Genomic DNA, 144,179 nt, shown 5'->3' with positions numbered 1-144,179 from the left:
TAAATATGTGGAGTATGACCAGCCAAAGGGGTCTGCATCCTTGAATGCATCTCCCTTCAGAGACTGCAATGCATTCACTGTGCACCAACTCTGGTGCGGGGAGGGCAGCTTTCTCTGTCAGGTAGAGCTTTTGTAACTGGGTCTGAAAAATCACCCATAGGTTTTTAACCAGAAGCCAGACTCCTCAATCAGTAAATCCCATGGTATGGTGCCTAATGCTTTGTTATAAAGTGGGACTCAGTCTGAGTTTTAGTGTGGGATTCCATGTTGGTGGATCAAACTTGGTAAGCCCCTGGACTGCTACTAGATGCCATGTGGGCAGGAAAGGAAAACTCATAACCTGATGTATGCATTGAGTCAACTTAAGGTGAATTGCTCTTCTCTCCAGGGTGGAAAGTTCCAAATGTATTCAACTTACTAAAAGTAAAAGGTTGGTTTCCTCAAGATATGGTGCCGTACTGTGGCTCAGCATTGATTTCTGTGCTGGCCTAAAGGACATTTAACAGTGGGAGTAATTAGCTCAGCCTTGGTGAGTGGAAACTAATGCTGGGCTCAAAGCCTCTCTCTGCCACCTGGTTACTCTTTCACGAGGCTATTGTGCCAGGCTTGCAATGGCTGACAACAGAGGCTGGCTGACATCAACTGGCCAAGACATTCTGTCTACTAGTGCCTCTTGTGTGGTGGATATTCTCTAGTGGGCATTAACATGTGTTACTAAGATCTTTACATTTTTTGCCTATGCCCATAGATCTATCCATATGCTTTTTCTATAAGCCTCCTTATTGTCAAATTTCCAGTCTTTTTCCTGGCCTCTGACTAATCAGCCTAGCCATTCACTGATGCCCGCAAAGGTTGTGTATGGTCTTACATTGGACCATTTCTCTTTCCATACAAAACAGACAGCCAGAGGCACTGTACTGGGCAGGTTTCAAGCCTTTCAAGGCCACCCTTGAGTGGTAGTAGTGCAGCAGCAGCAGCTACTTGCCGAGTCAGCCCAGCCATGAGCCAAACATGGCCCCTTTCCTCCTCTGCCAGCTGGTCTTAAGGAAGTCTCCTTGTCCCCCATGCACGGCCATAAGTTTCAGCAAGGAGAAGCACTGAAGCAACAGTGGTGATGACAAGGGACTCTGGGAGTCCTGCCTATCTGGCTTACTTGGGCCCTTTTCTATTCATGCCCAGTCTCAGACATACCAACCACTATCTTATGATGGATTGCCTTGACCCTTATAATTTGGTGGATCTGATAGAACACATAATGGGAAGGTCCGGCTGCATGATCACTTGATGTCCTATAGTCACATGCTCTATCTCCACCAGGGCCCTGTAGCAAGCCAGGGGCTGTTTACTGAATGGTGTATAGTTCTCTGCTGAAGACGACATAGCCTTGCTTCAAAAGCTAACGGGTCTATGTTGTGATTCTCCTATTCAGGCCTCCTATAAACTCCACATGGTACCTTTTCTCACCACTGATACTATTACAACTGCAGGTTCTACTACTTGAACCACAGCCTGGACCTGCTTAAGAGCCCTCTCCTGTTCTAGGCACCACTCAAACCTGATAGCATTCCATATAGATGGGTCAGAGCGAAGTGTGAAGTATTCTGTTCAACAGTTATTAGTTCCATGTATACTAGACTTAGAAAGTAAAAATAAATTAGGATATTATTGTTATTATTACACTTTTTGAATGTCTTATAAAAAATGGGGCAAACATAAAAATGTTATGGAGGAAATATCTCTTTAATCCACAATCATAAAACCAGCACGGTGCATTCTGCAAGTACTTCTGTGTAAACTGTCAGGGCAAAGGGAAGGAATTCCAGGGAACAGATCTTCTTTTAGGATGCTCTTCTATGATAGGTTTCTTTCTTTCTCTTTTTTTTTTTTTGCTGCACTGGGTCTTTGTTGCTGCGCGTGGACTTTCTCTAGTTGTGGTGAGCAGGGGCTACTCTCTGTTGCAGTGCAGGGGCTTCTCATTGTGGTGGCTTCTCTTGTTGCGTGAGCGCGGGCTCTAGGCGTGTGGGCTTCAGTAGTTGTGGCACGTGGGCTCAGTAGTTGTGGCTCACAGGCTTAGTTGCTCCATGGCATGTGGGATCTTCCTGGATCAGGGATCGAACCTGTGTCCCTTGCACTGGCAGGCAGATTCTTAACCGCTGGACCACCAGGGAAGTCCCTATGATAGGTTTCTTTAAAAACATTCAAGAAATGTTTTACTTTCTCATCGCCTAAAATAAAAATTAAAAAAAGACCCAAACACACAGAACCTTCAGTATTTCGAATGATAAAGTCACAAAGGCATTTTCAAAATCCATTTTGTGTATATGTTTAGCCCCAGCATGTCTGCTTTGCCTTTTTAAATATTCGAGTGAGTAATAAGAAAACAAAAGAACTTTGGAATTAGCATTTTAATGCTTCTCACAGGTGGAAAATACAATTACGTCTGGTTCTGAAGGAAATATTAAGTTGGATATATGGAGGCTGTGGCTAATAACCAGTCAGAGCAGCAATAAATCTATGTGTGCATGTCTACGGTTTTCCTGCAAATTGGAACATGTTAGCTATCCCAAATTAGATCCAGTCACAGCCCAGGTGCAGGAGTCTGTAAGGGCATAAAGCATGTTCTGAGTTACCCTATTTAAGAAAACCGACAACTAATCTCATTTAATTCCTAAAACTTGTCTCTGTTCAGCAATTTCTTAATATGAATTGCTGCATGATCAGCTCTTCTTTGTTAGAACAGCTTTAAAGAACACTCATACAAAGATATGTCTGGCTGAGTATGTTAGAAAAGTAGAGTGGTTAATTTGGAAACTTGTATAAAGATTTGACTAAATTAGAGAAATGAATAACTGTTTTGAAGCTCAAATAATCCATTAATACATGTAATCCACTTATTTTTAAAAGCAGACAGGAAAAAGGCAAAGGGCTAAAAACAATGTTATGTTTATATCCTTTCAGACCTCTCTTGGAGTGCATATACATATTTGGATATGTACATATAGTTTTCCATAAACAGTGTGACGTGGTATCTAGGCTAGGGTCCTGGTGGGAAACATGGCACACTCAGGAGGAGTATGCTTGAAGAGCGTTTTGTGAAGAGGCCATAAACAAAGGTTTGGGAAGCTTTAAAGGAAACCAGGAAGGGATAGTGAAGCATCCAAGAGCCAGCAACCATAGGAAGCTATTACCCACTTTAGGCCTGAAGGGGCAAAGAGAGGGAGCAGCAATGGGACCTGAGAAGAAGCTGTGGTTGTAGGGAGGAAGCTGTGACCTTCTGCTCCATGGAAGCTGTAGCCTTCAGGAGAGGAGAACAGCCAAGGCCAAAATGTAGCCCAGCAGAGAAGAAAAATAAATATCCTGATCTTTCTCTTCTCCCTCCACCTGATCTCCTGTTGGTGGCTTCCAATGACCAAACCCAATTAGAAGACATTGGGAAGGTTACCTGGTTGATGTAGTCCATAGAAGTTGGCTTCCCTGGGCACACAGCAGAGAGGAGAAGGGGCAAATAATGTCCAGCTCACAAGAAGAGTTTTCAATGACAATGAATACACATATATGTAGTCCTAGTTTTGCATGTTTCTGATAAGTACGATTTTCAGTTTCAACCGTCTTGTTAAATCACACCAGTCCCCTAACAACATGGTTCAAATTTCAGTTACCTTAAAATACAAACATGATTACTAGCTCTTTAGTCCACATATCACTCCGTAAATAACAGATGTTTGTCATGATCTGTGACCAATCATGTCACTTCTTTCAAAGCTTGTCAGTGACTGATCACTGCACGTTATTCAGTTCATACAGAGAGCAAAGCATGGTAGTTATGTTGTCTCCTACTGATGAACCCATGTGATATTTTGCAAAAATAGATAATTGAAAGTGGGAATTGTCTAACAAAAATAAAAGTGTAGCAAAGAAACAGAGTAAAATTTGAATCAAACATAAATGGCTTTATAGAGGAAATGAGAACATGGGAGTGTTGACACTGCCACCATTTGAGAAACTCCAGATATGAAGCTAGATGAACTTCTTGACATAAACAAAGAAAGTGGCTGTGTTGGAGAGGATGAAGATATTTCACATGAAGTGATAGCAGCAAAAAACTTCACAGTAAAACAACTCTTGGAGATATTTCATGACATTGAAAGTACAAAGGGCAAAGTGTCAGAAGCTTATCTGAATTTAAGAAGTAGTATGAAAATTCACCAAAACATAGGAGAGGTGGCCACTCCATACTAAACAAGAAGATGGGAAACACTGTCCAAATTACTCTTAATAGATTTTTTTACAAAGGACTAAAATTATAATTCTTAATGTTTCTAATATTTTAAATTATAATGTACAATTAAGTAAATATTAATTTTACTATTTTTAAATTTCCCTATACACTTGTAACTAACACTAAGAGAATTTTTAATACTTGACAGATTTTTAAGGTCACAGAACAATCATATTTTCCCCCTTTGATTTTTGACATTGCTTTGCACAGTTTGGGTTTGTATGTTCATTTTTAGGGTCCTGCACAACTATGCAAAGCAAGGACTGCCTGTATTGTGCTTTTCAATGACTGATTAACATTCTATAATATGAATAAAACATTATTTAATGACCTATTAATGGAAATTTAGGTTGATAACAATTTTTTTCCCACTGGTATAAACAATGCTGCAGTAAGTATTCTTATAACATCTTTTTTGAGTACCTGTACTCTTAGGATAAATTCTAAGAGTGAATGTTTACAGGGTCAAAGGCAGTGCACATTCACATTTTGATACATACGGCTGAACTGCCTTCCGGAAAGGCAGGCTGAGGGCCAGTTTACACTCCACCAACAATGCCTCTAAGTTCCCAATTCTCCATCCTGTTGCAAACAATAAGCATGTCTTATCATCACTGCCAGTTTGATATCTCACTGGTGTTTCAATTTGATTGCCAGGGAAGTTGAACATCTTTAAGAGATAAGGTTTTAAAAAGTTATCTGGAAAAAGAGTTCCCTAAAGACTACATTGAAAATAGAGCATTTACTTCCTCTAGGGACATAATGACATCTTTTTTTAAAAAAAATTTATTTATTTTTTAACATCTTTATTGGCTTATAATTGCTTTACAGTGGTGTGTTAGTTTCTGTTTTATAACAAAGTGAATCAGTTATACATATACATATGTTCCCATATCTCTTCCTTCCATAATGACATCTTAATCTATGAAAAACAGCGGCAGCCACTAGTCCAACTTTCTGGGCAGCAGTTAAGAGTCTGGCTCATTTTAATTAAGCAAGGTACAAACAAACAATGATTTGAAGAGAGAGTATATTAAAAAAATGGCAAGACTTCACAAACTGGTGGCTACCACTCTTACCTAGATGGCTTGTTTTAATTTTTTTTAATTTATTTTTTATTAAAATTTTTTTTTCTTAGAAAAGGTTTCCTTTTATTTGCTTAAGGAATACTACCCATTCCAGTTCTTATGAACGCTGGCCTGAACCTCAGATGCGTTTTGAAATTCAGTAGTCTTTAGGCAACAGAAATTTTTTAAATTAAGCCATTACAAACTGGAAGAAAATAAAGGCAATTTAACTGGTCTCTAGGTGGAAAAATGCATTCTAGCTATAAAGTAATAGGAGATTGTATAATATATGTGTACATATGTATACCTATTCCTTACACACATATATATATAAGAAAATATATATCTATATATTAGACTACCTAAAAATTTAAAACTCATGTCAAAATATAAACAAAATTAAATAAATACATTTGTGATATTAACTCTTCGGTGTTTTTGTTGCAATATGATAGACAACAAATATGACAAAACGCTATTCTTATCGTATAACAAACCCATAAAAATCATGAAGAAAAATACTAAAATTTGAATTTAAAATATGCAAAAGACACACAAAGAAACATCAAGAAGGAACTATAAATGTCTGTGGTGTATTTTCCAAGAAATCTTTCCCAATATGATGTGGCGTCTAGTTTGTAAGGATCCACGTGAGGACTCTCTCCCAGGTCTCTGCTTTTTCTGAGCAAATTTCTCTGTGAATTGTACACTGTCCTTGTGTCCTTGCTTTCAGTGATTACTGGGAAGGTCAAAAACCATCCTTAGCATGGGTAAAAGATCTTAATACCACACAGTTTGTATATCCCTGGTTTTCCTTTCTTTTCTTTTCACCAATTTTCTTAATTATTATTATTTTGATATATGGCTTTATTTTGTAAACTACCTCAAATACATTTGGAATGACATAGGTTTTAAGTAAATCATTACATTTTATAACTTCTGCACATATTGCATAGCATCTCTCTGCAGTTTACCTTTGTAATTCTCTTGATTCTGTACACCTGAGTTGTAAACAGTCATAAGTATAAAGAGCCAGCCTCACTCCCATTGTCCCACTGCTTCCCTTTCCTAGTCCAGCTTGGCGTTCAGAATGAAAACTCAGCTGTTCCTGTTTGGCACCACCTGGTGGCCAGTTTGGGGGACTCTTTCGGCTATTCTGATTCTTCCTCACAAGTAGCAGGTGTCAGCTTCTAGGTGCCAGCACGAGTGCAGCTAATCCAGTCCTCCCACCAACTTTTGGGCTGTGCATTATTATCTCCATTTACAGATGGGAAAACAAAGAGATGAAGTAACTTGTCCACCATCACAAATTGAAGAAAGGACAAAGCTAAGATTTGAATCCAAGTCAGCTAGTGTATTAGTTTTCTTCTATTACATAACAAATTATGACAAATTTAGGGACTTAAAACAACATCCACTTGTTAGCTCACCATTCTGTAGATCATAAATCTGGGGGGCTTGGCTGGATGCTCTGCTTAGTGTCTCATAAGGCTGAAATCAAGATACCAACCAAGCTGGCCTCTTCTCTGAAAACCCTTGGAGAGGCATCTACCTTGAAGCTTCCCCAGGTTTTTGGAAGAAATCATTTCCTTGTGGTTATAGGAGTAAGGTCCCCATTTTCTTGCTCCCTGTTATAGATGGCTTATTTTTATTTTTTTTATTTTATTTTATTTTATTTTTTTGCAGTACGCGGGCCCCTCACTGCTGTGGCCTCTCCCGCTGCGGAGCACAGGCTCCGGACGCGCAGGCTCAGCGGCCATGGCTCACGGGCCCAGCCGCTCCGCGGCATGTGGGACCCTCCCAGACCGGGGCACGAACCCGTGTCCCCTGCATCGGCAGGCAGACTCCCAACCACTGCGCCACCAGGGAAGCCCAGATGGCTTATTTTTAAAGAAGGCCTTTGGGTCACACTTTGGTGTTTTAAATAAATATATTATACATTTTCACATTTAAATGAATACAATACACTGTCAGAGGTGAATATAAAAGTAAAATTTCTGTGTAAAACTCCTCTTTATCCTGGGTTAATTATTAACATCTTCTTTCCTGAACTGTCAAAATTAACCAGCCAATTTATAACTAATATCAGGCACATGTCATTTTGGGGGGCAGGGGTAGGGCAAGGAATAGTGACTTTATTTGGAAAGTCTTCTCAGCAGACTGAGAAGATGGTGGACTAGTATCTCAAAGAACCATCTTCCCTGAGTTAGAATTCAGGCTTCTTTTATACTAAAAGGGGAGGTGGTAAAGTCCTGGAGGGGATATGCTAATTTCTTCCTTCCTGCAGCCATTCACAGGCGAGCCTGGTCAAGATGTTTCCTGTGAGCCCAGCTAACGTGACAGATGAGTGCATGGTAAGTAACATTATGTGTCCCTCTTTCAGTCAGCTGAGGTTCAGGCCCTTGTTCTCTCCTGGTTTTAAGGAGGACTTGGTCTCTGGGTTGGAAAGGATGTAAGGCTACTTAAATTGGATATAGGCAGACCATACTGTAATAAGCCTGTTGGTCTATTCCTTGCTCCAGCTACTAAACACTGGGTCTACTGGTGTCACTTTGGGGAATTTTGAAGGAAAGATCCTCAGGACAAGTGGTCCTGGCAGCTGCTAGCACCTTACCCCCAAAGTTCCCCAGCCAGGGCTGGCTGGCAATGAGCAGCCAGCCTCCTGGCTGACCTGGGAGCTGAGTCCAAGCTTGCACTGCTCACTGCATGACAGGCCAATAAATCGAGAGACAAGTTGTTCTAGCAAGAAATAGCAATTTTATTTGGAAAGCCAGCAGACGGAGAAGATGGTGGACTAGTGTCCCAAAGAACCAAGCTCTGAATATGGGGCTACAGAAAGGTTAAGACCAGGTGCCTGCCCTTAGCATTAACAATACCTGTTTAGTGAATACAATTTATATCTTGGACCTGTAAAAGAACTTTTACCTATGTGTCTCATTTAATCCTCACAATTCTGCAAGGTAGGCATTAACTCCACTGTTCAGATGAGGAGATCTGAGACTGAGAATTATTTTCCAGCCATTTTTTGACTCCACATTGCTACACCAAATTGTTTAAAAAATCCAGTTGAAGAAACAGCAGGAATGAAGAGTAACAGGAATTTTGGAGAAAAATTAAGTGCAAATCCATGTGGTCTTGATAGTAAGAAAATATAGTTTTCTTTGGGTTGAATACCCTGCAGTATAGTCAATTGCCTAGATCAATATTTATTTATCTACCTACCTATTTATTTATTTATTGGCCGAAACATCTATCTATCTATTTATTGGCCGAACCACACAGCATGCTGGATCTTAGTTCCCTGACCAGGGATTGAACCTGTGACCCCTGCAGTGGAAGAGTAGAGTCCTAACCACTGGACCACCAGGGAATTCCTGATAGATCAATGTTTATTATTATTATTATTATTTTATTGGGGTATAGTTGCTTTGCCATGTTGTATTAGTTTCTGCTGTACAATGTAGTGAATCAGCTACATGTATACATATATCCCCTCTTTTTTTGGATTTCCTTCCTATTTAGGTCACCACAGAGCATTGAGTAGAGTTCTCTGTGCTATACAGCAGATTCTCATTAGTTATCTATTTTATACACAGTAGTGTATATATGTCAATCCCAATCTCCCAATTCATCCCACCCCCCTTTCCCCCCTTGGTGTCCATATGTTTGTTCTCTATGTCTGTCTCTATTTCTGCTTTGCAAATAGGTTCATCTGTACCATTTTTCTGCATTCCACATATGTGTGTTAATATATATTTGATTTTCTCTTTCTGACTTACTTCACTCTGTATGACAGTCTCTAGGTCCATCCACGTCTCTACAAATGACCCAATTTCGTTCCTTTTTATGGCTGAGTAATATTCCATTGTGTATATGTACCACACCTTCTTTATCCATTCATCTGTTGATGGACATTTAGGTTGTTGCTATTTCCTGGCTATGGCAAATACTGCTGCAATGAAAATTGGAGTACAGGTCTTTTTGAATTATGGTTTTCTCAGGGTATATGCCCAGTAGTGGGATTGCTGGGTCATATGGTAGTTCTATTTTTAGTTTTTTAAGGAACCTCCATACTGTTCTCCATAGTGGCTGTATCAATTTACGTTCCCACCAACAGTGCAAGAGGGTTCCCTTTTCTCCACACCCTCTCCAGCATTTATTGTTTGTAGATTTTTTTGGTGATGGTCACTCTGACCCATGTGAGGTGATACCTCATTGTAGTTTTGATTTACATTTGCTAATAATTAGTGATGTTGAGCATCTTTTCATGTGCCTCTTGGCCATCTGTATGTCTTCTTTGGAAAAATGTCTACTTAGGTCTTCTGCCCATTTTTTGATTGGGTGGTTAGCTTTTTGATATTGAGCTACATGAGATATTTGTATATTTTGGAGATTAATCCTTTGTCAGTTGCTTCATTTGCAAATATTTTCTCCCATTCTGAGGGTTGTCTTTTCCTGTTGTTTATGGTTTCCTTTGCTGTGCAGAAGCTTTTAAGTTTCATTAGGTCCCATTTGTTTATTTTTGTTTTTATTTTCATTACTCTAGGAGGTGGATCAAAAAAGAACTTGCTGTGATTTATGTCAAAGAGTGTTCTGCCTATGTTTTCCTCTAAGAGTTTTATAGTGTCTGGTCTTACATTTAGGTCTTTCATCCATTTTGAGTTTATTTCTGTGTATGAGGTTAGGGAGTGTTCTAATTTCATTCTTTTACATGTTGCTGTCCAGTTTTTCCAGTACCATTTATCGAAGAGGCTGTCTTTTCTCCATTGTATATTCTTGCCTCCTTTGTCATAGATTAGGTGACCATAGGTGCGTAGGTTTATCTCTGGGCTTTCTGTCCTGTACCATTGATCTATATTTCTGTCTTTGTGCCAGTACCATACTGTCTTGATTACTGTAGCTTTGTAGTATAATCTGAAGTCAGGGAGCCTGATTCCTCCAGCTCCATTTTTCTTTCTCAAGTTTGCTTTGGCTATTCGGAGTCTTTTGTGTTTCCATACAAATTGTGAAACTTTTTGTTCTAATTCTGTGAAAAATGCCATTGGTAATTTGACAGGGATTGCATTGAATCTGTAGATTGCTTTGGGTAGTATAGTCATTTTCACAATATTCTTCCAATCCAAAAACATGGTATATCTCTCCATCTGTTTGTGTCATCTTTGATTTCTTTCATCAGTATCTTATAGTTTTCTGAGTACAGGTCTTTTGCCTCCTTAGGTAGGTTTATTCCTAGGTATTTTATTCATTTTGTTGGAATGGTAATTGGGATTGTTTCCTTAATTTCTCTTTCTGATATTTTGTTATTAGTATATAGAAATGCAAGAGATTTCTGTGCATTAATTTTGTATCCTGCCACTTTACCAAATTCATTGATTAGCTCCAGTAATTTTCTGGTGGCATCTTTAGGATTTTCTATGTATAGTATCATGTCATCTGCAAACAGTGACAGTTTTACTTCTTCTTTTCCAATTTGTATTCCTTTTATTTCTCTTTCTTCTCTGATTGCCATGGCTAGGACTTCTAAAACTATGTTGAATAAGAGTGGCGAAAGTGGACATCCTTGTCTTATTCCTGATCTTAGAGGAAATGCTTTCAGTTTTTCACTACTGAGAATGATGTTAGCTGTGGGTCTGTTGTATATGGCCTTTATTATGTTGAGGTAGTTTCCCTCTATGCCCACTTTCTGGAGTTTTTTAATCATAAATGGGTGTTGAATTTTTTCAAAAGCTTTTTCTGCCTCTATTGAGGTGACCATGTGGCTTATTCTTCATCTTGTTAATCTGGTGTATCACATTGATTGATTTGCATATATTGAAGAATCCTTGCATCCCTGGGGTAAATCCCACTTGATCATGGTGTGTGATCCTTTTAATGTGCTGTTGGGTACTGTTTGCTAGTATTTTATTGAGGATTTTTGCATCTATGTTCATCAGTGATATTGGGCTGTAATTTTCTTTTTTGTGTGATATCTTTGCCAGGTTTTGGTATCAGGGTGATGGTGGTCTTGTAGAGCGAGTTTGGGAGAGTTCCTCCATCTGCAATTTTTTGGAAGAGTTTGAGAAAGATAGGTGTTAGCTCTTCTCTAAATGTTTGATAGAATTCACCTGTGAAGCCATCTGGTCCTGGACATTTGTTGGAAGGTTTTTAATTACAGTTTCAATTTCATTACTTGTGATCGATTTGTTTACATTTTCTATTTCCTTCCTGGTTCAGTCTTGGAAGTTTGTAGCTTTCCAAGAATTTGTTCTTCCAGGTTGTCCATTTTATTGGCATATAGTTGCTTGTAGTAGTCTCTTATCATCCTCTGTAATTCTGTGGTGTCAGTTGTAATTTCTCCTTTTTCATTTCTAATTGTATTGATTTGAGTTCTTTCCCTTTTTTTCTTGATGAGTCTGGCTAATGGTTTATCAATTTTGTCTATGTTCTCAAAGAACCAACTTTTAGTTTTATTGATCTTTGCTATTGTTTCTTTCATTTCTTTTTCATTTATTTCTGCTCTGATATTTATGATTTCTTTCCTTCTACTAAATTTGGGTTTTCTTTGTTCTTCTTTATCTAGTTGCTTTAGGTGTAAGGTTAGATTGTTTATTTGAGATTTTTCTTTTTTCTTGAGGTGAGACTGAATTGCTATAAACTTCCCTCTTAGAACTGCTTTTGCTGTGTCCCATAGGTTTTGGGTTGTCATGATTTCATTGTCACTTGTTTCTATGTATTTTTAAATTTCCTCTTTGATTTCTTCAGTGCTCTCTTGGTTATTTAGCAGTGCACTGTTTACCCTCCATGTATTTGTGTTTTTTACAGTTTTTTTCCTGTGACTGATTTCTAATCTCATAGCATTGTGGTCAGAAAAGATGCTTGATGAGATTTCAATTTTCTTAAATTTACTGTGGCTTGATTTGTGACACAAGATGTGATCTATCTTGGAGAAAGTTCCGTGTGCACTTGAGAAGAAAGTGTATTCTTCTGCTTTTGGATGGAATGTCCTGTAAGTATCAATTAAGTCTATCTGGTCTATTGTGTCATTTAAAGCTTGTGTTTCCTTATTAATTTTCTGTCTGGATGATCTGTCCTTTGGTGTAAGTGGGGTGTTAAAAGTCCCCTACTATTAGTGTGTTACTGTTGGTTTCCCCTTTTATGGCTGTTAGCATTTGCCTTATATATTGAAGTGTTCCTATGTTGGGTGCATAAATATTTATAATTGTTATATCTTCTTGGATTGATCCCTTGATCATTATGTAGTGTCCTTCCTTGTCTATTATAACAGTCTTTATTTTAAAGTCTATTTCATTTGATAATGAGTATTGCTACTCAAGCTTTCTTTTGATTTCCATTTGCATGGAATATCTTTTTCCATCCCCTCACTTTCAGTCTGTATGTGTCCCTAGGTCTGAAGTGGGTCTCTTATAGACAGCATATATATCGGTCTTGTTTTTGTATCCATTCAGCCAGTCTGTGTCTTTTTGGTTGGAGCATTTAATCCATTCACACTTAAGGTAATTATTGATATGCATGTTCCTATTACCATTTTCTTAATTGTTTTAGGTTTGTTTTTGTAGGTCTGAAGTTGGTCTCTTATAGACAGCATATATACGGGTCTTGTTTTTGTATCCATTCAGCCAGTCTGTGTATTTTTGGTTGGTGTTTTTTTGGTTGGAGCATTTAATCCATTCACATTTAAGGTAATTATTGATATGCATGTTCCTATTACCATTTTCTTAATTGTTTTGGGCTTCTTGTTGTAGGTCTTTTTCTTCTCTGGCGTTTCCCGCCTAGAGAAGTTCCTTAGCATTTATTGTAAAGCTGGTTTGGTGGTGCTGAATTCTCTTAACTTTTGCTTGTCAGTAAAGCTTTTGATTTCTCCGTCGAATGTGAATGAGATCCTTGCTGGGTAGATTAATCTTGGTATAGTTTTTCCCTTTCAACACTTTAAATATATCCTTCCACTCCCTTCTGGCCTGCAGAGTTTCTGCTGAAAAATCAGCTGATAATCTCATGTGGATTCCCTTGTATGTTGTTTTTTTGCTTTTCCCTTGCTGCTTTTAATATTTTTTCTTTGAATTTAATTTTTGTTACTTTGATTAATATGTCTTGGCGTGTTCCTTCTTGGGTTTATCCTGTATGGGACTCTGTGCTTCCTGGACTTGGGTGGCTATTTCCTTTCCCATGTCAGGGAAGTTTTGACTATAATCTCTTCAAATATTTTCTCAGACCCTTTCTCTTTCTCTTTTTCTTCTGGGATCCTATCATTCGAGTGTTGGTGTGTTTAATGTTGTCCCAGAAGTCTCTGAGACTGTTTCTTTCTTTTTTTCTTTATTCTGCTTCTTGGCAGTTATTTCTACCATTCTATCTTCCAGCTCACTTATTCTTTCTTCTCTCAGTTATTCTGCTATTGATTCCTTCTAGTGTATTTTTCATTTCAGATATTGTGTTGGTCATCACTATTTGTTTGTTCTTTAGTTCTTCTAGGTCCTTGTTAAACATTTCTTGTAATTTCTTGATCCATGCCTCCATTCTATTTCTGAGATGTTGGATCATCTTTACTCTCATTACTCTGAATTCTTTTTCAGGTAGGTTGCCTATTTCCTCTTCATTTATTTGGTCTTGTAGGTTTTTACCTTGCTCTGTCATCTGTAACATATTTTTTTGTTGTCTCATTTTTTTTTGATGGGTGGGGCTGGGCTCCTGTCTTGCTGGTTGTTTGGCCCGAGATGTCCAGCACTGGAATTAGCAGGCAGTTGGGTGGAGCCAGGTCTTGGTGCTGAGAAGAGGACCTCTGGGAGAACTCACTCCTATTAATATTCCCTGGGGCCTGAAGTTCTCTGAGTCCAGTGGCTTGGACTTGGCGCTCCCACCATAGGAGCCCAGGCCCGACTCCTGGCCTGGGAGTGAATATCCTGCAAGCCATGTGGTGTGGAAAGAAAAGGGTGTGTGTGTGTGCAGAACAATAACTAAGAATAAAAAATAAAATAAAATTAGAGAAATTTTAAAGATTTAGTAGAAAAAATAAAAAATATGAATGAAACAACAACATGGTAAAACAGGACTACAACAGCAAAAAAAAAAAAAAAAAGCTTTTGACAAAATCCAACATCCATTTATGATAAAAACACTTAATGAAGTGGGTAGAGGGAATATACCTCAACATAATGCTATATATGACAAACTTACAGCCAACATTATATTCAATGGTGAAAAAAGCATTTCCTCTAAGATCAGGAACAAGCCAAGGTTGCCCACTTTCACCAATTTTATTCAACATAGTACTGGAAGCCCTAGCCATAGCAATCAGATAAGAAAAAGAAATAAAAGGAATTCAAATTAGAAGGACAGAAGTAAAACTGTCACTGTGTGCAGATGACACGATATTATATACAGAAAATCCTAAAGACACCACCAAAAAAACTATTAGAATTGAATTCAGTAAAGTTGCGGAATACAAAATTAATATACCGATATCTGTTGTATTTTTACACGCTAACAATTAACTATCAGAAAGAGAAATTAAGAAAACAATTCTCCCTATAATTGCATAAAAAAAGAATAGAATACCCAGGAATAAATCTAACCAAGGAGGTAAAAGACCTGTACTCAGAACACTATAAGAAACTGATGACAGAAACTGAAGATTACACAAACGGAAAAATATACTGTGCTCATGGATTGGAAGAATTAATATTGTTAAAATGACCATACTTCTCAAGGAAATGCACAGAACCAATGCAATCCCTAGCAAAAGACCAATGGCATTTTTCACAGAACTAGAACAAATAATTCTAAAAATGTGTATGGAAACACAAAAGACCTGAATAGCCAAAAGAATCTTAAGAGGTGGAGTTATCATGCATCCTGATTTCAAACTATACTACAATGCTACATCATCAAAACAGTATGGCACTGGCACGAAAACAGATACGTAGATCAATGGAATGAACAGAGAATTCAGAAATAAATCCACACTTACATGGTCAATTAATTTATAACAAAGGTGGCCAGAACATACAATGGGGAAAAGACAGCCTCTTCAATAAATGGTGGTCGGAAAACTAGACAGCTACATCCAGAAGAATCAAACTGGACTACTTTCTCACACCATATGCAAAAATAAACTCAAAATGGATTAAAGACTTAAATGCAAGACCTGAATCCATAACTCCTAGAAGAAAACATAGGCAGTCTGCTCTTTTACATTGACCTTAGCAATATTTTTTTGATATGTTTCCTCAGGCAAGGGAAAGAAAAATAAACAGATGGGACTACATCAAACTAAAAAGTGTTGCACAGAATAGGAAACTATTAACAAAATGGAAATGCCATCTACTGAATGGGAGAAGATATTTGCAAACAATTTATCTGATAAGGGGTTAATATCTAAAATATACCAAGAACTCATACAACTCAATATCAAAAAAAGAAACCCAATTAAAAAATGGGCAGAGGATCTGAATAGACATTTTTCTAAGAAAGATATACAGATGGCCAACAGACACATGGAAAGATGCTCAACATCGCTAATCATCAGGGAAATACAAATCAAAACCACAATGAGATATCACCTCATACCTGTCAGATGACTACTATTAAAAAGACAACAAATAACAAGTGTTGGTGAGGATGTGGAGGAAAGGGAACCCTTGTGTACTGTTGGTAGGAATGTAAACTAATATAGCCACTATGGAAAGTATGGAGATTCCTCAAAAAATTAAAAATAGAACTACCACATGATCCAACAATTTTGCTCCTGAGTATTTTTCCAAAGAAAATAAAAACACCAACTTGAAGAGATATATGCACCTCTTTGTTCACTGCAGCATTATTTATAATAAGATATGGAAGCAACCTGCATCCATCAATAGATGAATTGATAAAGAGGATATATATATATCCTCTTTATCCATTATATATATATATTATAACCTCTTTATCGTCCAGTATATATATTTGGTATATATACAAAATGGAATACTACTCAGCCAGAAAAAGGAATAAAATCTTGCCCTTCGTGATGAGTACCTAGAAGATATTATGCTAAGTGAAATAAGTGAAAGAGAGAAAGACAAATACTATATGATTTCACTTATATGTGGAATCTAAAAAGCAAAACAAGTGAACAAACAAAACAGAAACAGACTCATAGATAGAACAAACTGGTGGTTGCCAGAGGGAAGAGGGTGGGGAGATGAGTGAAACAGGTGAGGGAGATTAAGAGGTACAAACTTCCAGTTGTAAAGTAAGTCATGGGGATGAAATGTACAGCATCGGGATATAGTCAATAATATTATAATAACTTTTTATGGTGACAGACGGTAACTAGACTTATCTTGGTGATCATTTTGTAATGTATAAAATATAAAGTCAGTACATTGTACACCTGAATCTAGTATTATAAGTCAATTATTAATTTAAAAGTTTAAAATTTTAATTAAAAAATAAGGCTGACCCATGGGCAAGACAACTGTAATGGTCTAAATACTTCCAGATATGTCAATTATATCTCAATAAAGCTGGTAAAAAATGAAAACAAACAAAAAAACCCAAACCTTCTAGAGCTTACAGGAGCTTCTGTGCTGAAAAATATATTCCTATCTGATCCATCTATACAGTAATGTACTGTATATAACAGTCACTTAAAGGAAAAATATTTTTTAAAAGTCTTAAACATGTTTCAGCTTGAGTTAACAAAGTTTGACTTCAGAAAGTACTGTTACTATAAGTTAAAAAGAAATCTGAAATGCAGGAAGTCATGCAATACAAGAGATGGGTCTATGACAAAAGCCTCATTACAAATTTGACTCTACTCTAGCAGAATGCTTTGTGCTCCATGCAACAGCTAGACAGAACTTCCTGTGGAGCCTGCTACACTCAGCCACTGCAAATGTCAACTGGTAACAACTTAGTACAAAAACTACTGTACTAGGAGATAGCATCTATTCATTGTTTAAGCATTATTTTCTTCTTTCATATTATAGTCACCTTCCTCAAGATGGTCCAATGAGTTTACATGTGATAACCCCTTCTATGTAAACACGTGTCAAGAAGAGACAAAAACAAAATTAGACACAGGCAAAAATATTTTGTAGTACAATGTAATAAAAAACTGAAAGACACAAATGATGGCATAATTGTCACCAAAGAATGTATGAACAAAAATAGACATAAATGAGATAAAAACTAATTAGAAGCTTTAGACGTGAAAAATATAGTCATTGAAATAAAAAAATACAACAAATGAGGTTAATTTTAGACAAGGCATATTTGAAGAATAATTAAATACATCAGAAGACAGGACCAAGGAATTCATCCATACACAGAATAGAGACAAAGATGAAAAATATGAGACAATAGAATTGTTAGAGGCCCAAATTTAGCTGTTTAGAGTTTCAAAAAAAAAAAAAAATGGAGAAAGTGGTGAAGAAGCAGTATTTGAAGAGAGACTTGCTGAGAATTTTCCGTAATTGAAAACAGATATGGGTCCTAGACAAAAGGCACACTGAATACTGAACAAGATGAATAACTGTCAAACAGATCATAAGGAATTAGTAGAATATCAAAGATAAAGAGGCAAGTTAGATGCTACCAAGGAAAGAGGCCAGATTATCTACAAAGGAAAAACAACTATACGGTACTGACAGCAAACTGTTTGTAGGCAACAAGAGGATTTAATGGTGTAAAAAAAAAAATAAAGAAAGAAGCAGAAAGAAGAAAAATGATACAAGAGCAGAAATTAATGAACTAAAATACAAAAAATAGGATTAATAGAATCAAAAGTTAAAAATGTCAGCTGAAGAGATTTTAACAATAGATAAATGTCTAATAAGACAATAATTTTAAAAAGTTAGAGAGAAAAGGCACAAAATGATAAGATTAATTTTTTTTAAAACCATGAGAATACTATGATTATTCCATTAAATATAAAACTCTCTCTTGGGAATTCCCTGGCGGTCAAGTGGTTAGGGCTCTGTGCTTCCACTGCAGGGGGCCTGGGTTCGATTCCTGGTTGGGAGAACTAAGATCCTGCAAGCCGTGTGGCCTGGCCAAAAATCAAAACAAAACAAAAACAACTCTCTCTTAAACTATTTCAAAAATCAGAGACTGATATGCCATAGATATCCAAATTGAAAGAGAACAACATGAAAAAGAACACAGATATAAACATAGATATAAAATCTTTAAATATAAAATTAGCAACTATTAAGTGGACTGTAAATGTTAAGAATGTATATTATAATTATTAGAGCAGTCACTAAAAAAAAAATAGAAATAAGTTTACTTAAAATGCCAACAGGAAAACTAAAGTGAAATTCTAAAAACTATTGAAATAGTCATTTAAAAAAAGACAGGAAAGGAAAAATAGATAAAAAACAAACAAGAGGGAAGGAGGAAACAAAAAATGGTAGATACAAATCTAACCATATAAATAACTACATTAAACCTTTTGGGATAAACTCTCCAATTAAAATGTAGATTGTTAGAATGGATAAACAAGATCCAACTATATGCTGTCTATAAGAAACTCATTAAATATAAAGACAGAGGTGGGCTGAAGGTAAATTATGGAAAAAGATGTACCATGTAAACAATAACCACAGGAAGATGGGAATGGCTATATTACTATCAGATAACACAGATTTCACGAGAGAGCATTACTGGAGTTATAAAGTGGCATTTCATTAGATAAAACGGCCAATTAATCAGGAAGACATAACAATCATATAAGTGTATATTCCTAATAACAAAGCTTCAAAATACATGAATCAAACATTTACAGAGTTACAGGGAGAAATAAGACAATTCCAAAATCATGTTTGATTTCAGCAATTGAAAGAACTAGACAAAAAACCCAGTAATACTTTTTATAAACACTCTACAGTCAACAAGGACAGAATACACATTCTTTCCAAAAGCACATGGTTAGATTTACAAAGAGGTATGATGAACTAGTACACAGAACTAGTACACTGAAAACTAAAAAAAAATATTACAAAAGGAAATTAAAGAAGACCTAAAAAAAATGGAATGTTTTATATTCATGGATTGGAAGACTCAATACTGTTAAGATGGCAATTTTCCCCAAACTGATCTATACAGTCAGTGCCATCCAAATCAAAACCTCAGCAGGCTTCTCTGAAGAAACTGATGATATAAAAATATAAAAGGAAAGGCACAGGACTCAGAAGAGTTAAAATAATCCTGAAAAAGAAACAAGGCTGGTGGACTTAAACTCTCTGATTTCAAGATTTATTTAAAACTGCAAAAATCAAGACACTGTGGTTTTGGTGCAAGCACAGACACACAGATCAATGGAATAGAACAGAGTTTAGAAATAGACCCATATTTATATAGTTAACGCTTTTCCACAAAGGTGCCAAGTTAATTCAACAGGGAAAGGATAGTCTTTTCAACAGATGGTCTGGATCAACTAAATATGTACATGAAGGGGTGGGGGGTAAGAACCTTAACCCTTACAAATACTGTAGACAAAAATTAACTCGAAATGGAAAACAGATGTAAACGTTAGAGCTCAAATTACTAAAATTATAGAAGAAAACATAACAAAAAATACACGTGACATTGGGTTAGTTAGAGATTTCTTAAATAGACCACAGGAGCACAACTATAAAATCAAAAACTTCTGCTCTTTGAAAGGAAACTAAGGAAAAAAAGAAAAGGCAAGCTTCAGACTGGGAGAAGCTAGTTGCCAAACATATTTGACAAAGCACTTATATTTAGAATATATAAAGAGCCCTTATCAAGTAGAAGACAATCAACCCAATAAAAGAAACGAGCAAAAAATATGAAGACAGTTCACCAAAGAAGATATACAAATGGCCAATAAGGACATGAAAAGATGCTCAACATCATTAATCACAAGGGAAATGAAAATTAAAGCCACAATGAGATACTACTATACAACCACTAAAATAGCTTAAGTTAAAAAGACTGACATTTCTGGGACTTCCCTCATGGCGCAGTGGTTAAGAATCCACCTGCCAATGCAGGGACATGGGTTTGATCCCTGGTCCAGGAAGATCCCACATGCCACGGAGCAACTAAGCCCGTGTGCCACAACTACTGAGCCTGGGAGCCACAACTACTGAGCCTGCATGGCGCTACTGAAGCTTGTGCGATCTAGCGCCCGCGTGCTGCAACTACTGAAGCCTGCGTGCCTACAGCCTGTGCTGCACAACAAGAAAACCCACCACAATGAGAAGCCTGTACACCACAACAAAGAGTAGCCCCTGCTCGCCACAACTAGAGAGAGCCTGCTCACAGCAGTGAAGACCCAATGCAGCCAAAAAAAAAAAAAAGACTGACATTTCTAAGTGTTGGTGATGATGTGGAGCAGCTTAAACTCTCATTCACTACTGGCAGAAATGTAAGATGCTACAGCTACTTTGGAAAATGTATGGCAGTATCTTATAAAGCTAAATATACCTTCTTATAGTTCGCAGAAATTTCACTCCTAGGTATCTACTTAATAGAAATGAAAACAGGCCTGCACAGACTTGCAAGCAAATGTTCATACCACCATTATTCACTACAGATTAAAAACTGGATGCTACTTATATGTATATCAACTGGTAAACAGATAAGCAAATTATGGCATATCCATCCTATGGAATACTACTGATCAATAAAAAGAAGTACACTATTAATATATGCAACAACATGGATGAATCTCAAAAACATCATGCTTAAAGAAAGAAGTCAAACACAAAAGACTATATATTGTTCCATTTATATGAAACTCTAGAAAAGATCTTTGTTGCCAGAGGTGGCAACTATAAAGATGCACTGTGGAGCTTTCTAGGGCAATGGAAATGTTCTGTAGTTTGATTAAGGTGGAGGTTACCTGACTATATAAAATTACCAAAATACATCAAACTACACACTTAAGATGAATGAATTTTGTTGTATATACTAGCAAGTCTAATTCAGTAGTACAGACACAAAATAAGACATCATAATCAAGTAGTATTTATTCCAGAAAAATATCAGGAATTTGTATTACTATCATCTGTCATATTCAAAACTAAAGGAAAAAAATTGCAGCAAATACAGAAAAAGTATTTGACAAACTCAAGACTCATTTTTTTTTTTTTTTTTTTTTGCTGTACGCAGGCCTCTCACTGCTGTGGCCTCTCCTGTTGTGGAGCACAGGCCCCAGACGCGCAGGCCCAGCGGCCACGGCTCACAGGCCCAGCCACTCCACGGCATGTGGGATCCTCCTGGACTGGGGCACGAACCCGCATCCCCTGCATCGGCAGGCGGACTCTCAACCACTGTGCCACCAGGGAAGCCCTCAGGACTCATTCTTAACAGAAACTCTTTAACCTGATAAAGGGCACCATACACTGCAATGAAGAGTAGCCCCCGCTCGCTGCAACTAGAGAAAGCCCATGTGCAGCAACAAGACCCAACACAGCCAAAGAAAAAAAATAAATTAATAAAAGAACATGGATCCCAGCTTCAACTTAAAAAAAAAAAAATTCAGAAACAAGAAAAGCACACCCACATCACTGCTTTTATTCAACATTCTACTGAAGGGCTTAACTAATACAATAAGTAAATATGACACAAGAATTAGAAAGGAAGAGCTAAAGCTGTCTTTATTAGCCAGACACTATTCTATGCGCCAGGTGTTGTTCTAAGAGTTTCATGCTTTTTAATTCCCACAGTAGTCCCATGAGATAGGATTATGAAAATAAGGAAAGTTGAGGATAAGCAAGTTACCCAAGGTTACATAGCTAGTAAACAGCAAAATCAGGATCTTAACCCTAACCCTAATCCAAGTAGTATAGCCACAGAATCCATACTTTTTACTACTATGCTATCCTTCCTCGCATCTGGTTGTCTACTTTGAAAATACAAGACACTCAATAGAAACTATAGAACTAATAAGAGTTCAGGAATGTTGCTGCATAAAAAAGTAAATAAAAACTGATAACCGATAGTGTTCTTATGCCTAACAATTTAAAAAAGAGAAAAACAAGGTCCCATTTCCAATAGAAAAAAAATGGTAAGGTTTTCTAGCATAAACGAAAAATTAAAAAGTAATTTATTTAATTTAATTAAGTAATTTATTTTTGGCTGTGCAGCGCAGCTTGTGGGATTTTACTTCCCTGACCAGGGATCGAATCTGGGCCCTGGGCAGTGAGAGCATGGAGTCCTAACCACTGGACTGCCAGGGAATTTCCAATTAAAAAGTAATTTTGAAAGATATTAAAGAACATCACAATTAAAGAAAAAATAACAAAAAAGGAAGGAATATACCATGTTCACTCATTAGTAGACTGAATAGATGAAAATTCCAAGTCTTTTCAAATTATTTATAAATTCAAGGTAGCTCCATCAAAATCCCAGAATACACATATCAAATAAATCTGCAAAATACTAGACAATGTTTATAGAAACAAATATTTAGTTAAAATATAAAAACATGGAAAAGAGTTTTAAAAAACCCACTGAATTGATATAGTAGTTACACTAGGTAGGAAGGAATAGGATCAGGGTGGGTAAATGGGAAACCTTAACTGTATCCACTACTTTTTCTCTAAAAAAGAAAATAAAATATCTGAAGCAAATATGACAATGTTAACATTTGATAAAGCCTGGTGGTAAGTATAGGGGTGTCCTTTTTATCACGCTCTAATCTGGTTGACATGTTTGAAATGCTTTATAAAAAAAAATTACATACAAAGATTACATCATTCTAAGATGTTATAAACCATTTATTTTGAAAGAAGCTATAATTCTATGAACTTGAGAAGAATAGCTCTAGGGCTGTTATTATTATACTATTTTGGGGCTTGGGGATTATGCAATACAGAAAAAAATAGGTATAGTTCATTTTATTCTTGGTGTAGCTTAAATGTATTTAACACTTCTGGGGTGCCTACCAAACTCAAGATACTTTGGTAGGTTATGAAAGAAAGATATAAAAATTGAGTCTCTACTCTCAAAGAGCTCATAATCTAGATGGTGAAATAAATTAACTTTAAAAAATAATGGGCAGGGCTGCCCTGGTGGCACAGTGGTTGACAGTCTGCCTGCCAATGCAGGGGACATGGGTTCGAGCCCTGGTCTGGGAAGATCCCACATGCCGCAGAGCAACTAGGCCCATGAGCCACAATTACTGAGCCTGCACGTCTGGAGCCTGTGCTCTGCAACAAGAAAGGCCGCGATAGTGAGAGGCCCGCGCACTGCGATGAAGAGTGGCCCCCGTTTGCCGCAACTAGAGAAAGCCCTCGCACAGAAACGAAGACCCAACACAGCCATAAATAAATAAATAAATAAATAAATAAATAAATAAATTTAAAAAATAAAAAAAATAATGGGCAGATATTTATGATCCAAGGATAATGTTCTACCTTTCTGAACCTCTTACTTTTTTCTGTATTATTTTTCCTTTTCCTGTAGGAAATATCTGCATTACATTATTTTGTTCCTCACCATTATGTGTGGTTCACCATAAAATTAACATCAGCATCAACATATTTAAAACTCTAGAGGAAAAGTGTTTCTAACTGTAATTCTTAAACAGAAATTTCATTTTGGGAGGGAAGTGGGAGTGCATTTCAGTGACATTCACGAAATGCCAGTACCAGTTAAAAACAAAAACAGAAAATTCTCCAATATTTTAAAAAAAAAATTTTTTTTTTGCGGTATGCGGGCCTCTCACTGTTGTGGCCTCTCCCGTTGCGGAGCACAGGCTCCGGACGCGCAGGCTCAGCGGCCATGGCTCACGGGCCTAGCCGCTCCGCAGCATGTGGGATCTTCCCGGACCGGGGCACGAACCCGTGTCCCCTGCATTGGCAGGCGGACTATCAACCACTGTGCCACCAGGGAAGCCCCTCTGCAGTATTTTTTAATCTATGTGAAATAAACTATTAAAGCAACCCAAGCTTTCAGCTTTAAGAACTGTATCCTTACACCCATCTGAATTTACCTCTTGATTAATACATGTTATGCATATATCAGTTTTCATTTGCTTTTAATCATTTACATAAACGGGATGTCTATTTTTTTTCTTCTCCCAAATTATAAATGCCAAGAACCAGTTATAAAATCACATTGCCATGAAGTTACACAGAAACAACTATAATTAGCTTTAAAATTTTATTGAAATTCAGGTTTAGATTATTTAACAATGTATTATATTGTATATTTTCTAACCAGTATTCTCACCTGCTTTACATTTCTGAGCACAATTTTTAAGAATTGATATTTTCTGCCTAATTTTCCATGATATGCCAATTATACATTCATTAAAATCTCAGATACTCCCCTAAAATTCTTACCTCAACGTCAGAATTTAAAAAAATAAGACCAAATATTGAAAATGTAAGACATTAATATTGTAGCCACTGCAATATAGAAAAGAAAATTTACACAATGTTAACTGTTTAAAATTGCTGTTAACATTTATTGTAGTAATGCAATATATGAACGTTTAACATAACAATATGAATTTTTCATTAAAATGTTCAACCATTTCCTACTGAAGCATGTCCAAAGTTATAAAAATCTTCTCTTTTAAAGTAACCTATACTGAATTAGTCCAAAAGTAATTGTGGCACTTTGGATAAGACATTTATTTTATTGCATATTTTAAGTACCTAAGGTACAGCCTGATTAATAGCAGGTACTGGAAAGAATAAAAAGCAACAGTTTCCTTAAGGAGTAAGTCGTTTGGGGTCACGTGGAAACATTGAGGTCTGACGAACATTGTGCAAGCCCAAAAACAGCATAGTCACTCGTTCCAACCCTGGAGAAAACAAAATAATCATTAATTCATTTTCTGAAAATCTCCCAGGGTCTTTACCTATTGAAAACTACCAAAATAATATCACTGATCAACAAAATGCTTTTCCTTGTTAGGAAGAAAAATGACTTCTATTATTTTGAGTTTAAAATGGAATATTTTGGGTCTGATTCAGAAACAGATGATGCTGTATGTGGGAAGGACTAAATGAGATATTCTTAAGTTGTATGGATTCTGTGAAATGTGAACTACAAAAATCTATGTAAATATCCAAAATTTATGATCTAAACAAACAAAAAATATTTTATAAGCCTATTATTATGTTTTCAAATGAGACCAGATTTTAATTATGTAGTCCAGGCCATCAGTGTAAGACGAAAGTCATAAACTTGTTCACGGAAATTTGATTTAACAGAAGTTACCAGAAATTTATTATAATTCAATACACATGAAACATGATGGTTCCTAGCATAAAAGACTCTATAATACATTATTGTACTAAATGTTTCGAATGTAGAAGAGGCTGATTTTGACATGTGACTTAAATACTATATTACTGACAAGAATTAAGAACAAGTATCACCTGGGAAACACAGCAAAACTAGCAAATGAAACTTTTTGTGTGCAATATGATATATCTAGTTCACTGAATTGTAGCAGGCTAATACATCCCACAAAGAAGGCAAGGTCAAAGAATACTTTTATATATCAACAACTTTTAAGTTTAATACATTTGACATCTAAAAGTAATATAAATAAAAGAATTAATACTTATATTTCTATTCCTTACTCAAAAACATCTGCAGACGTAAATTTGAACCTTGTACTATAGTAACCTAACACTAATCAAAAAAAAAAAGAAATCACCATATCCCATCTTCCACTCAAATATTAATTAACAAAAATAGGTAGTATTTTGATAACCATTCAAGTGTCTTTCTTCACAAGCACGATGAAAATTTACATAGTCAGTTACAAAAGTCTGTAAAATATCATGCAAAATGTGCATCATTCAATATTCTAAGAGAAAATAGCCATAAATTTCCCATTGAAATTTAAACTATGTATATATTCAATGTAGCATTGTTTGTAATAACAAAAGGCTGGTAATACCCTACATTTCTATCAATAGGAAGCTGGTTAACAAGATTACCATGCACCCTTTCAATGGATTCTATGTAGTGATTAAAAATGAATGAAAAAGCTCAAGTATTGATAAGGAACAACTTACAAAATATAGTAAGTGAAAAATGCAAGGTATTGAACGGTTTATATAATATACTATAATTTGTATAAAAAATGTATTTTAAAAAGTACATGTAGCTTTGCATATTAAAGATTATCTTTGCAAAGGCAAAGAGGAAACTAGAAACAATAGTTTTCTGTAGGGAGGTGAATGTACACTCTTCTATATGCTTTGAATTTGAAATTTTTGTAAGTATATTACCTGTTTACCAAAACCCCCAAAACAAACAATAGAAAACTTAAGAGTTTTTGATACGGACATCCAAAAGTTAAGTTAAATATTTACTCATTTTCAATCACAGAGCAGCATCTTACATATACTCTAGAAGTGGTTCTAAAAGCCAATGAAATGTTACATTTCAACAAAAACATTTAGCAGCAATCTGAACTAACCTGAGGGAGAGCTTTAATCTGGGCTAACCTGAATGAACTCATGGGTACAGAAAGAAAAGAGGATACTCAAAATCAAATTTCCATTTAGTCGTAACTCACTTAAAAAATTCTTATAATTCAAATTTGTATTACACTTAGCACTTGTGAACTTATTTGTAAGCAATAACAATATACAGAATTTACTTTTTGGAGTCTAATGCTGAAGAAATTTCGTTAGAACTGAATGAACACTTTGACAAATGAAATCTGGGTTGGAAATATTGTCATAATACAAAGAAATATTACCAATGCCTCCACCAGCATGAGGAGGGGCTCCAAAGCGGAAGGAATCAATGTATGCCTTAATTTTCTCCAAATCTACAAAACAAACATAAAAAAAACCCCACATAATTTATCATCTTATTTAGCTTAAAAAAATTGCAAAAGCAATTACTGTACAATGAAGATTAAAACAAATGACTGTTTCTGAAAATTCTTTAAAGGGTTTTAAAATTTATTATTTTCAGAATATACATGGCCTTCCTCAGTATATTTAAGTTGTTTACCAATTCCATGATGTAAGGCTCTCTCTGTTAGCAGCTGAGGATCATGTATTCTTTGAGCTCCTGACAGTATTTCTTCTCCTCTCATGAACATATCATAAGAGTTGGACAGTTTCTGCAGGAAAAACAAATAAAAAAATACCACTCAAGTGGCTATCACCCTATCACACATATGTGGAAAAACACCCTTTGTTGCATGAAGAGCAAGTCCATTTTTTCCTACAATTAATGATGGAACCTGCTCCAATAAACATGATTTGTTTCTCTAAAACAGGATTAAACTAGTGAGGGTTGAATAATAAGTTCTTCCTTGCCTCTATCAGATTTTATGTTCCCCTTCTCCCATACCTTCCAACAACAAATCAGAACATTATATCTTCTTTCAAGAAGTAGTGCTGATTCTTGTTTCACTTTATCATCTGAAATTTTTTAAGTGTGATATGATTTTGAGATCACTTTTGGAACTTCAAATTATCAACAGGTGTTAGTCTTTTTAACTTTTAAAACGCCCTTATTTTAAGGAAAGTAAATTGAACATCAATTTACCATAGCTCAAACTATTCCTTATCAGGTTTTAACTTCTTTCCCCGTCTTTCAATAAACCAATGGTTCTCAAAGTGTGATTCCTGGACTGGTAGCTTCAGTATTACCTTATCAGAAATACCAATTATCAAGCCCCACCCCAGACCAACTAATCAGAAAGTCTGGTGATGGGGTCCATCAATCTGTGGTTTAAAAGCCCTCCAAGTGGTTCTGATGCCCACTAAAGTTGGGGAACCAGTGCAGAGGAAAAACAATGAAAAGCCACAAGACATTATTTAGATTAACTACCAGGATAGAATGTGAATTCTTAGTTCAAGGTCAATGATAAAATGATTTGGTAAAGTCTTCAAATCTATTAATAGTATTTGTTGTTTATATAGTGTTACTTCCTCATATATCTTTAAAAATGACATGAGGAACTTCCCTGGTGGCGCAGTGGTTAAGAATCCGCCTGTCAATGCAGGGGACACAGGTTCGAGCCCTGGTCCGGGAATATCCCACATGCCGCAGAGCAACTAAGCCTGTGTGCCACAACTACTGAGCACCTGCACCACAACTACTGAAGCCCACACGCCTAGAGCCTGTGTTCCGCAACAAGAGAAGCCACCACAATGAGAAGCCCACGCAGTGCCACAAAGAGTAACCCCTGCTCGCTGCAACTAGAGAAAAGCCTGCACACAGCAAAGAAGACCCAACACAGCCCCCCACAAAAATAATAATAATAAATTAAAAAAAGAAACACATGAAAATTATTTTTAATACAGGTTCTGTGGACTAATTTTCTAGAATATTCAAATTTCACAGTATCATTTTGATCTGACTGACAGAAACTAGTAGCAATACATATAAAAACGTGTCCATCAAAACTGCAAGTTACTAATGAAAACCATTATTCCCATTGTACAACTTGACACAGTGACAATAAAGTTTTCCCTCTTCCCCCAAACAGGTTATTTAAAATCAAATTACTTACAGGATTTCTTGGGTCAGGCATGGTATAGAAAGGTCTTACAGCCAATGGATATTTATCAAGAATATAAAAATCTGTATCATACTATAAAAAGAATAAATATGATTAAAACAGATTTTTAAGAAGTTTAATTAAAGTAAAAAGGCAACCATTTCAATTAACTGTCTTTTTTATACATGTTTTGTTCTTCAAAATTACTGTAATTACACTCTATATACAGTAACTATTCTGCTTCTTTCAAGTAACACCTGTATCCTACAGTATTTTGCCATGTTATAAATTCTTCCAATATACTTAATTTTTAGGAGTTGTTGACTATTCGATCATAGTTCAAATATGCATTTTTCGTTTTCTTTTTTTGGACTTGTAATATCTTTACAATTTCTCCTCCATTGAAAATTATGCTGTGATAAACTTCTTTGATTTTCATTTTTTTGCATTGCAATTCTAGCTCATTTAGTTTTTCAGATGCATTTTATAACTATTTTTGTTAAATTATCCCAAATCTCATTGGGTTTTACAAAAACTACATTAAATCTATAAATTATTTTGGGAAAAACTGACGTCTTTTACTATATTCATCTTAAAAAAACCTTGATTATTCCCCCCAGTAATTTAAATTTTCACTTAGATATTTAATATTTTAGATACTAATTTGGTAGTTTTCTTAGATGAAAACTACAATTGAAATAAATAACATTAACATGAAATTATGATACTTTTGTTAGAAAGAATATGTGACCTACATTTAGTTAAAAAGAAACCAGTCACGTTTCAACTGTTTTGATGTTAAACATTTTTCCTAAAACTGGAGCATAGAGAGAATGTCAACAGAGCTGACAAATTAGAAATGCCCCTACTGAAACATCATTTTAAAGGTATAAACTCAGTACTATGCAGTTTCACAAACAGGCTAGTTCCCCAGTCAGTTGAACAGTTTTGAGTGCAACCAGCAGGAGGAGCTCAAGGACTGTTTTTATTCAATTACACAATTTTCTTAATTTCTTTAAAGATCACACTAAGTTTAGTTTTTCTCTTCTTTGGAATTTTAGAAAATGAGATAGGAAAGTAGCTTTCATGTAAGAGGCATAAAGGAAATTCATTCACCCTCTACTCCCATGAATTAGCAAGGGTAGTGAGGGAAGACCATTTCTAAATAATTTAAAATCATCTTGAGGTCCTCTCTAACTAATCTGACAATCAGACCTAGACATCACTTTAGAGGTACCTCAGTACAACTTATACAAAAATCAAATACTGACCTAATCATACCATTTGGGCAAAGCCTGTCTGAGTACTTTTTATTTTCCTAAGAATTAAAAAAAATATATTATCCCCCTTGGTTTTTATTTATTCTGGAATATTACCATTCTAGGAAGATTAGCCCCCCTTACAACTGTTCTCTAGTTCCAGGGTATGTTTCAAATTTATAAAAAGAAATCCAGCATGTACAAGAGTCCTTACCTTTTCCTTTACCAAACGACCCAACAGTTTTTCATTTGGTGTACTGAAAAAGAAACAGGAAATCAGATGTTTGAAGATCAAACAGCAACTTAAAAGAGTTTTAAGTTAATAAGGAACCTCTTCTATTTGAAGTTCTCAAAGGATAAAAAATTTAGCCAAAATACATAGTTGTCTATTCTGCTCCTTTTTAAAAAGGCAACTACTACTGGAAACCAGTTATGAGTGCACCTGGTACAGTTAGTAGGTGCTGCTCAATAATATTTAAATAAATAGAATTTAGCAATTCACTGATTCACAAATAGCATGGATGAAGTAGTTTCCTACAATTACAGATAATGAAAGTTTACCATACCAACATAGGCTTCTCTTGCCATTAAATGGTTCTACTCCAAAATGGTCTCTCCTTTTTTACTCTTTATCAAAGATTTACAAAACAAAAATCAGTATTTCCAAGTAAAATGTTAACAGTGTATATATATAAACCAATTACATTTCTATAGCCAGGACTTTGCTACTTTAAGTTCTATCCTATTTAAGAAAAATTTCCAAAATACTTACAAAAATATTATCCAACTTAAAGTAATTATAGGATTTATGGTTTTCCTTAAAATGTCATCTAGCAATGTACAGGATGATTAAAACAATATATATACATATGTGTACACACAAACACATATATATTTGTTAAACAAATAAAGGTAAATGAAGGGTTTTGGGTGAAATATGTTTTTAAAAAAACCCTAAAAAAAAAACCTTCCCTTCCTATATTGATATGAATTATTGTGTTGGCTTAAATATTTTAACTTAAGAACCCTTGAATAAAACATAAGTAGACAGAAATCTCTAATCTTTATTAAACTATATAATTAATTTCAAAATTATAAATTGTTTGATCTGAATTTAGATAATATAATACAGTTATATCAAAGATCAGTGACTTGTATAACTTTTAGAGATCTTTAAAAGTTTCATACCCTAATCCTGTATGGGGACAGATTTAGGCTGTTGTCTATACCCTCTAACACCACTGATTTAAAAAGAGAGTTCACATATTAGATGATAAAATCACAGGCAAAGGGCCCTATATTTTCTTTAAAGCATTACAAATATGAAGCAGGGGGAAAAATGCACAAAAATGGTGTTTATAAACAAAAATACTGAAGCTTAGGCAAACCACATTAAACATAACATTTTTTTTTTTGGCTGTACGCGGGCCTCTCACTGTTGTGGCCTCTCCCATTGCGGAGCACAGGCTGCGGACGCGCAGGCTCAGTGGCCATGGCTCACGGGCCCAGCTGCTCCGCGGCATGTGGGATCTTCCCGGACCGGGGCATGAACCCGTGTCCCCTGTATCGGCAGGTGGACTCTCAACCACTGCGCCACCAGGGAAGCCCTAAACATAACATTTTATTTCAGATCACACATTGAACAAAACAAGCATGATACTATATACCAAAATTAATAAAACTGAAGTTTATCAACTGGGTGAAAAAACCATCATTCATCAATATATTTATTCTTTTGTATCTTAAATCTAATTACTAAAGTTTTAAAAATCACAAAGACAAACAAACCTTAGATCATCTTCATCTCCCATTTCAATTCCAGCTTCCCTAAGCATAGCTAATGCTTCACAATACTCCAGTCTTAAAGTTGGCTCCAAAAATTTGAATGGCTCACATGGGAACTGTTTATTCACCGTCTGAATTTCAGTTTGAAACCTATTTGTACAATGATTAAGAGTTAATAAAAATGTGTGAAATAAATGTTTTCCCCACATGAGGTCACTGTGGCAATACATAAATGTAAAAAAATTTTTTAACCAATACTGGTGAAATAAGGAACATACAGCTTTTTTTCTTCCACACACTCAATACACATTTTTTTCTTAAACAAAGAAGCAACATTTTTAACATTTCATTGGAGTTATTATATGTGCAGTGATAAGGAAAGGACAACTTGAACAGGTTCTGGGGTAGAAACATGCCCTTTCCAGCTGAACCTGCTCATTGCCACAGATCTCCTAGCTGTCCCGGGAGCCTGTAGTCAAGCGGGCAGGTGACATGGACCCAAGAGCCTATATACTATTAGTTCCACGGTTCCACTGATAACAATTTTGAATTCAGAGACAACTCAAAAGGAAATGCTTTTAGAGCAAAGCTCTTTCATGTAAAATCAGCCTCAGTATAGAAATTGCCTCAGGGACTTTTAGGCTCTTCAGTAGTAGAAACAGCAGCTAAGAAAAAATATCTGATAGATATTGAATATCTGTTCATGTCACATAAAATCATGCTTTGAAACAGTGTATGTACCAGAAAAAAACTGTTATCAAGAAATTAAGTTAAATAAGGAAATTTAAATACTTAAAAAATATTTAGCACCAATTCTCAATCTCATTTGTCATCACAGTGGCATTAAAGGATAAAAAACTTTTATAATTCATATCAGCTCACATTGTTAGAAACAAAAAATACCCATTTTATGAGGCATTAAAAAATCTGACTTTTTAATACTTTAATAACACTTGTTATCATCAAGGAAGACCAAATTAATGAACACTTATCTTCCCCCATTCCCACTATACCATAAGTTTGTTTAGGAGAGTGCCTATTTCCTTCTCATTTTAATAATCACTATAGTATGTTTATTGTCTACCTTCTAAACAAGAGGCACAAGACAAATGTTCACTGCACTAAACTGCTGCTGTGGAAGATGCTAAGATTGAAAAGGTATATTTTTACTAAAGTATTTATGGATGAAATGATAGCTGAGGTTTGCTTCAAAATAAGAGGGCAGGGGGGAAATGGGTAAAACAAAATTGGCCATGGACTGACAATGGTTGAATTGGGTGATGAGTATATGGGGTTTCATTAGGCTAGTCTATCTACTTTTGTAAGAGATCTAGAATTTTCCATGATTAACAGAATTGAAAAAAGTATGTTTACATTCTATGAAAACAGTAGAAATAAAAACACTACTACTTCCTGATTAGTCTTAAAGTTTTAATGGAAGTAATAAACTTTAGCCATTGATTTATTCAAATCTTGATATAAGTAGGGTTAAGATGACCCCAATAATTAATTTTTAAATTGCTTTGTTTTGGATATTAACCCCTATTCATGTTAATCAATGGTAATACAAAAATATGAATATCAATATTTTAACACATTATTGACTGGAGATGTATTAATACGTCTTTTGTTACCCATATGTCATTGACCAGAGACGTATCAATATGTTTTTAGAGAGTGATACAATTAACATCACTGTGCGAAGTTGTTAGAGCTTAAAGTTGATCAAGGACAGCTTATGATTGTCATTATCATTCACATTTTGCTCCATTAGGTTTTTGTTCCAACCTTGTGTATGTTATAAATGCAAGTTTATTACCATAAAATTTTCAAAAATGATATATCACAAAATTTTGAGTGAAGAAGAATTTTTCAGTGAATTTTATGCAGATACTTTTTCTGACTATCGGAGCGACATATATACTAGTGTCTCAGAAGACAACAGTTCTTCAGAATGTAGTTCTGATTTAGATGATGTGAACATCAGACCAACAAAAAGACAAAAAAACTTAGTGATTGATCCTAATAAGGAAAGTGAAAATGAAACTCAAGGTGCTAGAGAATGCTCCTTTGCTTCTACAGAAGAGTGGATTGAAGACAACATTTCACAAAAATTATAACATTTTACAGATGTGTTAGATGTAACTATTAATGTAACAACACACAAAGTGTTAGTGAAATAACAGAATTAATTTTTGGTAACAACTTTTTCAAGCTGGTTGCTTCTCAAACAAACTTGTATCGTACACAGAATGAAAAATCATATAAAAAGTATGATAAGGCTTTAAAATGGACAGATGTAACCAATAGTGACATGATGAAGTTTCTTGGATTAATAATTTTGATGGGACAAATAAGAAAGTCACACTGGAAAGAATATTGGTTGACTGATCCCTTACTTGAAACACCTATCTTTCCAAAGATTATGACAAGAAGAAGGTTCGAACAAATAATGACATTTCTTCACTTTAACAATAACTCAGAAACTCTACTTCCTGCAGACAGAATTTCAAAAGTTAAAACTTTTTTGGATTATTTTCTACCAAAATTTCAATTGATCTATATACCCAAACAAGAGCTATCACTTGAGGAGGCAATGATAAAGTGGATAGGACGACTCAGATTCAAAACCTATAATCACGGAAAACTTACAAAATATGGAACTTTGGTCAGGATGGTTAGCAAAAGTGAAACTGGATATATATGCAACCTTGGATTTACATGGGTGAAGGAAAGAAACTGCAAGAAACTATTATTGGTCCTACAATCACCTTGGTTCATGGCACCATGTTTACCAAGACAAGTATTAAAACAGTGTGTCCACATCTGAAATATTGTTGAAAAATAAAACCAGAGTTTGTGGGATTATAAGAGAGAATCGTGGTCTACCACACCAATTAAAGGAGAAATCTAAAAATCTACAGGGGGAGAAATGACATTCTTACGGACGGGAGAAGTGATTCTTCTTACGGAAAGACAAGAGGCTAGTCTACACAGTGACAACTATTCATGATGCCTACACAGCATCTACAGGAAAGGAAGACAGGAGGACTGGCCATTAGATAACTAAGCCCACCTGAATATTAGAGTATAATAAATATATTAAAGGAGTTGATCAATCTGGTCAGTATCTGGCAAACTTCAATATCCTCTGGAAAACTCAAAAATGGTATAAGAAAGTGGGTTTCTATTTGAGTAATTGTGGTTTATTCAATGCATTTAAAATTAACTGTAGCATTAATGCACAGAATAAAATGACTTACAAGCAATTTTTGTTAGCAGTAGCTAGAGAATGGGTAAGTGACCATTCTGGTGAATATAGTGGTAGTCCTGTACCTGGTCTTTCTGTGGCATTTCTAAAAGAGCCCCCCACAAAGATCCACCTTGTTGACTATCAGGTAAAAGCACATATTCTAAAGGAAATAATACGCACAGGACTAAAAATAAAAATGCCGCCAGAAAGTGTAGAGACTGCTCTTCCAGGGGAAAGTGCAGTGAAACACAGTATATTTGTAATACATGTTCTGTTCCCCTGCACAGAGTTGACTGCTATACTGCCTATCACACTCTAATGAAATATTAGAATGCTTTAGTAAGACATGTACAAAGTTTCAAATAAATACATTAAGTGCAGGGCTTCCCTGGTGGTAGAGTGGTTAAGAATGTGCCTGCCAATGCAGGGGACACGGGTTTGAACCCTGGTCCGGGAAGATCCCACACGCTGTGGAGCAACTAAGCCCGTGTGCCACAACTACTGAGCCTGCAAGCCACAGCTACTGAAGCCCGCACGCCTAGAGCCTATGTTCCGCAACAAGAGAAGCCACTGCAGTGAGAAGCCTGTGCACCACAACGAGGAGTAGCCCCCACTTGCTGCAACTAGAGGAAGCCCGCGTGCAGCAACAAAGACCCAACTCAGCCAAAAATAAACAAATAAATAAATAAATTTATTAAAAAAAATACATTAAGTGCAAAAAAAGTTGATATTTACTCAAACATGGGTGTTTCAATATTCACTTACATAACAAATCGCTGGCCACAGGCGTTCGTTTCTGCAAAAATCCCCGAGTCAATGATGTGTTAAAATACATTTGTGTATTCTTCTGTGAGAGATAAGTACTAATGATAAACAGGAGAGGGATAGGACAAAAGCCAGATAACCCAGTTTACAACTGACATAGAAACTTAAAATTCCTAAATGCTATATAGAAGACAGAAAGAAGACTTTTATTTCCAAGTTGCCATGTTAAGTCTACTGAGAAAGCCCAGTGATAATGGTGTCTGAATCTCTAATTTGTAAGTAGAGAGTTGATTTTAATCCCAAGGGCCCAATTCATGCTTGGTCTGTTGTTACAAAAACCAAAGTGGAAATTTCATATTCCAATATTAAGTAGCAAAGATGTCAATACCTAAATTAATGTTTCACAAACCTCCTTGAATTATAAATGTAAAAAGAAAATGAGAAAAGCTCTATTCCTTCATTATAGTTTCGAAAGATATTTTGTTTTATAGGGAAACATCTGTCGTTCTGTTGACTATCTGAATGAAAAGTTGCTTAAAATAAACTCTATTGAAATGTTTCAGAGAACAAAGGTTAAAAGAAAAGGCTGGGAGGACTGGCCAAGATCGTAGAGTAGGAAGACCTTGAATTCACCTCCTCCCATGGGCACACCAAAATAACTATTTACAGAGCGACTATTGATGAGAACAACCAGAAGACTAGCAGAAGAGATCTTCTACAACCAAAGATATAAAGAAGGAACCACAAAGAGACGGGTAGGAAGGGCAGAGATGTGGCATAGTCCACAACCATACCCCCAACGTAGGCAACCAACAAATAGGAGGATAATCACAACTGCAGAAATTCCCCCCAAGGAGTGAGAGGTCTGAGTCCTATATCGGGTTCCCCAGGCTGCGGATCCTGCACCAGGAAGACAAGCCCGCTAGAATGTCTGGCTTTGAAGGCCAGTGGGGCTTGCATTTGGGAGAACTGAAGCCCCCACGGGAAACAGAAAATCCACTTAAAGGGTGCATGTAAAATCTCACATGCTCTGAGACCTGGGGCAGAAGTGGTAATCTGAAAGGAGACAGGGTCCGACCCACTTGCTGATCTTGGAGAGCCTCCTAAACAAGCAGAAGGCAACTGGGACTCACCCTGGGGACACAGATGTTAGCAGCAGCCTTTTTTGGGAGCTCATTCTATCGTGAGGACACTGGTGCTGGCAAGCGCCATTTTGGAATCCTCCGTCTAGCCTGTTAGCACATGGGCCAGGCCCGGCCACCAGCCAGTCAGCACTAGTCCTGGGAAGCCCCAGGCCAAGCAGCCAACCACACAAGGATAAAGCCTCATCTACCAGCAGGCCAGTAGTAGCTGTAGACCCCTTTCCTCCCAAGCCCCCAGCCACCCTAGGATCTGGCCCTGCCCACAAGAGGGCCCAGGGTTGGGCCCTGCCAAATAGTGGGCCAGCACCAGTCCTGGGACCTGTGCTGCCCACCAGTAACCAGCAGGCTCTGCACTAGGTAGCGCTTGGCAACCAACTGGGCTGGGGGCCAGCCAAGCCTACCAGCATGCCCACAGAAGTCATCCCTGCCATAACAGAAGGGCCTACACAGCTCATACCGCAGGCACCCCCTAGAGCGTATCGCTCTGGTGAACAGAGGTGAGTGTGTTGCTGGGCCCTATACGATGTCTCCTACATAGGGCCACTTCTCCAAGATCAGGAAACATAATCGACCTACCTAATACATAGAAATAAAAACAGAGAATCAGGCAAAATAAGGTGACACTGGAATATTTTCAAAACAAAGGAACAAGATAAAACCCCAGAAGAAGAGCTAAGTGAAGTGGAGATAAGCAATTTACCCAATAAAGAGTTCAAGGTAGGGAATTCCCTGGTGGTGGTCCAATGGTTAGGACTTGGTGCTTTGACTGCGGGGGCCTGGGTTCAATCCCTGGTTGGGGAGCTAAGATCTCATAAGCCATGCAGCGTGACAAAAAAAAAAAAAAAATCAAGGTAATGGTCATAAAGATGCTCAATTCACTTGAGAGAAGAATGGATAAACACAATGAGAAGTTTAACAGAGTTATTAAATATAAAGAAGAACCAAACAGAGATGAAGAATATAGTAACAAATAAATACACTAGAAGGAACCAACAGTAGATTAGTTGATACAGAGCAACAATTCAGTGAACTGGAAGACAAAGTAGTCTAAACCACTCAAGTTGAACAGAAAAAAAGAAAGAATTTAAAAAAATGAGGACAGTTTAAGTGACCTCTGGGACAACATCAAGCAGACTAACATTCACATTATAGGGGTCCCAGAAGGAGAAAAAAGTGGCAGAGAATGCATTTGAAGACACAATAGCAGAAAACTTCCGTAACCTTGGAAAGGAAACAGATATCCAGGTCCACGAAGTACAGAGAGTCCCAAATAAGATCAACCCAAAGAGGTCCACACCAAGTCACAGTGTAATTAGGCAAAAATTAAAGATAGAGAATATTAAAAGCATCAAGGGAAAAGTAACTAGATACATACAAAGGAACTCCTATAAAACTGTCAGCTGACTTTTCAGCAGAAACCTTGTAGGCCAGAAGGGAATGGAACCATATATTTAAAGTAACTGAAGTTAATAAACCTACAATCAAGAATACTGTATCTGGCAAGGGAGGCTATCATTCAAATTTAAAGGAAAGATAAAATGTTTTACAGACAAGCAAAAGCTAAGAGTTCAGCACCACGAAACTGGCTTTGTAAGAAATGTTAAAGGGACTTCTCAAATGGGGAAAGAAAGGCCACAACTAGGGAATTCTCTGGCGGTCCAGTGGTTAAGACTCCACACTTCCACTGTGGGGGCCCGGGTTCAATCCCTGGTCAGGGAAGTAAGGTACTGCAAGCTGCGCAGAGCAGCCAAAAACAAACAATCAAAAGGCCACAACTAGAAATAGGAAAATTACAAAGAAAAATTCTCATTGGTAAAGGCAAATGTATGGTAGAGGTAGTAGATCAACCACATATAAGGCTAGCAGGAAGGTTAAAAGACAAAAGTAGTAAAATCATCTATATCCACAATAAGTAGTTAAGAAATACACAAAATAAAAAGACATAAAATATGTCAAAAACATTAAATGTGGGTGAGGAGAGTAAAAACACAGGGTTGTTGAAATGCATTTGAACTTGAGAGATCATCAACTTAAAATAATAATGTATGTACATAGGTTGCTATATATAAATCTGATGGTAACCATAAGCCAAAAATCTATAACAGATACACACACACAAAAGAGAAAGGAATTCATATTAACACTAAAGATAGTCATCAAATCACAGGGAAGAAGAAAGCAAAAAGAAGAAAGAACAAAATAGAAATACAAAAACAACCCGAAAGCAAGTCACAAAAAGGCAGTAAGAACATACCTATCAATAATTACTTTGAATGTAAATGGACTAATGCTCCAATCAAAAGACACAGAGTGGCTGAATGGATAAAAAAACAAGACCCACAAATATGCTGCTTCCAAGACTCACTTCACATCTAAAGATACACTCAGACTGAAAGTGAGGGGATGGAAAAAAGTATTCCATGCAAATGGAAATGAGAAGGACATTACATAATGATAAAGGGATCAATCCAACAAGAAGATCTAACAATTATAAATATATATGCATCCAACATAGGAGCACCTAAATACATAAAGCAAGTATTAACAAACATAAGGGAGAAATTGACAATAATACAAAACAGTAGGGGACTTTAACACCCCACTTACATCACTACACAGATCACCCAGACAGAAAATCAGTAAGGAAACACTGGCTTTAAAATGACACATTAGACCAAATGGACTTGATAACAGATGTATATATATATAGAACATTCCATCCAAAAGTAGCAGAATGCACATTATTTTCAAGTACACATGGAACATTCTCCAGGATAGATCACATGGTAGGCCACAAAACAAGTCTCAGAAAATTTAAGATTAAATTCCTATCAAGCATTTTTTCCGACCACATGCAATGAGACTAGAAATCAACTACAAGAAAAAAACCTGCAAAACCCACTAATACATAGAGGCTAAACAATATGGTTCTCAACAACCAATGGGTTACAGAAGATATGAAAGAGGAAATAAAAAAATACCTGGAGACAAATGAAAATGAAAACACATCAATCCAAAATCTACAGAATGCAGCCAAAGTAGTTCTAAGAGGGAAGTTTATAGCGATACAAGCCTACCTCAGGAAATAAGAAAAATCTCAAACAAGCTAAACTTACACATGAAGAAATTAGAAACAAGCAAAACCCAAGGTTACTATATGGAAAAAAGTAATAATGATCAGGGTGAAAAATAAATGAATTAGAGACTTAAAAAAAAAAGGAAAGATCAATGAAATTAAGAGACGGTTCTTTGAAAAGATAAAATTGATAAAACTTTAGCCAGACTCATCAAGAAAAAAAAAGAACCCAAATCAATATCATCAGAAATGAAAAAGAAGTTACAATCGACACCACAGAAATACAAAGGATCGTAAGAGATTACTACGAATAGCTATATGCCAATAAAATGAACAACCTAGAAGAAATGGACAAACTCCTAGAGATCCTATAAAATCTCCTATAAAATCTCCCAAGACTGAATCAGGAAGAAACAGAAAACATGAATGGACCAACTGACTATGATGATATTGAATCAGTAATAAAAAAAACTCCCAACAAACAAAAGTCCAAAACCAGATGGCTTCACAGGTGAAGTCTATCAAACATTTAAAGAAGAATTAACACATATATTTCTCAACCTATTCAAAAAAAATTCCAGAGGAAGAAACACTTCCGAACTCATTATATAAGACAAGCATCACACTGACACCAAAACCAGACAAAAAAAGAAAATCATACGCCCATATCCCTGATAAACATAGATGCAAAAATCCTTAAAAACTAGCAAACTGAAGCCAACAATACATGGAAAGGATCATACATCACGATCAAGTGGGATTTATCCCAGGAATGCAAAGATGGTTCAACATCCACAAATCAATCAATGTGATACACCACACCAACAAATTGAGGAATAAAAATCATATTATCATCTCAACAGACACAGAAAACCTTCTGACAAAATTCAATATCCATTTATGATAAAAACTCTCAACAAAGTGTGTACAGAGGGAACATACCTCAACATAAGGCCATAATGACAAGCCCAAAGCTAATATCATATTCAATGGTGAAAAGCTAAAAGTATTTTCTCCAAGATCAGGAACAAGATAAAGGTGCCCACTCTCGCCACTTTAATTCAACACAGAATTGGAAGTCCTAGCCACAGCAATCAGACAAGAAAAAGGTATAAAAGGAATCCAAATTGGAAAGACAGAAGTAAAACTGTCACCGGTTCAGATGACGTGATACTATACATAGAAAATCCTAAAGATGCCTCCAGAAAACTATTAGAACTCACCAATGAATTCAGTAAAGTTGCAGGGTACAAAATTAATATACAGAAATCTGTTGTGTTTCTATACAATAATATTTAACTATCAGAAAGAGGAATTAAGAAAACAATCCCATTTACAATTGCATTACAAAGATTAAAATATCTAGGAATAAATCTAACCAAGGAGGTAAAAGACCTGTACTCAGAACACTATAAGACGCTGATGAGAGAAAGTGAAGATGATACAAACAAACGGAAATATATAGCATGTTCATGGATTGGAGGAATTAATATTGTTAAAATGACCATACTACTCTAGGCAATCTACAGATTCAATGCAATCCCTAGCAAAATAAAAGTGGCATTTTTTCCACAGAACTAGAACAAATAACTCTAAAAGTTGCATGGAAACAGAAAAGACCTGAACAGCCAAAACAACCTTGAATGAAGAACAAAGCTGGAGGTATCATGCTTCCTGACTCAAACTATACTACAAAGCTACCATCATCAAAACAGTATGGTACTGGTACAAAAACAGACACACAGACCAATGGAAGACAACAGAGAGCTCAGAAATTAACCCACACTTATATGGTCAATTAATCTACAACAAAGGAGGCAAGCATATACAATGGGGAAAAGACAGCCTCTTCAATAAATTGTGGTGGGAAAACTGGATACCTACTTGTCAAAGAATTAAACTGGACTTTCTCACACCATATACAAAAATAAACTCAAAATGCATTGAAGACCTAAATGTAAGACCTGAAGCCATAAAAGTCCTAGAAGAAAACATAGGCAGTACGTTCAATGACATTGGCCTTAGCAATATTTTTTTGGATCTGTCTCCTCAGGCAAGGGAAACAAAAGCAAAAATAAACAAATGGGACTACATTAAACTAAAAAGCTTTTGCACAGTGAAGGAAACTATTAACAAAATGGAAATGCTGCCCACTGAATGGGAGAAGATATTTGCAAATGATATATCTGATAAGGGGTTGATATCCAAAATATACAAATTACTCATACAACTCAACATCAAAAAACCAAAAAACCCAATTTAAACATGGGCAGAGTATCTGCCCATGGGAGCAGATATTTGCAAATGATATATCTGATAAGGGGTTGATATCCAAAATATACAAATTACTCATACAACTCAACATCAAAAAACCAAAAAACCCAATTTAAACATGGGCAGAGTATCTGAGTAGACATTTTTCCAAAGAAGACACACAGATGGGCAACAGACACATGGAAAGATGCTCAATGTTGCTAATCATCAGGGAAATACAAATCGAAACCGCAACGAGATATCACCTCACACCTGTCAGAATGACTATTATCAAAAAGACAACAAATAATAAGTTTTGGTGAGAATGTCGAGGAAAGGGAACCCTTGTGTACTGTTGGTAGGAATGTAAATTGATACAGCCATTATAGAGAACAGTATAGAGGTCACTCAAAAAATCAGAAATAGGTACGATCCAGCATTTCCAATTCTGGATATTTTTCTGAAGAAATAAAAACACCAATTCAAAAATATATATACACCCCTATGTTTACTCCAGCACTATGATTACAATAGCCAAGATATGGAAGCAACCTAAGTGTCCACTGACAGATGAATAAAGAAGATGTAGTGTATATATACACAGTGGGATATTACTTAGCCATAAAAGGAATGAAATCTTGTCATCTGTGACAACATGGATGAATCTAGAGGGTATTATGCTAAACGAAGTAAGTCAGACAAAGACAAATACCATATGATTTCATTTATAAGGGGAATCTAAAAAACAAAAGAAATTAAGAAACATAACAAAACAGAAACAGACACCACAGAGAACTAGCAGACCACAGTGGAAGAAGGGGGTTTGGGGGATGACTGGAATAGGTAAGAGGGATTAAGAAGAATAAATTTCCAGTTCCAAAAAAAAAGTCATGGGGATAAAATCTACAGCATGAGGAATATAGTCAATTATATTGTAAAAGCTTTGTATGGTGACAGATAGTAACTAGACATATCATGGTGATCATTTTGTAATGTACAGAAATACGGAATCACTGTGTTGTGCACTGGAACTAACACAGTGATGTAGGTCAATTACACCTCAATTTTTAAAAATGCATCAAAATGTTAATGATGGTTATCTCTGGGGGGTGGGATTATGGGTGACTGTTAATCTTTATGCCTTTATTTCTAGCTGTCTGCAATAAATATGTATTGCTTGTATTAATAAAATCAGGAAGAAAACAATAAATGTCATTAGGGAAAAAAAAAGGCTGTCTACAATTAACTATTCATCAAAGGTACAACGCAATGAATAGAATGCCTGGAAAATACTGGTGCTATGCTACAGTATTTTTATAAGATCAATGATTAATTTCTATGTTCTTGAAATTACTCATTAGACTTGCAATGGCATAAAAAAGTTTCAAAATATTTTTGAACTCTTTAAGTATTAATGAAGCATATCCAAATACATCAACTAATAGTTAAATCAATGGTCTTCAAATAGAAATTTCAAATACAGTCCTTTGTCAGCTATCAAAGTGCTAGATAAATCTGTTATATCCAACTTAATACTGGCAGTACTGTCACAAGTATGGCAAAAAGAAAAAAAAAAAAGAAAAGACTCTCTTGATCCCAGTTAACTTGCTTTCCATCTTCTTTTCTTATTTTCTCTATTGTAAACATTATCACAAGTGAACAACTTTCAATGTCCTTTTGAGCGAGAAACTATTCTGCCAGTTTAGAGGGTGTACCTGAAGTGAACATTTTACACAATTCAATTTTCTGAACACCCAGAACATGCCTAATAATTTTCTATAAATGTGTCAATTCACCAGGCCCAAATAAGCTGAAAGTCCCTTCAGTATACTAGTTTCTAATCTCTACTGAGCACTCATTGTAAATATTAATTGATCTAAGAATTAACATTCCTGACACAGGCTTAATTTACACAGATTCAGTAAAGATCAGAAACTGAAAGACTAAAGGGACTCTTGACCTCTGAGTTAAGTAGTAATATTATCGTCATTTAAAACAGCAGAGGAAACTGAGGCACAGAGTTAACTTGCACAATGCCCACAAAGATAATAGCAGAGTTGGGATTTGATCCCACAACCTGGATCTAGCTGAATCCAAGCTCTGAACCCCACACTACCTCCCAAATAATAAACTGCTATAAAAGTAACATATGCTCTATTTCTGAGAAATTCAGGATGTCAATATAGAGGAAAAAACAAATATAGTTAGGCAATTCACGATCTGGTAAACTTCTCCACGAAGATTAGGTTAACTAGCTGTAGTCCCAATTGGCTAGGATTCAGAAGTTACTATTTCGAGTGTGGATTTTTCCACTAATTAACTGATCAACCAACTGGCAAGTCTTTTTTTTCCTGTTCCCAATAAAAACTTAGTTTACATATTTCAGAATTGCTTTATTTTGAAGAACTTAAAGCTAATTTCTTCAAAATTTGAAGAAAATTTTGAAATTTATACCCATCTAAGGTTATAAAATATATATTTTTTACCTTTCTTGAAGTCCTTTGAATATTTGTACTAAAGTGTCAGCAATTTCTTCCACAACTTCATGGTAATGGTAATTAAAAGCCATTTCAATATCCAAGCCAACAAATTCAGTTAGATGTCTGTGGGTATTAGAGTCTTCAGCTCTGAATACTGTAACATTAATAAAAGAAATGCATAGTACATGTTGTTTAAAATTTTGGAGAAATTGGGATTCAAATATCAAATCCTATTTACTAGTACTCCAATGGCACTATTTTCATTATCATTATAGGGTTGGAAAAATCTTTGATAAGACATCTGTTTCAGTATTCTCATGGACGGCAAGATCATTACAAATTCCTACAGTCACGTAAAAGCTGTAACAAATGTAAATTAATAAATGAGGCTAGTGAAAATCCCAAGGGAATGCAAGGTCCTGAAGTGCCTTCTCAATAATTAAAATAGATTCAATATAGTGAGTTCTCAATTTTATTAAAACTGGACTCAAGCTAAATGAAATCTGTGCAAATGAAGTAACATTATACACACTCTAGCCATTACCTCAGTCCAGTTCTTATTATCCTCACTGCACTTTCCTCCTTTCCAGTCTTCCTGACTCTAGCTCTGCTCCATTTTTCATACCACTGCAAGACTGATATTCCTATAACACATCCTTCCTCAGTAACTTAACAAATGGTTCCCAAATGACTACTGTAATAAGACATAAAATGACAAAATGTCTAAAACCTTTATGCTTTCATAATTTAGTCCTACCCTGTATTTCCCATTTCTTAATATTAACTAGTCTTATTTTTATTTTCTCCCATGCACTTTACTTATCCTGCTTCCTCTGACTAGAATGTCATCTCCATTGTCTATATCTCCCACTCAGTCCTTAGAACCTACTTCAGTATGAATTCTCTTTTATGGTGACTCTAGCAAATTCCATCTTCTCCCTTTTTTTACACTATCTACACTATATAATTAACGCCAATCTGCTGATTGTACAGCACAATCTGATTTTTTGCTGTGAAAATCACTTGATTACTCCCTGTGAGTGCTCTATGTATGCATGTCTCATTCTGTCTTGGAAGCAGGGACAATGTTTATTCCCTTGTCACTCAAAGCATGGTCTGTCTGCAAATCAGCAGCATCAGCAGTACCTGGAAGCTTGTGAGAAATGCAGAATCTCAAGCCTCACCACAGACCTACTGGTCAGAATCTGCATTTTAACAAGATCCCCAGGTGATTCATGTGCACATTAACATTTGAGAAGTGCTGGTTGATTCTTCTCTTATGTACATGGAACCTAGAGCAAGGCTGTATATGCAGCAGGTGTTCAACATATAATTGTTTAATGAATTCAGAAAATTAAGAAACTTAATGATCTCAGTTTCTCTATTAGCAGGTATTTAATTTTTATTAAGCTATCAAAAAACTTACATATATAAAGTAATTTGGTAAGTTTTAAAGAATGAGGTAAAGCTAGTTTTTGCTTATAATTAGCTTCATAAAAGAGTTTGCCGGACTTCCCTGGTGGCACAGTGGTTAAGAATCTGCCTGCCAATACAGGGGACACGAGTTCAAGCCCTAGTCTGGGAAAGTCCCACATGCCGCGGAGCAACTAAGCCCATGTGCCACAACTACTGAGCCTGCGTTCTAGAGCCCGCGAGCCACAACTACTGAAGCCCACACACCTACAGCCTGTGCTCTACAACAAAAGAAGCCACCGCAATGAGAAGCCCACGCACTTCAATGAAGAGTAGCCCCCCTTTGCCGCAACTAGAGAAAGCCCTCACGTAGCAACAAAGACCCAATGCAGCCAATAAATAAATTAATTAATTAAAAAAAAGAATCTGCCACATGATTATGTGTCCATGTTTGACTTGTAACAACTATATCTTAAAAAACATGTTAATATAATCTATTAAATATCAGACATTTGTAGTAATTTCTAATGGACTTTAGCATATTATCTATACTAAGAACAGTATAAACAGTAATAGTAAAACAGAACAGCTTTGCAATAAAATTGGTAGTGAAATAAACAGTGGCACATTTGTAAACTTACAACAGTAGTAAAGGAGCTATCAAGGACAACAAAATATATTATTTAGAATGTCTACCTAAGTACCTTGTCATTTTTACCTCAAAGTCTAGTGTTTATGTAGTCAGCATATAAAAGGATTTAAGCTTTCAAAATGTTTTTATGTAAAATGTGTTTCTAAAACCATTACTATGGTACAATTAATGAATTTTGAGAAAACCGTAACTGCCAAAAACCTTACCTGGTCCAATACAGAAAACCTTCTCAAAATCAGCACAAATACACATTTGCTTGTACAGCTGTGGAGACTGAGCCAGGTATGCATTATTTTTAAAATATGACACAGTAAATACATTGGCTCCTCCTTCACTGGCAGCTGAAATGCAAACACGTTATAATTAACCGTAAGCTTATCAACGCAAACTTCCAGTAAAAAGTTTATACTTCTGATTCAAGTACTTCACTAAAACAAAACAAAACAAAAAAACTGGAAAATCAAGAATTGCAGAGAAACCATAATCTATATATGTCTTATACCTGATTCTAAACAGTTTATATTTAGGCTATATCTCCATTTTACTTCTTTGGATATATATGCTCTCTTTCTGCATCAATTTCAAATCTATTAAAGCTAATCTGGAGTTGTAAAAAAATTTTTTTAAACAAAAAAAGATATGATATTCTTAATAATTTTCTAATTATCAATAATGCAATGTTCAATTTTTAATTTATAATTAAATTATAACATACTTTTTCTTGTTATTTAAGTAACTCTGAAAAGGTTAAATGATTAAGAATGATTAATATAAGTTTCTCATGTAAGAATGAGAATTAATGAGATTTTCCCATCTGTAGTATTTAGTAATTTTACAATGTAGTTTATACAAAAAACAACTGCAATACCAATTAGAAACCTACATAAGGGAAGTAGTTTCTGGTGTACCTTACATTAATAAAAATACTGCTTCATGTGTTATTGCCTCATTTTATAATCATTATCACATAATGACTCCTGAAATAAGGGGATTTAGTATTACTGGTGTTAGTGATGTGTGATTGCTGCTATATAGCATAGTCTTCAAAATAGTCTCATGGCGATAAACCTCAAGGGACACTTGGGAGTCTCAAATTAAAAAACCACATCCAAAACCTAATATGAATCAACTTGGGGGAAAGCAATTTATTTTAAAAAACTAAGAGAAATATCTTAAAGCATACCTGAGATGATTTTAGGAGTTTGGATCTCCACAAAACCCTTGTTAATTAAAGTTTCTCGGAAAAGATGGCAGATGCCAGACTGGAAACGGAAGACTGCCTGACTAGTTGATGTCTATAAGACAATAAAAAAACCTAATTAAATCAATTTGACACATTAACTGAGATGGAGCATTTTCTAATCAGGTCACCTGCCTGGAAAGTTCAGAGAGAAAACAATTCACTATATGAGAGAAAAGTTAGGTTACATGACAATCAATATAAGGATATATCTTGGAATTTTTCATATTATAGAAGGAGAATGCAAATTTTGCCCTTTATTTCCAACCTCTCCAACTCTTGACTTTGCTAAACTGAGAGTCTATTAAAAAAACTGGTTTGGAGTTAAATTAGATAGTAGTTTAGACATAATCTAAGGTGTGTAAAAGATTTCAAGCTACTTATGTATAGAAGGCTTCGCAAAATGTAAAGTCAAAGTAGGGGTTAAAAAGGTGAATGCTTACAAGGGCCAGACAAATAAATGGAATGAATGAATGGTACTTCCTGGGTGGTGCAGGGCACGGTAGAGAACAGAATGCTCAATATAGAGTACTAACTAATTTTGCTACATGGGTCCAGTATTGATGGGTTCACCTCCAACTTTTTGAGAAAAGCCATCTAGATTTAATGCGAAAACCCTCCGTTTTTCAATGATGGCAATGAATTTAAATTAAAAAAAAAATGTGGGTCAAAGAAAAATACTCTTCAGGCCAAATTCTAGAGGCACAACCAATAACTTGTGTGAGCAAATAGCAAATACAGTAGGATGTCTAAGTACTGTGGCCAAAATTATGAAAAACCTGAGGTTTCTAGGCAGTACCAAAAGGACTTGATTATTGCTAGCCTTTTCTATATACTATAAATTAAAATGGAAAAGGTAAAAGCAGACAAAAAGCAAATAATCAGGTGAAACATTGAGCGTACAATAAGGGCAGAAAGGTTGGAAAGAACTCAATGTGACAAAGCATTTAGGTTTTAGGTAGATTATTTAAGTAAAGGAGATGATATGGTCAAACATTAAGAAAGAGAGATGATATTGGTTTTACTACAATGATGAAACCACTGAACTCTTTCACTTGTTACCAAACCAGAAAGGGAAACAGAAGACCTATGAGATTACTATATAAACCACCAGGGCCAACTACTTCTTTGTTATTATTATTAACTCTGTGCTCAGATCAAATTCAAAGAGTTGAGGCATTAACTACTAATCTCCACCTGGTCGTTCTAAAATGTACACATAACTTCTTTCACAATTTTGTAGTGATATTAATGGTTATGTTTTCACTTGCTGACTCCCTTGTTTGAAACAGGTACTACCTGGAAGCAAGACCATTATTAGCTTCATGTTCCTTTGTCATTTTAACATGAAGCAAGTCAGTATCTTGTGAACTATTACTCAACTCTCCTTGTTGCCTACAATTCTTTTTAGGGGAAGGGTCAGTCAGAAAGGTAAATTACTTCTTGTATTATCATATTACATACAGGCAAATGCCGATTTTTTCTATAAACCTGAGTCAGGTATGGTATCCTTGCCCACCTTGATGTCAGCACAATCATGTCACTAAATAAACAAATGAGGCATACCCTAAGATCAATGACTCTGTTGTCTAATCTTGTATCTTGGTTAACAGTAGCTCTTCCTTCCTAAAAAAAGATGAAAAAACAGATTTTACTAATTTTTTTAAGGACACAAACAACACTTGCAGAAGCCACGTTAATTTTTAAGTAAGAATAGGTGTGTTCACGTGTGTTCATGTTATACCCCCAAATCAAAGATCCAAGATACAAGAAGTGGAGCCAGAGAGAAGTTATTGTTAAAAGGAAGAGCTGGAAAGAAGAGAAATGAGAATGAATTGAGGTTAATGCTTTTTTTTCCACCTCCTGCCCCCAAACCCCTTGACTCATTATTGGGATATCAGAATAATTAACCACCGGCACCTTCATTGATCCCTGGATTTTGCCTGCTAGTTGAAGAGTGAAGGAACAGATAAAAGCTGACATAGTATGTTCAGGGCACCAGTGAAGGTACCCCATACACTTTCAGGGAGTCTGTTAAGTCACACTTATTTTTCATAATAATACCTTTTCACTCTCATTTTTTCCTGACTATACGGAGAAATTTTCCAAAGGCTTCATGATGTGTGCTATCACAACAGAATGAATGTAGAGGCAGATATGAAAATCTAATTGTTGTGTATTGAGCCAGATATTACCAACAATGTAGACATGTGACACAATGTCACTCTTGACACTAAATTATTTTTTGTTTTTGAAAATACTTTTCATAAAATGTTACTGCTGTTTTTATTATTTATATAGGAATACACAGACACATAATCTAATTATATTATTTTTAATAATGTCATAAATATTAAAAATTTTGTTTTAACTTCTAATACTGTAAATATTGATAGGTATACCTATAAAAACAAAAGCTTGTGGGGTCAATTATTTTTAAGAATGTAAAGGAATCCTGAGACCAAAAAGTTTGAGAATTGTTAATGTAAGAGTACATTTAAATAAAAATGAAGCTCAAATCAATTCATAGGTACCCTTCCTACAAAAGTAGCACATCAAGTTTTCAATGTTTTGCAAACTAAACATACAGAGGAAACACATTATTTCAAAAGTGTAATTTTCACCTCTTCTCCTTCCACCTCAGGACGAACGGCATCGTCCAGCTGCAGGGGCAGGCGGGGTTCAGCTGAACTGATCACATAAATCTGAAAGTGAGAGATTACCAAAAATATCAAAAAACACACAAAACCTGTTATCTTGTGTTTAAAAAAAATCTACAGTTGACTTAACATGAGAAACAATGTTTGCATACATCTTTAACTGAAACTACTTGCTAAAATCAAAGATGGTACATGTTTTTTCACCTATAAAATGGGGATAATATTTCTTGTGTACATCCCTGGGTTGCTGGAATAGTCAAATGAGATAACATAGGTACAAATACTTTGTAAACTCTAAGGTGCACACCAATGTCTTAAATAAGTAATAACTGGAGTCGAGGGGTCTGGCTTAAGGCCTCTCTTTGTCACATAAAAGCTGCTGTTAGGCAAATCACTTTACCTAGCGCTTCAACAGTCTTCTGTAAAATAAGGTCTGCGGTAAGAATCAAATGGAATAATGAATAAAAAAACACTTTGCTCGTTTGAAAGAGCCATTAACAAATAAGTTATTATAATTGTTAACAGCATCTGGCCGTTTCTACCACTAGGACCAAAGTCAGCTCAATTCTGCTGTACCTCTCTTTCCTTTACTCATTCGTTTTCTAAATATCCCTCAATGCTTTCTTTCATCAAGTATGTTATAGCTCATTTCCTGCTGCTCTCCTGGTTGGGAGCTGCTGTAGAAAGTGTTCCTTTATGGTGTTAAAATCCCTAACTCACACTAACTGGACATTTTAGTGCTAAAAAGCAGTTGGGGGCTTCCCTGGTGGCGCAGTGGTTGAGAGTCCGCCTGCCGATGCAGGGGACACGGGTTCGTGCCCCGGTTCGGGAGGATCCCACATGCCGCGAAGCGGCTGGGCCCGTGAGCCATGGCCGCTGAGCCTGCGCGTCCGGAGCCTGTGCTCCGCAACGGGAGAGGCCACAAGAGTGAGAGGCCCGCGTACCAAAAAAAAAAAAAAAAAAAAAAAAAAGCAGTTAGGTCATAAAGAATGAGCTTGGGTTTTTTTAGCCACTCTTAAAAAAACATGTTACCCTATTAGTTATTCCCAACTATGCCTGGAAAACCTGCTAAAGCACAAGAGGGAAAGAGACCTTATTTAGTTAATTCCAGAAAGGAAATTATATTCTTCCAGCTGGTAAATCACATTTAGCATTCAGCTCAGACACTTGAAGAAAAGGTGTCAGAAGGATACTCCAGTCCTCTTCATAGCATTAAAATAGAATTATTTGTCACCACCCCCTATACCTAAGTTGTCATGCTTCCCTTTGCTGAGTTAACAGAAACTTGATCTCCAATGCAAAGTTGGAGAACTGGACAGCTACCTCTTTCATTTTTCTAACTACTGGAAATTCATCATCTCCTTCATTAGGTCGTGAGCGCTTTCATCCCCAGAACTTCACATAGTGCTTGGCACAAAGTATACACTCAGTAACTGCTGGCTGAATAAATGATAAAAGAGAGTCACTGCTTATTATAAAATTCTATTTAGTATACAATATTTTATGCTTTGTGAGATACTTTATAATTATTTTTATTCAGGCAAAATTTGTGGGTTAGCTCTTTAGGCTTTATATTTAACATTTATTAAGGTTGAACCAAACACTAGATAATTAGAATATTTTAAAAATACATTTACTTGGGCTTCCCTGGTGGCGCAGTGGTTGAGAATCTGCCTGCTAATGCAGGGGACACGGGTTCGAGCCCTGGTCTGGGAAGACCCCACATGCCGCGGAGCAACTAGGCCCGTGAGCCACAACTACTGAGCCTTTGCGTCTGGAGCCTGTGCTCCACAACAAGAGAGGCCGCGATAGTGAGAGGCCCACGCACCGCGATGAAGAGTGGCCCCCGCTTGCCACAACTAGAGAAAGCCCTTGCACAGAATTGAAGACCCAACACAGCAAAAATAAATAAATTAATTAATAAACTCCTACCCCTAACATCTAAAAAAAAAATACATTTACTTGCTCTACTCACTAAAATCTTATTTATTCAAGTGTTGAAAAACATGTTATTCGAAGATAGGCTTTGTTTTTTTGGTCAGCACACCTTTAGGTCAGTTTGCCTTTATTACGTTGCAGACTTCATGGTGGGGTTAGTTTGAAATAAGACTTACACAAAGAGAACAAAGTAATTTGGCAAGTTAGGTTAGTAAAAAATACAAGATTTTCTAAGTCTTGAAGAGTTCCAAGACAGTCAATTTCAATTAAATACAACCTTACTCCCAAATTACTGTGTATGGATGAATCTGTCTTTCTGCATCTGTCTGTTTGTTCTATCCCATATATGTGCGCTCGCTCATGCGCGTGCCTAAACACACACACACACACACACACACACGGGTAAGGGTGGGAAAGGACTACTCTGTAAGAGAAATTCAATGATGAATACCGTAGATATAAACTAGACCTGGATCTGAGACTGCAGGTTCAAAATTGCAGGATTATTTCAATAGTATTAAATACATGTGAGTTCACTTATAAGATTTTAAAGGTCAATGATGGTGAGCATTTTTAGTTTCTATGTCTAAGAAAATGATGTGGGATAAATCTTGTATGAAAAAGTTATTGCTGGAATGTAAGTCCAATATAGTATTGTCTCTTGACTTCTTTATACTATAAAATATTAGAAATACAATGATTATAAGGAAATATAATGATTAAGAGTTAGTATAACTAATCAACCTTCAAAAGTACATCATTAAAAGAAAGTTCACAGCAAAATAGGTTCATAATAGTGAATAAAGCTTTTTAGATGTGTTTTATACTTTTCTGTATGTGACTATGGTAGATGTACCATGTCAACAAGCCTGGGCAAGCCTGCTGGATGAGGAGAGGCCACGGGGAGATGTCCCAGAAATATCAGTGACCCCAGGCAATGTCATGTGGTGCAGATGAGCCATCCCAGATAGGCTGACCCTCATTCCCAAACTGCACAGAATCATGAGCAAATAAATGTTTTTGTTGTTTTAAGTCGTTAAGTATTGAGGTGGTTTGTTATATAACAAAAGCTAACTGAGTCAGTAATCAATTTATAAATCTCAATATTTTACATCAACTCTAATTATTAAGAACATATAGGGATTTCCCTGGTGGTACAGTGATTAAGAATCCTCCTGCCAATGCAGGGGACACAGGTTCGAGCCCTGATCCCAGAAGATCCCACATGCCACGGAGCAACTAAGCCCGTGTGCCACAACTACTGAGCCTGCGCTCTAGAGCCCGCAAACCACAACTACTGAGCCCACGTGCCACAACTACTGAAGCCTGCACGCCTAGACTAGAGCCCGTGTTCCACAACAAGAGAAGCCCCCACAATGAGAAGCCCGTGTACCACAACGAAGAATAGCCCCTGCTCACCGCAACTAGAGAAAGCCTGCGCACAGCAACAAAGACCCAATGCAGCCAAAAATTAATTTAAAAAAAAGAACATATAGACTTGATGTGACTAGTGATAAGAACTAGTTCATCTATTTCTGTATACAATTTTATATTTTGAAAAAAATTACCTTTTGAACATGTAACTCTACATCTTGCTGCGTACAGCTTCCAATTTTCTGATTCACTTTTCTCACAACACCTTCCACATCTATGATGCTCTCTTTGTTAATGCTGTCGAAAGAAAAAAATGTCCAACTTTAATCATCTCATCAGAGGTGTCAGAATTCATTTGGTGTTGCAACAGTGAAGCTGAATATATTAAACTCTTCTTTAACATAGTAAGCCACTTGAGATAAAGCCAGTCTCTTTAACCTATTTACAATAAGCTACTATGTAGCACACCTTGTGAGATTTCTTGAGGAGATGATTTTCCAGATTCCATAATTTAGTTACCATGTATAAAATACTCTAGACATCAGAGGTAACAGGACCAGCACTGAACTGTGAAAAAGTCTTTCAATTATTTATTTTATTATTTATTTATTTTATTTTAATTTTAATATTTATTTATTTTATTTGGCTGCGCCGGGTCTTAGTTGCAGCACGCAGGACCTTCGTTGCCATGTGTGGGATCTTAGTTGTGGCATGTAGACTCTTAGTTGCGGCATGCATGCGGGATCTAGTTCCCTGACCAGGGAACGAGCCCAGGCCCCCTGCATTGGGAGCTTGGAGTCTTAACTGCTGGACCACCAGGGAAGTCCTCAATTATTTATTAAAGAACATTTCCCTGCCTATAGTTGAAATTTACTAAGATCAGCATTTCCTATAAGGAGAAACACTGGCTTCAGTAAACACAATTACTGGTATGTAATGGAATTAAATAATAGAAGGTCAACTGAAAAGATTTCAAGGTAATAAGAGGACATTAGGGTGCTGCGATTAAATCCTCATTGCCTGTAGTTTCTGAGTACACACTGTCATTGGATTTGTGACAGATAGCCTATTGGATTGTGCAATTCTAGTTAAGAATATCTATATGAAGCTTAATATATACTAAGAATAAAATAAATGCATCTCCTGACCAGTTTAATTCTATAACAAACTTGAATTTTGAACACCAGACACTCAAATTCTGAGATAATTTATTATTTGTGTCATAGTACATTTGTGGAAAAGGATAAGATTTAACTTTCAGATCTTGGAGAGTGATGTCGGTATGATGGCAGCTCAATAGGCCAAAGGCAATTCCCCATGTAAAACTATTAATTAAAACTCGCAGGGGCTTCCCTGGTGGCACAGTGGTTAAGAATCCGCCTGCCAATGCAGGGGACACGGGTTGGAGCCCTGGTCCAGGAAGTCCCACATGCCACAGAGCAACTAAGCCCGTGTGCCACAAATACTGAGCCTGCGTGCCACGACTAATGAAGCTCATGCGCCTAGAGCCTGGGCTCTGCAACAAGAGAAGCCACCGCAATGAGAAGCCCGCACACCACAACGAAGACCCAACGCAGCCATAAATAAACAAATAAATAAATAAATTTACTAAAAAAAAAAACCTCTCAGGTGGTAACTGGAGCTGTAGAAGTGAGTTGAAAAGAGAAGGAAGGAAGAAAAATGCCAAAGTGACAACTGGGAGAGAGTGGACTTCCTGCGGCAGCTGACGTAACAGAAAGGGCAAAAATGGATTAGGAAAATCTGTCCTGGACTCCCTGTTTACCTGCTGTCATAAGGCCCAGTTAACTTTTGTGTTATGGTTTCATGGCTCAAGTCCCTACTTAAAATCCTGCAAGATGGATGACCAGAATCTAAACAAAGCAAAGCAACAACAAGATATAACTTTCCTAAGAAAAAGTCTATTCATTCTGAAAAGGAACTGGGTCCTTAGTAGTTGTGGTGCGATTTGACAAGATTCCAGAAATCTAACAATACTTATTTTACACAGGAGAACACTACAATCCATTTCAACAAACATTTGGGTTGGAAAAGGATCATAATGAAGATAATAGGTGAAAAATGGTGAACTAAGACAAAAATTTTCACTTTGCTACACTGCCTGGAGTTCTATAATGTCTGTTACCAACTACCTTAAAAAAAAAAATCAACAGTACACATACCTCTTGCACGCTCATAAATCTTCTGCACTAAACCTATCACCTAATATCTAGCTAAAAATCTTGTGTACTGAAGAAACTCAAAATTTATTATGGTAAAAGAGGTGGTTGGTGAACTAAAATAAGACTCCTCTGAGACATGAGGGGATCAAGAGGCTTCAGTTTATTGATAAAAGGGCCTTCTAATACTGGGAATCTGGGGTCGCTGAATCTTTCTTCAGTATGACTGCCACCTACCATTGCTTCAGTTTATTGATAAAAGGGCCTTCTAATACTGGGAATCTTTCTTCAGTATGACTGCCACCTACCATTGCTTCATCTGTTTGCGTGGGTAAGCTTAATACCTGAGTATATAATTCAGATCTTGTGAGAATTCTGCTGCTTATCTCACATGTTTCTATGAGGAAGGTTTTCTCTTCCTTACTGATCAGTGTATTGCTTCATGGAGTAATCTGACCTGCCCCTACTAGAGCCCCACCCTGAGACAGTCCAGCTATGTCCCTGACTCACTTGGTTCTCTTATCTCACCCCCTTGGACTCGCTAGTAAGAGGCCTTCCATTATCAGGAAGTTTTCTTCAAGCCAACTTCACGTTAAACACATCTACTCTTAAGGATTGAGCACTAAGCGAGTGTCCTTCCAAAAAGAAGCTGGAATGTGGTCAAATACACTGCCCAAGGCTAGCTAACAGTCCAATCAAAGAAAACAAAATTTTCTTTTCTTCCTCTCTCAAAAGTAACCAGATGACGCCTTTTATCCAGAACCTGAAACTTGAAACTAAGACTACCTTTAGTTCATTAATTCAATATTATATGCTAAAATACTTCATCAGCTAGACTAGAAAACTACCACTAGTTTAAACATTGTTTCCAGTACTAAACAACTGACAAAAGAACTTCTGAAAACCTGACATATTTCTAAGCTAGGGCCAAAGCTAAACTTCTGCTATCACAAATTGCTCTACTGCATAAATCAGAAAGAATGTAGGCTTTAACTAGATATAGAAGATTCCTATAATTAATTTTTTTGCCCTTCCAATCTCAGTATTTTTCCATATTATTTCTAGCAGCTATATACTATTAATAGAATAGCAGACTTAGATCTTGGTAAAATAATTTAGTTCTAATATCTCTATCTCTATATCCTCATCTATATCTATCTATCCCTATTGTTGATGTGAATGAATTCAGAAGAAAAAACATTAAGACAAAATTAAAGAGTCAAATTTATGAAAAAGGGTCAGACTAGAACTTGTTAGTTAAAACTAGTAAAAGATTATGCGGTCTTTATGTGTATACGTGTGTGTATAATTAGACTCAATACAAGAGATATTGGAATACTTGAATAAGCTAACTGCCAATAGAAGGATAAAATTACACGTTGTAGAAAAAGTCTAACATGATTTTAACTGACACTGTGTGTTAAGATGGCTTAATACTATATTGTGTATAGACTACAGCTTGACTGCTGCCATAAAAAGATCCTATTAAAGTCTGTTTTACATTTTGAAACAAATATGTCACTATGTCTTGTTATGTATAACAGGCAACTAAAAGCCTTCGGTTTTTATAGACCATATGGCAGGAAAAAAAAAAAAATCCATGGTAGAAGCTCCTGGGAGCTTCCTGGGAACTACTTTATAGTAGGAGAAATGGATGAAGTAAATTAAACATATCTTTTCAAGAGCTGAGTCAGCTATTTTTATTATTACCAACACCTCCCAAAACACACTGTCACAGCGTTTTTTTATACCTCTTTCATTTTCCAAACACCCTTTTACCCCCTGCATATAAGGAACCACTCTACAAATAAAATTAGTAGAGCCTTGATATTAAAAATGCCTTAATAAGCACAAAAGATTTTATGTCATCTATTAGGAACTGTCAACCGTTCAATTTCATTTGTTTACTTTGAACGTAAACTGCCTTTAGGAAAAAAAATGTAAAAATCACCATTCTTTATATAAAGTATATTATAAAAATATTTTGAGTGGGCTATCAAGTTTGTGGGCTTTTTCAATTTTTAAACAAATGATATAATGTATGAATTACTGAAGCAATTATAAAACACGCAACTTGGGGCTTCCCTGGTGGCGCAGTGGTTGAGAATATGCCTGCCAATGCAGGGGACATGGGTTCGAGCCCTGGTCTGGGAATATCCCACATGCCGCGGAGCAACCAGGCCCGTGAGCCACAACTACTGAGCCTGCGCGTCTGGAGCCTGTGCTCCAGAACAAGAGAGGCCGCGACAGTGAGAGGCCCGCGCATGGCAATGAAGAGTGGCCCCTGCTCGCCGCAACTAGAGAAAGCCCTCGCACAGAAATGAAGACCCAACACAGCCCAAAATAAATAAAATAAATTTTAAAAAAACAACAAAAAACCCCACGCCACTTGGGGAAAAAAACAAACAGTACTCAGTTATCTGAAGGAATAAAATACCATCTTTCCAACATGAGTGCCATACGGTTTACTATTTAGGGCCTCCCTAATAACCACAGGGATACTTCTGTTATCTGTAGTTTTATCAATCTTGATTGTAAGTTTTCATGTCTATATTACATAAGAAGCGACAAACTAAACAAAAGTTTGTTGGAACTATTAGAAGTAGGCACAACTGTTATATTAAGTAACAGCTGACTGCTGAAGAATATATATTAAAAAACAAAGCAAAACAAACAAAAACATGAAAGTGGCAAACAACACATTATAATCTAGCACAGTAACAGACGTTCACAATAGTGGCCTTGTGCCATTAAGAAAAAGGAAGAATGTAAAAAAACAGGCTTCAAAGATTCTGTTAAAGTTGTCAAAATAGCTTCAGTACTTGAAGGAAGTAAGCTTCACAGTCTAAAATAATGCACTACTGCGTACTGCCTTATTCTTTAATGTGGTATATCATCACATACACACTGCAAACCGACAGTGGGTATTATGCATTGTAAAGAGATTTTAAAAAAACAGATACACAAAATTTGACTATGAAACATTAGGGTTGATTTCTTATCAAATACAGCAGAATTTATCCATTTCTTATCAAATACAGCAGAATTTATCCAATACTGGCCTCTTCAAATTGACTACTCAAGGTAAGGACGTAGGGGTTATAAACACATTTCAAAATCAGCACTGCCTAAAACAGTCTTAAAACAACTTATCTGGAATTACTTCTTGGTTTTGTCACACAAATCAGTTTTTTGGGGGCAAATCTCACTTATACCTATTGTTTACTATCCTTCAGAAATGCTGAAGATCATGACAGAACTCTAGATGGGAGAGAAGAAGAGACTTAAAAAAAAAACCCAAAAAACTAAATGAATGGCATTAGAGGTCCAAGGAAGTAACATGTTTCAAAAAGGAGAGAATACTTAAATATATAAACTATAGGGTTAATAGACAGACATTAACCTCATATATACGCTTAATAATGACAGCTATAGATAGTTAATATATCAACTATAGGGTTGAGCAGCTATCTACAAACTTTTTTTTTTTTTTTTTTTTGCGGTATGCGGGGCTCTCACTGTTGTGGCCTCTCCCGTTGCGGAGCACAGGCTCCGGACGCACAGGCTCAGCGGCCATGGCTCACGGGCCCAGCCACTCCGCGGCATGTGGGATCTTCCCGGACCGGGGCACGAACCCATGTCCCCTGCATCGGCAGGCAGACTCTCAACCACTGCGCCACCAGGGAAGCCATACAAACATTTTTGATAATTTGATTTACTTTACCAGTAAAAAAAAAATGGGGAGTATGCACCTCAATATGTATATATTTATTTTAAAATTATATACATGTAAATATTAGCTTTAGGCAAATATAAACTTGGGGAGAGATTCATAATTAGCAATAATGATCCATAATTAGCAATAGCAAATCCATACTTCACACAGTTTTCCTGATAATTTCTATCTAGCTAGGGGAGTACTGAAATCTTGTCAGATCTGATTGGATTATCATTAAAACACCACCACCACCACCACCACTACCACTTCATAATATGGCTGATACAAAGATCCCACTCTGTAAGTGTCAGTGTTAACATTTTCTTGTTGTGCGTATGTTTTAAGTTTTATCTTCATTCTATAGTCTCTTGATAGAAATCCTTTGTCCATTTTCTGAGGGTCAGTCTGTTATTTTAATAAATATAATCCCCCCAAACCAGTTAGCCAGGCACGGTAAACTTCAATTGGCTACAATATGCTGAAAGTGAACAAGAGAGTTGGGGTACCAGTGTTAGCTCCTTTGTGTTACTGGAATCCTGCAGTCTTCCTTCAGAGGCCTCACATGCTATAGGTGACATGTGACCTTCTGAGATGCAATCCAAGTGATAGGCCCAGTGTTTATCTATAAATTAACTATTAGAAAAACTCAAATTTTTGCTTACACTTTTAGATCAAAAAGAAAGGAAGGAAAGGAAAGAAACAAGTTTAATTATTTTCTTTCCTTCAGTGGGTAATCTTGAGCAAATCACACTTTGGAGAACACTGGGATAGGGCATAAGAATCACAATGACTGAGAAAAGGCCGTTGGTGCGGGTAGCTGATTTATAGGTGAAAAGGAATTTAACAGTATGGGACTCTAGTCAAAGTGGTCACCATCTTGCATACAAATGGTGGAGAAACAGATCTGGGAAAGAAGTACTTCATCTATTTTTTTGTCACTGGGTCCCAGTGGGAGGTTCTGACTCTGACAAGTCCTCTTGGAGAACAAAGAATAATCACCCCCAATTCACACTACCCCTCACCAGTGAGGGATGGAAAATGGCAAGGTTTGTTCTTATATTTTTAAGTTATTTTTTAAACAGTGTTTTCTAAACATTATTTCAAAAACTTATTTTTTATTGTAAAAGAATATACTTTTTTATTGTTAACAATTCCAATGTTAAATAACGTGTAAATTTAAAATTTTAAGTTCCCCATCATATACCCAACCCTCTCTTCCTATAATCACTGTTTACCATACTCCTCCACATTTTTTCTCATTTGCAAAAAATATGGAATGCATCATAAATTTTGTGTCATTCTTCTACATTAGTTTTGTTCATGTTCTCCGTATTTAAGGTTGAAGAAGCAGTTTTATTTTTACAGCTCAAACGAAATTGATCTTAATAGATACAAATACCTAAAGTATTATTATTCCCATGTCACTTTGGCAATTTCCTTTTATGTTCCAGTTCCTGTGTGAAGGTAGGTGCTACTAACAATTTATAGTTGAAAAAACTGAGACTCTGAAAGGTCAAGTAATTAGCCCAAGATCACACAGCTAGTAAGATCATGTACTGATTACTGCACTCGACAGTTCTGTTACAGACTCACAAATTAGCACCAAATTTTAAATACTCCAGAATGCAACATCAGCTCACTTTGAAATAATGCATTCTCATTTTTAGAAGCTCATGAGCTGCCAGATTCCTTTATAGCTTATGTGAAAGAAACTGAAAATAACAGGCTCTTCACAAATAGTTTTCAAAATGCCCAAGAATCATACTGCCTTCTCTGGTAACGCTGATATATCTTGATGTTCTGTTGTTGCCAGCCTCAACATATATACATCAGAATCTTTGCATAAAAGAGAATAAAGTTATTACTTAAAGTTATATTTAGCTTAGAAGAATTAATCCCATAAACTAGGAACTTTTGACACCAGATTTTAGACCTACTTTTTTTTTTGCGGTACACGGGCCTCTCACTCTTGTGGCCTCTCCCGTTGCGGAGCACAGGCTCCGGACGCGCAGGCTCAGCGGCCATGGCTCACGGGCCCAGCCGCTCCGCGGCATGTGGGATCTTCCCGGACCGGGGCATGAACCCGTGTCCCCTGCATGAACCCGTGTCCCCTGCATCGGCAGGCGGACTCTCAACCACTGTGCCACCAGAGAAGCCCCCAAGACCTACTTTTAAAGCACATATTTATCAAAGTTTTCAATACAAATGTTGAACTGGACAGGGCCAATATAGTTCTGTTTCTGATCCAATAGATAAGTACCTCATTCCAACAAAGAGGTATAAACTATCTAGGTACAGTTGTTCAAAGAGCTGCAATCCAGAACAATATAATAACCTCGCCTATGTTCACCAACTTATCCACATGATGCTCAAGGGGAACCCAAATGCCCACCACCCTCTGGGCCTCAATTGTGGATGATATATACATATACTTCCATCATAGGACCTGTAACATGCCTCTGCATGCAGTTGTTTATTTTTGTCCTGTCCCCAAATTAAGTTCCTTATGTGATATACAGAGTCACTGAATACCCGAGCCTAGCAGAGTGTCTAGACTGGAGCAGGTGCTAATAAAAGTTTTCTAAATCAATGAACCTTCTTCTGAGTATTATTTTGATATTTACAGTTCTAAAAATTAACGTATAAACTGAAAATTTAACCTACCAAGTAAGTAAAATAGTTATTTTCAGGTGAAAGATCTAGAAAGGAAAGAAAATAAACTTGTATGTAGCTAGGTGACTCATTAGAGAATGAGAAACATACTTGTGACTCACAAGGACCAATAAATAACCTAACCACAATGACTAATATGAAGAAAAAGAAAATAAAATACATACATATACAAATATTACAGCCTGAGTAAGCCTTTTATTCAGAATCCAAACATCGCTATGCTAGGGGTGGGAGATGTTACATAAGCACGAATAGCAAAATTCAGTTTTTAACACCTGCACTTCAAACGAACTGTAGCCTTTTACAACACTTTAATTTTAAACTTAAAAACCTGCGTTTACATTCACTATAGTGAATACAGTTTACATTCACTATAGTCCTTAATAGCAGTCAATACAAAAAGGCCTACAGGGCCACCTTTAAAAAAACTTGTCTTGGGCTTCCCTGGTGGCGCAGTGGTTGAGAGTCCGCCTGCCGAGGCAGGGGACACGGGTTCGTGCCCGGGTCCGGGAAGATCCCACATGCCGTGGAGCGAGTAGGCCCGTGAGCTATGGATGCTGAGCTTGTGCGTCCAGAGCCTGTGCTCCATAATGGGAGAGGCCACAACAGTTAGAGGCCCATGTACTGCAAAAAAAAAAAAACACTTGTCTTTTCAAGGCTCAACCATAACTAACACAAACTACTCTGCTCATTATTTTTAAATGGCACTAAATAAACAATAATTTTAAAAGGAAAAAAGGGATGACTTCTTGCCTCAGCTCAAACACCAGCTACTAAACATTAGAACATTAATGTCAACAAAAGATGGGGATCCACAAACACTGGCCTGGATAGGTATCCCATCTTCCTGCTTCCAGACAAATTTCATTTAAAGACCTCAAACCATTTCAGAGAATACAATTAAGAATCCGTTCTTAAAGATCTCTAGGGAATGAGATGTGCCAACCTTCCCATGTAACTCATTTAGTTGTTTCATTTCTGTATGCATTTAACTGTAAGAAAATTGATCTTTCCAACAAACTGATTAAAATAATGTGTTGAAGAGTCCTGTGGCACTTAAATCCAATTAGTGAGTCAACTTTTCGGATTAGTATTTTGATGAATTGGTTTTTCCTAGGAAAGATAATTTTGGGAAAACTGACCCCATATTAAGCTTTAATGTAGCTCTTAAGGAAAATACTAAAAAGCTAGAAACTGCTAGTGGTACAATCTAGTCAGTAAGGGAAAGATAAACACCTCAGATTTAATATCTAAAGTAAATGCTAAGATAGTTATCTATTTAAGATATTAAAAGTGACCTCATAGTTTGCCTCTTAAATGATTAGGAAACCCCAGCTGGAACTATCTGATTTGATATTTTTAATAGTGGAGTCCTTGCTTTTTTCCACCTGGTATATGGCCAGAGGGAATAGAGTTAAATGTAGGGCCTCGTGGAATTAACATATAAATACCATTATTTCTCCCACTTTTTTGTGTAGGAGTTCACATGTTTTAAATGTCCAGCCTCTTTGGGTTGCCCTTCAAGACGGAAATACCTTGAGAATAAATAAACAGTCCTTAGGCACTCCCCTAGCACTAAAGATAATGACAAGCATTTAACATGAAAAAAGATCTAAGACAGTATGAAAATTAAATGAGGATTAGAAATGGCCTTTTCCTCATGAACGTATTTCTAGCTATGCTGTTTCCTAAACCAAAGATTCTAGCAGAATGGTTAGTTGGCTTACTAACTAAACTGCTAGCCTCCCAAAGTGAATGTGTTACTAAATATTCATTTGAATTATCTCATGTTTCACTGATCCTCAAATTTCTAAAGTAAGCTAAAAACATCTATAAGTAAGAATTTTTGCTTTATTTAATAAGTAATAGAAGCCACTAGCATTTATATGTTGCTGTTCATATGCTGGTTTTTTTTTGTTTTGTTTTTGCTGTACGTGGGCCTCTCACTGTTGTGGCCTCTCCCATTGCGGAGCACAGGCTCCAGACGCGCAGGCTCAGCGGCCATGGCTCACAGGCCCAGCTGCTCCGCGGCATGTGGGATCCTCCCGGACCGGGGCACGAACCCGTGTCCCCTGCAACGGCAGGCGGACTCTCAACCACTGCGCCACCAGGGAAGCCCCCATATGCTGCTTTTAATCATAATAGAAGGCTGATAATGTATTAAGCAATGAAACTCACAGAATTTTCCAAATTTTTATTTTCTTATTATAATTATACTCAGAAACTAAGGGATAAAGAGGAATGAGATCCTGAAGAGTTCAGTGAAACAATGAAAAGAGGTGGCCTATAAACCTCTATTTTCATTACAAAAGTGGAATATATTCTACTGGTCCCAGCTGAGGAATAAAAATCAACTGTTCTGCCACAAATACACAATACACTCTTTAAGCTTGGTGTTAGATTATGGGATCAAGAGTATATGGGGCAGGGAGTTAGTAGGGCATTTGCAGGGCAAAAGAAACAAAGAGACAGAGAACAGTGGATAAGGATGCAGTGAGAGTAGTTGTAGGAATGGAACTGGTGTTGTGTGAGGTCAAAAGGGGACAGACAAAACTAGGAGAAAATGGGGAGGTTGATAAAAAAAATACAAGCCTTGATGAGGTCCAACAGAAGATTAGGAGGCATTAGAGGTAGAAAGGTGGAAATTATGGTTAGAGAGAATGGCTACTGGAGTTTAAAATGAAATTCTAAGGGGCAAAATCCAAGCTGTGGCCACAGGAGTGAGCTGTCAAAGTGAAGCAATGGTGAAGACAGGGGAGGAAAAGTAAGGAATTTTAAGGCCAACTTGTTCCATATAGTCACTTGAGAACATTTAGAATGAGGATGACTCGGAAGAGGAGGAGCAGAATCCTATCAGCCAGAAAAATAAAATGGTTTCAGTAAAACAACCTATTTCAATCTTTGGGCTTTTCATGAACTCAAAAGGTTGGAACTTCTCTCCAATTTACTCAAAATAGTAAGCAAGTTTAGGAGATACTACAGCTGTCTATCCAAATCCCTCTCCCCTTCTTCATTGCTAACAGAACCCCACCCCTGTTCAGTATCCACACTTTCCCTGGCCAAGTGCTCTAAGGGAAGCTGAGCCCATCCAGCTCCAGAGAGTGAATTGTGTTTAGTCCCAGCCCATCCTGGGAATTTACTCCAGATTGATGGTATCTTTTCCACAGAGTTTCTCGAACTAGAAACTCTGAAGTCATTTTCCACCTCTTTCTTTTCCTCACCTCCACACATAAGCAGTCAGCAAACAGATAAGACTCTTATATTTGGACCCACTCACTGCACAAGCATCATTATCTCTTTTAAGAGTATAGTTTTGCTTTAACACTTGTTTTGAAAATGTGAATTAATCCCAACACAATTGATATATTAGGTATCAATCTGAGCATAATGAGAATTTTGTGTTTGCCTATACCAGATTTCACCTGTGAGAAACACTAGGTCAATGCAGACAACTGTACTCAGGTGAACTTAGCCACACAGGAATACATAAAACACACACCCCTCAAACATCTACCTGCGTTACAAGCCACACCCATCCCCATCTGGTGGTCCAACTTTCCTTCCAATTTCAGACAGCCTTCCTTGTAGCACTTGATAATAATTTCCAAGCTGCAACTCTTCTGATACCCACTTCCACTCAGAAACAGTATGTCTTTGTAAAGATAGTGAGAGATTTATTGTATTCATGTATTTCTCCACCATTCAATATGTATAAAACTATTCTATGTTTTTAATAAAATTAGGTTCTTTTTATAAAACTATGTCACTGATGAAGGTTGTTTTTGTTTTTGGCTGCACAGTGTGGCACGTGGGATCTTAGTTCCGCGACCAGGGATCAAACCCATGTCACCTGAATTGGGAGTGCAGAGTCTTAACCACTGGACCGCCAGGTAAGTCCCTGAACTTTTTGACTGTTGTGCTATTTACCTATTTTCTGCACTAACCTTAAGGTTTTTATTTCATACTTTTGCATAGCACAGTATTTTTTTAGGAATGCATTTATTACAATAACAGAACTGACTGAATATTAGCACCACTCTACAAAAAGTTAACCCAAAAGGGCACCCATACCTCAATGTCTAAGATCTCCTCCTTTGCTGACAACAGAGCAATTCTAGCAGACAGAAGTTTAGTTTGTACAAGTGTGTTACAAAGAGCGTGATATGTTAAGGAACAGTATCAGTTATCCATACAGCCAAGCTCTTTCATTTCCTTCCTGAGTCCAGAATCTTGGTAAAGGATAAATTCCTATTTTAAATTCTGAGTGTGGTCTTATTTCCACATCACTTGCATACACCACACAGCTGCTTTGTTGAGTGACTTTGTGTTTTACTTCTCACAGCAAGAGCGATAAGAATATGTATAAGATGCACTGTGTGGCAGTGCTGATGATGATAAGGAAATGGCAACAGATTAAGCAAAAGAAGATGTAAACTTGCCTAGTGAGCTTTAGGTTTCATATTTATAATTATAGCTATCAAATATTTTTATATTAAAATTATTCAAGAAAAATAACTGTCTTTGCAAACATGAAACTCTACTTTCTAACTACCTTCCCCCCACCCCACTGTTTTTATTGCATGCTTTTTAACAATGGGGTGATTCCTTAGGAAGGCAACTACTGCTTTATGCTAGAGGAGACAAGCTCATTAGCATTACTGATGGTTAGAAAAACATTTCATTCCTTCTTTGGAACTGTTTTTAGCATCAATTTATGACAACACAAAAATCTTTTTTTATTACTTTATTATCAGCTATACTTTTTAAAACCAAAATTATTATTTTTCACCAGTTTTCGTTCTCAAAAACTTGGGGACAGTATTTAAAAGTCATTATCACCCTCAGGAAAAAAAGTAGCTATCCACTCCTTGAGGATATATACCAGAATAAACTGCACACTCTAGAAAAGATATTTTTGAGGCAAAAAGCAACAGGGTTTCCCTTTTCCAGTCACCAACGTATTTCAATGACATTAAGGTTGTATTCTAAGTGAGCTACATATAATGTGGAGGGCTTTGAACTAATATCCTTATGTAATCTTAGAGAGGCAGGATGACACAGAAGCATGAGCCTAGAGTCAAAGAGACCTTAGTATTTTAAGTATCAACGTTCTTATCTGTAAAAAATGAATAGACAAGAAAAAAAAAAAAAGACAAAATGGTATCCACACCTCACAGTACTGCTATGAGGACCAAGGGGGAAAATGCAAGTATGGCACTCTGCAGCTCCATACTTAGTATACAGTAATAGTTAGCTATTATTGCTGCTACTGTTACAATCAAATCTGTTATTTCCCCTGTACATGAGATAGGGAAGCTACTGGTGACCACTGCACTGAACCTTTACTGGGGTGCACCCCATAAATATAAAAATTCATGGTAGATACTGGAAAGCTTGGCAAGATAAAGTAAGGGCAATCATCATACTAAATTTTAATTGTAGATTAAGTTTCTTAAATGTTAAAAATAATTATTTCACATGCAATAAAAGTCCAAGTGTAGGTGTGTATGGGGGAGCTTTTTTCCATGGCCTTTCATTTAAAAAATATAAGGTCACTGAAGAGTACCCCATCATAATTTATATAATCTACTCAATATACACAAGATAATGATGGGAGGTTAGCAGCATACGCTTTGTATGAATAGTGTTTTTACCTTTTATTTTACATTGTTTTAGGCACCACAGTTTTAAGCTCCTCAAAGTGCTTTTTTATACTAGATTGTCACAATAAAGGCCTAAAATATGTAAGAAATCCTATTCTATATTGATATATGCTGACTGTTATTATTAATAGTACAGATAAACTTGAGAGTTGGTGAAAGCTAGGTGATGACCAAAATTATAATTTTAGGCAGTCAATAGCTCATATATTTCAAAATGATTTCCATTTGATTCTTATTTACCCCCTTCTCCTCTCCCCCTCAAAAATGAATAATGGTGAAAAAGACATATTCTAAGCTTTTCTTTCTCATATTTACATATTCTAATAGCAACAAAAACTATTAAAATTTAAACACAGAAACTTGAGTATTAAAAGTTTTCAGCAAAACTGGCAACAAATTTATTAGGTTTCTGGTTGTCAGAAATAATCTGTTGAATATTACTGTACTCAATGAGAAATGAGCTCCACAGATCTACATAGCTACCCATATTCAAATTAATAATTTTAAAATCCTGGGCAAGGTATAATAAAAGATTAGTTGAAAAGAGGACAGGCTATAAAGTTGCTACATACTAGTTTTTCAAGTAACGTACCAACATAAAATGCTTTGATGATATAAACTAACAATTCATTGAGGCAAAGAACTCAAAATGCCCAAACATGAGAAACCATATATTTGCCAGTTAAATCAAAACAGCACCCGTAAAACATCAATTGTGTAAATATTTTTTGAAATAATAAACCACCTTTTCACAATAAAAATCTGTATTCCAATTCCGAGACAGGCACAAACTTGGTTTATATGTCAAGTAACTTCTTTCAATTACAGTGAATTAGTGCCACACCTAATCTCAGGCTTTAATATTTCCCAGGCAAGTAGAAATAAAAATGTTCAAAGAAGGGTCTTAGCTGTAAAGAATGAAGAAAGACTAACATACAGTAAACAATTTATGAAGTCATGTGCCTAGTCAGTGAGGAGCTGAGTCTCTGGGCCACTCTTACATTCCATTGCCCATTGGCACGTTGTAGAAGTTAAAGGTTTAAATCATCCTAGTAGTTCTATGATGACTTATTTTGTGAACCCAGTTTTCTTCACCAAAACCCCAAGAATTTTAAGTTCAAAATAAGCTTGGTAAGAATTAAGCACAACTAAATATGGCATAGATCAGTGGCCTCTCTTGGCAATATCAGGGACCCTCAGTAAACACTTAAATTAGTTTTATCATGTTACTTAAATACCTACAAGTGTAAAACTAGTAGAAATAAATGCCTTATGGTTATAGCCCTTAACTTGAAATCAAAGCGAATTTTTACATTTTTTTTTTCCTGGGCCATGCTGCTCACCTTGTGGGATCTTAGTTCCCAGACCAGGGATAGAACCCGGGCTCACGGCAGTAAAAGTGTGGAGTCCTAACCTATGGACAGCCAGGGAACTCTCCTCAAAGCGAATTTTTAAAGAAAATTGAAACAAATATTAAAAACAACAAAATTCAAATCAACAATATTAATTTAAGGTTTGTTAAAACTAAATTGCTGACATTTGGTTTACTATATAAAGCTGTAGCCTCATATCCAGTTCTAGATTTAATTTTCTGTATTTTTATTTTAATACTAGTAATATGAAGAATGCTTGCTCATAATTCCATAAAACATTAACTTTGAAGTTGACTCAGGATAATTTGGCCTCATAATTAACCAAAGTTCTGCAAAGAGCAACCAAGAATGACAATTTAAATAAAATATCAGCTGATAATTTTATAAAACTATCTTATTCCAGTGAAAGTTAATAATGTAGTATTGTTAATTGAAATTTGAATCAAATGGGTATCTAATCTGATAAATACTAGAACTGGAAATAGAAACATTTTTCCTTATATGGAAACTATTGTACTATTAGTTATATGCTGCCCCTATATAGATGAAAATAGGATTCAATAAATGTGCTTGAGCGGCACAGGCTTTTAAAGTTCATAATACTTCTTAACTACCAAGTACCACCTAGTAACCCAACTTGTCAGCATGTCACTATTCAAACTACAGTGAAATCTTCATTTGTACAGAACATGGATATCATCGGCTTCAGTTGGCATGAACACAATTTACACAGCAGTTCTCTGCTGTAAGTTAGCCTATAAAATGATATGGCATAGTATCCTTATGGAACTTTAAGATAATCACCAAAATGTACACTAAAATTTAAAAAAATATAGAAAACTTCCAATCTCCCAAGAACACATTTGTGGACCCCAGAGAAATGAAAAGAGAAACCAATCAGTGAGGATCATGAAGAACATGGGCTTAATAATAAGCTAAGTGACAAAGAATGAGGATTTAATGAGTAAAACTAAAGCCTTTAAAATAAGAAGTAAAATTAGAAAAGAGGTCATTGTAGACATGGAGAGATTGTCCAATCTGAAGCACGTATATTGAGAAATAGTGGGAAATAACAGGGGGAACCAGCAGGTAGAATTAATATTGAACATGGTTGGAAATAGGAAGCCATTAAAGATTTTAGATAAAAATAGCACTTAGAAAGAAACTTCTGGCAAGTATGGACTTTTTTTTTTTTTTTTTGCGGTACGCGGGCCTCTCACTGTTGTGGCCTCTCCCATTGCAGAGCACAGGCTCTGGACGCACAGGCTCAGCGGCCATGGCTCACGGGCCCAGCCGCTCCACGCCATGTGGGATCTTCCCAGACCGGGGTATGAACCCGTGTCCCGAACCTGTGTCCCCTGCATCGGCAGGTGGACTCTCAACCACTGCGCCACCAGGGAAGCCCAAGTATGGACTTTTTAAGAAAAGGATTTTGAAGGATGAAGAAAAAAACCAACACATCTTTTTCCTAAAAGTTCTGCAAGTTCTTTAGAATTTATACTACAATTTCACTTGATTTATTATTATTTATAAATAGAGCAGGTAATTTTCAAAGTAAAATTTTTCTGCTCTTGATTTTCTTCTTTAAAAATTGGTACTTTGAATATAAGATCATACTACTGCCTTTCTAACAGAAAGGACATGTGCTTTAGACTTGTTACCAAGGAAGATCAGGATTTCTGAACTACCTAGAAGTAGAGCAAAATCACATAAAGACAAGCTGACTGACATACCAGGACCAACAAATCATGTTCCTAAGAAAATTATCTTATCAACCAGCCACAAAAATTAAAAACTCATCATTTTTCACCATAGGGAGTCATGAGAATTTTCCTTTTTCACAAGGTAGCAAAAACTATTATACATTTATTGTTAATAACTCAGGACAGATACCTTAACATATGAGTAGTGCCAAAAGTTAAATAATTGTAACTTAAGTTCTACATGTTAAACCTATTGTATAAAATTGGGTCCATTTTGGGGGCTTCCTTGGTGGCGCAGTGGTTCAGAGTCCGCCTGCCGATGCAGGGGACACGGGTTTGTGCCCCGGTCCGGGAGGATCCCACATGCCGCGGAGCAGCTGGGCCCGGGAGCCATGGCCGCTGAGCCTGCGCGTCCGGAGCCTGTGCTCTGCAACGGGAGAGGCCACAACAGTGAGAGGCCCGCGTACCCCCCCCCCCCACCCGCCACACACACACACTGGGTCCATTCGCCTGTATATAACCAGTCAAAGGCTTTATAATATGCAACAGCTCTATTATGAAACCATCTTTTCCCACACATTACTAATTATATAAAGTCCAGTTTTTTAAATGAACTAAAAATAGCTACATTGTTCTTTGCTTTAAAAAAGAAATCAAAGTCACAACTTAATTGTTAAACCTGAATTAAGATTAAAATCAGATCTCAGGAATCCCCTGGCAGTCCAGTGGTTAGGAATTGGCTCTTTCACTGCCGGGGCCTGGGTTCAATCCCTCGTTGGGGAGCTAAGATCCCACACGCCAAGTGACGCAGCCAAAAACAAAACAAAACAAAGAGATTAAAATCAGATCTAGATCTTGATTGAGTTCCATCCACTTCAAGATTATGAAATCCAGGTTAAATTATCTAAATTCTTCCCTTATTCTAAAAAAAAGATCATGCATACACTATCCCTTTTAGATAAAAGCCATTCTTTAACATATATTATAAGGGCATTAGTGAACTAAGTTCTGTGCGCAAGTATCTTTTCCAGCTGGTAAGCTTTGGTTGACATCTGATATGGTCAACTGCTGTCAGTCAAGTCCCAGGAGTTTCTGAGAAGATCCAAAATAAGAAATAACTATTTGTGGACTACTTTAACGTGTCTGCCTCTAGAGATATCAAATGAATTGACTGTTCTCTTGATAGTAGAATGCCTCTTAGTGATTAAGGGTAAATGGGATTTCCAAAAGACTTTCAGACGATAATCCTTTAAGAATGTAATACGGAGGTTATAATGCAGTTGAACAAAAAAATATATTCTATATGAACTATCAGCTTCATATATTAGTTTTCAGAACCAATTTAATATATAAAAGACAGAAGCCATAAAGTTTGTTGACTCGAAGTTGACTTTTCCTCAGTATTTTCCAGTATATTGAATATAATTTAGCATATATGTCTGTGGTTTTCAGGGGCTCTCTGTGTAGACAAAGTTTATTTCTAGGGACCACATTTACTATGTCCCACTTCATAGGATACAGATTGACCTGAAAAGGCTAGGTGACAAATGCACCCCACAAGCATATACCCTTAAGGACTAGGTATTAAAACAGCAAACCTAATCACCAAATGATACAGGTAGAAGAAATGAAAGTGACAGTCTCTGGGCAGCAGGACTGGGAGATAGGGAGAGGTAGGGCTAATGGTACTGAGACCTCTGAGCACATCAGTAAATTGATGTAATTCATGGCACTGGAGTCTTTAAACCAGAGGGCAGGTATTGCTATGATACAATAAAACTAAATTGGATAAATAAATCTGTTAACCAAAACCAGTTGCTAAGCATCCATTATATGTAAACTACTGTGCTGAGGGAGTCAGGGAAGGCCCAACCATAAATTAAGATATTAAATTAGATGAGTTTTTACTCTCCTTCTAGTTCTAAAATTGATAATTCTATCTATATTAACTCATCTTTGAAAGCATATATATATATAAATAACAGAGATAAAAATCAATAGAAAATAGGGAGGGTGGGAGGGAGATGCAAGAGGGAGGAGATACAGGGATATATGTATATGTATAGCTGATTCACTTTGTGATACAGCATGAAACTAACACATCATTGTAAAGCAATTATACTCCAATAAAGATGTTAAAAAAAAATCAATAGAAAAAATGTAACATTTACTCAACTGAATTTCTTTTAAAAAATATTTATGCCTATGAAGTACTCTACTACTTAAAATTTTCCATTTTTCTGAGTCTTCTTTGATCATCATGGAAATAAAATTTCAATTAAATTGAGAAAAACATGCAAATAAAACTAGCCACATCACCAACTCTTATAACTTTAGAGCTCCAGCAGGCACAACCACTACACTATCTCTGTATCCTGCCCCTTGTAAATTGAACAAAACAATAAGCTTCTATAGGAACCCTGAGCCAGACAATAATACTTTTATGGGGGGAAAAAAGCAAACTTTACTTTTTTTTTTTTTTAAACCTTTTTGGTGTCAAAGTTAAAAGCTGTAACATGTTAGTGCATTTGTTTTACTTCTTCAGGATGGAATCATTTGCAAAATCACATTCTTTTATTTTAAACACTTCTATTATTTAGTTAGAAAACTTGTTGCTTAACATGCAAATCTCAAACTAGGGGAGGGAGGGAGGAAATGAAGCTCAACACACACAACAAAATAAAGTTGCTTTGCAGTGTTGACGCTGCCAGGCTTTTTGTAACTCTACTTGAAAGTAAATGTGACTTGTCTGTATAGAGTGCTGCTTCAGCAGTTCCAAATGAATTTCAAGTCTGTGCTCCATATTTTCTCTTTTATAACTTTAATGTATTCAGCAACACTGAACTGACAATTTAAATAACTACATTTTTAAACAAAGGAAGCGTTGATGTTAATGCATGAAAATGGTCCAAAGCCCTGGGAGCCCCGGTTCCCACCACTGTTTATTCTGACAACAGGATATAATTGCTTACTTACTTGGCAGCAAATTTAACCATCTGCTTGCTTGCGTGGTCTCCCACGGCTGCAAGAGCCTGGACATTAAACTGCTGCTGACGTAGGACTAAGAAGCACTGCTTCCCTGAAGAAGACAGAAAGTACATAAGGGTATTAAGGACATGCTACTTCAGGTTTTACAAAGAAGAAAAATGCTTCTCTACTTTATAATTGGGCCCAAATCTACATCCCCAACAGGGACATACACATAGGTATCTGGCTTTGACAGCCAAAATTCCCATACTCAGTTAACAAGCTTTAAAGAAACCCAAGTTTCTCCTACGCTTTTAAAATGCTTGTTATGAGGGTGTAGGCAAAGCACCAATTTCAAAAAATATTATCAACCAAGAAAATTATTTTGTCATTGTAGGGACTTATTAAACAAATTTCAAGTAACTTCAGATCACTTTCAACATTCATTCAATAGCTAGTATACTCTACAGGCAAAGGTACTATGCTAACCATCATAAGAGCCTCAATGATGCAACCATAAAAGTAGTAATAAAGTGCTTAGTCACAAGAACATAAACATTCTACGGGGGTGGTTCATTTTATTTCCTACCAAAGTACATTTCAAAGAGCATTTAGAATAACAGGCTAGCTTATTTCCTGTTCTATTTTTCTCATTTTTCCTTTATCGTCTTCCTAATTCTTCATCCTTTATAATAGTTCCACTTTTTTTTTTTTACTCCAAGTAGGTTTTTTTTTTTTAATTTAAAAAAAATTTTTATGTTTTTGGCTGTGTTGGGTCTTCGTTGCTGCGCAGGGGCTTTCTCTAGTTGCAGCAAGCGGGGACTACTCTTTGTTGCGGTGCGCGGGCTTCTCATTTTAGTGGCTTCTCTTGTTGTGCAGCATGGGCTCTAGGCACGCGGACTTCAGTAGTTGTGGCACACGGGCTCAGTAGTTGTGGCTTGTGGGCTCTAGAGCGCAGGCTCAGTAGTTGTGGCACACAGGCTTAGCTGCTCCGCAGCATGTGGGATCTTCCCAGATCAGGGCTCGAACCCGTGTCCCCTGCACTGGCAGGCGGATTCTTAACCACTGCACCACCAGGGAAGCCCTACTCCAAGTAGTTTACTTTGTCTATAAAAGATCATTCTCTTTATGCCCTATAACTAGTTTAATTTCTACATAATACTGGGCCTCTTGACTCCCCCTCCTTTCATAAGCAACTGTCATTCCTTATTCTTAACCTTTTGAAAAATAATATTCATAACAGATCCAGTCACTCACCATCTTTGTGACAGGTCTTTTCTCCAAAGTATATCCTTTTTAAAAGCCTCTGATCAAGTTTTAGGAAACTACTTCCTCATAAAACACGTTAAATCTTTTCCAGACCACTTTTTTCATCAGATTGTCTTTCAAAACGTCAAAAGGTTTTGTTGTTTAAACTGAGAATTATTTTTACACTGAGAATTAGCTTTGCCTCCCCTGGTCCCACCAAAAAAAAGCAAAAACGTAAGCAAACTTATAGTTAATACTTTCAATATACAGTTTTGAAATGCAAATCTGAGAGCAACTGTGAGGTTAAAAAAAGGTTGCAAACAGAGTGCCAAGACAGACACAATCTATGGACTTCCAAGTCATATATGATTGACATATTTTTACCACTAAATAGATTTTATTTTCCCTTTCCTTTGGAGTATGATCCAGTCGCTAAGTAAAATCTTAAAAAAGAAAGTTACATGAACTGAACAAGTTCAAAGGGATTTTAAGATGCTGAATGGATAGAGAAATCTGCAAATGAATCAAATGACATTATCCCAAGAACTACTGAAACCACAGCCAGATATTAGCCCACTTAGAACAGAATGTTAGCATGAAATGGAAGGTAACGTGCATGATTTAGTAAGTACTTTAGCTGCTCTAATAGTGCAGACAGAGGAAGCACTGACCTGGCTGCACTACAAAGCAATCTTGTGATGAACTCCAGTGCTACACAAAGAACTTGAGAGAGAATGGAGGGCTCTATAGTACTTATAAAGGGTGAGCACAGGAAAATATCTTTAGGTCAGCACTAAGGGGTGACATTTAGTGTAAGGGTTTGGTAAAGAGTAAAATCTTTTTAATCAAAAGACATAGGATCATATCCTATCATTTCCTATGAAGGGGCCTACTGGAAAATATTAAACTAATTATGTCTCAGTTCTTCATCTGCAAAATGGGAGAAAATAACAGTATATTACTCATGGAGTTTTCTTGAGTTTTCATTTATAATCTTGAAGATTATATAAGTAATAAGTTTAGAGTTGTGACAGATACCCAATTAATGTTAACTGTGAATTAATGTTATTAATATTAATCGTTATTACTATTACTAATAGGACCACTGCCACTGCCACCTACTTATCTGAAGACTGATGACCATTTCTGTTTCACAGCTGAATTACTATGTCCAAAAACTATGGTGGGTGCTGGGAACACAAAGTAAATATTTGTGACACTCATGATAGACTATTATGTGAAAATAGTGATAAAGCCATACAAAGAGTACAATCATAACTTTTTATAAGAAAGATATTAAAATTGACTGTGTAAGAAAAAACCATCAAAATGTGAAGTTGATGGTATAGGAAGAAAAACACCAAAATGTGGCTACTAATGGATGGGGAAATCACAGGGAATTATTCTGTTCTTCATATTTTCTGAACATTCTACAATAACCATGTACTACTTTCCAAATCAGAAAAACTATTTTTTAAGAGAACAATACAAAGAGGTAGGTACAAAAGAAACATAAGGGTTGAAGGAAAATCGTGGCCATGTTCCAGATTCAACACAAGCAGTGAGTAGAACCTGGGAAGTTCAAGAGGCTAAACATAGAAGCAAATGCACTCCTAAGACCTGACATGCCTGCTAGGGAAAAGAAATCATGAAATCAATGGTTATGGGTAAAGTAAAGAATGTTCACTGTTCTCTTTTAATGTTTAATGTGTTTATTGTATGTAATTCTAAAAATTAAACCTTATTTTTTAAAAAAGCCAATAGATGGGAGGAAAAGGGTGGAGAGGTGAGACCTCAGCATATTATATTATAAACCTACAGTAAGTAAAAATGTACAGAAACAGCCAGATTAATGCAGCATAAGAAGTGAGAACAGACCCTATTAGAGCAAAGAGATTCTAATTCTAGATGGCATTCAGGAGATAAACTAAAAAACTGAGTAAAAACTGGAACTGAATATCAAACTGTACAATAGAAAAGGGGAGGACTTTCTAAGTAGAGCAAAAAAACCACTCTGGGAAAAATATATATAATTGCTGAATGACACATAACCTATATGAGTTAATATCTTTAATACATAAAGATCTTAAAGATGTATGAGTAAAGAACACTGAGATCCCAATAGATAAATGCGTAATGGACTAGAACAAATACTCTAAAAGAAAAAGAAGAAAACCTAGTAAGTAAACATAAGGAGAAAAATATTACTGGAAACCAAAGTAATGCAAGTTGAAGCAAACAATGATGATGACACATTATACCGCTCATACTAGTAAAGATTTAAAAATATACAATATCATACAATGCTTGGAAGAATTAAGTGAAAACCGTTCCTTCATAACTTGTTGATAACAAGGTAAACTTGTACAATGCTTTCAGAGATCAATTTGGCAGTGGGCATTAAAAATGGGCTTAAAATGTTCTCTGATTCAAGAAATACATTTCTTAGAATATATGTTAAGGAAATTAAGTATGGAAAGTCTTAGTGACAAAGATGTTCATAAAAGAACTATTTAAATAAAAGAACTGAGGTTCTATTATTACTCTCTATTTATGTAGTCTTCAGCACTGCAACAGATGTGAACTCTAGTGCTATGGTCCCAAGTTTTCCGTGTTCAAAGCACTTCTAAATACTAGAACCTTGAGATTTCCCTGGTGGCACAGTGATTAAGAATCCGCCTGCCAATGCAGGGGACATGGGTTCGAGCCCTGGTCCGGGAAAATACCGTGGAGCAACTAAGCCCGTATGCCACAACTACTGAACCTGTGCTCTAGAGCCCGTGCACCTAGAGCCGGTGCTCCGTAACAAGAGAAGCCACCACAGTGAGTAGCCCCCGCTCACCACAACTAGAGAAAGCCTGTGCGCAGCAATGAAGATCCAACGCAGCCAAAAATAAATAAATTTATTAAGAATAAATAAATAAATAAATACTAGAACCTCGATGGTACACTCAGAAAGACTTTTAAAAGACTTAAAAAATTAGTACTGGTTTCCTGGTAAACAGAGCTGTCCACTCAGACTACCTCTTATCAAGTATTTTTGACACCAAGTTCCTGAAAGGTGTTAGTAAACAAAATTGTTCTTTGTCTCTGGTCAGTGATACACTGCAATTCAATGTCTTGCAAGGCATTTTCTTACAGACATTGGTGAGTGATAACAAGGGGCAATGTGTGTGTGTGTGTGTGTGTGTGTGTGTGTGTGTGTGTGAGAGTGAGAGAGAGAGAGAGAGAGAGAGAGAGATCCCTTTTATGTAAATTTAAAAAACAAAGGATATGCTCATATTTGTAAATGCACTTTTTCCTAAAAGAATACACAAGAAACAACAGTGGCTATTTTGGGGGGAAACAGATTGTGATCTGACAGAGGAGCTAGATTTGTGAGACTTCCATTTGTCCTCTTTTTTTTTAAATTGAAGCATAGTTGATTTACAACACTGTATTAATTTCAGGTGTACAGCAAACTGATTCAGTTATATGTATGTATTTTCAGATTATTTTCCATTATAGGTTATATATAAGATATTGACTATTGTTTCCTGTGCTATACAGTAAATTGTTGTTGTTTATTTTATATATAGTAGTGTGTATCTGTTAATCCCATGCTCCTAATTTATCCCTCCTCTCATTTCCCCTTTAGTAACTGTTAAGTTTGTTTTCTATGTCTGTGAGTCTGTTTCTGTTTTGTAAATAAATTCATTTGTATTTTTTTTTAGATTCCACATATAAGTGATATAATATTTGCCTTTCTCTGTCTGACTTCACTTAGTATGATAACCTCTAGGCCCATCCATGTTGCTGCAAATGGCAATACTTTATTCTTTTTTTATGGCTGAGTACTATTTCATTGTGTGTGTGTGTGTGTGTGTGTGTGTATGTATTGATATATATATATGTATTGGCACATCTTCTTTATCCATTCATCTGCTAATGGACACTTACGTTGCTTCCATGTCTTGGCTACTGTAAACAGTACTGCTATGAACATCGGGGTGCATGTATCTTTGCGAATTAGTTTTCATCTTTTCTGGATATATGTCCAGGAGTGGGATTGCTGGATCATAATGTAGCTCTATTTTTCATTTTATATCTTTCTATATATAGGAAGTTAATTTTTACTATAGCCATATATTGTTTTTTATTCTAAGAAGCAATTATGTAATTTCTCAGTTTAGCAAAGAGTTCTCACTGCTTAAGTTAGTAAAGGAACTTTATAAGACATGTTAATCATCTGCTACGTATTATTCATCTTTCTTCATGGAACTCCCCAATCAGGAGAGAGTTTATAGAAAAGAAATGAAACTCAATGTTCAAAACAGCTGAATGAATTCACTGCTTTTAGGTATCTTAAATTTAAATCCTTAGCAGTTAAAAATTTGTGTTGCATTTTGAGTCGTTTTTAAAGAGGCAGTTTATTTCTTAAATTTACGCAAGAGGTCTGTTTTAGAAAAATGTAAAGTTGGAAACCTTCCTTTACAGCACCAGGTGCAATCTTTATTTCTAAGCTGAAGAATAAACATGGTAGGTTGCCAGAACAAAAAAGTTTACTCTCATCTCCATTTTGGTGATGGCTCAGTAAGGAAGTAAGCCTTGGTGGGAGAACTAGTTATCAAAGATGTGAGGCAATCTTATGTTTTCATCTCTTCCTACTGTCTTTTAGCTTGCCAAGCTCCTGAATTTATTATTTAGATAATGTACCTTCACTTCCTAATAACCAAGATTAACATTTTCCTTCATCGCTTATGTTAATCAGTTATGGAATAAACAGCAAAGACCTAAATGTTTTAAAGTAGTTTCCATTTGTTATTTTCCCTGAAATATTCTTGTATGGCTATAAGTTGATGTTCTGACCTTTGGTATTAAAAATCCTATACTATCTGACTACCTAAATAAAGTAGCTATTTTGGAAGTATATGTTAAGTTTTTAGGAAGAATAGTATTGAAATAGAATTATCTTGTGCCAATGACTTCCATGTAGTATGTATAAAATTTGAAAGGAACCGTAGATATTTCAATTACTTTTTCAATATGCTCATAAGCTTTCACAATCGAAAGAAACTAATGTTAAGGTATCATTAAGAGTTAAAAATTTCTCCTTGCTCCTATATAAAACTCTTGATTTTATGGGTGTGAAGCATAAACCTATTGTAAGAAATCTGATTTTTAATCTTTAAAAATGTGTAAAACACTGCCCTTAATTTGAGGAGAAATATACAGATATTTGTTATATAAACAGACTAGGTTTTGTTTTTTTTGCTTAACAGGATTCTAGTTGTCATACTTTTGACACTATGATTTTGACACTTTCATTTCCTTATTCATGGTTTTTTCAGAACTTTGCTTTACTTGAAATTGCCAGCATAGGTTGTCTGTCCAAGTCCAATTTTAATGTGATACTACTTCTGGAGTTAGAACACATGAATGATTCCAAATAAGTCATATTTATTGGTATAATTTTTTCCATGTAAGGAAGAAGGGAGTAGCAGCAATCAGTGTACTGCAAACTCAAAGATTTTATTCATTTTTTCAGATAATCTTCTTTGGCAGAAATAAAAAAAATTGACAATCATTACTGGCAAGAATGTGGAGAAAGTGGTACTGTCACATACTTGTGGGAGTATCATTGAGTATAGCTTTTTTGGAGGGTAATCTGGTATTGGAAAATTTTAATATGCATATGCCCACCCTTCAACCCAGCAATTTCACTTCTAGATATCTATCCTACAGAAACACTGCCTTATGTAGATCTATAACTAATATCATGGAAGTATCTCCAAGAAACACTGTTAATTGAAAATAAAAAAAGTTGCAGAGTAACATGTAAAAATACGGTATCATCTACATAAAATAAGACAAAACACACACAAAACAAAGAACCTTTATGTATTTGTGTGTGTGTGTGTGTGTGTGTGTGCGTGCACATATGTGCATTAAAAAGAAAGATTTTTGGAAAGACAACGAACAAATTATTAAGAATTAATAGAAAAGGCTGGGACAAAGATAGGCAGTAGAGAAGAAAAAGGAATATAATTTCTGTACTCTGAAAAATTCATGTGAAAATACTTTGTATTACTTGGGTAACTTACAACTTAAACACACATACACATACATACAAACTTAAAAACAAAGCAGAATTTTCCAAGTAAAAATTATGAAAACCAGATTAATGCAAAATTCCAAAAAAAACATATTATTGAAACTTAGCTAAAAGAATACTACCCACACCTTTACCAAATTCAGTTTATTCCAAGAATCCAAAAATGGTTCAATGTTAAGAAATCCATTATTGTAAATCACTAGAATTACATACAGTTGATTCTTGCTATTTGTGGTAGTTATGTTTTATAAAGTCACCAGAACAATAAATTAGCAAATATTGAGCCATTGCTCCTAGGGGAAATATAGGGTGAGGTTTCTGTGAATGTCTGGTTATAATATTTTCATCAGTCCATCAATACACAAATTTGTTCTGTATGTATCTCTGTTTAAAGACACCTTATTTAAAATATATATAGTTGATTCATTAACATAGAACTCACAGCCAACAGCACTATAACTCATGCTTGGACAAAACTTAGCTAACAACTAGTATTTTCTCCATAATGCATATTATGAGTCTCTTGCATTTAGGAACACTAGAAAACACTTCAGCACTATGCTTGGGGGCCATTTTAAACAGTCAAATCACCAACAAAAAGCACAAGGCTGTGAAGAACGTGGCATTAAATAGACTGTGAAAAGGACACTTGTTTATGAGAGCTGATACAAGGCAGAGCTTCACTGTTTTTAATCTCAGCTGAAAATGTGTGCACTGGGAGACTCAAATTTCTTACCACTCTGCTCATGCGAATGTCTGGCATGTCTGTGAATGACAGTGAAATCACTGCAAGTACTGATTTTGGGGTTACAAATACATGTTAGCAAGTAGGTGAATTTGCAAATATACAATCCGTGAATAATGAAGATCAACTGTATTTTAAATTTTTTATTATGTGGAAAATTTCAAACAAACACAAAAGCAAAGAGAATCGTATAATGAATCTCTGTATAAATATATTCAGCATGATTTTTTTTTTCCAGCATGATATTTTGAGGGAAATAATTTCTGGAAAAGGTCTGATAAAATTTAATACCTGCTTCTGATAACAGAAAACTTGGACTAGAAGAAAACTTCTTTTGACCTACTTTTTAAACTTTGGCATTGTTTTGTAATGACATTTTATGCAGAACACCTAAAGTCATGAAATAACTCAGCAGGAATTTATATCTCCACTGTTTAAAAAATTCCTCATTGTGAGAATCCCTGCAATACTGGAGAATCCACTGATTATTGCAGAGAAACAAGAAATAAGATAAACATTTGAAAGAAAAGGACAAAATGATCGTTATTTGTAAATGATATCAACACCTACCTACAATCCTCACGTACCTCAACAGTTATCAATTCATGGCCATTCTTGTTTCAGCTTTGCTCCAATCCACTCATTCCTCAACTTCTGCCCCAATCCACTTATCCCTCAATTCCTGTACTATTTTGAAGCAAACCCCTGCAAACCCTCTATTATTTCATCCATACATAATTCAGTAAGGATCCCTAAGAGAGAAGATCTTTTTAAAAATAATGTTACAACAGTACTATTATTTCAACTGAAAAAAAAATTTTTTAACACCAAATATCCAGTCAATGTTCAAATATCCAAGTCTCAGTGTCTTTTTTTTTTACTGTAGATTTAAATTAGGATCCAAATAAGTGATTGGTTGAGAGACATCTTAAATCTGTTTTAATCCATAGGTACCCCCTTCCCTTTCAATTTATTTCTTGAAGAGACCAGGTCGTTTTTGCCTAGTAGTTTACTACTAGACTGTGCTGATTGCACCTCCGTTGTCATTTAACATGTTCCTTTGTCTTGTAAATTGCTGGTTATTGCTAAAGGCTTAATGAGATTCAGGAACAATTCTTTGGGCAAGACTACTTCATTGGGTGGTATTGTGTTCTTTCATAAATAGACATAAAATATTTCTGGTTGTCTCTCTATTATGTCGTTAGCAATCACTGATGATCAATGTCTAGATAATTCACTGGGGGCAAAATGATGATGTTCCAATATTCTTCATTTTATTAGCTGGACACTTCTCTAAAGAGACACTTCCCCGTATCTACCAATTGGTTAGCCAGTGATATACAATTCATACAGAAATGATACTTCCACTTTAGTATTTACCAGATTTGAAAATAATGAGCTTGTTCCATTGATGACCAACTAGGTTTTCTGTTTGTTTGCCTTAGCATTATTATAAACTTAGGGATTTAAACATATCTGATGTGTCTCAACTCACTGCAGTTGTCCTTACTCATATTCAAACTGTTCCATTTTTTGGATGAGTGTGAAGGGAAGTATTTTTGGTTCAGGCTTACATGTAGCGTGCATTCTATCTTTTAATTTGCTAAATAATTATGTTTAGGAAACAAGGTGCCAGTTTGGAGAGCATTCTATCTTTTAATTTGCTAAATAACTATGTTTAGGAAACAAGGTGCCAGTTTGGAGAACAAAGGTTCCTAATCCAATGGGAGAAAGACAAGTAAATGAAGGATTACAGTACAATGTGATTATCTATTGGTCAAATAAATGGCCCAACCTTTCAGGAAGGCAAATCAACTAGCATTCTTCTCAAAGTCCAACAGTATTCATCTATTTGGGGGAGGATACTGGAAGAATAGATAAACTCTTTTTTTTTTTTTTTTTTGCCACGCCATGTGGCTTGTGGGATTTTAGTTCCCTGACCAGGGATTGAACCTGGGCCCTTGGCAGTGAAAGTGCAGAGTCCTGGGACTTCCCCAGTGGTCCAGTGGTTAAGACTCTGTACTCCCAATGCAGAGGGCCCAGGTTCAATCCCTGGTCAGGGAACTAGATCCCACATGCTGCAACTAAAAGATCCCGCACGGCAACAAAGATCCCACGTGCTGCAACTAAGAACTGGCATAGCATGCGTGAAAGAAAGAAAGAAAAGAAAGGAAGGAAGGGAGGGAGGGAGGGAGGGAGGGAGGAAGGAAGGAAGGAAGGGAAGAAGAAGAAAAAGAAAAAAAGAAAAAGAAAGAAGAAAAAGGAAAGTGCAGAGTCCTAACCACTGGACTGCCAGGGAATTCCCGATAAACTCTTAATAGTAGTGATCCTGAGAGAGTAAGATATATATGTATAAAATGTTGGAATTTAAAAAATAATGGGCCTGTATTAATTCTATAATAAATATTTTAAAACACAGAGTAAGAAATGCTGTACCACAGAATGCAGTAAATAGTACAGAAGTAATTAACTCTGCTAGGGAGACAGAAGGTGTCCTAAAAAGCTTCTGAATTCTTTTCATATTCCACCAATTACTATGAGAGTTTGGGCAAGGAGCTTTATCATTCTGAGCCTTAGTCTCCTCATTTATAAAGTGGAATAACAGTGCCTATTCTGCCTACTTCACAAATTTGTGGGGATGATCGAGTGTGAAAAACTGTGTGAAAAGTATAAAGTTATAAACCAATATAAGTGTCACTAATACTTTCAGACAATTTGGAACACTAGGCTAGGACAATTTTCCATAAGGAACTGAGGTTTGTCTAAACTCCCCTAATATTTCTCCTTTGTTGTTAATGCTAAATTCTTAGTACTGTCCAAGAGAACTTTCTACAATGATAAAAATATTTTGTGGGCTTCCCTGGTGGCGCAGTGGTTGAGGGTCCGCCTGCTGATGCAGGGGACATGGGTTCGTGCCCTGGTCCGGGAGGATCCCACATGCTGCGGAGCGGCTGGGCCTGTAAGCCATGGCCGCTGGGCCTGCGCGTCCGGAGCCTCCGCAATGGGAGAGGCCACAGCAGTGAGAGGCCCGCATACTGCCAAAAAAAAAAAAAAAAAAAAAAAAAATGTTGTATTTGTCCTTTCTGTCCAATACAGGAGCCACCAGCACTCAAAATACAGCTGGTGACTGAGATATAGAATTTTAATTTTAATTTAAATAGCTAAATGTAGCCAGTGAGTACTAGACAACCCAGTCTTAGCCTTATCTTTCTCCTAACTCTCTCCCTATCTAAATATTACAAATGTAAGAATATTAACAAATGAAAAACTTCTGAAAAAACACTCTTTACTTCAAAAAATTAAACTTTTGAGAGGTGCTAGAAAAGTACCTTAGAGTCTTAGATTTCATCTGAGTTTTAAGGCTAAATTGTTTTTAAGGATGTCTTATAAGAACCTAAAATTAACTAACCATGGACTAATAGTTTATAGTGATTTAAGAAGGAAAACAGGTGTTTTTGTTTTGTTTTTGAAGATTTACTTTGATCTGTGAGAAATCTGCAAAACAAAAAATTCAATGATTACCAAAAAAGCTGTAATCATTTAATCAATCTTACCTTTAGCTCTGCTTGTATGAACCCTTGCACGCACCCAAACAACTTCATCAGCTTTTTGTACTGTCAAGTCACTAATTCGAACCAAAACTCGATCTGCAGCAAATAAATGAAACAATCTTGTAATTCAGAATTTACAAAGAGATCAAGATCAAAATTATTTTGATTTGATAGCTAGCATAGTACTTGGTATTATCTTAAATGATTCTCAATATCTAGCAACACTTTTTTCTTTTGCTTTTCTTTTTAATTGGTTTATAACATTGGTTTATAACATCACGTAAGTTTCATGTTTATAACATTGTATTTCAACATCTATACACATTACAGCATGCTCACCACCAAAAGTTTACTTTCCATCCATTACAATACAGTTGACCCTGTTACCCATTTCACCCTCCCCCCATGCTCCTTCCCCTCTGGTAACCACTACTCTGCTCTTTATCTATGTGTTTGTTGTTTGGTTTAGTTTGTTCATTTATTTATTTACTTACTTTTACATTCCAAATATGAGTGAAATCATACAGTATTTGTCTTTCTCTGTCTGACTTATTTCACTTAGCATTATACCCTTAAGGTCCATCCATGTTGTTGCGAATAGCAAGATTTCATCTTTTTTTTTATGGCTGAGTAGTACCCATTAAATATATAGACCACATCTTCTATATCTATTAATCTGTTGATAGGCACCTAGGTTGTTTTCATATTTTGGCTATTGTAAATAATGCTGCAGTGAACATAAGGGTGCACATATATTTTCAAATTAGCAAAAGCCTTCTAACTGGCAATCCCCTGACCCCCTAATTCAGTCTACACTGGAGTCAAAGAGATAATTTCAAAATGCAAATCTCCTGAACACTTCAATGACTTATAAAGCCAAATACAGCCTGTGTTGAACTGCCTGTGCCTAAGTGGACATGGTATTTTTGCTTGCCTGCCATAGTATGTAAGTCAGCTAGCCACATGGGGGAATTCTCTGCCAGGCCTGGACAGTCACAGTACCTCGTTCCCCAGGACACACTGACTCATCCAGAGAAGGGCATGTTACTCAAACTGAGCTAATCAAAGTCCTTCTCTGGTACTTAATATACAGATAATGGGAATGAACCTGTCTTCCCTGGGGTCGCTGAGCTGAGATGGTGTAAGCCCAGGGCTGCAGCCACCATCTTTCCTACTACCTGAATTTGCAGGATGAGAGAATGAGGTCAACAGCCTAATGGATGCAAAGCCAAGAAGTAGACAGAAAGCCCCACAGATAATGCTCAAACCTCTAAATCCTATCATGCCTTATGCCATCTCACACTTTGTTTCCTACAGGTATGTGAACCAATAAATTCCCCTTCTGGCTATCGGTGAACCCCAACAATTATGCCCCCCAATGCTAATAACAAAGTACTACATCTATCTAGCATCCCCCAAACAGGAAAACTGTGAAAAACTACGATGTGAAGATAGTGATACAAGGCAATCATGATCCCAAAATGATCCAGAAATTATTCTATTATTGTTCTAAATATGCAATAATTTGAATATTAAAGAAAAAGATATAAGTATTAATTTTAAATATTTTAATAGAAATGATACTACAACATCATGAATGATAAAAGACCACTATTCTCAAGGATTATGGTGCCTAATTGTAACCAAATTTGTCAGTATGACATGTAGTAAATCCTAGTTACTATAATACTAAAAATACCTTTGTGGGGGATATTATAATGAAATCAAATTATAAATATATTTTACCTACTTTGTCTAAATGTATTTATAATTTGTCTCTCGAAGTAAAGATGTAGCTTAGAGAGACCCTGATTTACAGGAGAATACCATAGATTTCATCACCAAAAGCAAAGAGAGTGAATGAGAAATTTTGAAGCATTAGGCATCACAAGAGGATTTCTGCAAAACTCTGTCCATGGACCTTATGAGTTAAGCCAACTTCCATGTCTGCTGTGTAAACTCAGACAAAACCAAGTGTGAAAGAGAAAAGACAGACAAAGCAATTTTAAAAGACAGATCTGAAAATGCCAAGATTGAAAAAGCAAACGACTTACTAGGCAATCAAAACTCAAAACCAAACAAAACAGAAAAACATAAGTCTAAAAGAATAGACTTATAAATAAGTGGCATGATTATGGTAATTTTAATAGTACTTTGGAAAAGAAAGAGTAATGGCCCTTCTTTCATGTGTCATTACAATTAATTAGCATAGGGGTTCTCAATCTTTAACATATCCACACATACCTGAGGCGCATGTCACACTCCCACCAGTATGACTGGCCGAGGCAAAGATCAGTGGCAGTAGGGTTTCAGTTTGAAAAACTACTACCTCCTCCATGGTTAAGTCACTGGTATTAGAATGAAAGAATGTGGAGAAATGGAAGCAGACAGGAAAGAAAACTTTATGTTGAACAATGTATTATGATTTTAACAGAGGTAAAACTAAGCACAGAATTTTACTGTTAGTTAATGTAATCAGATTACGTAGGTAGTTTATCCTCCTTTTGGTGGGGAGAGCTTGTAACTGGAAGACTCTAAGTAGTCTGGATTTGCTAGCTAAATAGGAATAGTAATCATGGCAAAGGGTGACTGGGGCTTATGTAAGAGACAAATTCCAATAAGATTTTTTTGCATTAGAGATCAAGGAAGTCCAGTTCAGGAAGACAGTTAAGCCGAAAAAGAGTCTCATATGACCCCTCCTGCTTGTTCTGGCAGGGGTAGTCCTGTCCTATACTATATTGCTTGTATCCCATTTTATACTCAATTACTTTACTTCACTATCTTTCTCTTTCGAAATGGTTTATTCTTAGCAACCTATTTTGCCCTTTCACTGCACACTTTTCCAACAAAGTTGGGAAGGAAAAGTGGTTTTGTGATCACGCAATAAATTAAATCCAAAAATAACAATTAAATTTGACTTGGGGTATATTATTTTCAAAGCATCAAATTCACAGGCAGGCATCTAAATTAGAAGTACTTAGTGCTTCCAATGGGCCAGAGCTTAAAGGTCTGCAGTTGTACCAAAGTTTGAAAGACATAATTTGGGGTGTCTAACAAAAGAAAAATGATCGTTAAATAGTTGAGTAGGATAACTTTGTTGAAATCGCATATATAAAATAGAAACAAAAGGAAGACAAATGTTTACAAATAGAAAACCTACAGGTCTGAGAGAAACAATTAACAAGTCAATTTCAAAGAAATATAATAAAGTCAAGGAGGAAAGTAAAGGAGGTAGCTTCACAAAGCGTGCAAAAAAGGTTGCATATGATGAAGGCAGCTACTATCTATCTTTTATCTCCTAGGCCAGAGTCAAATCTTTTACATGACTACCTAGGAATACCTTTGTAATATAATTTACCATTTAAAATATACTAAAAATAAATAAATAAAATAAAATATACTGATTTAACATATTTTCTTCCTTATCGAGATTAGGGACCCTAAATTGACAATGTCTGTGCAGGGTTATGGCATATGCTTGGCATTTAAGCTTTTCAGAACTATGCCTTCAGTTATGTCAACCTTACTTAAAACTTCATAAAGAACTTTCCTGGAATTAAAAAGAAAAAAAAATTTTTTTTATCACGTAACTACTAACCTGGTTTTTCTTGTGATTGTATCATTGAAGATACTCCATATCTTTCTTTTGCATAATCCTACAAAAAACATTTTTACATTATGACTTTTTATTTAAACACTAATAGCATAGTAAACACAGAAATACAAATAACAGAAATAGATGAATTCATTTAAACTTTCAGGACCATTTTATCAATTCAGAGTAGTAGTTTTAAAGTGTGGAAATCTGTCATATCATTTACATATGCACTCCACAGACCCAGCTTCTGGTTAATTTGTTTTGGAGATCACCACTCCTGGATCGATATACCATACAAAATAGCACTCTCAAATAAAATTTACACACATGTACAACACATCTTAACTACTTTCTTCAAAAAGGAGATTATAAACTACTTCAAAGCAGAGTTATAAATTTCCTCTGTGAAGGGAGAAGGATGAGGTACCACAGTTTTATTAACTTCCTATTACAGGAAGAGATGTTCAAAGAGAACAAACATTTAGGGGTAGGCTTTCTGAGTACCAGATGTCCAGTTTTTAGAAATCAGAGATGCTGGATATAAGCTAACTACAACTTTCCTTTTGTAAAACATCATCAAAAAAATTCACCAGCTTCCTGTTTCTAAAAACCATCTTCATGATTTCAGGTTTAAGTGGTTCAACACTGACAGTATGACACCAAAATTCTTGTTACAGATTTTAAGTCAGGAACAGGAGAAAGGAGACCTAGAGTCCAGATTGTTATTAACAAACTATACTTATTAAATTGGTAAGTGGCCTTTTATTTTAATCTTACTTTATCTAGAAAATGATCTCTTAAGATCCTTCTAGCTATAAAGTTATATAACTCTGCCACAATGTCTACCTTATACATAGACCTACACTATCTGCAAAGGTGGTTTATATAACTAATCAGATCAAGAATACACAAAAATGGTTTCCTTAAAATTTACAAGGTAACTTAGGATGTGGATGAAACAATTAGTTTCTGTCACTACAGCTATTTGTTGGAATCCTCTCCTTTAGATTTGGAAGATATTAGATTTTGTGTTTATACCAAAACAAACCAGACAACATGTTAAGGTGTTTAATGAAGTTTTTTCATTTTTTTGCGAAATAAAAAAAATACACCTTAAAGACGAAGATAACTCCAGCCCTAACAGAAAGATACAGTCACACAATGTAGCAGGAGGGCAGCATAAATAGGTTACAGCAGGTGAACAGAAAAAAGGGGGTCGCTTATTAGTACTGTTCATATTTCAGCATCCCTTATTCCATCTAATGTTCTTAAAATGGCCTTACGCAGTTTATCACAAATTCATATTTCCTCAAAAGAAAAATAAGGAGCCAGGTAGGGATCCCAATTTCACTAAGAGCACACATAACTTGTAGAATGGTTTCAAACTTTCACTTCCGAAAAGCACTGAAGGACCGCAGGGTATTATGAATTACATAGATGATTTTGGGTCACATCATCTCAAAGACTTCAAACGCATTCTCTGCAAACTTCCCTACCTACCTTACTTGGGTTACTTAGGGGAAGAAAGAAAATAAAAATGACAAGTGTTCTTTAAAGCTGTCACATGGAAAATGGTCATTAAAACATGCTGGCAGATCGTTTTACGAAGTACTGTCATTACTTGAAAAACATTAGCAACACGAGGGCAGAGCAAAAATCGATTACTAGTGGACATTAAAAATTTCCGGGGAAGAGATGGATTACTCGAAGGACGTGCCTAACTCAGGGAGGTTAAATGTCACCCCGCCGCTCCTACTTCCGGGGCAGTTGGTACTTTACGGCGCCCCCCCGCCATCCCCCAGTCCCGGGACACGCTTCCTGCAGGCCAGGTCTCCCAGGGGCCCCAGTGAGAAATGCGATCCGGAGTGGGTCTGGCCACGCTGCTCGGACAAGGGCCCTGGAGGCCCGGTGAGGGCTCTGGGCGCCCGGATCCCAGGCTCGCGGCCTGCACGCAAAGTGCTGACAGGGATCCAGAGGCTAGGGCCCCGCTCACCATACTCCCTCCCTCAGCGCGGTCTGGCCCAGGGGTCTGTCCTCCCAGGCCCAAGGAAGGAGGAAACCCACTTCCGCCGCGTCCATGATCTCCCGCGGCTTCTCCTGACTCTTGCGGCAGGCGCTGGCGCTGGGCATCTGGGCAACTGGACTACGCAGCGAACGCCGCCCTCCCTCGCAGGCTTCCGTAGAGCAGGCCAAAGGGGATTCTCCCTCCCGCAGAGTCAGAACCCTCCCTGCCCTCCCGTTTCGGCACACGCACTCGGAATCCTTGTGGAGGGTCGGCTCCGGAAAGATCGCGAGAACCGCAGTTCTCTCGAGATCCCGGAGTGCTGTAAAGCGGACGGCTGCGCGCCGACGTCTCTCTTCTTTCCCCGCCCCTACGGGTGTTTGCCTGGAGTTAAGAGGGAATCCCCGGGAATTATAGTCTCGCGGGATTGACTCTGAGGCAACGGGTCCCACGGTACCAGGAGGCGCGCCCTTGTAAGCCTTCACTTTTCAGCCCTGTCATACCTGCGAAGTCTACTGTGTTGTCTTTCAGCCCTATTATTTACTCCTCCGTGCTTTAAGAGCGGCTTGTTCACTAAAACATCCACCCATGCTCAGAACTCGACTTTTCCTCCCTTGAACTTCTCCGCCTTCAAGACTCCCCAGTGACAGTGTAGCTGCCTGGACTCATGGCAGACCTCGTCGCAAAAAGCTGCTATGTACTGGGACACAGGAGTGCTGAGTTATAGGCAGTTGGCTTGCTAAGGTAGGTTTGGGTACTGGTACCCAAGTGATAGGTGTAAACACAATGGCGGAAACCCACACATAATTGCTCTGATTGCCTGGACCTGTTGCACAGTTAGAGGCGATGCAAAATGTTGGTTGTCCAATGGATGAATCTCCCCAAGTTAGGCTTAAAAAAAAAATTGCCATCCATGAGCCTCTTATTGCAACTAAAAGTAATTTGGGGGCTTGGTTAAATACTATTTCCTCTGCTATGCTTCTTTGCACTTTGTCAAGTTTTAACTATACTAGTAGTCTTAGCCTGGCACAAAGTGGCACACTTTATACTTGTTCAGGAGTGCAGATAGAGCCTAGTGCAAATGAAAGGGCTCTGGAGGCTACTGCATTCAGGTCCTGGGATAGAATAGTGAGAAGACAGGCATGGTCCCTGTACTTGTGTAGCTTATCATCTAATTGCAGGTATGAAGTAGAGGTACCAAGTGCTATGAAAGTTTCTTTTAGGGCATTCACCTCAGGCTTCTCTGAGGAAGTGATGCTTCATCTAAACTCTAAAGTAGGAGTAGGGGTCAGCCAAATGAAGAGGGGCCTAAAGAATATTTAAGCCAGAGGGAGTTAGGGAGAGAAAGGCCATGGCTCAGTTTTGGATGTAGTGCATATGAGATGCCCTTGAGACCTTCAAGGGGAGAATATCCAGGTGACCTCTGGCTTTGTGGGATCTGGAGCATAGAAGAGAGGTCTGGGTTCCAGATAAAGATGGGCAAGACACTGGCGGGTAGGTGGTAGTTGAAGCCCTGGACTAGGAAAGAGAATGTTCTAAGAAGAGAGTGTTAACATTGTCAACTGCTGCCTAGACCTTAAGTAAGATGATGACTGAAAAATAGTTGGATTTAGCAACATAGACGTCATTGGTGTTCTTAGTAAACACTTCATGGTGAAGTGATGGGATCAGAATGGGCTGAAAAGTGAGTGAAAGTGAAGAAATAAAAGTAAAAGGAATATAGCAAACCTTTATATAGTGCTTACTGTGCCAAGCACTGTTGTCGGTGTTTCACATATATCAATACTAACTCATTTAATGCTTACACCAGAGAGATGATATTATAATCTTTTTGCATATGGGGAAATTGAGGCAGAGGGAGGTGAAGTAACTTGCCCATGGTCGCAGAGCCATTAAACAATGTGTTTCAGATCAAGTAGTGTGGTGCCAGGATCTATGTTCTTAACCACTATACCTCAATGCTTTTCCTCTCTTCAGGAGATAATGAGAAGATTGGATGAGAGGGGAAGGAATAATATAGGTTGTAGCTAATGGGGAATAAGTCAAGTGAAGCTTTTTGTAAGAGAAGACTTGAGTGCATTTAAAATTAATGGGGGGGGGGCGGGGCTTCCCTGGTGGCGCAGTGGTTGAGAGTCCTCCTCCCAAAGCAGGGGACACAGCTTCGTGTCCCGGTCTGGGAAGATCCCACATGCCGCGGAGCGGCTGGGCCCGTGAGCCATGGCCACTGAGCCTGCGCGTCTGGAGCTTGTGTCCCGCAATGGGAGAGGCCACAACAGTGAGAGGCCTGCGTACCGCACAAAACAAAACAAAACAAAACAACTAATGGGGGAACTTCCCTGGAGGTGCAGTGGTTAAGACCTCTCCTTCCAATGCAGGGGGTGTGGGTTCAATCCCTGGTCAGGGAGCTAGGATCCCACATGCCTCGGGGCCAAAAAAAAAAAAACAAAAACAAAAAACAAAACATAAAACAGAAGCAATATCGTAACAAATTCAATAAAGACTTTAAAAATGGTCCACATCAAAAAAATCTTAAAAAAAAAAAACTAATGGGAAGGATTCATGAAAAAGTAGATGAATATGCGAGAGAGAAGGATTGAGAGATGGTGTAAGTTTTTTTTTATAAGGGAGAGTTAGGATTCAAAACAGGAGGTGGGACAAGGGGAGGAGGGACGCTTCCTCTATCACAACTGGAGGTGAGGATAGGATATTGTAGATACTTGTTTTTAGGAATATGAGAGAACTCCCATGTGATGACTTCTGTTTTCCCTGGAGGAGGCTAAGTTATGAATGTTGGGGTTAGGGGTTCGAGGGGAGGGAGAAAAGGAAGATCGGTGATTTGAGGAGAACGGGAAAGGTTAGAATTGTCCTGGAGGTTGTTTGGTATTTGGTATTATTTCTGGGCATTTTAAGGACCCATTTAGGAAGAACCCATGAACTGGTAATGGAACTGAGACTTCTGCAGTAGCACGTGGCCGGTATGGTACAGTCACAAAGAGGCAGACAGTTACTTCAGTCAGTGTGGGGATTTTGGTGCTGACACTGCTCAGCAGAAGGGAGCCCAGAAGAGATCTGCCATACAAATGCCATACATATCCCAGGCAAATGAGAAGGAAATTTTTACCTGTAGGTTTTTGAAAGGCCAACATTGGGCATATCATTTATTCTTAAATCAGGATGGAGGAAAGGACAGAGATGCAAATAGTTGAATGTGGCTATGCAGATAGATAGGTGGCCCTGAAATTTGAGGAGTGAAGTTTAAAGAAAAGGAGTAAATTTTATTCCCCTTTTAATTGATCAATGATTATTTATAAGCATCTACTTTGTGCCAACCATTATGCCAGGTTCTGGCAATAAAAAGATAAATTAGGATCCTGGTTCTCAATAATACATATTCCACTTAGACAGTGTGTAACTAATGATAAAGAAATGTGAAAATCGTTGTAATATTGGTAAGTATGTGCATTCCCAGAAAGAGCCCTAAGACTCACTTTGAATGGGCCAGTTAAGGGCACGTGTCCACTACTGACCTAATCCTTATGGTCAGGGAAATGGAATGTTCTGATTGGTTTAGCCTAGGTAGAATTTCCCCTGGAGCTTGGGACAGAGTTAGCTTTACTGGAATCATGTGGAAACCACTGTCAGAAGCTATGGGACAGGGAAATGGATCCTGGAAAGGCAACTACAAATGTCCACTGCAAAGGCCAAGAAGATCTGGGCTTTGGGCAGATAAGCAGACTCTAAGGGAGAGCCTCCTCTTATCTGGTCAGGATTGCTTAGACATGCTGTGTTAGTTACTAACAGACTGACGCCCAAATCTCAGCAACTTAAAACAAAACCTATTTATTGCTCATGTTATGTCTGTAGTAGGTTAGCAAAGGGGCTGTGCTCCTGTAGTCACTTAGGGATCTAGGTTGATAGATGCTCCGTCTTGACACATGCTTCCGTGATCACAGAGATAGGTGAAAGAGAACCTAGCTCTTAAAGTGGCTGCCTGAAGGTGACATATTTCACATTCTACTTCTATTTCATTGGCCACACAAGTCACATGGCCATTCTTGAGTTCAACAGGGCAGGATAATTTACTCACTCCTCAGGGAGCAGCGCTGAACCTTTGTGATCAAGGAAACATTCTATCATACTCATGAGATTCCAACATAGAAGGAGGTCTATGAAGCTGTTCCATTTTAGGATTTTTTTTAAAGCTTTTATTCCCTCCATTAGGTATAGTCCTAATATATGAACTGATGGTCAGAAATCTGAGTAAAACTCCCATATAGTGTCCCTTAGCTAGGGTAGGAATCTTAACTTTCCATCTTTCCATTGCCCGTGAAGCCTCTATGTGAATTTCTTCCTTACCTTGATCCCCTTACCTTGATAGATTATTCTTATTTAGGACATAGCCCTGGGGCAATACTTTGCTTCTGGCTCTCCTTCCTGATAGTGATGGGAGCAAAAAATTTGCCAGATCAGTGGCCACATATCATAAGGTCTTGTGAATCTGCTCTAGTGAAGATACAACTGCAACTAAAGCTGCGACTTGGTTGAATTTGCAGTAGTCAACTGTCAACCTCCTGGATTGGTCTGCTTTTTGCCAGAGCCAGACTGGTGAAAACAGGAATATGATGGGGACTATCAGCTATCAGGTCTTCAAGGGTTGCACTCAGAGACTGCCATTCCCCCTGGGGATGTGATACTCTATGATTTACTGTCCTGGCTGGGGACAGGGGAAGCAGACTGAAGAGTTTTCCTATTAGCTTTCTGCAATATGATACCCTTAACCCACAGGCCAAGGAGGTGTAAGGGAACAGTTCTGCCTTGTCACCTGACCTCCCTGCAGGTATCCAAATAAGCCACATAGGCAAGGGCTGACTTGAAGTGCAGCTAATCTGTCTTGGAAAAACACCTTGTGATCCTCCTATAACAAGGGGATGAGAAGCCGTCTCCCACTGGCTTCCCTGTCTCCTCTGGGAGGCTGTCTGATCAAGTATGGGACTTTCAGCCACCCGCCTCTCACCAGTGGAGCTACACAGTGTAAAACTCCATAGCTGAAGTCCAGCCTCCTCAGCAACAGGGTGTCCCATGAGTCACGTTGCAATCATCTGGTCCCTTTTGTTTCAGTGTTATCCTTTTTTGGTGTGTAGGACAAGGACCAAGCTGGGGTGGCACCTTTGGCTATTCTTTTTACTGTAAGTAAGTAGCAAACTGTTTAAATATAAAAGTGGTTGTCATACCTTTACTGAGCAAATCCGTCAGGGTTTGAACTTGGCCTTGCTTGTCTTGTGTGTTCCTGTGTTGTCAGGAACCAGTGTGGGCTTCTGCCAGCTACCAAATGTGTCCATTCCAAACTATGCACTTAGGGACCAGGAAAATGACCATGGGACCCATGGACCCATTCTAGGTGTTGCTGTTAAAAGGTTTCAAGCACCACTGTGATTCCTAATCCTTTGTATGTGATGCTTTTTCCCCTGGGAAAAAGAAGTTTGCAGGATATCTGCTATGTAAATTACCACTGGTCCTTTGCTTTGTTCCTAATTCTCTGGAATTTCACAATGTGTACCATCCTGTGGGTCTAAGTTCAACATTGTGCTGGACACTCAGCAGGCTTTTCAATCTGAACAGTCACTTACTTAGTTCTGGGGCATTTTCTTGAAAATTTTCTTTGATGATTCTCTCCCTTTCATTTCCTCTCTGCTCTCTTTCTTGACTTCTTATTATTCAAATATTGACCTTTTTGAGCTGGTCATCTTATTTTCTTATCATTTTTCTCCATTTTCCATCTCCTTGCCTTTTTGAACTGCTTTTGGGGAGCTTTCTTCAGCTTTATCTTCTAATCTTTCAGTTGAGATTTTCTCATTTCTGCCATCATGTATATAATTTCCCCAAGTACCATTTTGTTCTCTGAAATTGTTTTAAAAGAATAGAATCCTGATCTTTTTACCTGAATGCAATATCTCATCTTTCTGAACATATTAATAAGGTGATTTTGGGGGGTAAGTTTTAAAGTATTCTCTCTGCATAGCCCATGTCTTACAAATTGCTTTCTGTTTGTTTTTGGTCTCTATCTTCCATGTTAGAGACCCACGTTAGCTGTCTGGTGAATCCTTATTTCTTTTAATTTGTATGTCCTGTATATTGTGATGTTGTAACATCCGTCCATTCATTCACTCATTTGTTTATGGGTGAATCTTTGATTGTCAGTTCATGTTAAAAGTGGGGACTAAAAAGCTAATTAGAAGCTCTGAGCATTTGACTGGGGTTTGCCATTTTCAGGTTTTACTGTGTAATGATCTGGTTGGGCCATTTAATCGGTGACCCTAGGTGTCAGTATCTTTAGATCTTTCCCCCTCTCTGGTCAGATTGTTCAGGATAAAACTCTTCTAATCTCCTGCCTGAAGAGTAAAGGTCTGCCAATGTTCTGGGAATATTCAGCATTCGACATGCATGTGGTCACTGAATCCCCCTAGTTTTGGTGCAGCACCCAGTTCCTAAAGTCCAAGGACCTACTCTTTCACCCTCTCTAGAGAATACATCATGTCAGAGTGGAAGAGAACTGTTGCCAAAAGAGTGGAGTTAGGAGGGATATAGGAATCATACTTCTCATGTAGTTTTCCTTATTGTAACTTCTCCTCCCCACCTACATTTGCAGAGGTAGTTGGTGCTGCTTGTCCTGAGTCTTCTGAGGTTTCTTTGATATAAATTAGGTTGATTCTCAGCTATCCTGACTACTACCTTAGGATTCAGCTTTTCACATCTGCAAAGTTGTTTACCACTGCTCTGTCTGCTCTCCAGCTTCCTGAATTTTGGGGGCATGGTTTCCCCTTCTGTCTTCCCATCCTTTTGATTCTAGTTTCTGTAGGACTAGGGGCAGGAGCAGAACTGGATCTGCCATCTTAGCACAGAAGTCATTTTTCACATTTTATTTTATAAACTCAATGCATATAACACTTTTAGCCGATGACTAATGTTCATTCGTTCTCTCAACAAATAGTTGTTGAGTGCCAACTATGTGCTAGGCATTAGTCTAGGCATTTGGGATACATCAGGGAACAAAGTAATATAAAGATCCCAGGTTTTGTAGATCTTACCTTTTAGAGGAGAGAGGCAGACAATAAAAAATAATTATAAAAAGTAAGTTCTATAACATGTTAGAAAGTGATAATAAGAAAGAAGGAGGAGCTTCCCTGGTGGCACAGTGGTTAAGAATCTCCCTGCCTATGCAGTGAACATGGGTTTGTGCCCTGACCCGGGAAGATACCACATGCTGCAGAGCAACTAAGCCTGTGTGCCACAACTACTGAGCCTAGAGCCCACGAGCCACAACTACTGAGCCTGCATGCCACAACTACTGAAACCCGTGCACCTAGAACCCATACTCCACAATGAGAAGCCACTGCAATGAGAAGCCCACGCACCACAACGAAGAGTAGCCCCCGCTCGCCGCAACTAGAGAAAGCCTGTGTGCAGCAATGAAGACCTAACACAGCCAAAAATAAATAAATAAATAATAAATTTTTTTTAAAAAAGAAAGAAAAAGTAGAGAAGGTAAGGGAAATGGGAGTGCTGAGGGGTGGGAGGATGCGGTGGGTTGCAATATTAAATATGGTGGTCATGGTAGGCTTCATTGAGAAAGTGACATTTGAAGATTTGAAGGCAATGAGAGATGTGGCCATGAACATTATCTGGGGAAAGAGCATTCTAGGCATGGAAACAGCCAGTGGGATTTAAGGAAAGAGGAACAATGCCAGTGTTCTATACAACAGAGTAATGTCTTCAGGGCCTCTGAAGTGTGGCCTAAATGACTCCAGTTTGCTAAGCTGTTTTTAAAAATTGTGATTAAAAAACCACATAATGTAAAATTTACCCTCTAAACCTTTTGAAAGTGTACTGTTCAGTAGTGTTAACTATATTCACATTGTTGCATAATGGATCTGTAGAACTTTTTCATCTTGTAAAACTGAAACTCTATGCTCATCAGCAAACAACTCACCATTTCCCCTTCCCCAATTCCCTGGAAACCATCTTGCTAGTCTCTGTTTTCATGATTTTAACTATTAATATTTTAGGTGTTTCATATAAGTGGAATCATGCAATATTTGTCCTTTTGTGAATTGCCAAGCTTTTTGAGTTCTTGTATTGCAAATTTATTCTGGCTCCAGCCTTGCTGTCCTTCTTTCTGCTATTACTTCTCTCATGACTACATGTAATTCAAATCTTAGCACCCCTCTTTCCCACCTGAATCAGATAGGATGCCTTTAGCTGCAAGGAAGAGAAACCTGACTCAGGCTGTTTCCAACGGTAAGGAACATATTGCTCATATAGTACAGAGTTTAGAGGAAGGGAGAGCTCAGGTTTGGTTGATCCAGCCACTCAGCAATGTCATCAAGGACTGAGCAGTTCTTTCTTTTTCTCAGTTCTGCAGGTCTCATCCTTAGCCTGGTGGCAGGATGGCTGCAGCTAATTCAGGCATCACATCCAGTCATGACAGCATCGGATTTCGTACTCTCTTAAACACGGAAACCTTTCCTCAAAATCCCTTCATGAAACTTTCCTTCACATCTAATTGGCCAAAATTAGATTACATGCCTGAACCAGTTACTGGGTTGGATTGGGAGTGTTGCCTCCGTGGAAGCACATGGATAGATGGGAGAGAGATGGATACTAAACAAAATCAGATTCTGTTAGAAAGGAGGAAATGGAGAATGCATGCTGAGTAGACAGCTGTCATATTGTGACAGAGTAAGAAATATGTATTTGATCTTCATCTTTGGTTCCTGGCACAGAACTACTAATATCCTTGGAATTTCCTGAGTGATAGAGGTGATAGGAGTGTCTTTTGTTATTCATAGCAAGCCCCTTTCAACCACACCTGAGTGTATGTTAATGAGGTGATTGGTGGCTGAAAGCCCCTAGGTAGTTCCAGGATGGGGGCTGGTTGCCAGGGGAACCAACAAGATGATTAGAGGGTTGGAACTTCCAGCCTCACTTTCACCCCCCATCCCGGACCTCTGGGGAGGGGAGAGGGTCTGGGGATTGAGTTAATCACAAACTACCAGTGATTTAATCAATCATGCCTACTAATGGAACCTCCATAAAAATCCTAAATGAAGGGGTCTGGATAGCTTCAGGGTTGGTGAACACATCCATGTGCCAGGAGGGTGGTGCAACCCAACTCCATGGGGACAGAAGCACCTGTGCTCAGGATCCTTCTGGACCTTGCCCTCTGGACTGCTTCATCCGGTTCTGTTCAATTGGATCCTTTATAATATCCTCTGTAATAAAACAGTAATAGTAAGTAAAATGCTTCCCTGAGTTCTGTGAGCCATTACAGCAAATTATCAGAACTGGGGAGGAGGTGGGCTTCCCTGGTGGCGCAGTGGTTAGGAATTCGCCTGCCAGCGCAGGGGACATGGGTTCAAGCCCTGGTCTGGGAAGATCCCACATGCTGCAGAGCAGCTAAGCCTGTGCACCACAGGTACTGAGCCTGCACTCTAGAGCCCGAGAGGCACAACTACTGAGCTCACGTGCCACAACTACTGAAGCCCACATGCCTAGAGCCCGTGCTCCACAACAAGAGAAGCCACCGCAGTGAGAAGCCCACGCACCGCAACGAAGAGTAGCCCCTGCTCACCGCAACTAGAGGTAAAAAAAAAAAAAAGCCTGCATGCAGCAACGAAGACCAATGCAGCCAAAATAATAATAAACTTAAAAATATATAAAATGTGAAGGGTAATTTCAAAAACAAAAACTGAAGAGGGGGTCATAGGAACCACTGATTTGTAGCCGTGAGACAGAAGTGTGGGTAACCTGGGAACCCACTACTTACAACTGGTATCTGAAGTAGGGGGCAGCCTTGTGGAACTGAGCCCTTAACTTGTGCTAACTCCAGATAGTGTCAGAATTGAATTGAATTGCAGGACACCCAACTGATGTCTTCAGGAAGTTGCTTGGTATGGCAAACCTATACATTTGGTGTCAGAAGTGTTGTGAGTAGGAACAGATCATAGTAGTAATAGTACAGGCAATAGTGTCCACTACACCAGCTGTGTGATTTGAGGAAAGTCATTTAACATCTCTAATTCTCAGTTTTCTCCAGAAAATGAGGATAATGGTGTTTCTCTCACATGAGGTTTTACTTCTTCTTTTCCAATTTGTATTGCTTTTATTTCTTTTTGTTCTCTGATTGCCGTGGCTAGGACTTCCAAAGCTATGTTGAATAATAGTGGCGAGAGTGGACATCCTTGTCTTGTTCCTGATCTGAGAGGAAATGGTTTCAGTTTTTCACCATTGAGAACGATGTTGGCTGTGGGTTTGTCATATATGGCTTTTATTATGTTGAGGTAGGTTCCCTCTATGCCTACTTTCTGGAGAGCTTTTATCATAAATGGGTTTTGAATTTTGTCAAAAGCTTTTTCTGCATCTATTGAGATTATCATATGGTTTTTACCCTTCAATTTGTTAATATGGTGTATCACATTGATTGATTTGCATATATTGAAGAATCCTTGCATTCCTGGGGTAAACCCCACTTGATCATGGTGTATGATCCTTTTAATGTGCTGTTGGATTCTGTTTGCTAGTATTTTGTTGAGGATTTTTGCATCTATGTTCATCAGTGATATTGGCCTGTAGTTTTCTTTCTTTGTGACATCTTTGTCTGGTTTTGGTATCAGGGTGATGGTGGCCTTATAGAATGAGTTTGGGAGTGTTCCTCCCTCTGCTATATTTTGGAAGAGTTTGAGAAGGATAGGTGTTAGCTCTTCTGTAAATGTTTGATAGAATTCGCCTGTGAAGCCATCTGGTCCTGGGCTTTCGTTTGTTGGAAGATTTTTAATCACAGTTTCAATTTCAGTGCTTGTGATTGGTCTGTTCATATTTTCTATTTCTTCCTGGTTCAGTCCTGGAAGGTTGTGCTTTTCTAAGAATTTGTCCATTTCTTCCAGGTTGTCCATTTTATTGGCATATATTTGCTTGTAGTAATCTGTCATGATCCTTTGTATTTCTGAAGTGTCAGTCAGTTGTTACTTCTTTTTCATTTCTAATTCTATTGATTTGAGTCTTCTCCCTTTTTTCTTTTTTTTTTTTTGCGGTACGTGGGCTTCTCACTGTTGTGGCCCCTCCCGTTGTGGAGCACAGGCTCCAGACACGCAGGCCCAGTGGCCATGGCTCACAGGCCCAGCCGCTCCGTGGCATGTGGGATCTTCCTGGACTGGGGCTCAAACCCACGTCCCCTGCATCGGCAGGCGGACTCTCAACCGCTGTGCCACCAGAGAAGCCCCCCTTTTTTTCTTGATGAGTCTGGCTAATGGTTTATCAATTTTGTTTATCTTCTTAAAGAACCAGCTTTTAGTTTTATTGATCTTTGCTATTGTTTCCTTCATTTCTTTTTCATTTAATTCTGATCTGCTTTTTATGATTTCTTTCCTTTTACTGACTTTGGGTATTTTTGTTCTTCCTTCTTATTTGCTTTAGGTTTAAGGTTAAGTCGTTTATTTGAGATGTTTCTTGTTTCCTGAGGTAGGATTGTATTGCTATAAACTTCCCTCTTAGAACTGCTTTTGCTTCATCCCATTGGTTTTGACAATGTTTTCATTGTCATTTGTTTTTAGGTATTTTTTGATTTCCTCTTTGATTTATTCAGTGATCTCTTGGTTATTTAGTAATGTATTATTTAGCCTTCGTGTGTTTCTATTTTTTACAGTTTTTTTTCCTGTAATTGATATCTAGTCTCATAGCATTGTAGTTAGAAAAGATACTTAATATGATTTCAATTTTCTTAAATTTACCAAGGCTTGATTTGTGACCCAAGATATGGTCTATCCTGGAGAATGTTCCATTAGCACTTGAGAAGAAAGTGTATTCTGTTGTTTTTGGACGGAATGTCCTATAAATGTCAATTAAGTACGTCTTGTTTAATGTGTCATTTAAAGCTTGTGTTTCCTTATTTATTTTCATTTTGGATGATCTGTCCATTAGTGAAAGTGGGGTGTTAAAGTTCCCTACTATTATTGTGTTGCTGTCGATTTCCCCTTCTATGGCTGTTAGCATTTGCCTTATGCATTGAGGTGCTCCTATGCTGGGTGCATAAATATTTACAGTTGTTATATCTTCTTCTTGGATTGATCCCTTGATCATTATGTAGTGTTCTTCTTTGTCTCTTGTAATAGTCTTTATTTTGAAGTCTATTTTGTCTGATATGAGAATTGCTACTCCAGCTTTCTTTTGATTTCCATTTGCATGGAATATCTTTTTCCATCCCCTCACTTTCAGTCTGTATGTGTCCCTAGGTCTGAAGTGGGTCTCTTGTAGACAGCATATATACAGGTCTTGTTTTTGTGTCTATTCAGCCAGTCTGTGTCTTTTGGTTGGAGCATTTAATCCATTTACATTAAGGTAATTATTGATATGTGTGTTCCTGTTACCATTTTCTTAATTGTTTTGGGTGTGTTTTTGTAGGTCTTTTCCTTCTCTTGTGTTTCCTGCCTAGAGAAGTTCCTTTAGCGTTTGTTGTAAAGCTGGTTTTGTGGTGCTGAATTCTCTTAACTTTTGCTTGTCTGTAAAGGTTTTAATTTCTCCGTCAAATCTGAATGAGATCCTTGCTGGGTAGAGTAATCTTGGTTGTAGGTTTTTCCCTTTTATCACTTTAAATATGTCCTGCCACTCCCTTCTGGCTTGCATAGTTTCTGCTGAAAGATCAGCTGTTAACCTTATGAGGATTCCCTTTATGTTATTTGTTGCTTTTCCCTTGCTGCTTTTAGTATTTTTTCTTTGTATTTAATTTTTGATAGTTTGATTAATATGTGTCTCGGCGTGTTTCTCTTTGGGTTTATCCTGTATGGGACTCTCTGTGCTTCCTGGACTTGATTGACTATTTCCATTCCCATGTTAGGGAAGTTTTTGACTATAATCTCTTCACATATTTTCTCAGGCCCTTTCTTTTACTCTTCTTCTTCTGGGACCCCTATAATTTGAATGTTGGTGTGTTTAATGTTGTCCCAGAGGTCTCTGACTCTGTCCTCAGTTCTTTTCATTCTTTTTTCTTCATTCTGCTCCCTGGCAGTTATTTCAACCATTTTATCTTCCAGCTCACTTATCCTTTCTTCTGCCTCAGTTATTCTGCTATTGATTCCTTCTAGAGTATTTTAATTTCAGGTATTGTGTTGTTCATCACTGTTTGTTTGCTCTTTAGTTCTGTTAGATCCTTGTTAACTGTTTCTTGTATTTTCTCCATTCTGTTTCTGAGATTTTGGATCATCTTTACTATGATTACTCTGAATTCTTTTTCAGGTAGTTTGCCTATTTCATCTTCATTTATTTTGGTCTTGAAGGTTTTTACCTTGCTCCTTCCTCTGTAACATATTTTTTTTTCGTTTCATTGTTCTTTTTTTTTTTGATGGGTGGGGCTGTATTCCTGTCTTACTGGTTGTTTGGCTTGAGGCGTCCAGCACTGGAGTTTGCAGGCAGTTGGTTAGAGCCAGGTCTTAGTGCTGAAATTAGGACCTCTGGGAGGCCTCAGTCCGATTAATATTCCCTGGTGTCTGAGGTTCTCTGCTAGTCCAGTGGTTGGGACTTAGAGCTCCCACCACAGGAGCTCAGGCCCAACCTCTGGCCTGGGAACCAAGATCCTGCAAGCCAGTCGCTGGGGATTCCTCCCGTCCTCTTAGGTGTCTGTGGTCCCCCACCGGTGCCTGGTGCCTGGTAGGTGCCCTAGTTGTGCGGAGACACGAGTTCCATGTCCTCCTAGTCCGCTGTCTTCTAAAGTTTTGTTTTTTAAGCCACCCAGTTTGTGGTACTTTGTTTTGTCAGCCCAAGCTAACTAATATACCTGGGAACTTGTTAGATATGTAGTCTCTGGCCCTGTCTCAGACCTTCTAACATCAGAAACTCTGAGGGTGGAGGTCAGCACTCTGTGTTTTTTTTTTTTTTTAGATGTTGGGGGTAGGAGTTTATTAATTAATTAATTAATTTTTGCTGTGTTGGGTCTTTGTTTCTGTGCAAGGGCTTTCTCTAGTTGTGGCAAGCAGGGGCCACTCTGCATCACAGTGCATGGGCCTCTCACTATCGCAGCCTCTCTTGTTGCGGAGCACAGGCTCCAGACGCGCAGGCTCAGTAGTTGTGGCTCACGGGCCTAGTTGCTCCGCGGCATGTGGGATCTTCCCAGGCCAGGGCTCGAACCCGTGTCCCCTGCATTAGCAGGCAGATTCTCAACCACTGCGCCACCAGGGAAGCCCTGAATCTCATTTTAAATGGTTGGGTTTGGAAAAAGATGCTAGCCAAGCTTATTGGAATTATTTGTATAGTGAGGACCTGAGGACTCCCTTGAGTAAAGTTGAATACTCCCACCCCCAGTTTGGCTGCTTGAAACCCTTTTTTTCTTACTTACTGGTTTATGATTATGATGTGAAAAACATAGATGGTGCCAAGTTCTTTGGAGTTTATGCAAATAATACATAGCACACATTGTTATGTTTCTCTTCATCCTCTATGAAGGCCCACTGTCATCAATTTTATATCCTGTTCCCATGAGAACTTTACCTTTTTCTCTTCTTTGCATTCTGTTCTTGATGGATTGTCTAGTTTCTCACTTAGACAACTTATCCCTTTTCCCTGATGGCCCATTTAAAACTACTTTCTATTAAAAAAAATTTTTTTTTTCCATTGAGGCATCTAGATACACATTTCCCTTGTTTTTCATTTGTCTTCTGAGATGATTCCAATTGTTTTACGGTGTGCAGCTGTCACTAGATACTAATGATATTTTCACTGGGTGAATTGCATTTCCCCACCTTGTTTCTGTATATTTCATTGCCTTCTGTATTTTATGTGAGTTGTAAATACATTGCGTAGAAACAACTCAATAAATGACAAACAGTAAAATGAATAATAAAAAGTTATAGTCCCATATAAAGAGAATGAGTGGGAGCCCTTTCCCAAATAGAAGTAAGCCAGGGATATCAGTATGTTCTGAAAATGCTGCCTAGCTGCTACTTTGCCTTAAAATATTCTTTCAGTCGCAAACTTTTTTTTTTTTTTTTTCTGTATGCGGGCCTCTCACTGTTGTGGCCTCTCCCATTGCGGAGCACAGGCTCTGGACGTGCAGGCTTAGCGGCCATGGCTCACGGGTCCAGCCGCTCCGCGGCATGTGGGATCTTCCCAGACTGGGGCACAAACCCGTGTCCCCTGCATCGGCAGGCGTTCTCTCAACCACTGCGCCACCAGGGAAGCCCCGCAAACTTATTTTTGTAATCTTCCCCTGCAATACACAATCCACTTTCCCTTCTATTTTCCTTTTTAATCACTCTAGGAAACATAGCCATTCATTTATTGTCTGGGCCCCAAATCTTGGTGCCATTCCTTATTGTTTTCTCTTCTCCCCAACACTGAAAAATCTACCAAAATCTTTCTGCTGTTGCCTTTTCCACATTATCCATTATCAAATTATCTCAAAGACCAGACTTTGTACAATTGTGGGGAACTGGAGAGTTCAGGGTAAATAATAATTCATTTGGCTAGATTATCTCCAATCTATTTTGTAATTCCATGTTTGACTGTAGCAATATCCAGAAATTCTATAAAGGCCTTAAACTCCCTCCCTGCAATAAAGTGAAATGTAAAATACAAAGCAAATATAAAGTATATTACACTTTTAAAAGAACTGTACATGAGGTAGGAGGTGGGGAAACAATCAAATTCTCAGTAATAGCAATTATAGAATTCTCGTGGGCCTCTTGCTCTTTGTTCCTGTTCATTATTCAGGTGCCCTTGCTTTCTGCTTTGTTCACTTTAACATAATACAGTTTTTCACTATAAGTTCACTATTGTCACTATTCAGGGAGCATGTGGTTTTATCATCTACCTCTTCTTTAAGTAAAATATTTTTTCTTTTAAAAATGTTCTTCACTGATAATTATGTTTTCTAGCCTAATGTCCTTTATCTATTCTCATTAATGTTTCTGAATATGACTTTAGACCCAAAGGAACTTTAAGTAGCTTATAAACAAGTTACACTAAATTAAAACACTTAATTCCATTTACTTCTCCTTTCAATGGGTAACTCTGATCCAAACTCAGACTGGTCTTCCTAATTGAGTCACTCAGTCCAAACGTTGTTAAGAAAATCTAGTTGCTATTCCCTGAGCTGTGGTAGGTCCTGTTTCTGAAGATGGCAGCAACAATATCTCTCATCCCATATGTTCTTTTGCAGTATGACTGTGCTACTTACTCCCTTATGAAGAAGTAGAGGTTATTTTCACTCCCTGTGAATCTAGACTGGCCAGTGATTTATTCTGACCAATAGGATACAGCAGAAATGATGCTGTGCAACCTCCAAGGCTGGGCCTTAAGAAATCTGCAGGTTCTACCTTCATGGCTTGGAATGTTCATTCTTGGAACCAGCTGCCATGCTGTGAGGAAGCCCAAGAAGCCATGAGAAGAGGCTTCCTGGAGGAAAACCAAAGACATTGACCAAAAACCCTTGCTGAGTTACCAGTTGGGATGTGAATGAGGCCATTTTGGACATTCCAGACATCTCAGGACCCTAGCCAACACTCTGAACTAGAACTGCCTGATCAACCCATAGAAACATGAGAAATAATAAATTGTTCCTTTTTTAAACCACTGTATTTTTGGGTGGTTTGTAATGCAGCAGTACCTAACTGGACCACTGGGGCTCTAACCACCTTGTTTTAAGGCCTTGCACCAAGTTCATTTGCTTACCTCACCACCTTCAGACCTTTGCAAGAAGTATAACTTACTTTCTGGGTCTTCACAATCTCCTTTTGGCTCTATGGACAAAATAGTTCACCCTTCATTGGTTACGAAAATGGCCAAATGATAATCATAATAGTCATAACACTTTTTGAATACTTATCATGTGCCAGGAACTGTCTTAAGTATAATATATTTATTAATATATTTAACCTCCAGAAAACTTTTTGATCCGGGTGCTATTATTATCTCCATTTTACAGATAGGAAAAGCAAGACACAGAGAGGTGAAGTAAGTTGTACAAAGTCCAACAGCAAGTGATGGAATCACCAGCAGAACCCAAGCATCAGATTCCAGAGCCACATACTTAGCCACTGTGATATACTGCCTCCCACAAATGATGCCTCAAGCTCATCAGGTTATCCCTAAAGTGACTTAGGTGAGTGGAGTTTCTTTCACTTATGTTACTTGATCCTTGTACTTTAATTAAGAAAATCCATTCAGGCTTTGATTGCCTCACTCACTTATAATAGACTCTGGGCTGTGCCCCATGCTGCCACTTACACTTGGAAAAGCGTAATGTTAGAAAAGTCTAAATGCTTGACTATTTCTACATTCGCAATTCAGGGTAGGATAGCCTATTTGCTCAGTTTTCACAGGTTCCTCATCCCCATGTGGCCACCAGAGAGGGCAGCAGAGTGACAGGCAGGCAGCAGCGACCCTGAGGAGATGGCAGAGAAGCAGAGCTGGCAGGGAGGACCTAGGCGGTGCCGGCGTGGGGCGGAGCTCTTTACAGTCGGATGGGGAGAGCCGCATGGGAGTGCAGCACAGAGTCCTTCAGCACCCTTCAGAGTGAAGGAGGGAACAGCTACTTCTTCTTATAACAGAGGCCAGGGGCAGCCAAAGCCGTGCCAGCCAGACTTAAAGTGGGAAGAAGCTTCTGAGTTTCTTATGTGACTGCAGCCTTAGGATGAGGTCCCAGTGCCACTTTCCAACTGGACGACCGCCTTCAGGTTCTTCCTAGGCAGCCATTCTAGAGATGGCACTGCAAGGAAGGGGTGTGGTTTTGCTTCAAGTAGCCTTAAAGTCCTTCTCCTCCCTGTCTGCCTGATAACTGCCTCAAGAACTCTGAGGGAAATAAAAAAGCTAATTATAAAATTGGGTAGGCCTGTGATCTCATGCCATATTCAGAGGAAGGCCTTTGGAGACACAGTTTCTGGAGCCAGAGCCTCGTCTCTGCTGCTTAATTGCTGTGTGGCTTTGGGAAAGTTTGCTTTCTTCTCTGAGCATCAATGTCCTTAGCTGTAGAATGGATTAGTGATATTTACCTTGTGTGGTTGTTGTGAGGAATAAATAAGTCCCATAGGCAAAGTTCTTGGCTTCATGTATACCAAGCAACCATCAGGGTACCTATTATTTCCATACACCGTATATACAGACATCTGGATAACCATGAACTACCATGCGACCTTAGAATGAAGTATAAGCTGCAAAGATTGGAGCTGGTGTTTCATGCTCTGCTATACAGTGTTCACTCAGGAAAAAGACAACTGCCACAATTTATTTTAGAAAAGTGGTTATGAAATGTATGGTTATGAAACTAACTTCTGTAAGTTTAAAAAGTATCTCAGTCTCGATCACATGTTCTTAATCTAAGGTTTCCTGGTCTCCAAGAGTCCATGACCCCCTTGAAATGGTATGCAACATTTTGTGTGTCTACACGTATGTGCACTTCTGGGAGGGAAATGATTCATAATTATCAACAGACTCTCAGAAGGGTCCATGCTTAGACAAAAGACTAAAAAACTCTAATACAGAAACAGGCTTTTAAATCTTTTCTTCTACTGAAAGTAACTTGGAGGCCTTCCCTGACTTAAGACAAAGCAGGCACAGCTCTGGAAAGCACTGGAAATGGATCCCGTCTTTCAGCCAGTCTCTTTTCCCCAGTGTGTCCCTAACAGAGTGGGAGGCTGGCTGCTCCCGCTGCCACAGGTAATGCCGTAAAGACAGGACCATGTGGATGAAGAGGTGTTGCCTTCTCTAATTAGAGCTGACAAAGACCAAAGGCTAACCTCAGCTGCACCTTCTGTCTCTGGGAAGTCACTTATGGAGTAGACCTATAATGAGGATTTGCTACCTGCAATGTAATTCTCAAGATGACGAATATCTAAATTACGTCCCCAGACACATACCTGACGCAAAGCCCTAAGGGCTGATGCCCACAAGGGGTGTGTGTGGCATTCTTCACTCAGTGGGGATTAATAAATCCCCGATATCACTCAGAATCTCAGAAGGGGCAGGTGTCCAAGAGGCCCTTTTGGCTTCTGCAATGAGGCCTGACAGCTCGTGTGCTGGGCTCTGTAATTTATGCCTCCGGCACAGAATCCACACAATGCAGAGATGGCCACATCAGCATTTGGGGATTTAAGGCCAGCTTCTCTTATCTGCAGACCCTCCCCCCTAAACTGTGAGGAGGATTCTGCTCATTGATAACACTATTTTTTTTAATACAGAAAGCGTCAACATTTTACTATTAAGTTTAATGTTTGCTCGTTTCTTGTAATATGTCCTAATTTTCAAAAAAAATTTTATTGGAGTTGACTTACAATGTTGTGTTAGTTTCAGGTGTACAGCAAAATGATTCAGTTATATATATATATGTATATATATATGGCTGAATATATATATTCTTTTTCAGATTCTTTTCTACTAGAGGTTATTACAAGATATTGAGTATAGTTCCCTGATTCTACTTTAGTTTTTAAAGAAAATGAGTGTTGGTGTATAAAGTAAATAAAAATACAGTCCTGGGGGAGGGGATTTAAAGTAATTTAAGAGTTCAATGGATGATGACTAATTTTGCAACTGTTATTATTACATCTCTTTAATTAACAGATAATCCATAAATTATGGAGTATGCAACAGACTATGTTAGGGAAGCATTTTTTGATCTGTGTAAATAAGTTGAGATAAATAGTGGGTGCACCTGTTCCTAGTGTGTCCGGGGAATATATGAAACTCTGGCACAGGATGAATGTCTGTTGGTGTCAGTGTGACAATAACAAAACAAAGCTGGCACTGGGGTCAGGAAGTCTTTGGTGGGCAGGGAGCTACCGTCTGCAACCAGAGCCCAGTACGGCTGTGTGTTCTGATGCCCATCAACCAGGAAAGGGAATCTAAGGTTTCCAAATGATTTTCCCCTTTCACAAAGCTGTTGTAGAATAAAATACAAATCCTTCCTGAATGTTCCTAGCTTTCCTTCCTTTAGGAAGTTTTCGGTCAATGGGAAACAAAGCCTTATTCAAAGGATTAAAGCCATAGTCATTCTATTGTTTACAGCTTCAATAATGTGGCTTTCCTTCCATGGACAACATTTTCAATTCACAAATCATCTAAAAAACAGGAAATTTGGGGGAAACACGTGCTTATGATAACAAGAGATCTATCGTATGGTATAGAAGTTTACGCAAAGAGGCATCCGATTTTATTTAAGTTTTTTTTTTTTTTTTTTTTTTTACTGTGTTGTACTTCTGTATGCATTCGAGGAAGATTATTCCTTAAAAGAAAAAGCCATATGGCTTATAACATAAAACTACTCAGTTCCCGCCCCTGCGGGAGAGCGGGAGCGGTGGGGAAGAGGGGAAGCAGATTCTGACTGTTATTTCCAAGGCTACACAGCAGGCAGTCCTGTAGAGGCAACAGGCATCTTCAGTACCCTCTTCTCCCTGCTGTCCTTAGTCCTCTGCTTCCCCTCTCACCCCAGCCAAGTCCTGGGTCCTTTCCAAGCGGATGGAGGGAGAAGGGCTGGCAACACTGGTTAGCAGGGTTGGAGAGAATGTGGCAGGCAGCTGTGAGCTCTGGCTGTGGGCGGTAGTCACGGGGAGCCGCAGAACATTGCAGAGGCAGTGGAAACCGTCACTACTTTTGCAAGCAGGGGAATAGCAGGGCTGTTGGGGGCCTAGGATGGAGCAGCAGCACGCAGCTTGGGCAAACTCATTCTGGAAATCTATTCTAGCTGCTTCTAAATAAACTACCAAGAGAATTCGTATTTTATCTAGATTCTTTATTTTGGTGACAGTCTTTTACACTTTTTATCTGTACACAGTAGATCCTTCTGAATAATTTTTAGTGTCTGGAATACCCCAACATCATGATTTTTCCTCAGTTCCCCATCTCCTACCATTCCCTTTAACTTTCATCCATACTCCCAGGGAAAATACCACTTCTCCCTCAATGAAGGGTGACAGAACCTATTTACTTCATAACATTTTCTTCTGTGCTCTTGCTATGCAAGGTGCGGTCTGGATTCCAGCAGCAGTAACAGCAGCAGCTAGCTTGGTAGAAATGCAGACTCTTAGGCCCTACCTATGACTACTGAGTCAGAGTCTGCATTTAAGGGGATCTTCAGTGATTTGCATGCAAATTAAAATTTGGGAAGGGCTGGTCTGTATCACACTACAGACCTGACTTAATTCATGGCACCAAGGCCTGAAGGATCCTACATTCTCTAGCCCGCCTGCTCCTCCAGTCTCCTCCCACTTTACTGATCATTCACTAGTTCTGGCCTCTGAGCTTTGGCACCCACTGTCCCCTCTGCCTGGAGTGCTCTTGCCCCCTCTTAGTATGTGGTTAACTCCTTTATTTCATTGCTGTGTCAGCTTAAATGTTACTTCCTTAGAGGAGGCTTCCCCAGCTACTCTATATGAAGTACCACCCTCAACCCAGCCACTCTCTATCCCATTACCCTGTTTTACATTTTTATTGGCACTTATTGTTATCTGGAATCATTTTATTAATTCACGTTTGGGTCTGTTTTGTTGAGGGTTGTATTTTCAGCGCCAAAACAACGCCTGGCACATCAAAGGTGTTCAGTAAATATTTACTTATTTTGTTTTAATTTATTTTTTTAAAATCTTATTTTTTGGCTGTGCCACATGGCTTGCAGGATCTTACTTTCCCGACCAGGGATCGAACCCGGGCCCTGGCAGTGGAAGTGCCTAGTCCTAACCACTGGACTGCCAGGGAATTCCCCTAAATATTTATTAATGAATAAAGTTTTGGGGATCATGAACAGTGAGCACCTATGCCCAGACAATTCTAAGGTAAGAGGAGGAAGCCTCCGAACCAACTCAACAGCTATGTTTTTGAGTTCCAGATCACTGGTTCTCAAATCTGGTCCCCGTACCAGCAGTATCAGCATCCCCCTGGGAACTTGATAGAAAGACAGATTCTAAGGCCCCACCCCAGACATACTGAATCAGAAACCCTGATTCAGCAACTTACAATTAAATTGTTAAATCCAGCAATCTGTCTTAACAAGGCCTCCAGGTGATTCTGATGCACCGCCCCAGAAAATACCAACATCTTACCTGTATAGAGAACCTGCAATGTTCAAAGCCCTTTCACATATATCACCATATTTCTGGACTTCAATAAAGCCCTGAGAAGTAGACAAGGCAGGTGTCATTGCCATTTTATAGGTGAGGAAACTGAGCCCTAAGAAATGATTCTGTTTGCCTGTGGTTTTATCAGAATCATCTGGGGAACTTGTTAAAATTGCAGATACCTGGGCTCTACCCCAGACCTACTGAATGAGAATCACTGGGGCTGAAGCTCTGAAATCCCGAATTAAAAAAAGAAAAAAACTTCCTAGGAGAATCTGAAACTCCGAATAGTTTGATAACCGATTATGCTAGAGAATAGAGGAATGGGAGTTAGAATACATAGCCCCTCATTTCTAATGTGCTGCTGTTATAGAGTCTTGAGAAGAGTAATTGCAAATGGTTAGTCTTTAGTGAAAATAGTTAAGCCAAAGTCTCAATAATTATGTCACTTTTATTAGACCCTAACTCTATTTGCTACCCTTATAAGCTAGGGAGAATCAAATCCAATGACAATGGGCTGTTTTTGGTATATGATTTAGTTGTGATTATTATGGAATTAGCTAAATGGACCATCAATTAAGGTTTGGTGGGTTTTTTTACTTTGAGATTCAGGAATTAAAAAATAATTCTTTTTTGCTGAGGGTGTTGTAAGGTATATGACCTATTTGGTGTACTCCTGCAGTCCTTTACCAACTGCTCTGCTTCCTTTCCTTTCCTTACATCTTCTAATTAAGAAGAAAATTTTAGAAAAAGAACAATTTTCAAGCCCAAAGCTACAGCTGTTTAAGCAATCTTTTTCAACCTCAGACATCATTTATTTACCTGGCTAGCCTAGAAAAGATGAACTTCTCCAAATTGTCAGGTAACTCCCAAATCTTTCTCTCCTGCCCAACCAACTCCACAAACTCCAGACTCCTAAATTCAACTGCCTGTGGAATAATTCTGTTCTGAATGTCCTGCAGACTCCTCAGACTTGGAGTGTCCAAAACCAAATTCATTACCACGTCACCCATTCTTCCTCCTGGACACAGTCTATGTCCCAGCCAAAAATCTAAGCATTGCCTCTGGATCCTCCTTGAAGGAAGGGAACATGTCTTATTAACATTTGAATCACCACCTTGTGGCACAGAACCTGGTCAGTCAGACAAACAAACATACGTTCAATGAATACCTGGCTAGATTTCTGGATTCCAAACATGGCTGAGGGTAAGAGGAACTGAAATGTATTGAGCAACTATTATGTGTAAAGAGCTTTTAACACCCATTATTTATCTAGTTTTTAAAGATAATACTTTGAAGTAAATGTTATTCTAATTATGTACATGTTGAAACTCAAGTCTCTAAGAAATTAAATTACTTGCTTGAGGTCTCAGTTAGTAAATGATAGTGCTTGGAGTTGAATTCAGGCTTTTCTAACTCCAAACTCTATGTTCTTCTACCTATCCCATGTGGTCCCTAGAGTTACACTAGCATAAGCCATAGGTTTTAGAATGACTTCTCACTCTTTGTTTGCAAAATATTAAAACATTTATCTCTGAAGAGTAGTGGTGATATCATGTGTGGTAGGTAGTCTCCAAAGATGGTCCCCAATGAGCCCTGCCTCCTGGTATTCATGCCCTTTTATAATCCACCTCCCATGTATCTAGGCTGGTCCTATGTAGCCAGTAACATGTAGCAGAAGTTGGTTCATAAGAAGCCTCACAATGTCCACCTGAAATATTTGTTCGGGGGGGTAGCCAGCTGCCATGTAAGAGATCTGACTCCCTGGAACCACCAGGTTGTGAGAAGCCCAGCCTGTCCTCATGGAGAGAAAGAGATGTTTGACCAGCCCCAGCTTTCCCTGCCATCTCAGTTCAGGTACCAGACGTGTGAGTAAGGAAGCCTTCTTAGGTGTCCGGCCCCGGTCACCATCTGATGGCAACAGCACCAAACACCCCAAGTGGGAACTGCCTAGAGGAGCCAAGCGTTGTTCTCTCTCACGGAACCATGACAGATAATAGTACATTGTTCTTTGAAGCCACTCAGTTTTGTGGTGGTTTGTTAGGCAGCGATAGGAAACTAGAGCACCATGACCTTTTTTTTTTTTAAAGAAAATAACTTAATATTTATAAGCACAGCTTTTTAAGCTTTTTTTGTTGTTGTTATTTTTCCTTTATAGACTACACTCTGTAATATAAGTAGATTTCTAGGTCAGTTCTTAACAAGGTTTTTGACCTTGAGCAAGTCTCTTTATAGTAATGTCACAGAGCTTCACGTGCCTCAGTTCTAAAATGAAGGGTTGGACTAGTTAATCACTAAAGTCCATTCTAGTTCCAAAACTGTATCATTCCCTTCAGTCTGTCAGAGAACAATCGAATCTTCATCTGACAAGTTTTTAACTTGCAGTAAAATTTTATAGGCATAAGAATTTTCAGCAAAGCAATGAAGGCCAGGGAAGTACTGACTCAGCACAATGCCGTCTGTTAGCAGGAAGAAAAAAAGTCAGGAGCTACTATAAATCTCCTTTCAATGCTTCTCCCCGAAGCAAAATTCAAAAATATGATTATCTGTGACAAAAGACTTGAAAGTGAATTCTTTCAACACCCCCCCACCCCCACCCCAAGCTGAGAAATCTGTTTCTCAAGTCTGCAAGTAACTTCGGGACCTTTGGCAGAATACTCAGTGTTGCAGAGTTGAATCAGTCTCCGGAAGATCCCTGCGCACAAATGCTAAGTTTAGGGCCAGTGAACGAGGTGATTCCTAGAGGAAATAAACTCTCGCCTGAGAACAACAGCTGAAGTAAAATCCCATAAGCCAGGAAAACAGCCACACAATCACAGTAACAGGTGGTCGGTTTCAAAACACATTTCAAGGTCCGACTCTCTCGGCACCTGCTCTAGAACCACAGACGGCGGTGTAACTCTGTCTGGGTCTGAGTTAGTCAGCCCTGCCATGCTAGGAGGAAGATTAACTACCTTTGTTAGTTGAGCTGAGTCATGGTAGGTTAGATGACTGCCTCTCTGTGGTAGTAACTCTTCTATTCCCTGCCAGAAGGGCAGAGGGAATGAGAGAATTTGGGAACCAGAAGGGAACTTGGAGATTAAGTAGTTCTACCCCCTTGATAGCTGAGCAAAGTGAAGCCAAGACAGTGAAGTAGAAACTAGCTCAAGGTCACACGACCTGTGGAAGCAGAACATCCCCACCCCAACCCCTCCGCCCCAAGTTTTGTTATGAAAAATTTCAAACACACAGCAAAGTTGGAAGAATTTTTACAGGGAATACCCATATACCCGTTACCTAGATTCTACCTTTACCATTTTATTAAGCTTGTTTATCATGTATCTCTTCATCTATCCATCCCTCTATCATTCTACCTTATTTTTTGGATGCATTTTAAAGTCAACTGCAGACAGCTATACTCTTCCCTTAAATTAGCATTATGCTTTATCATTATTTGTTTAACTATTTGATACCCCAATTTTATACACATTATGGAACCAGAAAAATTTACCAAAAAAATCACTGGACACAATAAATGTAAATTAGCATCAGCTAGCCTGAAAGGGAACCCAGCTTCTTAACTCCAAGGCCCTTGAGGATTCTTATTAGGAGCAAATTCAGAGAAGGCAAAAATATTGGTCAATGCACAGCACTGCTTATGCTGTTCCCTTTACCTGGAATCCCTATCTTTCCCCTTCCTGTTGAAATCCTCCCCATTTTCCCAAGAATGATCTCAGACGTCTACAAGTTAACACAGCCTACCGTTGGACATGTATTCCTATTTTAGGAAAAAAAGTTATTCAAATCTGAAATGCCACCTCCTTCCCAAAGCCTTTCCTGAACTCTGAGTTTTAATCTTTCTAATTTGAATGCTCACAGCCCTTCCTTGGCACTTTCCCTACCTCATTCTACCCTGTTACAATTTAATGTGTATTTGTTTATCTATCACTACTACTGCCACTGCTACTGCTACCACTATTACCACTACTACTCTTGTGGTTAATTCCTCTTTGTAAGGGCCTGTACCTTAAGACATTTCTGTATCTTCTGCAGTTCCTCGCATAGAGTCATCATTGAATGTTAAGTAACTTCAAATTTCAAATCAACAAAATTATGTTTGGGCAGCTCTGTGAAACTCAGCTCTTGAGGCCCTCCTGTATCAGAGCCACCTGAGAGACTTGTTTAATGTGAAGGTTCCTGGACCTCCTACCCTCAGAAATGCTGATTCAGTAGGTTCGGGGTGGGGTCCAGGAAGCTACAACTTCAGCAAGTGCCTCCCAATGATTTCAGTGTGGGCAGCACAAGGATTGTACTTGGAGAAATCTGCTCACAGGTCCAAATAACCAATCTTATTTTATGTCAGGCCTGTAATCATTTTAAAACCAGTAAACCAAATCTGCCTATCCCTTTGATAGATCCCAGATAAAGGTGTGGCAAAGAAGGTGCCTGACATGGTGGGGTGTGACAGTCAAGGCATCACCCCTCACCACATCGTGTGCTGCCAGTCACCACTTCTGCTGTTGCCACTCACCCCCAAGTTTCCCTTTGTCACTTCCCTTAGCCATCACCAACTGCCACTACCCCTCGGGCTGCTCCCCCTCTGAGGCTGAGTCAGATCCATTGTGGAGCCCTTGAGGAAGCACATGGGGAAGCACATTTTGGAAGACAGGTTGAGGACGTTCTCGTTCTACATTCACATCCCAACTCTGGGAGCAAATGAACACGTACTTCTGACCCTGGCTTCTTGAGGAGCTCTGCAGACCTGGTTAGAAAGTTGGACCCGTGGTTTGAATTTCCTTCTGCCTTTGATTTTACAATGAGTGGAAACTGAAGTTGAGTAACAGATCTCTTGCCCAAGCATTGAGGGCCACCACACAGCATAGAGCAATGGGACAGGAGCTGGATGAGATGTGGTTGCTTCCCTCCTTCAGGCCAAGTGTTTCTCTGTAAAGAATGTCATCTGCAGTCATTTCCACTGTCAGGTCTTACAGAGTGTTTTTCACATGTGCCGAAAATAATACCTAGATAAATTATCGACCAGAGAGTTGTTTCATAAAGCATAACCTGAAGCTTTAAGTTGAATATTCTTGAAGTCAGTTTCCCTAAGACATTCACAACATGGTCATTTTTAGTTCAACATATTTCTGTATTGTGGTGGTTCCCAAACAGGCATCAGATTCACCTGGAGGGCTGGACCTCATTCACAGAGTTTCTGATTCTCTAGGTCTGGGGAGGAACTGAGAATTTGCATTTCTAACAAGTTGCAGGATGATGCTGAGGCTGCCATCCTGAGACCAGGCTTTGAGAAGCACTGCTCTGAGAGAAAACAAAATGGTCCTACGGATTAGACCTCTTGCCGATCTGCCTGCCTGCCTTCTTGTATCACAATGGCTTATAGCAGTGATTCTCAGCCCTAGCTGTCCATTACAATCACCTGTGAAAACTTTAAAACATAGGGTCTGGGTAGGATGACCAAATGAATCCACAGCTCTGGCATGGGGCCTGGGTAGTTTTGAAAAAGATCCCGAGGTTACCGTGGTGGAAATCCAGGGTTGAGAACCACAGGCATGTTGCAAACTCTGTCTCTATTCTGTGTTCACATGTGATTCTCTTTTGACATATATTTATCGACCACCCTGTATATACCATAGAAAATGATAAAGTGTCAGAGAAATGGTCCCTGACCTCAAGCAGAGATAGATCACATACCCAGACATTTAAACAGAAAACTGGTGTGTGGCGAGTGCCAATTAGAAGAATAAACCATTACCGAAAACAGAAGGCTGGATGATTCAAGGTAAATCAATGCTGCAGTGGAGCCTCACATTGTTTGTGATAAGTTATGTATGCCTTTGCTACCCAGGAAACATATCCCTTTGGTGGGGGAAATTGCTCATTTACTGGTTCATTGACGATGCTCCATCTGATTCACCATGGTAGGCGTGATTGAACCATGGAAATGATGGAACATGAAATCAATAGCTGGTCAGCTGGCAACTATTCCTTTGCTAAGTATGCTATTAAGATTCCCTTTCAGAAACCCTGTGCTCAACAGAGGTGAATCTTTTCAGTGGAAAAATAAAACATACATTGTTTAGAAACTAATTCAGTATTCCTTAAATATGTAAAATAATCCGAATTTATTTGTGAATCAAAAGATAAGTACCTTAAAAATATGTATGTACTTACATCCACTGGAATACAAAATAATTCAGTGATTCAGTTACAGCTGACCCACAAAGGGGAAAGTTTCTAGAAAGGAGAAAATATCCTCCTCAGGTGTTACTTATGTATTAAAAGCATTGTTTAATTCATTGTGCTATTTAATTTGGTGATATCTTTTTTGAGATTTTTTTGTGTGTGTGGAGGAGTTTTTCCAAGAATAAGAGATCCCAATGACAACAAAAGAAAATTGTTTTCAAGAAAAGGAAATACTTTTTAAGCTGTTACATTTATTTCCATTTGAAAATAGTGGAGGCAGATTTTAGGCATTGTGGGAGAACCTGAATATGACCAAGTAACTTGCTCTCAAGGAAGCTTATAACCTAGTAGAAGGGAAAGATAAGTACCTATATGAAGCAAAATATGATACATGCCTTTAGAGAAGAATAAATTTGAATGAGGCTTCAAAGAGCTGGAAGCAAAGGAGGTCAAGGTTCAAAGAGCCTAAGATAAGGCGTACAACTGGGGCCGTGGTGCAGTGCATTATTTCATGGCCAATTTTCAAAGGCCAGCTGTTCACAGTCAGATGAAGACAGAAGATGGGGGTAGATGCAATCAATGTGAAAATCAGGGCGCCCTCCCTTATTTTCCAGGCAGTGTAGTTTCGAGATCAATAAGTTTTACAATCTCATTTTAGGAAGCAAAATGGAAATGAATCTGATGCATTCTTTTTAGTTCACTTCTTACTAATAAAATCCAATTTAAAGGATTTTATATGTTGGCTATGTGGCCACTAATATTTGGTAAAAATATTTAGCCTCATTAGTGATTAAAAAGATGAAAATTTGAACAGTACTACAATAACTGTTTTTGGCTTATCAAATTGATAAAGATTTTAAATGGCTCCCAAGTGTTGGGGAGGATGGCAGGAACAGGCCTTTTCCTTCTGCCTGTGAAGTACTTCTTGGTTCATCATAGCTGGAGGACAGTCCATGTGCTACAGCTCATCAATACTTCTAGGAATATATTCTAAGGAAACAGTACAGATATGTGCAAATACTCATGTACCAAAATATTCCTCAGTTCTTTGTTTACTATTGGGAAGAACCAGTAAAGAAATAAATGCCCCTAAACAGGGTGATATATATAAAAGATATTGCATTATAGTAGGAAGGAAATAGTGGTGGTCCACTCACCTGGAAACCTAGAAACCATGGTCTGGAAAAAATCTTCCTGAGTGTAAGTTGGTCTCCCCAAGGTCAATCCCTTTCCCTTCATTTCCTCCTCTTCCGATATTCTGTACACCTGCCAAACAGGGCCACTTGCTTTTTGTGCGCCGAACTGACCCTGTATACTTTCTTGCCTCCCTGCCATTGCTCATGCCTTTCACGCTGTCTGAGGACCTTTCCTTAATCTCTGAGGTTTCACATGTTGAAGACTCAGTTTTGTAAGCTGCCTTACGTGATGTTACAATGATGTTCTCCTGCATCACTCAGACGGAGGATTTATTCCCTTCTCTGTACCCTCATGGCAATTTGGTTATCTTGCTATAGGTGGCCCTTCTTACCCTCTGTCCTGTATTAGAATGATCTGAATATAAATTTTATTTTCCCCATTAGATTTCGAAGAGCTTGAGGACAGGGTCCAGTCTTCTTCAGATTTATATCCCCCATAGTTATAAAGCATGGTGGGTATGGTTGTTGAATGAATGACTAAGTGAGTGAGTGAATGCAGAAGTGCACTTGGAGCTGATTCTAATGATCTCCACAGGCATGGGATGAACTTGGCAAGTGCAAAAGATGCTCTTTGGTGCCTCCCTTTTTGTGGCAGGGGGCTGATGTCTTCCATCTGAGCCACGTTGATGAGAATAGTAAAGACCAGGACTGAAAGGAAAGGTCTGAGAGGGGAGTCAAGGATGAAGAAGCAAACTGCAATCTCCCACCCATCCTCACACATACGCCCCTGCCCCCCCCCCCATTTAGTGGAAGAAGGGGAATCGATGAAGACCTTTGCAAAGGAAAGTAAGCACTTCTGATCAGTTATCAGTTCCTTTACCATCCCCAATAACATCTGTTTTAATCAGCAGGTCTTAAAGACAGCACATTTGCAACAAAATGAAGTGAGGAGGATTATCCAGATAATTGAGGGGAAAAATAAAAATAAAATATTTTCAGTGGGAGAAAAATGAATTTGAGTTTTAGTGATGCACATTTATTTATACATTCCCAGACTCAATAGATAGCATAAATGCCATTCATGTTGATGGTGAAAATGCCTTGACACTGTCAGTGAGGAAGTTAATAAGCTGAGCAGCTGAACTACTGTTCAAAATAGTCAAAATTAAGTCTTGCTAAGGCATTTTCTGTCCCCACCTGGTACAACCCATACCTACATGTTATGTTGTATTAATACTTACCAATACACCTGCTGGCTTTTGTGGGCCTTCAGGAAATGCCTTTACTTCCTGAAGAACGCAACAAACTACAACCCAAAACACCACTGCAGTCAGCTGACACCAAACTGTGAACTGTGGTTCCCTTTGTGTCAAGGATTAGGTACTTGGGTGATTAGTATTTGCTGGTTATGCTACAGCCAAGTTCATAAAAGAAATTCTTATATAAAAAAAATCTATTTAAAAAATTATTTATTTATTTGGTTGCACTGGGTCTTAGTTGTGGCAGGTGGGCTCCTTAGTTGCAGCAGGCAGGCTCCTTAGTTGTGGCTCACTGGCTCCTTAGTTGTGGCTTGCCGGCTCCTTAGTTGTGGCATGTGAACTCTTAGTTGCGGCATGCATGTGGGATCTAGCTCCCTGACCAGGGATCGAACCCTGGCCCCCTGCAGTGGGAGCATGGAGTCTTAACCACTGCACCACAAGGGAAGTCCCAAAAAATTCTTATAAATATGGAGAATCCATGTAGTATGGGTTCTACCGTATAGGTATGTATGAATCCATGCATGTGTATATGTATGTATTTATAGTTTTGGGGGGGACCATTACTCTTTTTTTTTAACTTCCTAGTGTGGCAAAATTAAGCCTCACTGAATTATTTTTATCAGTAAACAACAACAAAAACTACCTTTCACCAAACAAAGGTCCTCTCCCTCTGCCAAGTAGCAGTGATTTACAGACCTAACATGTGAGCAAATGGGAAATACTATATTTCCAGACTTGGGTAATGAATAACCTCTGAGGGCTTGAACTCTTCTCCGTTCCCACAGACTGCATCCACAGAGCAGTGCTCTTGCCCTGAAAGGAAGGATTTGCCCGGTTTGGAAGGAAGTGGAATAAATAGAACTGGAAGTGGCAAGGTCATCTTTAATATCCTATGAACTGCCTCTTAACAAGCTTCACAATTGCTTTGTTTCTTCCTCCTGCAGTGCTATAAACAGGCAAAGTCGAAGCAAACTCTTAGAGCACGCACGGTGTGGCGGAGGAAGCTCCCAGAGCCGTGAGGAAGGGGAGGCTGCAGGCTGCACGGGGCCCATCCCACACGCTAGGGTTACAATTGTATTATGGTGTGGTGGCCAGAAGGGAAAACTGCTTGTTTATAAAGGAAGGGGTTATATTGTCCTAAATTCCTGTGTATAAAATACAGGACAAACAAGTTACAGTGGGAATATTTAATTGGAGTATATGGAATGTATGCATATTTGCCTTTCATTTGGCATTTCCCTACTAACTTTAAGTATCACATGGTAGTTGCATAAATACAAACATGTTATTTTAAAAATCCCTCTCCCGAGGACCCTGTTCAGTTGGCATTCCAAACACAGTGCAAGCTCTTTACTGGCATCCTGCTTCACAGAGAAATTTTTCTTCTTTCCAAGCTCCTTCAGGCACATGCATACCTCTGTCTCGGCTGTTTCCCAGCACTTCTTTTTGAATGTCTGCCTCCTGAGGGGAGGGGAGAAAATCTAGGAGGTATGGAAAAGGCCCTAACAAGGTTGAGATGCCAGAGGGTTCCAACCCTGGTTGGGTTCCAGACAGGACTGGAATTTCAGCGAACTGGCTTTCAGTAATTCTTAGATAGTCCAATATATGTCATCTTGGAAGACCAATTATGTGGGCAGCACTGCCATTATCAGAACAGAACAGAATGATTCAGACTGGGCTTCGAGTCTAAGAGAGGGAGCCTCACATGGCTTAAATGCAGCTGGTCAAAGGGAGCATGAACCAACCCAAAGCGAGCTGGTACTTTGTAAATTGTTACTTACCCCTCTGTGTGGACTCTCCACATTTGGCAAAGTTGTCCAGGAAAACCTCTTCCCTCATATTTTGAAAGTGCCGTAGAGCTATGAACAGTTATAATTTCAGAAAAGTGTGATTAAAGGGATATAAGAAAGATACAGTAAAAGTCTCTAAGGGGTAGAAAGAGAAACCCAAAGGGCAGTCTCTGTCTAATCTGAATTTTGACTACTTCTTCACAATTCCGAGATCAGATGAGTTATTGGCATTGCATATAATGGGTCAGAGCTGAGATGTTGTGAAAACTGCTAGATGGAGCTAGAGCTGTTGCGTGGCCAAATACTTTGATCTGTGGATAGCACTGAATATCTAGAGATCCTGATCTCTGGTAGGGTTCTTAAATTAAGTGTCTGGGGAGAAGACATTGAGGCACTAGTCCAGAAATTCTAACAGCTGTGCTCTACTAAAATGCTATGCTAGAATGGACCTGACCAGGCTAATCATCCTCTCAAGTGCCTCCTGCACTGTAATGGCTAGGAGACATTTTCTCCTCGCCTGTAGGGGGGTGGGGTGGGGGATGAGCTCTTTGTCCTCTAACCACCTGGAACAGCATGGCTGATTTGCTTTGTCTAGCAAATAAGAATCCTCACAACATATTCAACTGTGAGGTTGGGTGCATGCACGTGCACACACACACACGCCCGCTCACATTCACTTTGTACATTCACCTTTTTCAGCTTTTCTAAAATATGAAAGTGGTGAATCCAGATTGAAACTCACCACGCTTTTCAGTCAGACATTCCCTTTCCTCCCAGGACAGCAGAACCTCATCCAAATGTGTTAGCTGTGCAGTTGTGCTGTTCTTTCTTTCCAGATGACAGAATAGCCACACATATTATGATGATGAAACCCAGTTTTATTTTTTCTTTTCCCTTGTAGGTCTTTTCCCTTGTAGGTCCCTTGTAGGTCTGTCTGACACCATTTACTCTTTGGACAGAAAGTCCCGCAAGTCTGAACTATGAGATTGTGTGAGCCCTGCTCCCTGTTCATTAAAACTGCCCCCTCTGAAACGGAATTGATGAGTTTTCAGTGGCCATTTGTAGCATTTGAGATCCATAGGTATCAGGGTTTGATGCATGGCCCTCATCTCCGTGGGCTCCTGTGCAATGATTCTCATCTGTCTTGGTTACAAAGTGAATTAATCTTGACCTTGGCCCCTGGGGTGTGGTTCTCTGTCCTCTCACACATCTTCAACTCACTTCTTTAACAGAAGCACTTCTTGTTTCAGGCCCAGGCTCCACTAATTTCAATCAAATCTAACCTTTTGTCTTTCAATTACATTGCTCTGATTTTAAACAAAACCTGTATTTCTATTATTATATATTATATTTCTAGAAAGTTCTCATTCTGAGTTATAATTTAATTATATGGATCATTAAAGCTTTGAAGGATGCTAAAGGGCAGAAAGGAATTAACAAAATGAAAGTTATTATTAGGAATTACAAATCACTTAGCGTTTCAACATCACACATCGGATGTGGGCATTTTGTTGAAAGAGACAGTGACAGTGCAGAAGACCTACGATAGAAACGTGCTTCCAACTTGAATTCTATTGTTACAGCACACATAGGAGATTATCAATTATATTTTATATTAATAAGGTAATAGATTTAGAAATATTACTAGCAGAAAACTTGATGTATTAGCCAGAACTACACCACCTCCGGCCAACCACTCAACTGGATTTATTTCATCCATACTTTCTTTGGATGTAAATGAAATTGGTGTTTCACAATGAAAGTAGAATTGCTGGATATTCTTGTTTATGCCTTTGGTGGGCTGAAGAGTTAAACCACAGTGACAGCACTGTTGGTTAGGAAGGTAATGAAAACTCCAGGCAGTTTAGGATCACTCTTATTCGCAAGCATTAGCTAAAAGCTAGATTTAGGAAGAAATTATTTTAAGAATGTTAAAATTAGGAAGTTAAATTGAATACTTATCCAAGTATTAAAAATACTCGAACCATGCCATGCCGCAGAAGGTTAATAGTGAAACATTGTATGACTACACTAATATTTCTACCAAATTTCATTGGGTTTACATATTCAATTTTTGTGCCTTGAAAATACTGCTTGTTTGAAATCAGGGAGAGAAAAAATGTTTCAGGTACGCAGAAAGTAGACAAGGCTGGAAAATCACAGATAAGTGGTTAGTTATTCATGCCGGGTTTAAAGCTGTCAGGTTCTGCTGACAGGCCATGCAGAGCAAATGAGAGAAAGAGAACAGTTTCTAATATGAACATTTACCACTGCTGCGCCACCCCCCAGCCATTCCCACTCAGTGTGCCCTCATTTGATAGGCCCCCTTCATCCAGGCCACTGCAGGGAGGGGTGCCGAACAGTAAGGAGAGCACGCTCACCACTCTCTGGCCTTCACACTGGCCATCAGTTCCATTTGATATGGCTGTAAATTGATATGGCTATATTTTTGAAAACAATGGGGATTACGGAGATGGTTCATGCTGAGTTGCAAACCATTGGCAGTGTTTTCCAAGAAATGACCAAGTTCTGTGATAACATATCCACAGAGAGGAAAGAATATGGATAGATGTAACAACATATAAAAACACCCTCAGCTTGTCCTTTCGATTTTGTACCATCCAGGCATGTAAGGGGGAGAAAGAAGATAAACTGTGGTGGTGGGAAAACATGCAGACAGGGAGAAGTAGAGAAAGAAAAGAATTTGGGAGGTGCCAGTAAAAAAGAGCAGAAGAGGGAAGCACAACCAAACACCAAAGAGTAAGTGGAATTGCTGTCAGAAGAGATTTTCCTTTGAATAAAACACTGAGGTACCTTCTAAGTATAAAAGAAATAAGAAAAGAGAAACAAACAAAAACATATTGAGAGGTGCAGTTATCCAAAAACAGAGGCGGAAGGTAGAAAGAGGCAAAGTGTGTAAAGACTGTAGCGAGTAACTTTTGATGTAGTAGAAGGTTTATTTTATTTCTTATGACTTATCCTTTAAAAAAGATACCTGCTTTATCAGTTCAGTGACCAAGGAGCTAATTATAGATAGCTACCTCAGAGAAGACTTGAAGTAAAGGGCATCTTCCCTTTTAGAACTTAACACGTTATTTAAAGATTGCTCCAGAGTGCATAAATTCCCCTAAATTCCAAATTCTGTTAAACTACTTCGAGGAACTGAGAGTTATATTTTTATGTAATCCACACACCAGAGTAATTTGTGGAGCCCTGGAAGGGAAATGTGAGTTCTGATGGTATCTCAGCTTGAAACACACAAAGCAGAACCTGAGGTCACACTCATAACCTATCAGGAATTAGAGGAAGTGATTCCACTTGAAAGACCCTAATGCATGTCAAGACTGGAGGAGATAGGTCCCTCTCCGGAGAGGGGAGAAAGGGAGAATAAAGATGGAGAGATGACCAAGAGAGAAAACAGTTACATGCATTGTGCCTGGGGAAGTGATTATCCTGTTGTGTCCTAAATTCTGAATCTGGATGTCATTGATATCCTGTTCAGGCTTCCTCTGAATCCCTTAAACCATTGAAGCCTCTGCTCAGTTCCTGCACCAAGCTCACAGTATAGGTTAATATGTGTTTTTATTGGATTGGGATCTCTGTGGCTACCAAGGCTGAAAAGAGCAAGATGAGGGAAGGTGAGACTGACTTCAGGCTGACTCTAACCCCTGGAGAGCACTGGGCTGCATCTGCCACATAGACCTTCCCAGCAAATTCTTCATCAGCAGCAAGTGCTTGCTTTTGGTTATTACTTTGAAGAGCACAGGCTGGGTTTAGAACTAGTTGTCCCGCCTCTTCTTCCTTAGATTCTGTGCATACCTCTCTGATCACTTCTCATAGCTTATTAGAAGGTGGTTACCCAAGTACTTAATTAAGAGTATGGTTTCTGGACATAGACCACCTGTGTTCACATACAGGTCCACCCTGTACTAGATGTGTGCAAGTTACTTAACCTCTCTGAGCCTCAGTTTCCACATATACAGAATGGAGACAGTCATAATATCTACCTGCTAGAATTGTTGGAATCAATAAATTAGTAGTATAACATTTTTTAGAACACTGACTAAAATGTTAGCTGTTAATGTTATTATAAATCTATTTTTTCTACTAGAATATAAGGTCCTAAAAGGCAGGGCAAATTTGTATATCCAACCCCTAGCATAATAGAATATTCAATGTTTATTGAATGTTGCAGGGTAGCTTAGGTAGATTTGGTTTTAGAGATATGATCCATATTTACTATCCATTCACTTAGTCACTCAACAAATGTTTCTTGAACTTCTACTAAGTGCCAGGGATCTTGCTAAGTGTTGGGTGAACCAGAGGGGGGAAGGTCTCTTCCCTTGGGGAGTTTAGTGGTCGAAACTATCATAAAAGAATAAACACAGGGCTTCCCTGGTGGTGCAGTGGTTGAGAGTCCGCCTGCCGATGCAGGGGACGCGGGTTCGTTCCCCGGTCTGGGAGGATCCCACGTGTCGCGGAGCGGCTGGCCCCGTGAGCCATGGCCATTGAGCCTGCGCGTCCGGAGCCTGCGCTCCGCAATGGGAGAGGCCACAACAGTGAGAGGCCCGCATACCGCAAAAAAAAAAAAAAAAAAAAAAAAAAAGAATAAACACAGGGCTTCCCTGGTGGTGCAGTGGTTGAGAGTCCGCCTGCCGATGCAGGGGACACAGCTTCGTGCCCCAGTCCGGGAAGATCCCACATGCCGCGGAGCGGCTGGGCCCATGAGCCGTGGCCGCTGAGCCTGTGCGTCCGGAGCCTATGCTCCGCAACAGGAGACGCCACAACAGTGAGAGGCCTGCGTACTGCCCCCCCCCCAAAAAAAAAAAAAAAAAAAGAATAAACACAAAAATAAATTTATAAATTTGTCTTAAGTGCTTTGAAGGAAAGGACTAGAGAGCTATGAAAGAGAAGAACCTTTTGTTGTCTTCAAGTCCCTGATCTGCAATACAGTGGGAAAAATACCAGAAGATGGAAAAATATGTGTATATAGTGTTAATAAATATGGGTGATCAAGGTAGAGACATCTGTGTAACTGATCTTTTGCTGGTTCTTCTTACGCTTTGTCTTAATCAACACATAATGCTCTCTGATGTCCATGCCTGGTTAGCTCATTTGGTTATCTAATGAGGTCAAGGTCAGAGGCCAGCATGGGTCAGTGAGCTTTTCTCCTTTCTGTGGCCAGATTGCACTCTTAACCTTAGTCATCTTTCAAAAGTGTGTATTTGGTCACAGGAAGGCTGTGTCGAGAGAATGTGGGTAGAGGAGTCCTAAAACTGCCCCAAATGCAAGCCTTACCGATAGTAGGTCTCTTGGCATTTTCTTATACTACCGATAGCATGCTGTATTTTATTGTTCTCTGACACTAGCGAGGGTCTTAGTCCCATTAGTGACAGATGTAGCCAATAATTTCTACAACTTTTTTCCCAGAAAACTGCCCTTTCAAAATAAGCAAACCACTTTTAAACATCACTTCTACTGGATGGGTTCTGTAGACTAGAGCAGTGCTTCTCCACTGGTCATAAGAATCACCTGGGTTATGGATAAAATGCAGATTCTGGTGCAGTCGGTCTGGGTGGCACTTGAGATTCTGCATTTCTATCAAGCTCTTAAGTGGTGCTGTTGCTGCTGATCCATGGATCACACTGCGAAGAGCATGGGGCTAAACAGGCATGAATCAAAGCTAAGTCTAGATTTTAAAAGTACAGCAAATACTAAACACAGTGAGCTCAACCACTGGTACAATTTGTTGGAACTGTTTACTGTTGAAGGCACTTCATTGTTTACAGATAAGTTCTCCCCAAACAATGTTTCCTTTCAGCTTTTTTTTTTTTTCCCAGTGTGTTCTAATTTCCTGGGGTGGGGGGTGGGGTTAAATATAAGACAGAATTCAAAATTCTTCGTTTTAGACAATATATTTATATAAATATGCAAACCTCAAAGGGCTGGAGCTGGGCCTAATTCCATGTTATGCAACATAAAATGCCTTTGAAACACACACAAAGCCTTTTATTTTTTGGAGGAGACTTTAGTTCCATCTTCAACTTACTCCACCATATGCGACAAGTGTAGTGAAAATCTTTTGTGTCTTCTGTATTTATTTTTGGTAATAAAAGGAGACAGCTCCTTTTTCCCCACTGCCCAGAAGAGGCCTATTGCCCTGCTGACATCTCAGAATTCCCATTGATACTAAGATGATCGTGAGCATGGAACTGCCAAAGAAACTGCTTCTCTGAGGAAATTTCCATGGGTGTGAAATCATGGGAATCAAAATTAATGGGAAAGTCCCTCCAAACTTGTGAAAATTGCCAGGATTCTTATAGGAAAAGAGCCTAGAAATACCATGATTATCTCCTTTACCATTTGGTGAGATGCGTTTCTGTTACCTTTGGAGAAAACGGTCAAGATCTGCTCAGTGCCAAATGCTTCATGTTTTTCTTCAGATGCTTTGGGTGGATATACATTTGTAAAATTTGAATGTTTATACCTTAGATTATTTAATCCAGCCTCAGTGTTGAACAGGCAAGGACACCAAGTACAGAGTAACTAAATGACCTTTCTAAGGTGTTACATCCAAGCTAGAGGCGGAGCCCAAGTCTCCCTGTCCTTTCGTTTGTGCCTCCCTGCCTTGGTGTCTTCAGATAGTCCCAAGGGCAGAAACTCTAGGGCCCAAGGCCCTAGGCCCACTGATATGAAGAAAATAGTCCCAAGAACACACTGATTTAAAGAAAAGTTTAGGATTTGCACATACCCTGGTTCCTCAGTTTATTTAAGCAGTCAACCAATAAATATTCAATTAGCTTCTACTCTGTGCCCAGGACTGCTTTAATATTTATTTATTCGCTCAGATTTTCTGTCAGTAAACTACTCTGAGGTGAGTTCAGCACTGTGAGTTGCTGAGTTAACTCTTGGAACCCACTCGAGAGCTGTTGATTATAACAAACCTCGGCAAATTTGAAACCTCCATCACTTTTTACTCCTTCGTCTCATATCCCCCACATAAATCAGTGGCTAAGATTCTTTCCCAAGTGCCTCTTACATCACTTCTTTCCTTTCTTCATCTACTTGTCTTGAAGGCCCTGTTACACAACTGCCACCTCTAGCCTGTGGTTGAGGCTTGGGCCCGAGGCCCCTCCTCCCAGAGCTCCTTCATACCCCTGACATCCCTTTTCTTTTTTTCTTCAAAACATGCTTATCCTATATTTGTTCTCCTGAATTTGCTAGGTAACTGAAGCTAGTTTACTCCATCACCCTGGTTTCCTTCTTACAGCCTTTGACTTAGGTTCTTCCAAACTTCTCCTACCCAGTGACCTTGATTGCCTCATTTTTTCCCTCCTATTTGTCCTGCACATAGCTACTAAATCCAGGTTTCTAAAGTGTGGTCATCTGTATGAGTGACTCTATTGCCTGGAACCATACCTGAAACACTGCAGGCAATTAATAAGTGTCTCCCTCTTCTTTTTCTGGAGAAAGAAGTACCTCATAATTCTTTATATTTCATGTATGTAAAATGGGGAGAATAATAGTACCAATAACTTCATAGGGCTGTTGTAAAAATTTAGCTATTATTATTACTAAGAAAAATTCCAAGCTATGAATAGTTAATTTTATTGTCTTCTATCAATTGGTATCATTTCATGTATGCTAGTTTCATTTTTTTCAAACCAAATAATGAATAACTGGAGGGAAAGACAATGCTTTGCCTTTTGGAACTCCCCTCACCCCCCACTCAGTTGCTTGGCATGGATTTGTGATCCTCGTGGGTGTCAGCAGTAGTGTTCAGTGGCTTCATACCCATGCAGGCTACTGGCCGGGGTCCATGCTCATTGCTAGGGCGTCTGTTCTGATGGGTCAGTGCTTGTGCCACATCAGTTGACAAATAGTTGCACATCATCCCTGCTTGATTAACTTATGGTAGCTGAAGTTTGACATCCAACTGAAAAAGTTAAAATATATTAAAGACATACAGGCTTTTGCTCTCTCCCTTCCACCCCCATAATATGAATTCTGTAGTAAAAGTAAGTTGTAGGGCTTCCCTGGTGGCGCAGTGGTTGAGAGTCCGCCTGCCGATGCAGGGGACACGGGTTCGTGCCCCGGTCCGGGAAGATCCCACATGCCGTGGAGCGGCTGGGCCCGTGAGCCATGGCCGCTGAGCCTGCGCGTCCGGAACCTGTGCTCCGCAACGGGAGAGGCCACAACAGTGACAGGCCCGCGTACCGCAAAAAAAAAAAAAAAAAAAAAAGTAAGTTGTAACTGTATAGGTTGAATCCCTCTCATGACTTACCTTATTTCGTTGTGCCTGGGTCTTAGCAAAATATTATGGGGAAGGGAGTGGGAATAATGAGAGAAACACAAAGATGTCCGGAGGGTGCAGGTGCAAGGTACATCTGGATCCCCACACTGTCATTAACCAGTGTGCTGAGATTTAGGACAAGTGCCTGCCTCCACTCCTGACCTGGGAAGGTGCTGCGGAAGGGACCCTAGGGTTAATTGGGAACCCTAGCTGAACAACAGGCATTTCACACAGTAGTATTAAAAAAAGCTGGAAAGGTTAGCGTTACCTTCATGCACTTCTCCCTCAGCAACTAAGAGTTGGTATTAAATAGCTAATGAGATGCACTTTGTCCATCTTACACTGTTGAGGAAAAATAAATTCATATCTTGGAATGTTCTTCCTTTGGAGGAGACCCCTTCCAGCTTTTACATGCAATTGCTCCTAAGCGTGACTTAAAATTTCTTTTCCCCATTCACCACCGAATTTTGGATCCGGGAATAGAGGCAGTGAATTAAACGTTAACTCTCTTCAGACTGTAGCACAGGGGAGCGTTGGCAAATCCCAAGGACTCAGCACTGACTTAAGCCTCTGAAGTTTGGAGAGTTTGGCAGACAGCAGAGAAAAGCTCCCTTCATCTCTTAAATTGAGTGCCATGGCAACAGCAGCCTCAAGAACTTGAGAGAGAGGAATGGGGGCGTGGGGAGATGGTTGAGAAAGAGAGAAGAGTAGAGGACCAAATAGGCCTGGGATTTTTATATGCGACGCTTAACTTGAGAGAGAAGGAAGCGAGTGGTGAGGAATGCCCAAGACCGCCGCTGGAGTGATGTCATGCCAGCCAAAAGGCAAACGAGAGCCTGGCCGCCAGCTGAAAGGAACAAAGGCGGTCGGTGGGCGGATGTGGCGAAGGGAGGGAGGGAGACAACTCGCCCACGCTCGCGAAGCGCTTCAGCCTGCGAGTGACAGGCGTGGAGTTCTGGCATCGGGAGGGGACGCATCCCAGCCCACAAAGGCTGTGGTCCAAAGAATGGCCTGGCGCGTAATTTAATGCAAGCCCCGTGACTATACTGGAGTTGTAGTCTTTTGTGTTCGCTACAACAATGGAGAAGGAGAAATCAGGCCACAGGCTCGCGGCGCAGACGGGCTAGTGCGGATGTGTCTCGGCCCTGGCGGCAACGTGTGCTGCCGTTCTGGCCGTTGCCCGGCAACCGGACGCCGCCCGCCTGTGCCTGCGGAGCCCATTGAAAGAGCCGGCAGCCGGGTGAAAGGGAGAGACGCGCTGTTCACAGGCCAGGCTTGTGGAAGAGGAAACAAAGGACAGGGAGCTGGGGCAGGGATTGCGTGGGAGGAGGCCTCACACCATACGAGGGGGAACACTGGGAGCCTGCTTTTTTTTTTTTTTTTTTGCGGTACGCGGGCCTCTCACTGCTGTGGCCTCCCCCGCCGCGGAGCACAGGCTCCAGACGCGCAGGCTCAGCGGCCATGGCTCACGGGCCCAGCCGCTCTGTGGCATGTGGGATCTTCCCGGGCACGAACCCGTGTCCCCTGCATCGTCAGGCGGACTCTCAACCACTGCGCCACCAGGAAAGCCCTGGGAGCCTGCTTTTTGAGGGGCCGGAGTTAGTACCCTGCCTTGCCCCAGCACATGGACCGCGTGAACAAATATAGCTCTTCCTCCACCTTGGAGTTCACAGCTTTCCTAGCCCAGATGTTGCATTAAATTGTCTGCCTATTGTGTAAAGCATGTAGGCAATCCCAAACAAACAACAAAAACAAACAGTGGCCAGCTGAAATCCATTTGTTAGGCCGGAATATTTTCCAAAGTAGGATCATGCACCTGGTGGGTAAAGAGACGCTCACTATTAAAAAGTGTTTGCTAAATGCAGTGTGGTATCCTGGATTGCATTGTGAAACATTAGTGGAAGAACTAGTGATTAAAAGTCTGTGGTTTATTTAATAGTAATGTAACAATGTTAATTTCTTAGATCTGACCAAGAGTCAGCAAACTTTTCTGTAAAAGATCAGAAAGTAAAACTTTGAGCTTTGAGGGTTCTCTGGTCTCCTGTTGCAACCAGTTAACTCTGCCCTAATAGTGGTAAAGGTCTATAAACAATATGTACAAGAATGGGCGTGGCTGTGTTCCCATAAAATTTTATTTATGGACACTAAATTTTGAATTTCATATACTTTTCATGTGTCATGGAATGTTATTCTTCCTTTGATTTTTTCAACATTTAAAAATATAAAAACTCTTCTTTGCTTGCAGGCCCTACAAAAACAGGCAGCAGGCTGGATTTGGCCAGCAGGCTGCTACAGTTTGTCATCCCCTGGTTTAGACAAATGGACCAAGGTTATGAAAGATGTTAACATTAGGAAAAATTGATGAAGGGTATATGAGAATTCTCTGGAGTTTCTTTGAAACTTTTCTATAAATCTAAGATTATTCCAAAATAAAAAGTTTACTTATTTATTTATTTATTGTGGTACACGGGCCTCTCACTGTTGTGGCCTCTCCCGTTGCAGAGCACAGGCTCCAGATGTGCAGGCTCAGCGGCCATGGCTCACAGGCCCAGCTGCTCCGCGGCATGTGGGATCTTCCCGGACCGGGGCATGAACCCGTGTCCCCTGCATCGGCAGGCGGACTCTCAACCACTGTGCCGCCAGGGAAACCCTAAAAGTTTATTTAGACATATTTAAATGGCAAGCTTTTTAGATGGAATGTTTGGAAAGGGATTTGTTATGGTGGGGGGAGTAAACCAGAGTTGGTAGAGTGTGTGTGTGTGTGTGTGTGTGCGCGCGCGTGTATAGGAGACATAAAGGAATATTTTTCTTAGTATTTATTGACATATGGTACTAAGATTTCCAAAATGAAAATCCTTGCTACACCACCATATTGGCAATCAAGCCGTTAACATAAAACAGCCTGAAAACAAAATAGCATTCCAGTAACAGAGAACTCTGACCCTGAGGGTTGGGTGAAAAATATTTTCGACTCCCATTGAACCAAGATGGGAGACACCAGGACAAAGAATCAAATCTATTTTGCTCTAATACGAAACTAGAAAATTCTTGGCAAGCTCTTTTTTTTTTTTTTTTGGCAAGCTCATTTTTAACTGAACACCCACGTATATACACACACACTTCTTTTTTTTTCTTTCCTAGTATGACTAACATCTATACCTAATAGAGCACACACAAAACTTTGCTTTACACACCAGAGCTGTATTTCTGTCCTGATTTTACTAGTTATTCGACTACAGACTATTCTTTGTCTTTGTCTAAAAGTGGTATGATATTATGAGACCCTTTTCTTGTCTTCTTTCGAATTGAGATTTAAAACTTTCTGTCTCAGGTTGGGCACTACCGATTAAGAATGGATGATCAGAAAGTACAGGAGGGCATTTAACGTAAAGCACATATTCTTCCTGACTGCAGTACTAGAAGGGTGTGGGATGCAGTATAAAGATGATATAAAAGTCCACAGGTAGCTGATTGGTGTAACACCAGGCATGGTGAGCAGAGGGAAGCTCAGTAATGGGAATTGATGCTAAAAGTGAAGAAGAGACTTGCAGTAATGTTTCTTGGCAAAATATGGAGCAACTGGAAATTGACTTCAGGGATTTTCCATTACTCCTTTCATCTAATTTTTTTTCCTGGCCTCACACTCACAACTACTCCATATAAAAAATTTATTTGATGTTTGTTTTTCTCAACCAGAGATGTTTCAGGACTTATCTATTCAAAAACTTGTTTTTTTTTAAAAAAGATTTATTTATTTAAGTTATTTTTGGCTGCGTTGGGTCTTAGTTGAAGCACGCGGGATCTTTCCTTGCGATGCGCGGGCTCTTCCTTGAGGTGCGCAGGCTTCTCTCTAGTTGTGGCTTGCAGGCTCCAGGGTGCGTGGGCTCTGTAGTTGTGGCCCGCACGTTCCAGGGTGCATGGGCTCTGTAGTTTGTGGCACACAGTCTCTCTAGTTGAGGTGCGTGATTCAGTAGTTGTGGCGAGTGGGCTTAGTTGCCCCGCGACATGTGGGATCTTAGTTCCCTGACCAGGGATTGAACCCACGTCCCCTGCATTGTAAGGCGATTCTTTACCACTGGACCACCAGGGAAGTCTCTCAACAACTTTTTGAAACATGGATTTTCCCTGTGCCATGGATTGGCCCTGGATTGGTGCTGGGGATATGAAGAAGAATTAAAGATGGCTTCTAGACTCATTGTTAAGGGGCTTGGAGTGCAGACATGGCTGAGTTCTCCAGTGTTGTTGGTAGACACCAGCATCAGGATCACTAGGGAAGGTTTTTATTTACAGATGCAGTCTCCTGGGTCTCTCCTACACTTACTGATTCAAAAATCTCTGCATAGGGCTTCCCTGGTGGGGCAGTGGTTGGGAATCTGCCTGCCGATGCAGGGGACACGGGTTCATGCCCCGGGCCGGGAGGATCCCACATGCCGTGAAGCGGCTGGGCCCGTGGGCCATGGCTGCTGAGCTTGCGCGTCCAGAGCCTGTGCTCTGCAATGGGAGAGGCCACGGCAGTGAGAGGCCTGCATACCACACACACACACACACAAATCTCTGCATAGAGCAAGGGAATCTGTATTTTTAGCAAATTCCTCAAGTGAATATTTTGCGCACTAAACTTTTGATATCCACTGGAAATATGAATAGACGGGAAAATGGCCTATATAGAATGATGCTGATATTAACTGGTTGTCATAGAAGCACAGAAAAAGGGTGAGAGTAGGGTCATAGGGAAGTTCCCTAAAAATGGGACCTGAGCCTAATCTTAAAGAAAGGAAGACAAAAGTGGGATTGATGGTGAGGAAGAGCGTGATAAAGGGAAAGAGGCCAGGAAACAGAATCCCAAGTGTGAAAAACCACACTTCCTTATGTAGCTGGAGTGTAATTAGCAAGGAGGATGGATGGCTAATGGTGGGCTTTGAGATAGATACTGGAAAACCTATTGGAGCACAGGACCCACCTTTATGTCGCTCAGCCTAAATATAAGTTCAAGTCCATTCCTCCCAAAAGAGTATATGGGTTTTGGTAAAGGCTTGGCTTTTTCCCCTCACACTATATTCTCTGCAACACAGGCACATAGTGTTCTATGTGAAGGGTGATAACAGATAGGGACTTACTGGTCATTTAGACCACTGCTTCCAGACTAAAACATTCCTGGAAGTAGAGTTATCTTCCTTTTGATTAGAACAGGGCTATGAGCTCTGTAACCAAGGGAGGACATGGGTTATCCTTTAATGCTTTTAACAGAAGGCATGCAAATGCCTCTATTTGGGAGCATGGTTACGAAGTATCAATAGTTATGGGAAAAGAATGTGCTCTCCCTTGGCCCCCCCAACCTCTATTTCTAGTTTGGCCTATATCATTGCATCCTCATCAGCATTTCTTTCTTCTTCCAGTGTTTCTTTTTCTGGACTTTAGCAGGTGGCCTTGGCAGTGCAAGACTTTGATTCTTCTGAAAATGAGGTGATTGGGTGGTCAGCCTTATCTTCTTTCCCACAGTTTCATGTTTCCTTCCAGGTTAATCTGGTTTCTTTGACTACCCTATTTTAGGAATGAGGCATTTTGCTTGGTCAAGTGCATGAATTAATGTAGCTGGGGCAGCTAATCTAGACAAAAAAAACCCCAAACAAACAAAAAACAAAACACACAAACCTCCCAACAGCTGCAGAGACCATTATCCATGTTGTTTTTCTTCACCAGCTAGAGAAGAACCTCAATTCATCAAAAGAGTTGAAGACACTTGAAAAGTTAGCACAGACCATTTGGCTCCTGGAAGAGAGAAACATTTGTTTTGTGCTAAAAGTGACCCTTGGTGTCTTTCAGTTAGAAGCCATAGATTTTGGTGAAAGCTGAATGGTGACCAGTTACACAAAGGTAGAGAAGAGGGTTTTGAGGGATGGAGAAATAAGGGAGCAAATACATTCGTCTACCATCCTTACGTACCCACATCCATGCTCATCTCCATGGAGCAGTTGTGAGAAAAAGAAAACTCTAGTTCAGAGTATCTCGACTTAGGTACCATTAGGTATCGTGTTTTGGGCACGATAATTCTTTGCTGTGGAAGGGCTGTTCTGTGCTTTGTAGGATGTTTAGCAACATCTCTGGTCTCTACTCACTGGTTGCCAATAGCAACACCCACCCCAACCCCCCCAGGTTGTGACCCTTAAAAATGTTTCCAGACATCGCCTAACGTCCCCGAGGAGGTAAAACCAGCCCCGTTTGAGAACCACTGCTGTAGTAGAATCACTTATCACTTTAATAAATCAAGCACTAATCCAAGTGTTTGTGGTAGTGATGGGAGGACAGAATGCTCCAGTGCCTGCATATTTGTGGTTGGCAGCTTTCATAGGCAGATCAAGCTTAAGTGGACATGGAGCATAGCTTCACCTCAAGAATGTGACAGTCACAGCTGTGAGTTGCAGGACAGTTGAAAGAAGCAAATCCTTTTGGATAGGATATCCTGTGAGCATAATATGTGACATTCATCAGTTTTCAGAAGTAGCTTAAAAGTTGTGTTTTTTTTTTTCTTCTGAGTCTCTTTGCTGCTGCTGTCCTCAAGCATATAATTTCAATTCTTCACAGTTCATAGGAATTGCAGGAAAAACATTTTTTTTCTCCCTTCATGTAGTCTGTGAGTCTCTTTGACAATATACTGGTATCCATAAAAAAGAGAAATGCACCTGAACTTCTAACTTGTGGTATTTGATTTTACCCAGAGCTGGAGAATGTTCCATATCCCAGGTCCCATTAATCTTAGGGTGAAAATTAAGCTATAGACTGCTACATCCTTCAGTAGGAAATTCCCATGGTTCCAGGCCCCTAGGGTGGGTCCCTGTTCTGGAGGAAATCCATGCTGCCTTCTCCAAACTGTGTTAAGCCTTTCCTTTGCTCTTATCAGGCTTGCCCTGCCTTTTAATACAATAAGGTCCAAACAATGAAAAAGTAATGGTGAGATTTAGACCAAAAAATCACAAAGGAAGGAAACTTTGAATTACTGTTTTCACTCAGGCTCTCATTCAACGGGTGCCTGTGTTATCAAAAGAACAGGGAATCATATTATACATCCCACAGCATATAATTATCTACAAATACACTGTTATAGGCTTAGAATCTTAAAATATCTCAATCCCTGTATGGTTACGTAAAAAATTCCAGAGTACTAGCCAGGATGTCTTGGAGATCTTGGAAATAAATTATGAGTTCAACTGTAATTAAACTTAACAGAATGCGGTTAAGACTGGTAGTTACAGTATCTTTGATCTTCGATCAGATTTGGTCTAGACTTTAATGTCATGCTTAGATATCCTGACCTTCTTCCATTTTTATATTGTCATCATAGTCAGATAGATATGCATTGACATACTGACATGAATACGCAGGGATCGAGTTGCTTTCATCTCTCCAGTACTGACGTTAGTTATGTCTCCTTTAAAGCAGCCGTTTAAGTCTGTGGAGATTTTTTATTGTAAGTCAGTTGTCAGTCAGTGATTGTAGTTTCACTCTGTTCTCTTGGGTGTAAGTTAACACTGTTGGCTTTACCTTGGCATGTGAGATAGTCATAATAACATAAAACTTCAAAATCTCTAGGACAAAATCGAGAGTTTGAGTTTCCCTAACTCTATGCAAAGCTGTAACTTAGCTGGAAAATTACATTTCAAGTGAACATTCTATAATGCTCTGAGGTACTGTAGTAAATGAGTGTGAAAATGCTGAGCACATCCCATCCTGGCACTTCTTATTAAGCATATAACATTCTCGAGTGAAAGTAATGTCAGAGAGTAATTTGGTTATTAAGGCAATAATAGCATATCTTGCCTCGGTGATAAAGTTACCTTTTGTTAACAATTTCTCTCCCCCATTTTAATAGGTTCATTAAGAAAGATATATGATGAATTTTCTTTGGAAAGACTCCCTGTTCCACATTGTTTTCTTCTATTCGATTCTACTACTGTGTCTAGGGCTGGGTGACAAAGTCCCATCCTTAAGGCTAGTAAATTCAAAGATTTCTCATAGATAACTGATAAGCTAAAGACTTCTTAAAACAGACCTAGCAGGATATTTTCCAAGTACTAATTCATAGGTGACAGGGTTATAGGTGATTTGTTAGATTTTTAGATAAATAATAAAAGCTACATTTTCAAAAATTACAATTATCATATATTATTGTGTATTTTAAAAGCTTTATTGTAAGTGGGTTTAATGGATCCAGTTTCCTAGCTGTTTCAAATTATTCAACCATAGAAATTCTGTAAAAATTTTTTTCATCCCATGAAAATTTTTTTTTTTTTTTTTGCGGTACGCGGGCCTCTCACTGTTCTGGCCTCTCGCGTTGCGGAGCACAGGCTCCGGACGCACAGGCTCAGCGGCCATGGCTCACAGGCCCAGCTGCTCCGCGGCATGTGGGATCTTCCCGGACTGGGGCACGAACCCATGTCCCCTGCATGGGCAGGCGGACTCTCAACCACTGCGCCACCAGGGAAGCCCCCATGAAGATATTTTGATTGCTTAAAAATGCATAAAGGCAATACTTCCACTCCTAAAGCTTGTTTAACACAGAAAGGAACAAGTCATTCTTTTTTTTTTTTTCGTGAGATTATCCAGTTATTCCAGCTCCACTTTTTTTTTTTTAAATTGGGGTGTAGTTGTTTTACAATGTTGTGTTAGTTTCTACTGTACAGTCAAGTGGAGTTCCCTGTGCTATACAGCAGGTTCTTATTAGTTATCTGTTTTATACATGTTAGTGTATATATGTCAATCCCAATCTCCCAATTCATCCCACCCTCCACCCCCCACCCCGTGCTTTCCCCCCTTGGTGTCCGTACATTTGTTCTCGACGTCTGTGCCTTGCAAACAGGTTCATCTGTACCATTTTTCTAGATTCCACATATATGCGTTAATATACGATATTTGTTTTTCTTTTTCTGGGGAGCAAGACACTCTTAGCTTTTGGTTTAGGATATTCCTAGGGAGAAGTGAGTATATTATGTATCCATTTAAGCATCTCAGGTAGATCAAATTGAAACAAATGAAAGATTTCATTATGAATTCAATTGACTTGCTTTTTTAGGATAAATGATGCTTAGAATGTATTCAGATACATTCCTGATAAATGTTTTTAATTTGGTTAAGTATGATTTAAGAAGGTCACATCTGTACACACAAGAGCAGCCTTGTATTGTAAAGGTATGAAAAAGTGAGCACAGCTACCTGCCGTGCAATTTGCTACAAATTTTCATGTTCTTTCTGTGCATCTATTCTTACTATTAGAAAGAAAAAGAAAAAGAAAAAAGTATTAGGAAGCAAAAATGCATTTTAGTCAACAATGTATGTTGAGTACTTACTATATGCAAGTCATTGTCCTGAGGGCTGTGGAGAGTTCAAAGCCATGTAAATTTTCTACCCTCACAGAACCCGACACATAATAGGTGGTTAATAAACATTTGTTTTGAGTGGATGCATGAATTCACAAAAGACAAATTGTGATAATGAATAAATGAGTGTAGAAATTCAGAGAAAGGAACCCTGACTGTGGTTTGGGACCACAAAGTGGGACCACTTTTCCATCGAGAAGGTGGAACTTCAGCTTGGCCTTGAAATATGGCAGGGAATAGATGCCTCAACTTTAAGGCCCTAGATTCACAGAGATGAGATCTCTCCTGAGTAGGAGGGGAGGTTGTACATAGGAAGAGAAATAGAAGGAGGTCAGATACGAGAAGAACTGTTCAGCTGCAGAGAGGAACCCAGACCTGCTCGTTCTACCTCTGTTTTAGATGGACCCCAATTATATCTTGAGGAGACACTTGGTCTGGCCTTCAGGGAGATGGTTGAGGTCTCTGGCCTTCTATTTAGTTTCTAGTTCTTGTCTAACTTCTCAACTCCTCACGGATGTAACTCACTTCTGCCCAGCTGGGCTAACAGTTTAGGACACATGACACCTACCTGGCTACAGGGTCCTTCTGTCGGGTATGAGTTCAGACTCATTGCTGCTCAGAGCTTAATGAAAACTGAGTGGAGAAAACAATCCAGAGGGAATGTTGTCTGAAGAATTCCTCTAACTAGTATATTTATGAAAAAACACATAGTGACTCTAAGACAATTATATATATCATGATGTCATAGATGTATATAATAGTCACTATGCTATATATATGTAACATATATTTATATACATATACAAACATATATCTTATTTATTACATTGTTATATTTATTTCATATAATAATATGTGTATATTCAAAAATTTACCCTGAAGAATACTTACTCTAATTCCATATACTTAAAACTTGGGTCACTCTGATATATTCTAGTCTGTTCTACTTTGTATCTCATTTTAAAAAACATTTATCATGGCTTGCTGAATTCATACCCTGTAACGTGTCTACACATAGATTGAAAAGCTTGGCTCGAGTCAGAGGTTCTCAAACATCAGTGTGCATCAGAATTACTTGGGAAGCTCTGTAGAGTGTGTTTCTCCCAAGGCTGTTCTTGCCTTTTGAGACAGACCACATTCTGTCTATGGAATGTGCGTCTCTCTAAATAAATCCACTTCTTAGATATCAAAAAAAAAAAAAAAGAATTACTTGGGAAGTTTTTCAAAAAAATTAAATTCCTGAGGCCCCTTCCCGAAAGATTGTGATTCATTACATCTTGGGGGAGGTCCAGGAGTCTACATTTTTATGAAGTACCCCAGTTTATATTGATGGTATATAGGTCATATTTTGGGGAACATGACATCTAGAGATTAAAAAAAATCCATCCCCAAATTAAGACAGACTAGCCAAAAACACATCCTGTTGCTTTGGAGCTTCTCACTGCCATTATTTTCACTAATTTTGACTTTTTTCCTCCTGTGTTATACCAATGCTTATATTACTAGATGTTTTTACTCTAAGAATATTGTTAAGGACAGTTATTGCTCACCAAAGAGCAAGCATAGTATCTTCTGTCTACAGACCTCAAAGAGAAATTTTTCTCTGTTCTTGGTATCAGAAACTATTGGGCTTATCCTGAGAAATTGTGTGTTTTTCTATCTTTATTTTTTACCTTTATTTGCACAATGATTCAAGTGTCCAACTGTGTCCTCCTCACAGCATGCATTTTGTATAACAAATTTACCCTTAGCTTTATCTTATTTTCTAACCATAATCATTCCTTTGTTCCAATTTTGTGACCAACTTATTTTAAATTTTATGTCATCCTGCATGAAGTTTTGTAAACTCCCTGAAATTCTATTTTGGAAGAAGAAGAAGTAAACTCCCTGAAATTCTATTTTGGAAGAAGAGAGATATATAAGTAAAAAATAAAAATAACAGAGAAAAAATACTTAGGACTCAACTAATGGATGTTGTGTTTCCATTATCAAGCCTTCTGCCCATGGTTGTCCTTTTTCCCTGAACTGCTTCCATTCCGGTCCATCTTAATCTCACAGCTGAACAGCTTCAATCTTTACCTACTATTTGCCTTAACTAGAGGCAAATTAGTCTTTTTGCCTCTAGTTTGTCCTGAATTTGTTCATCCTATATCATTCTATCAGGTAATTCTTCCTGATAACGGTCTTTCATTTTGTCTTACTCCTGCTTAAAGACCTTTAATGGTTCCCTATCCTGTCCAAGCCCCTTGGCCTTGCACCGGGAGGCCCTCTTGAATCTAACCTCATTCAACTTCTGTGATGACCTGACATATCCTTGTATTTCCTGCAGATCTAGCACTGTACTAGGCATCAAGGGGGCAGTGCTCCATACATGTTGGTGTAAGATGATATAATCTGCTCAAATTCTACTGTCCCTTTTATATGTAACCTCTGAAGAAGATTTTTTTAAAGTAACAATACTAAGTGTT

General features: G+C 38.4%; 1 protein-coding gene across 3 annotated transcripts; it reads right to left on the bottom strand.

Annotated features, from left to right (window-relative positions):
• Positions 1-24,448: 24,448 nt before the first annotated feature.
• DARS1 (aspartyl-tRNA synthetase 1) lies at positions 24,449-91,945 on the bottom strand. 3 transcript variants are annotated; one of them, XM_067742063.1, is made up of 16 exons: positions 91,847-91,945; positions 89,593-89,650; positions 85,998-86,090; positions 74,366-74,468; positions 54,277-54,379; positions 50,735-50,815; positions 49,677-49,736; positions 48,054-48,165; positions 47,077-47,211; positions 44,812-44,959; positions 31,840-31,986; positions 30,266-30,308; positions 28,805-28,885; positions 27,292-27,403; positions 27,032-27,103; positions 24,449-25,111 (listed from the first exon to the last, which is right to left on the bottom strand). In XM_067742063.1, the coding sequence occupies exons 2-16, from the start codon at positions 89,615-89,617 to the stop codon at positions 25,020-25,022; spliced, it is 1,407 nt and encodes a 468-aa protein (XP_067598164.1). In that variant the 5' UTR covers positions 89,618-89,650; positions 91,847-91,945; the 3' UTR covers positions 24,449-25,019. The 3 variants fall into 3 exon arrangements, with proteins under 3 accessions (XP_067598164.1, XP_067598161.1, XP_067598162.1); XM_067742060.1 differs by lacking the exon at positions 91,847-91,945 and adding an exon at positions 91,657-91,840; XM_067742061.1 differs by lacking the exon at positions 91,847-91,945 and adding an exon at positions 91,586-91,709.
• Positions 91,946-144,179: the final 52,234 nt, after the last annotated feature.

This window comes from Pseudorca crassidens, chromosome 6, assembly GCF_039906515.1.
Source record: "Pseudorca crassidens isolate mPseCra1 chromosome 6, mPseCra1.hap1, whole genome shotgun sequence".
NCBI classification, from domain to species: domain Eukaryota; kingdom Metazoa; phylum Chordata; class Mammalia; order Artiodactyla; family Delphinidae; genus Pseudorca; species Pseudorca crassidens.
Note: the sequence above shows the minus strand (reverse complement) of the source record. Positions and strands in the feature narration are given on the sequence as shown.

Bases quoted from the DNA above. Each gene is read 5' to 3' on its own strand.
- DARS1 (XM_067742060.1), bottom strand. From the start codon at position 91,722: ATGCCCAGCGCCAGCGCCTGCCGCAAGAGTCAGGAGAAGCCGCGGGAG. The intron at 30,309-31,839 runs GTTTGTTTGTCT...TTTCTTTTTCAG, and splicing joins GGAGATGAAGATGATCTAAG to TACACCAAATGAAAAACTGT. The intron at 25,112-27,031 runs GTAATATTTCTT...TGTTTTCTCCAG, and splicing joins TCATGCTGGTGGAGGCATTG to GGTTGGAACGAGTGACTATG.